This window comes from Symsagittifera roscoffensis, chromosome 1, assembly GCF_963678635.1.
Source record: "Symsagittifera roscoffensis chromosome 1, txSymRosc1.1, whole genome shotgun sequence".
Lineage (NCBI taxonomy): Eukaryota > Metazoa > Xenacoelomorpha > Acoela > Convolutidae > Symsagittifera > Symsagittifera roscoffensis.
The window spans coordinates 67,297,441-67,441,619 of record NC_087062.1 but is presented as its reverse complement, the minus strand read 5'-3'; the positions used below and the strand labels follow the sequence as shown (position 1 = coordinate 67,441,619).

Below are 144,179 nucleotides of genomic sequence, written 5' to 3'. Positions count from 1 at the left end.
GTTCCCGCAGGGTTTCCCGTATCTAGGGTCGTCCGCCAATCTAGTACCTTCATAAGCGGCATCTGGCAGTTCATTTCTCTTGGGTTCAATAGTTTGTCCACCACCCTCAACTGCGCTGGAGTTGCCAACCTGCTTCTGGCAATGCTCGTTCGATGCTTACGGGGCTCCACTATGAGTCCCCAACTCCCCAGCAACTTGAGAGGTCTGTAATTGATAGGTCCCATGGAAGTGGGAATTCCAGTAAGATCCGCCGTCTCTATTATTATCGCTCTTGAGAAATGCGTCTCGTGAGCCTTCAACCAGTCCACGCACTGGTGTCTACTTAAGTCTTCATGTGACACGCGCTCGAGTCCCAGAGCTTCCGCCAACTCTTGTCTGCATTCCAGGTCTTCCAAGTCCAGCCCCTTTACCTTCTCCAGATATCTCGACCGGCTTGTTTCCGCCGGTCTCTCCACTCTCTTGATCTCCACCACTACCACCGAGGACACTACCGAACTGTGGGGTGTTGATGACGTTGCCTCCTCGGCCTCCATCGGTGCGACACCTGGTAATCTGGTCCGGCTACTTCTCGAGCTGTCTCTAGAATCGGCCGTCGCCCCCAGGCGACTGGATAGAGTTCTTGAGGTGAGGAAAGGTGGATTAGGAGGTGGTCCGAATGTGAATTGGGCCGTCTCCAGCAATTCTGCCTCCAACGCGCTCATGTGCCTTTAGAAAACATCATTCAACCATTCTACTCCCCTAGGCCTGTCAAAGTGGATTCCTGTCAAAAAGGCTCTAGATGTCGTCTGTGGGCTTATCGCACTCAAGTAACCTGCGTATACGTCAATGTGCATTACTGTCTGGTCGCTGGGTTCACTTAAGTTCCTTGTCACCTCATGGCCACCTACAGTGATTATCGACATTATCCTGGCTCCGATTTTCGTTATGCCAAATGGCTTTCCTGTCACCTTTTTCAGAGTGTTGCAATTTCCACTCTTTGTCGACCCTGCTACAGCTTCTGGCACTGGCACCGAGCAACTTAGCGTCTCATTCAATCTATGTCTGTCGATCTCTTGCTTCAACCGTTGCTCTATCTCCTTCATTGATAGGTCCTGTTTCACCTTGTTAATCGCCTCTGACGCCGCTTTCTCATAATTTATCTCTAGGGCGTTCTTGGCCGTGGCCTCTATCGCATTGTTAACTTGCGTTACAGCCTTCACTGTCTTCGTTGGCAGCTCCGTACTCGGTGATTCTAAGTTTTTTGTTTCAAACTCGATTTGTCTATTTCGCTGATGCTGCACCGCCGCTAGTGCCAATTTATGTTTGGGGTGACTCTAGTTCTTGACCGCCTCCCAAAACAAAGGACAATCCATCCTGAAGTGCCCCTCCTGATTGCAGAAGAAGCTTCTTGCACCTATTTTGATGATTAAGCCACTATAGTACTCGTGTTCTTCCATCTGGCTCATGTCCTCCTCATCTGGTGCGTACCCCAGACTCTTCATGCCCTGTTTGTAGGTTGTGCAATCTGCCACGTGATGATCAGCTGACCCGCAATTCGCGCATGATCTACGTTTGTCCATGTCATCTCTAGACTTGTACCGTTCCCCCCTTGAATATTCTTGTTATCTGAAAATGAGTATTTCTTGGGTTTCATTAGCATGTACTCTCTTGACTTCTGTCTCATCTCTTCTGGAGTCGGTGCACTATCTTTCGACAATGTATAGTATGTTGCTAACATTGTTCTCAAGTCAGATCGCCCTCAGCTTCGCCATCAGATCGCCCAGATCCAGAGAAGTTGTTGCATCTCAAGTGTTGCCAATATCTGTGGCATCGCCGCTCCAGCGAAACTCAAGATCCCAGTCTGCCAATGCGATTGAATCCGGGCCAGCACCCGCAGCAGGCTGTCCCCTATGATTACGTGGACCGCCGCACCCTCTGGTACACGTGGCTGCGTGTGGTATTCCACCCAAGCCGCGTCATGGAAGCAATCCCTCCTGACTCTTTGTGCTTGGCTCCAATCCATGCGATTGTGCCTGTGGTTTCTGCCCTCCGTGTTCTTCTTGTAGCTTGAGATTACCACACTCCTGAACGGTTGCTCCCTCCAAGTCGGAGGTAGCTCCACTCTTGCTGGACTCTCACGATTTCTTAGTTGTAGTCTCTCGTTCAATTCTTTCAGACGTGACGAGCTGCCGCTCACCTGACTGCTGCTCGGGGTTGAACTCGGAGTATACCCCGGCAGTGCGACGTCCATCAATGGGCGTATCGGTTGTGTCTCGAGGCCACGCAGGGAGGACGTTGACTCAGTTGGTATCCATACCTCCAACTCCTCGTTCATATGTTCCTGAGCCGCGCGCTCAAGTTTAAACCGTCCCTTCGATCTGGGAGCTTCATCCACCTCCATACGTGACTCTGGTCTTGAGCCGGCGGCCATTCGCTCCTTGGGCCTGGCTCCTTTTTGCATGTCGACCTCACGCTGTCGCTGCTGGATTCTCTCAAGTTCCGACTTCAGCTGTTCACAATTCGCGGCATTCTCTCGCACCCTTTATCTTACTGGTGCTCGGCCTTCAGTATATCAAGTTCCCTCCGCGCTTGGTCCTTTTCGATGACCGCCTGATCTCTCTCCAGATTCGCCTGATCTCTCTCGAGCTTCGCTTGATCCCGATCGAGGTTCGCCTTGTTCCTCTCCCTCTGTGTCCTCTCAAGTTCTCTTTTCAGACTACTGAGATCCGGATACGCCTCTTCCGTTTGTTGCGCTCGCGTCAAAGATGTTGTCTTACTCGTGCTCTGGCCCGCTGATCTTGCTGATGGTCTGATTGGTAGTGGGAACTCCCCTGCGCCATACTCGGTGTTATTGCTCAAGCCAGGATTCCTCGCCAATTCGAATCCCCTCACTCATCCATCCACATTCCAGAACAGCCATCTGGTTTGCTCTTGGTTGGATATTCCATCAGTGGTGTAGCCGACCATTAGAACCGCTTCTGTTGCAGCTGGTCTTCCAATTGGAGGATGGCGTTCAGCATCACCGCCACTCTCTCATCCACTTGGGTGTGATCCAGATCCCTCAGGCGTCTGTATAGCTCATCAAGCGTGGGCCTCTTCAGAGCCGCGGGCATGGACTTCCAAAATCGATCTGCCATTTTTTCTGGATGATCTTGCGCACGTACAAACTTGAGATTTACCCAACCACTTGAGATTTACCGTACCACTTGAGATTTACCGTACCACTTGAGAATTAACGTACCAACTTGAGTGCTTGAGAATTAACTTCTTCAAGTGTTCTTTGAATGTGGGTTCGGTCAAGACCTTCTTTTTCTTTCAGTTGAGTATAGTTGGGTAGTCAATTTGACTTTACCAAATGAAAAGAAAGCCTGATCTTTAGACTGACATGCTATGTTCCTAACCTAAGCCCCCCTGCCATTATAGTTAAAACCCTATCCTTTTCGTTCTACTAAAATAATTCAATTGGAAGTTTTCTAAGAGCATGCAGATTCATTTTAGATTTTAGCACCATCAATCATTTAAAATTTAATTGTCATGCCAATCACTTTTAAGATCCTTTTACCTGTTCTGTACCCCAAAACCTAACTTGAGATCCCTTTAAGCCCAACTCAAGACCCCCATGTACCTGACTTAGGCAATACTCAGGTAGTATTTCTTGTGCAGATGTACCATTATCTCCGTTTCTGCGAAGAGCACGTGTAGGATAGCATATAGTTCCCTTGGGCTCAGCTTGCCCCTGTTCGGGTCATAGACCGGCATTGAGACCTCCGTTATTCTTCTTTCGATCATGAAGTCCCGCAGTCTCCTTAGTGCCAACATCACGTGTTCAGGATCGATCGTGTTCCTCTCACCGACCCTTGTCACTAAGAAGCACAGGTATTTGCCTGGGACTAGTGCTACTGATGGTGGAAGCGCAGCCATTCCTCCCAGCCCTGGTCTCTGTCTAAACAGAAACTCCACATTCTGGTACTCTCTCTTGAAGTCAGCCTCCAGTCTTGATTTGAAACTCATGTCCGCCGTGATACAGATTGCGCTAGTCCTGTCTGAAAGAATGAAGTCACTATCCGTTATCAGGATATTTTCCGAATATTCGTTTGGTATTTCAAACTTCGTTTTGAAATTCCGTCCTATAGTGGGCTCAGCCTCCTCCCCATCAAGTTCCAGTCCGCTCGTTTCTCTCACTTCCCTGAGTTTCTTTATCATCAAATTTTCGGTGTGGGTAAGTCCTACCCCCACTTTCCGGACAAAAATATTTATCGACGTCCCCGTCGATGGTACTGGGTCTAAACTATCTGGTGGAATCTCGAGCGGCCTGTCTGTGGCTGTCCAGCCGAAGAGGGGATCCTCCGTTTTCATGTGTTTTCCCGCTGATACGTCAATTTGTTGTATGCTTTGTCCTTCGCCGCTTCCGTTCTTGACATCGCGCATCCATTCCAATATCCTCAAGTTCGTATTCTCCCTCCTCTCTATCTCGCTCTGTTCCAAATCTGTCTCCCGTTCTGGTGTCGAGTAGTCTTCCTGCGGGTAGTGTTCATTACCATTGATAATTCGCCATTCATCATCGGCTGCCAGTTCGCCCATACTTAGTAGCTCTTTGCTTAGGTCATTGGGCTGTGTCTTATCAACCAGGAAATCGTCTCCGTACCTTTTGTACCTCATGCCTGTCCGTTTGAGATTGCCACTCCTTGTCCCCGCTGGTATTGATAAGTCTGGTTCTGTCCACTTCGGCACCTCACCCTGCTCCGGATCGTTCCAGTCTTCTTCCACAAAGGATTCCGCCTCAGAGTCCGCTTCTATCTTTTCATTGTCATCCAAACTCAAGTTCTCGTTGCCATCATTTTTCTCTCTCGTGCCTCTTTCGTTCAATTCACACTCTGGATCCACCAGTAGGTACTCAAGTCCCTCCATGTCCTGTGGTATACACCAGTCCTCTGGGGATGGGACGTGAGGCTTCAGATTTTCATAATGTGCTGCTCGCCCCGTACTCAAGAGGTAGAACCGTCCTTGTTGATGTACTTACGTTATCATGAATGGTCCTCTCCATTTCTTAAGTAGTTTCTTTGGGCGGCGGTATGACATTCTGGAAGACCCACACGTTTTTGCCCACTTCATATGGCTTCGCCTGTGATATCTTTTCATCATATTTCTTGCGCTGTCTCATTTGTGCTTGCGCATTGTTCCTCCTGCATAGCTCGTTTAGTTCCTGCTGTCTCCTGATCGCTTCTTTCACGTAAGCTTGAGGCGACGTCCTCTTCCCTTCGTATTCAGGGTAAAAGAAAGTCAGGGGCTTTGCTCTCTCCCTGCCCGTCAACATCATGAAGGGACTGATGCCCGTTGTTGAGTGTTGCGTAATGTTGTAGGGCCCTACGACTTGCGGCAGATATTTATCCCAGTCAGATGTACCATTATTGTGCAGATGTACCATTATCTCCGTTTGTGCGAAGAGCACGTGTAGGATAGCATATAGTTCCCTTGGGCTCAGCTTGCCCCTGTTCGGGTCATAGACCGGCATTGAGACCTCCGTTATTCTTCTTTCGATCATGAAGTCCCGCAGTCTCCTTAGTGCCAACATCACGTGTTCAGGATCGATCGTGTTCCTCTCACTGACCCTTGTCACTAAGAAGCACAAGTATTTGCCTGGGACTAGTGCTACTGATGGTGGAAGCGCAGCCATTCCTCCCAGCCCTGGTCTCTGTCTAAACAGAAACTCCACATTCTGGTACTCTCTCTTGAAGTCAGCCTCCAGTCTTGATTTGAAACTCATGTCCGCCGTGATACAGATTGCGCTAGTCCTGTCTGACAGAATGAAGTCACTATCCGTTATCAGGATATTTTCCGAGTATTCGTTTGGTATTTCAAACTTCGTTTTGAAATTCCGTCCTATAGTAGGCTCAGCCTCCTCCCCATCAGGTTCCAGTCCGCTCGTTTCTCTCACTTCCCTGAGTTTCTTTATCATCAAATTTTCGGTGTGGGTAAGTCCTACCCCCACTTTCCGGACAAAAATATTTATCGACGTCCCCGTCGATGGTACTGGGTCTAAACTATCTGGTGGAATCTCGAGCGGCCTGTCTGTTGCTGTCCAGCCGAAGAGGGGATCCTCCGTTTTCATGTGTTTTCCCGCTGATACGTCAATTTGTTGTATGCTTTGTCCTTCGCCAGTTCCGTTCTTGACATCGCGCATCCATTCTAATATCCTCAAGTTCGTATTCTCCCTCCTCTCTATCTCGCTCTGTTCCAAATCTGTCTCCCGTTCTGGTGTCGAGTAGTCTTCCTGCGGGTAGTGTTCATTACCATTGATAATTCGCCATTCATCATCGGCTGCCAGTTCGCCCATACTTAGTAGCTCTTTGCTTAGGTCATTGGGCTGTATCTTATCAATCAGGAAATCGTCTCCGTACCTTTTGTACCTCATGCCTGTCCGTTTGAGATTGCCACTCCTTGTCCCCGCTGGTATTGATAAGTCTGGTTCTGTCCACTTCGGCACCTCACCCTGCTCCGGATCGTTCCAGTCTTCTTCCACAAAGGATTCCGCCTCAGAGTCCGCTTCTATCTTTTCATTGTCATCCAAACTTAAGTTCTCGTTGCCATCATTTTTCTCTCTCGTGCCTCTTTCGTTCAATTCACACTCTGGATCCACCAGTAGGTACTCAAGTCCCTCCATGTCCTGTGGTATACACCAGTCCTCTGGGGATGGGACGTGAGGCTTCAGATTTTCATAATGTGCTGCTCGCCCCGTACTCAAGCGGTAGAACCGTCCTTGTTGATGAACTTCCGTTATCATGAATGGTCCTCTCCATTTCTTAAGTAGTTTCTTTGGGCGGTATGACATTCTGGAAGACCCACACGTTTTTGCCCACTTCATATGGCTTCGCCTGTAATATCTTTTCATCATATTTCTTGCGCTGTCTCATTTGTGCTTGCGCATTGTTCCTCCTGCATAGCTCGTTTAGTTCCTGCTGTCTCCTGATCGCTTCTTTCACGTAAGCTTGAGGCGACGTCCTCTTCCCTTCGGTAAAAGAAAGTCAGGGGCATTGCTCTCTCCCTGCCCGTCAACATCATGAAGGGACTGATGCCCGTTGTTGAGTGTTGCGTACTGTTGTAGGGCCCTACGACTTGCGGCAGATATTTATCCCAGTCAGTCATGTATCTTGAGCAGTATACCCTCAACATATTCACCAACGTTCTATTCTGTCTCTCTGCCAGCCCGTTGGTCTGAGGATGGTAGGTTGTCGAGTGTGCTTGAGCAATGTGTGACCTCTTCATCAATTCTTTTGTCAAGTCCCCCACAAAGGTTTTGCCGTTGTCTGACTGAAAAGTCATTGACAACCATATCTTGATAACCAATGCGTTATCAGGTGGTCACAAGTCTACTCTGCTGAGGCTGTCTGACATGGAACTGCTTCTGACAACTTTGTGAAGTGATCTATTATAACCAGTATCTGGTTATATCCCGACTCCGTCATGCAGATCTTTTGATGGTCTATCTGCACCACCTCGTTAAACTCCGAGCTCTCAACGGACTTAAGTGGGAACTTCATCTTCCTTGGGTATTTTACCTGCAGGCATGCCAGGCATGCATTCACCCATCTCTCGCAAGCTTTCCTCAATCCTGGCCAATCAAACATGTGAAGTATTCTCTGTTGCACTTTGTCTATCCCCTGGTACCCCATCTGATCGTGCGATCTGAATTACACCTCCATCTGATACAATTGTGGTAATACGATGAGGTTTTGCTAGTGTAATTTCTTCTCCTCATCTTTTCTCTCGCACGCTACCACCCCGTCAGCTGTGTGATAGAGTAAATCTTTCTTTTCTTTGTAGAACTGACTCAAGATCTTGTAGCTGTCTTTTTCGAGTTCCCGTTTCTCCTTGGACACCGTCCGGATCCATTTGGAGAGGTAACTTGTTATCTTGTCATTCTTTTGGGTTCTTATCAGGTCCGACAGCCTATATCTCGCTTTGACATGTTCCTTTAGTGCCATGATCTGTCCATTCATTTCCCCAGGGTTGTGGATGTCATCATTCAGCTTCACGCATATTATCCGCTTCACGATCTTCATATCATCTTCTGGCACCAGATTTGTTCTGACATTTGAGTCTCATGATAGTTCCCTGAATGGTTTCCTCAATACCGCAATTTTCTCAAGTTCTTCACCTCCTTCTACTTCTTGTTCATCCGAGTTGTACGTTCCTGAGGAGGGGTCTGTTTGTAGCTGCCTGTCGCGGTGTCTCATCTTCTCCTCTGCCAGTATCATGCATAGACTATCCTGATCATCGCTGCTCTTTTCCGAATCTTCATCCCATTCTTCACACTCCCCGGACAATTTCTCTTCTCCGGTTTCTTCTTCTTCCGTGGACGTGGACCACTCCCCGGACTCTTTACCTAGTCCCAGGTGTTCAGCTTCTTCCTCAAACGCCACTTTCTTCTTCCTAACCCGAGTCCGCTCAAGTATGTTATCAGGGATTTTGTCAACCAATGACCGCACGACTTCTTTGCTATCAGTACCGCTTCCTCTTGGAGAGTCTGCATTGCCAACTGTCTCACTCCTTCGCAGTATCGTGACTTCTGGTTCTTCCCTACTCTTACCTACGTTCACGGGTTTATCATCTGCCAGTTTCTCAAGTAATCTCCACAAGTCTTCATCTACATGAGTATCTCCCGTTTCCACCTGGTTGAGATCATAACCTTTTGCCTTGAGCATCTCTCTCACGATTTTTGACTTGAGCATTATCTTTATCGGTATCCCTCGTTTCTTCTTCAAGATTGCTTTCTTTTGGGGCTCTTCTGGTAATTCGGGATGATTTTCTATCGGTTTGCCTGACTTGTCTAGCCATCTCGTGAGTGGAAGACTGTCATACGTTTCTTTGTCCATGAAGGAGAAGCCATCGTTAATCTCGGGCCTGTCCGCCTCCCTCTGTTCCTGCCTCTCGTAGAACTCCGTCTTCTTACTCAAGCTATCGGCATTCTGATGTTTGTCCCCTGTTCTATGCTCAATTATCATGTTGTACCCATCCAAGTGAGCTATCCATCCCCCAATGTAGCTCTGGTTCATCGAGTACGTCTTCAGCCAGCTGAGTGCCCTGTTGTCGACCCGCAGCTTAAACGGTTCACTGCCTAAGTATGCTCTGTATTTCTCGAGAAAAGTAACCACCGCGAACATCTCTGCTTTAGGCGCCCCGTACTTCATTTCTGTATCACTCAGGACTTTGCTCCCGTACGCTATTGGTCTTAAGACTGTCTTCCCGTTCCATTCTTGTTCTTGATGGAGAATTCCAGAAATCGGGACTACCGACGCATCCGTATCCAACACGTACATCCCTTTCTCCGTTGGCATCCCTAACACCGGTGCCTCGCACAACTCTTTCTTTATTCTCTGGAATGATTCTTCTGCTGCGTTGTTCCATGTGAACTTTTTGCCTTTGTGTCTCATTAATTGTTGCATCGGGTATACCTTGTCCGCATAGCCCTTGATGAATTCCCTGTAGTATTTCGCAAAATCCAGTAAGCTCATCAACTGGTGTTCCGTTTTTGGCGATTTCCAAGTTAAAACTGCTTCCACTGCATCTGGATCCGGTCTGATGCCCTGCCTGTCCACCATTCTGCCCAAGTATTTTATCGAATCCTTGAGTATCTCGCACTTTGACGGTTTACACTTTAGCCCCGACCTCTTCATACATGCAAACACCTCGTCCAGTCGCTCGATGTGGTCTTCTAGTATGGGTGTCGCTATTACCACGTCATCCACATAGCACATTATCAGATTGCCGTACTTCTTTGTCACACCTATCAGCGCATGTGCCATCAACCGTTGAAACGTGGCTGTGGCATTGCAAAGACCAAACGGCATCCGTTTCTATTGAAACCGCCCCAACTCGCTAGCGAACCCTGTTTTGTCCCTGTCTTGCTTCCTCAGCGGGACTTGCCAGAATGCCGAACCTAAATCAAGAGGTGTAAAAAAATTCGCGTCACTTAACTTCGAGAGGCTCTCGTCAATCCTAGGTATGGGATAGGCATCCTTCACCGTGACGGAGTTCAGATACCGAAAGTCACAGCAAAACCTCAATTGGTCGCCTTTCTTTTTGGCCATCACTACTCCACACGCCCACGGTGACTTGGATGGTTCTATCATGTCATACTCTAGTAATGTCTCTATTTCTTTCCTACATGCCCCTGATTTGTGGGGGGTCATGCGCCTCGCCCCCTCCCTGTGTTGTACCGCATTCTCTTCAAGTTCTATTTCATGCTCAACAAAATTACAACACCCGATGTCTGCCTTATGCCTCGAAAAAACTTCCTCGTCCCGTTTTAGTACGTCCTTGATGGATTCGAGCTGTTGGTCCGTCAACTTGCCCCTTAAATGGTCGATCTCCGGCAGGACCGGTTTATCACTTTTCATTTCATCTATCGTGGGCCGTTCCGGAAAGTTCGAACAGCTCGATAGCCCATCGTCCGTCTCTGACTTAAGTGATTTCACAAGACCTGATGAACCTTTTCTTTTCTTCAATCGTCTCAAGATACAAATTTTGTCCCTATGATTGGGACAATCAACAACTTCATTTTGTTTTGAATTTTCAGTCATTTCATATCGAGTTTTAACGGGTAAAGCATATCCGATCTTCCTCCCCTTCTGTATCGTGATGGGTATCTCAAGAGTATTCAACAAGACACTGACGCAGAGACCGCTCTTGGTTATCGAGAAGGATCTTCCTAAAACAGCAGCTTTTTGACTATTAGGATTCGGGACTATGCATACTTGCTTGTTGTCACTTAGTTCATTGTAATTTTTCATTCGCAAGCTTACGATTGCCGCTTCGTTCGCCTTTAGCCTCACCCTCCTACTCAAGAATACCGGTGCTTTATTTTCATTAGCTATTATTAAATTTACCGGTTTTATTGCGTACGTCCTATCCGTGTTTCTTATCCTGAACATCGCATTGTTTAAATCAATTGTTACATCGAAGTTCCTGATGAAGTCCCTGCCTAAAATGAACTGGTCAGACTCATCTAGGTTTTCTACCACAAGAAAGCTCATCCACAGATTGCGTTCCCCCAGATTTAGAGCTATTATTGGTGTTCTGCCTAACACCCGCAGCGCCCATTTGTTAGCAGCTGACAAGCGTATTCTCGAGTCTATCAAGTCATCTTTGTTGAAGCCCATTCGCTCCCAAGTTTCGATTGGTATTACACTCAAGACCGCTCCAGTATCGAGTAACCCACGCAAGTGAGTCTTCTTGCCACTTATGTCAAGCACGTGTGCTGATACGTCTGCCTCTGTCCCGATGTGCATTGCATCTTCCTCCAGCATGGTACAGTGTCCAATCGATCTCACCTTTAATTCTTCTCTGCCCACGTGGATCTGTCCCACTAGATCTTCATCACATGTTATCATTGTTTTCGTGTAGATGTTTATCCCATCTATAATCAACATCACCTCATGTGGACCATAAGCTTCAGTGTATCTGTTGTCCACACGTACTGACTTGCTGCCACCTCTTGTGAGTAGCGCCCTCAAGGCTCTAGATGTCGTCTGTGGGCTTATCGCACTCAAATAACCTGCGTATACGTCAATGTGCATTACTGTCTGGTCGCTGGGTTCACTTAAGTTCCTTGTCACCTCATGGCCACCTACAGTGATTATCGACATTATCCTGGCTCCGATTTTCGTTATGCCAAATGGCTTTCCTGTCACCTTTTTCAGAGTGTTGCAATTTTCACTCTTTGTCGACCCTGCTACAGCTTCTGGCACTGGCACCGAGCAACTTAGCGTCTCATTCAATCTATGTCTGTCGATCTCTTGCTTCAACCGTTGCTCTATCTCCTTCGTTGCTAGGTCCTGTTTCACCTTGTCAATCGCCTCTGACGCCGCTTTCTCATAATTTATCTCTAGGGCGTTCTTGGCCGTGGCCTCTATCGCATTGTTAACTTGTGTTACAGCCTTCACTGTCTTCGTTGGCAGCTCCGTACTCGGTGATTCTAAGTTTTTTGTTTCAAACTCGATTTGTCTATTTCGCTGATGCTGCACCGCCGCTAGTGCCAATTTATGTTTGGGGTGACTCTAGTTCTTGACCGCCTCCCAAAACAAAGGACAATCCATCCTGAAATGCCCCTCCTGATTGCAGAAGAAGCTTCTTGCACCTATTTTGATGATTAAGCCACTATAGTACTCGTGTTCTTCCATCTGGCTCATGTCCTCCTCATCTGGTGCGTACCCCAGACTCTTCATGCCCTGTTTGTAGGTTGTGCAATCTGCCACGTGATGATCAGCTGACCCGCAATTCGCGCATGATCTACGTTTGTCCATGTCATCTCTAGACTTGTACCGTTCCCCCCGTAAATATTCCTGTTATCTGAATATGAGTATTTCTTGGGTTTCATTAGCATGTACTCTCTTGACTTCTGTCTCATCTCTTCTGGAGTCGGTGCACTATCTTTCGACAATGTATAGTATGTTGCTAACATTGTTCTCAAGTCAGATCGCCCTCAGCTTCGCCATCAGATCGCCCAGATCCAGAGATGTTGTTGCATCTCAAGTGTTGCCAATATCTGTGGCATCGCCGCTCCAGCGAAACTCAAGATCCCAGTCTGCCAATGCGATTGAATCCGGGTCAGCACCCGCAGCAGGCTGTCCCCTATGATTACGTGGACCGCCGCACCCTCTGGTACACGTGGCTGCGTGTGGTATTCCACCCAAGCCGCGTCATGGAAGCAATCCCTCCTGACTCTTTGTGCTTGGCTCCAATCCATGCGATTGTGCCTGTGGTTTCTGCCCTCCGTGTTCTTCTTGTAGCTTGAGATTACCACACTCCTGAACGGTTGCTCCCTCCAAGTCGGAGGTAGCTCCACTCTTGCTGGACTCTCACGATTTCTTAGTTGTAGTCTCTCGTTCAATTCTTTCAGACGTGACGAGCTGCCGCTCACCTGACTGCTGCTCGGGGTTGAACTCGGAGTATACCCCGGCAGTGCGACGTCCATCAATGGGCGTATCGGTTGTGTCTCGAGGCCACGCAGGGAGGACGTTGACTCAGTCGGTATCCATACCTCCAACCCCTCGTTCATATGTTCCTGAGCCGCGCGATCAAGTTTAAACCGTCCCTTTGATCTGGGAACTTCATCCACCTCCATACGTGACTCTGGTCTTGAGCCGGCGGCCATTCGCTCCTTGGGCCTGGCTCCTTTTTGCATGTCGACCTCACGCTGTCGCTGCTGGATTCTCTCAAGTTCCGACTTCAGCTGTTCACAATTCGCGGCATTCTCTCGCACCCTTTATCTTACTGGTGCTCGGCCTTCAGCATATCAAGTTCCCTCCGCGCTTGGTCCTTTTCGATGACCGCCTGATCTCTCTCCAGATTCGCCTGATCTCTCTCGAGCTTCGCTTGATCCCGATCGAGGTTCGCCTTGTTCCTCCCCCTCTGTGTCCTCTCAAGTTCTCTTTTCAGACTACTGAGATCCGGATACGCCTCTTCCGTTTGTTGCGCTCGCGTACCACTTGAGAATTAACGTACCAACTTGAGTGCTTGAGAATTAACTTCTTCAAGTGTTCTTTGAATGTGGGTTCGGTCAAGACCTTCTTTTTCTTTCAGTTGAGTATAGTTGGGTAGTCAATTAGACTTTACCAAATCAATCTGAAAAGAAAGCCTGATCTTTAGACTGACATGCTATGTTCCTAACCTAAGCCCCCCTGCCATTATAGTTAAAACCTTATCCTTTTCGTTCTACTAAAATAATTCAATTGGAACTTTTCTAAGAGCATGCAGATTCATTTTATATTTTAGCACCATCAATCATCTAAAATTTAATTGTCATGCCAATCACTTTTAAGTTCCTTTTACCTGTTCTGTACCCCAACACCTAACTTGAGATCCCTTTAAGCCCAACTCAAGACCCCCATGTACCTGACTTAGGCAATACTCAGGTAGTATTTCTTGTGCAGATGTACCATTATCTCCGTTTCTGCGAAGAGCACGTGTAGGATAGCTCCCTTGGGCTCAGCTTGCCCCTGTTCGGGTCATAGACCGGCATTGAGACCTCCGTTATTCTTCTTTCGATCATGAAGTCCCGCAGTCTCCTTAGTGCCAACATCACGTGTTCAGGAGCGATCGTGTTCCTCTCACTGACCCTTGTCACTAAGAAGCACAGGTATTTGCCTGGGACTAGTGCTACTGATGGTGGAAGCGCAGCCATTCCTCCCAGCCCTGGTCTCTGTCTAAACAGAAACTCCACATTCTGGTACTCTCTCTTGAAGTCAGCCTCCAGTCTTGATTTGAAACTCATGTCCGCCGTGATACAGATCCTGTCTGACAGAATGAAGTCACTATCCGTTATCAGGATATTTTCCGAGTATTCGTTTGGTATTTCAAACTTCGTTTTGAAATTCCGTCCTATGGTAGGCTCAGCCTCCTCCCCATCAAGTTCCAGTCCGCTCGTTTCTCGCACTTCCCTGAGTTTCTTTATCATCAAATTTTCGGTGTGTGTAAGTCCTACCCCCACTTTCCGGACAAAAATATTTATCGTCGTCCCCGTCGATGGTGCTGGGTCTAAACTATCTGGTGGAATCTCGAGCGGCCTGTCTGTTGCTGTCCAGCCGAAGAGGGGATCCTCCGTTTTCATGTGTTTTCCCGCTGATACGTCAATTTGTTGTATGCTTTGTCCTTCGCCGCTTCCGTTCTTGACATCGCGCATCCATTCTAATATCCTCAAGTTCGTATTCTCCCTCCTCTCTATCTCGCTCTGTTCCAAATCTGTCTCCCGTTCTGGTGTCGAGTAGTCTTCCTGCGGGTAGTGTTCATTACCATTGATAATTCGCCATTCATCATCGGCTGCCAGTTCGCCCATACTTAGTAGCTCTTTGCTTAGGTCATTGGGCTGTATCTTATCAATCAGGAAATCGTCTCCGTACCTTTTGTACCTCATGCCTGTCCGTTTGAGATTGCCACTCCTTGTCCCCGCTGGTATTGATAAGTCTGGTTCTGTCCACTTCGGCACCTCACCCTGCTCCGGATCGTTCCAGTCTTCTTCCACAAAGGATTCCGCCTCAGAGTCCGCTTCTATCTTTTCATTGTCATCCAAACTCAAGTTCTCGTTGCCATCATTTTTTCTCTCTTTCGTTCAATTCACACTCTGGATCCACCAGTAGGTACTCAAGTCCCTCCATGTCCTGTGGTATACACCAGTCCTCTAGGGATGGGACGTGAGGCTTCAGATTTTCATAATGTGCTGCTCGCCCCGTACTCAAGCGGTAGAACCGTCCTTGTTGATGTACTTCCGTTATCATGAATGGTCCTCTCCATTTCTTAAGTATTTTCTTTGGGCGGTATGACATTCTGGAAGACCCACACGTTTTTGCCCACTTCATATGGCTTCGCCTGTAATATCTTTTCATCATATTTCTTGCGCTGTCTCATTTGTGCTTGCGCATTGTTCCTCCTGCATAGCTCGTTTAGTTCCTGCTGTCTCCTGATCGCTTCTTTCACGTAAGCTTGAGGCGACGTCCTCTTCCCTTCGGTAAAAGAAAGTCAGGGGCATTGCTCTCTCCCTGCCCGTCAACATCATGAAGGGACTGATGCCCGTTGTTGAGTGTTGCGTACTGTTGTAGGGCCCTACGACTTGCGGCAGATATTTATCCCAGTCAGTCATGTATCTTGAGCAGTATACCCTCAACATATTCACCAACGTTCTATTCTGTCTCTCTGCCAGCCCGTTGGTCTGAGGATGGTAGGTTGTCGAGTGTGCTTGAGCAATGTGTGACCTCTTCATCAATTCTTTTGTCAAGTCCCCCACAAAGGTTTTGCCGTTGTCTGACTGAAAAGTCATTGACAACCATATCTTGATAACCAATGCGTTATCAGGTGGTCACAAGTCTACTCTGCTGAGGCTGTCTGACATGGAACTGCTTCTGACAACTTTGTGAAGTGATCTATTATAACCAGTATCTGGTTATATCCCGACTCCGTCATGCAGATCTTTTGATGGTCTATCTGCACCACCTCGTTAAACTCCGAGCTCTCAACGGACTTAAGTGGGAACTTCATCTTCCTTGGGTCTTTTACCTGCAGGCATGACAGGCATGCATTCACCCATCTCTCGCAAGCTTTCCTCAATCCTGGCCAATCAAACATGTGAAGTATTCTCTGTTGCACTTTGTCTATCCCCTGGTGCCCCATCTGATCGTGCGATCTGAATAACACCTCCGTCTGATACAATTGTGGTAATACGATGAGGTTGTGCTTGTGTAATATCTTCTCCTCAACTTTTCTCTCGCACACTACCACCCCGTCAGCTGTGTGATAGAGTAAATCTTTCTTTTCTTTGTAGAACTGGCTCAAGATCTTGTAGCTGTCTTCTTCGAGTTCCCGTTTCTCCTTGGACCCCGTCCGGATCCATTTGGAGAGGTAAATTGTCATCTTGTCATTCTTTTGGGTTCTTATCAGGTCCGACAGCCTATATCTCGCTTAGACATGTTCCTTTAGTGCCATGATCTGTCCATTCATTTCCCCAGGGTTGTGGATGTCATCATTCAGCTTCACGCATTTTATTCTCTTCACGATCTTCATATCATCTTCTGGCACCAGATTTGTTCTGACATTTGAGTCTCATGATAGTTCCCTGAATGGTTTCCTCAATACCGCAATTTTCTCAAGTTCTTCACCTCCTTCTACTTCTTGTTCATCCGAGTTGTACGTTCCTGAGGAGGAGTCTGTTTGTAGCTCCCTGTCCAGTGTCTCATCTTCTCCTCTGCCAGTATCATGCATCGACTATCCTGATCATCGCTGCTCTTTTCCGAATCTTCATCCCATTCTTCACACTCCCCGGACAATTTATCTTCCCCGGTTTCTTCTTCTTCCGTGGACGTGGACCACTCCCCGGACTCTTTACCTAGTCCCAGGTGTTCAGCTTCTTCCTCAAACACCACTTTCTTCTTCCTAACCCGAGTCCGCTCAAGTATGTTATCAGATATTTTGTCAACCAATGACCGCACGACTTCTTTGCTATCAGTACCGCTTCCTCTTGGAGAGTCTGCATTGCCAACTGTCTCACTCCTTCGCAGTATCGTGACTTCGGGTTCTTCCCTACTCTTACCTACGTTCACGGGTTTATCATCTGCCAGTTTGTCAAGTAATCTCCACAAGTCTTCATCTACTTGAGTATCTCCCGTTTCCACCTGGTTGAGATCATCATAACCTTTTGCCTTGAGCATCTCTCTCACGATTTTTGACTTGAGCATTATCTTTATCGGTATCCCTCGTTTCTTCTTCAAGATTGTTTTCTTTTGGGGCTCTTCTGGTAATTCGGGATGATCTTCTATCGGTTTGCCTGACTTGTCTAGCCATCTCGTGAGTGGAAGACTGTCATACGTTTCTTTGTCCATGAAGGAGAAGCCATCGTTAATCTCGGGTCTGTCCGCCTCCCTCTGTTCCTGCCTCTCGTAGAACTCCGTCTTCTTACTCAAGCTATCGGCATTCTGATGTTTGTCCCCTGTTCTATGCTCAATTATCATGTTGTACCCATCCAAGCGAGCTATCCATCTCCCAATGTAGCTCTGGTCCATCGAGTACGTCTTCAGCCAGCTGAGTGCCCTGTTGTCGACCCGCAGCCTAAACGGTTCACTGCCTAAGTATGCTCTGTATTTCTCGACAAAAGTAACCACCGCGAACATCTCTGCTTTCGGCGCCCCGTACTTCATTTCTGTATCACTCAGGACTTTGCTCCCGTACGCTATTAGTCTTAAGACTGTCTTCCCGTTCCATTCTTGTTCTTGATGGAGAATTCCAGAAATCGCGACTACCGACGCGTCCGTATCCAACACGTACATCCCTTTCTCCGTTGGCATCCCTAACACCGGTGCCTCGCACAACTCTTTCTTTATTCTCTGGAATGATTATTCTGCTGCGTTGTTCCATGTGAACTTTTTGCCTTTGTGTCTCATTAATTGTTGCATCGGGTATACCTTGTCCGCATAGCCCTTGATGAATTCCCTGTAGTATTTCGCAAAATCCAGTAAGCTCATCAACTGGTGTTCCGTTTTTGGCGCTTTCCAAGTTAAAACTGCTTCCACTGCATCTGGATCCGGTCTGATGCCCTGCCTGTCCACCATTCTGCCCAAGTATTTTATCGAATCCTTGAGTATCTCGCACTTTGACGGTTTACACTTTAGCCCCGACCCCTTCATACATGCAAACACCTCGTCCAGTCGCTCGATGTGGTCTTCTAGTGTGGGTGTTGCTATTACCACGTCATCCACATAGCACATTATCAGATTGCCGTACTTCTTTGTCACACCTATCAGCACATGTGCCATCAACCGTTGAAACGTGGCTGTGGCATTTCAAAGACCAAACGGCATCCGTTTCTATTGAAACCGCCCCAACTCGCTAGCGAACCCTGTTTTGTCCCTGTCTTGCTTCCTCAGCGGGACTTGCCAGAATGCCGAACCTAAATCAAGAGGTGCTCTCGTCAATCCTAGGTATGGGATAGGCATCCTTCACCGTGACGGAGTTCAGATACCGAAAGTCACAGCAAAACCTCAATTGGTCGCCTTTCTTTTTGGCTATTACTACTCCACACGCCCACGGTGACTTGGATGGTTCTATCATGTCATACTCTAGTAATGTCTCTATTTCTTTCCTACATGCCCCTGATTTGTGGGGGGTCATGCGCCTCGCCACCTCCCTGTGTTGTACCGCATTCTCTTCAAGTTCTATTTCATGCTCAACAAAATTACAACACCCGATGTCTGCCTTATGCCTCGAAAAAACTTCCTCGTTCCGTTTTAGTACGTCCTTGATGGATTCGAGCTGTTGGTCCGTCAACTTGCCCCTTAAATGGTCGATCTCCGGCAGGACCGGTTTATCACTTTTCATTTCATCTATCGTGGGCCGTTCCGGAAAGTTCGAACAGCTCGATAGCCCATCGTCCGTCTCTGACTTAAGTGATTTCACAAGACCTGATGAACCTTTTCTTTTCTTCAATCGTCTCAAGATACAAATTTTGTCCCTATGATTGGGACAATCAACAACTTCATTTTGTTTTGAATTTTCAGTCATTTCATATCGAGTTTTAACGGGTAAAGCATATCCGATCTTCCTCCCCTTCTGTATCGTGATGGGTATCTCAAGAGTATTCAACAAGACACTGACGCAGAGACCGCTCTTGGTTATCGAGAAGGATCTTCCTAAAACAGCAGCTTTTTGACTATTAGGATTCGGGACTATGCATACTTGCTTGTTGTCACTTAGTTCATTGTAATTTTTCATTCGCAAGCTTACGATTGCCGCTTCGTTCGCCTTTAGCCTCACCCTCCTACTCAAGAATACCGGTGCTTTATTTTCATTAGCTATTATTAAATTTACCGGTTTTATTGCGTACGTCCTATCCGTGTTTCTTATCCTGAACATCGCATTGTTTAAATCAATTGTTACATCGAAGTTCCTGATGAAGTCCCTGCCTAAAATGAACTGGTCAGACTCATCTAGGTTTTCTACCACAAGAAAGCTCATCCACAGATTGCGTTCCCCCAGATTTAGAGCTATTATTGGTGTTCTGCCTAACACCCGCAGCGCCCATTTGTTAGCAGCTGACAAGCGTATTCTCGAGTCTATCAAGTCATCTTTGTTGAAGCCCATTCGCTCCCAAGTTTCGATTGGTATTACACTCAAGACCGCTCCAGTATCGAGTAACCCACGCAAGTGAGTCTTCTTGCCACTTATGTCAAGCACGTGTGCTGATACGTCTGCCTCTGTCCCGATGTGCATTGCATCTTCCTCCAGCATGGTACAGTGTCCAATCGATCTCACCTTTAATTCTTCTCTGCCCACGTGGATCTGTCCCACTAGATCTTCATCACATGTTATCATTGTTTTCGTGTAGATGTTTATCCCATCTATAATCAACATCACCTCATGTGGACCATAAGCTTCAGTGTATCTGTTGTCCACACGTACTGACTTGCTGCCACCTCTTCTTCTGGCAATGTCCTGATTCTGGCAATGCTCGTTCGATGCTTACGGGGCTCCACTATGAGTCCCCAACTCCCCAGCAACTTGAGAGGTCTGTAATTGATAGGTCCCATGACTGATCTTGTGGGAATTCCAGTAAGATCCGCCGTCTCTATTATTATCGCTCTTGAGAAATGCGTCTCGTGAGCCTTCAACCAGTCCACGCACTGGTGTCTACTTAAGTCTTCATGTGACACGCGCTCGAGTCCCAAAGCTTCCGCCAACTCTTGTCTGCATTCCAGGTCTTCCAAGTCCAGCTCCTTTACCTTCTCCAGATATCTCGACCAGCTTGTTTCCGCCGGTCTCTCCACTCTCTTGATCTCCACCACTACCACCGAGGACACTACCGAACTCTGGGGGTGTTGATGACGTTGCCTCCTCGGCCTCCATCGGTGCGGCACCTGGTAATCTGGTCCGGCTACTTCTCGAGCTGTCTCTAGAATCGGCCGTCGCCCCCAGGCGACTGGATAGAGTTCTTGAGGTGAGGAAAGGTGGATTAGGAGGTGGTCCGAATGTGAATTGGGCCGTCTCCAGCAATTCTGCCTCCAATGCGCTTATGTGCCTTTAGAAAACATCATTCAACCATTCTACTCCCCTAGGCCTGTCAAAGTGGATTCCTGTCAAAAAGGCTCTAGATGTCGTCTGTGGGCTTATCGCACTCAAGTAACCTGCGTATACGTCAAGGTGCATTACTGTCTGGTCGCTGGGTTCACTTAAGTTCCTTGTCACCTCATGGCCACCTACAGTGATTATCGACATTATCCTGGCTCCGATTTTCGTTATGCCAAATGGCTTTCCTGTCACCTTTTTCAGAGTGTTGCAATTTCCACTCTTTGTCGACCCTGCTACAGCTTCTGGCACTGGCACCGAGCAACTTAGCGTCTCATTCAATCTATGTCTGTCGATCTCTTGCTTCAACCGTTGCTCTATCTCCTTCGTTGCTAGGTCCTGTTTCACCTTGTCAATCGCCTCTGACGCCGCTTTCTCATAATTTATCTCTAGGGCGTTCTTGGCCGTGGCCTCTATCGCATTGTTAATTTGCGTTACAGCCTTCACTGTCTTCGTTGGCAGCTCCGTACTCGGTGATTCTAAGTTTTTTGTTTCAAACTCGATTTGTCTATTTCGCTGATGCTGCACCGCCGCTAGTGCCAATTTATGTTTGGGGTGACTCTAGTTCTTGACCGCCTCCCAAAACAAAGGACAATCCATCCTGAAGTGCCCCTTCTGATTGCAGAAGAAGCTTCTTGCACCTATTTTGATGATTCCACCACTAGCGCGTGTCTCCACCACTACCACCGAGGACACTACCGAACTCTGGGGTGTTGATGACGTTGCCTCCTCGGCCTCCATCGGTGCGGCACCTGGTAATCTGGTCCGGCTACTTCTCGAGCTGTCTCTAGAATCGGCCGTCGCCCCCAGGCGACTGGATAGAGTTCTTGAGGTGAGGAAAGGTGGATTAGGAGGTGGTCCGAATGTGAATTGGGCCGTCTCCAGCAATTCTGCCTCCAACGCGCTTATGTGCCTTTAGACAACATCATTCAACCATTCTACTCCCCTAGGCCTGTCAAAGTGGATTCCTGTCAAAAAGGCTCTAGATGTCGTCTGTGGGCTTATCGCACTCAAGTAACCTGCGTATACGTCAATGTGCATTACTGTCTGGTCGCTGGGTTCACTTAAGTTCCTTGTCACCTCATGGCCACCTACAGTGATTATCGACATTATCCTGGCTCCGATTTTCGTTATGCCAAATGGCTTTCCTGTCACTTTTTTCAGAGTGTTGCAATTTCCACTCTTTGTCGTCCCTGCTACAGCTTCTGGCACTAGCACCGAGCAACTTAGCGTCTCATTCAATCTATGTCTGTCGATCTCTTGCTTCAACCGTTGCTCTATCTCCTTCGTTGCTAGGTCCTGTTTCACCTTGTCAATCGCCTCTGACGCCGCTGTCTCATAATTTATCTATAGGGTGTTCTTGGCCGTGGCCTCTATCGCAATGTTAACTTGCGTTACAGCCTTCACTGTCTTCGTTGGCAGCTCCGTACTCGGTGATTCTAAGTTTTTTGTTTCAAACTCGATTTGTCTATTTCGCTGATGCTGCACCGCCGCTAGTGCCAATTTATGTTTGGGGTGACCTAGTTCTTGACCGCCTCCCAAAACAAAGGACAATCCATCCTGAAGTGTCCCTCCTGATTGCAGAAGAAGCTTCTTGCACCTATTTTGATGATTAAGCCACTATAGTACTCGTGTTCTTCCATCTGGCTCATGTCCTCCTCATCTGGTGCGTACCCCAGACTCTTCATGCCCTGTTTTGTAGGCTGTGCAATCTGCCACGTGATGATCAGCTGACCCGCAATTCGCGCATGATCTACGTTTGTCCATGTCATCTCTAGACTTGTACCGTTCCCCCCTTAAATATTCCTGTTATCTGAATATGAGTATTTCTTGGGTTTCATTAGCATGAGACTTCTGTCTCATCTCTTCTGGAGTCGGTGCACTATCTTTCGACAATGTATAGTATGTTGCTAACATTGTTCTCAAGTCAGATCGCCCTCAGCTTCGCCATCAGATCGCCCAGATCCAGAGAAGTTGTTGTTTCATGGTCAACTGTTGCCCTATTGTTGGCTGTTGCTCCCGGCCTGACCTGGTCTTCATTTTGGTCGGTGTCTGTCGTTTTCGTGGAAACTGTCCCGAATGTTTTGCCTTTCTCAGCTTTCGGTTCCTCCGCCACTATGTCTCTTGATTTCATCCCGACCATTATTGCCAACCTTTCAAAAAATGACGTTCTTTTTGCTTGGGACTCGTCCTGTACCATTTCTGGCGTGTTGCCCGTTGTGTCTTCCACAGTGTCTATCGGCGAGAACTCCATGGACTTTGGATTTGGTTTTTCTGCATTCGGCATCGGTGTTGACTCCGTCGTCTTCTTTTCCACTTCATCCACACTCTGGTCTGGTGTTTCTAGGTCAATCTCGATGGCGGGTTCCGCTTGTTTGCCTTCCTCGCCCTCTTTTGTTTTGTTCTCTCTGTTACTCCTCGTGTTGACCATGCTAACTGAAAAGTTCTTATTTGTTACTCTTGGGCCAACCGATGTCATTTTACGTAGCGACGAGTTATATTTTGTCTTTGATTCTGTAGATCTTTTTTCAGCCACCGGTACCCTGCTCCGTCTGATGATTTTTATTTACAATTGATTCTATTCACAATATTGGTATTTACAAAATCCTATTCTAAGAATAAAAACTAAATTAAAAACAAACTAAAAAAAAGAATTTTTGATAATGAAAAGAAAAACTACTTTTCTGTTCCTTATAAGATTTTATTAAAATTTTACAAATTCGTGACCCTAACAGTATCGCATTCCGACTAGTCCTATTGCTTTTGATTCAGTTTTTCTGCCCTGTCTTAAGACCCTTTAGTGCCGTCACCCCACTTCTTCGTGCTGTCCAAATTTTTCTCTCTACTGTCCCAAGACTATTCAGTGTCGTCCCAGTACTTCTTGTTAGTGTCCCAAGACTACTGTCCGAAGACCCCTGCCCTAAGACTACTGTCCCAAGACTAGTGTCCCAAGACAACTGTCCCAAGACTACTGTCCCAAGACTAGTGTCCCAAGACTACTGCCCCAAGACTAGTGTCCCAAGACTACTGTCCCAAGACTACTAACCCAAGACTACTTTCCCAAGACTAGTGTCCCAAGACTACTGTCCCAAGACTACTCTCCCAAGACTAGTGTCCCAAGACCACTGTCCCAAGACCCTTACCCTAAGACTACTGTCCCAAGAATAGTGTCCCAAGACTACTGTCCCAAGACTACTGTCCCAAAACTACTGTACCAAGACTAGTGTCCCAAGACTATTGTCCCAAGACTACTGTCCCAAGACTAGTGTCCCAGGACCACTGTCCCATGACCACTGTCCCAAGACCACTGTCCCAAGACCACTGTCCCAAGACCACTGTCCCAAGACCACTGTCCCAAGACCACTGTCCCAAGACCACTGTCCCAAGACCACTGTCCCATGACCACTGTCCCAAGACCACTGTCCCAAGACCACTTTCCCAAGACTACTGTCCCGCGATCACTGTCCCAAGACTACTGTCCCAAGACCACTGTCCCAAGACTGTATTGTCCCAAGACCGTACCAAGACTGCTCTGGCCCAAGACTGTCCCAAGACTGCACCGTCCCAAGACTGTCCCAAGACTGCACTGTCCCAAGAGTGTCTCAAGACTGCAATGCTCCAAGATCGTCCCCAGACTGCAATGTCCCAAGACTTCTTCAGTACTAACCCAAGACTTGTCACCAAGTGTCTGGATAGTAGGATTTTCTCCTCTTCGTTGTGGGGAGCCTTTCTTAATGGCTAAACGCTTCAAATACTGACCCCCCTGTATTTATCTCCCTTTCGTTATTTCAGGAAATTTGGAACCCCAACTTCTTTGCAGGTATCTTGTGATCACCTGTTCGTTCAAATACCAACAACAAATTTTCACCAAAACGTAAAAATTTAAACAGGAAAAATTTCAAAAATAGAGAGATGAACCCACCTAAAATTCAAAGCTGACAGATGTCAACCTTTGTCCGAAAAAATGTCTGGTACCCGATTGCCACGCGTTTTCCTCCCATCTGCTAGCGATCTTATGGGGTATCACAATAACTGTCTATGTCCGTTCCCCCCTACCGATCCGACCAGGGCACCTACCTTAATTCGATGTTAAATTTGGATATCCGCTCCTTATAACCGACGCGTGTAATAATCTAATGTAACTAAATCGACGATGCCGATCAATTAGTTACTCTTATGTGTCCCCCCTTTTTACACTTTACAACCACCAACCTTTAACCTAACCAGCCCCCCTTCTAACCTCCCCCTCTTTAGCCCCCCTCTTAGGCCAAAAATTCCCTTAAGCGCCGGGTGCTAAACCTCTCGAGAGAAAACCGCAGACCTGTTTCCAGGCCTGCTTGAGTAAAAACTTCTCAAAACAATGGGGCTCCGCTTATCCAATTTTACACTTATTTCCTATAATACCGATACCCGTTTTCCAACTTGAGAACACCCCTGTGCGTCCTCCTCTTGTTGTGGCGGTCCCGTGCTGGTTGTCCCCTTAACTTGCACTGCACTTGACACCAGCACCACCTTCCCACTTGGCTGGTCAGCTCTTCCAGTCAAGTCTCCTAGCGGTTCAGCTAAGTAGCAAGCTATCTGAAAACCCTTAACAACGCCCCCTTTGGGCACCTTATTGAGGTTGCTGGATTAGATTGCTAGGTTGATCGAAACGATCGGTCTTATAAAACAGTATGGGTATACTATTTAATTAATATAAAGGTTTGATTCAACTAATTTGGGGTCAAAGTCACTGTCATTTTTGTTTTAAGGTTTTTGTTCCTTTTTCTATAATTTTTTCTTGTTTTTGTTTCGCTTTTTTGTCTTTTTGCTCGTGTTTTTGTCCCCCATAGTTACCCCCCTTACTCGGTTAGCTAAGCCTCGTTCGTAGAGCGTACGAGAAAGTTTTCTCAAGTTTTCTTAAAAAGCTATCACGGTACAACCGGAAGATTTACACATTCCCGCTGAACCCTACCACCGGTACTCTAGAATGGGCATGTAGCCCGGAGCTGTGTCAAGTGGGTTCGACTCCGTAGTAATGATGTCGTAAAAACACCCAGGAGCGCCATAAAAACACTATGTAACAGTCGCCTACTTCGGTCACACATGAGGCTTAAGAAAAATAGGCCCTATAACCATTAGCTCAAGAGTCAGGGACACTATCTCTTGTGTTTTTCTACCTCAAAAACAGTCGGAGCCAATTGGGTTCACTTGCGACATGAGACTAGAACCCGTTACAGCTTAAAGGCCACTACCGGAATACCCCCCACTCTAGAAAATAAGAACGTCCCCATACTTAGGTCTCGAAATACCCAAAATACGCGAATGCCGTTAAAAACAAGGTCGGAACAACCTGTTAAGTTACTTTTTATTGGACAGTGGAACTTTGATCCATTTCAGATGGATCAACCTAAAACTCGCCTTACCTCAACATACTTATCACAAAATACACTCGGGAAAAATAAATTAGGTACTCACATAGCAGCACACTTGAGAAACAGAGTAATTAAGCTAATTAATAACTCTAGCATGAATATAACTGAATATAACTCGAGAATAAATTCCAACAAAGAAAATGAGTTTTCACTTGAGAACTAAAGTTTTGGGTTGGACCATTGGGAGACTTCGGTTGTCCACCTTTCCAACAAAGGTTCACTCTGGTCCACTTCGAATCAATATACTCTTCTTTCGTAATCGTTCTGTCTCCTATTTCAGGATGGGACAGCTCTACTCTCGTGTGATTTTTATATCTGGAAATTGCGAATAGCTATTTCCCGCTGCTTTTTTTGACTACTTTCCCGCGATGGTAATTCGGTTATTCTGATCTTGCATTTCTGAGATTTTCAGTTGTCGCGAGAAAGTTGAGCATGACAGGCTCGATTCGAATTTTCGAAAAATTACTTTCACCCCAAAATTACGTTGTTCGTATTGCTCAAGTTCAAACTTCCAAATATGACCGACTGGCACATACTCCCCGGACTCAAGATCCATGTCCTCATCGCTTGTTGCCGTCTGCCAGTGAATCCCCAGAACGTTGAGTGTTGCTCAAGATACAGTGCCAGGGGTCATTTACAGTTAGTTTGCAGCAGATTTAACTTTATCTACACCCCAAAAATCAAAACCATGTAAAATTGTCACACTAAAGCTGAACAGCAATCAAAACTTGCATACTTCTGCATCTTAAATCTCCGCTTTTGAAGCTAATGATTAAAACTTCTTTTGTTTTTTCCAATGAGAAAATTGTCATGCAGCAATTTGATTTATATAATAGATATAGCATAATAATAACAATATTTCGATTCGTTAAAATTTATTTTTCGTGACCTCAGATTTCATCCGAGTTCACACTCGAGCCCCTTTCCTTCCCTCTCAAGACTCAAGAAACCCTCATTGAGCCCCCTGCTCATTTCGTACTCCTAGCCTTCGAAGTGCTAGGCCCTGATGAGTTTGACTCCGTGATCTGCCGTAGCAGCGTTTCCTCATCATCGGAGCTGATTACGATCTCTTCCCACGCTTTTAGTTGTTCGAAGGATCGCATCCACTCCCTCTGATCTCGCAAACTTTTTGCCTGATTTGGTAAACCCTTCACTTTCGATTGCCTGTTCAAGGAAAAGAAAATGTGCTAGCTCAGGCTCATGTTCTTCGCCAAGTCCTCCTCCAGCATCGAGTCTCTCGCTTTGGTATTGTCTCTAGACACCCCACCGACTGTATTTTCCAACCTGTCCTGATCGCATTTCGATAGGTCAGCAAGGGTTTCTTGGAGGCTTCCGGTCCTATCTCGGCCAGGAACTGTCGATATTCTTTACAACGTTTTTCATTCGGTCTTTCGTCACCATATACAACCAAGATGTCAATGTCGCTCGAAACCACGGGAAGAACTTAATGCGGCTCCATACAAGCCTGACCTCCATAGGTATGGCGAATACCTTGCACGCCGTCTCAAACAACTCAAGTCTCCTGCTAAAATCAATAGAGAGTATCAATTCCGCCGTTAATGTCTTCGATTCCCGATATTTCCTGACATTCTCCTAGATCCATCGCAACGCCAACAACGTGCTCACGACCAAGATGGTCACCTTCTGCCGATGATCGGGTAATCCCATCGACCGAATTTCTTCCACGTCCCACACTAAACAAAGGTTTTAGTGTTCCGGGTACAACACTGCCTGTGCCAAACAATGGCATGGGCATTCCCCATGTGTAATATCGATGCTCCGGAGATTGTGTTTTCCCGAAGTTTCCAGCAGAGTTTCCAATTCCATCATCTTCTCATGTGTTGTATCATTTTCCTCCTGTGCTGGGACGCTATTCATCGGCTTCCCGATGGTAATCTCTCTCTCGAAGTCAATTGTGTTTTCGCCTTCCAAACTCAAAAGTTCTTCTCCCCAGATTTCACTCAAGTCATATCTTTGTTCCCTTGGCACAGTTCCCAGGATCTTTTTCAACAGCCTATGTGAATGATGCGACATTCGAGCCAGTCATACGCACTTGGGTACCGAGAAGGCTTTGTCCACTGATATCCTTTGGCTGGATACCCCTACCATCGCCATGTGTAATGGATAGTGGCTCCCACACAGGTTGGCCATTACTGATCCTAACAAGGATTTTGCATTTACTGGCAGACCATAAGCTTCCATCACGGGAAATCCCATTTCCGCCTCAAGACCAATCTTCCAACCTCTGATGTGTTTCTGGGTTGTTTGCAACGCCCCCGGCCACGACTCCACGCTCAACGCTGTCACCAAATGGTGCTCAGACTCCAGCACCTCCAGTGATTGCAAACTGCACGTCCGTGACAAGAAAACCAGCGCCGTTGCTATATTCACCGTAGTGTTTGTGTAACCACTATCTGCACTTCGCTCTTTTCTCTTTCTGGCACGTCGCCAAACCAAGCGACTAGGTCTTCTTTCTGGAAAGGCTGTATTCTGACACATGATCGTCCATCACAAGTGTGCTCTCCGCCTCCGCACGTCAAGTCAAGACAGCTACCGCGTTCCAACTTCTTTACTGATCCTAGCTTACTCATTGACTCGCCCGACTCTTTACTCTGCGGTAGGATCAGTTTGTGTATCACATTCAGAGTTCCCAAGTCTTCATCTTTCGTCGGTGTTAACCTCAGTCGTTCCGCGACTTCTTCAATCAAGCTTGCGTGGGGATGTGGGCACCAGAAGGGTCTCAGCAACCTCCAAACCGTTCCCAAATTCGTGGTCATCATGCCATTTCCATTCCCCATTTTCAATTCCACTCTCTTGTTCGAGCGCGCCACGCTTATTACCTCGGGCGTCGTCTCAAGTAGCAGACCCAGGCTCGGTTTCTTCCTTTCCATTGAATCAATTTCAATTAATTTCTCTGTCAAAATTTCGACAGCTCCGTGACTTCGTGATTCCTGTGAGCGCTCCCGGCCTCTGAATCCAAGAAAGGGTTTTATGCCCTCCCCATTACTCCAGATACATATTGGTTTTCTCCCCGATTGCTGGGTCTCGAGTAATCCTCAGCCGAGTCCAAATTACGATGCACATCATTCCCTTCTCCGAATTTCTTGTTGTTCTTAGTTTCCCATGATTCTCTAGAGATTGCCTCGAGTCATCTTCCTTTTCGGTCCCCGTACACTGGTACACGTTCAGTATGATAGTGGATACTCTCCTCGCCATAGTTTTGCGCCTCAAGGCCTTCTGATGACACGCTTGGACGGTACTATTGGTCTCTACGGACATTATCAACCTCAAGAAACAAGTGTAGGTAATTTACAATTTATTAAAAAAACATCGAGTCCGTGTTCCTTATGCAAACGCTTTTCTTTCTGCACAGTGAAGAGTATTTGCATGACGAAATGGGTAGTTGCTACACCTCCAACCATATTCTTCATCTTTGAAAATCAGATTCTGAACTTTTGGACATGCGTAGTCATCCAAGTTTGTAACCTTTGTTTCCAAAATTTCTGACAGAATTGTACATTTTTATAACCTTTTGCAAAAAGTTTTTTCAATATTTTTTCAAGCTCAGTATATTTTTCATGGCCACTGTTCCAATTGATTCCATGAAGATGCTTCGTACACCAAGCAGACTGAGATGTAGCTTTGGATTTTTTGGGAGGAAGAAAGGAATATCCCACAGTTTGTCCATTTTGATAAACTTCTAACTCTTTAACTATTTTGTTTTCAATACACTCAATATCCAAAACAACTAGACTGATGATGGTAACTGTTTTCGCTGAAAGTTTTAGTTAGAATAACTAACAATCGAACAATGCATATTCTGATGAAGCAAAAATTTTAACATATAAACAGAAGAACAATCCAGTCACGTGACCAAGAAAACAAGAACTTGGAAAATTAGGTAAAACATAACAATAACCAGGTCCCTTACAAGTAGTAGACTTCACAGATCCAGCTGCATCATGTAAAATAGCATGAAGTCTGAAAAATTTTGAATTTGTAAAAAAAAGTATTCCATACAAGAATTTCCGTATCCAATTAGACCCCCAAAAGGAAATTTTTGGTCCATTTCTTTCAAATTTATGTTTGGATCCAAAACAAAACATTACAAAGAAAGTAATTTTTTCTTTTTGTATTTGATGAAAAGTCATGCTTTATCAAATCAAAATTTCTGACAATTTCATTCAATTTCTGAACGTTCATTTTCTACAGTGCAATCGTCAATAATGATACGAGCTTTTTTGAATGTTTCTACATAAGACAAAACTGAGGGGATAAAATCAACCAGTTTATCATACTCTTTTTTTTTCAACTGAAATTTCTGATTGGTTTTCCAAGTGTTTCCTTTTCTACGATACTCTATAAGATCTATTTTTTAATATCTGAACGATAACTTAGAAAAACTTTTCGTCTTCCATTAAGCAAAGTCCACTCAAATTGAGAAATTTGTGATTCTGTATCCAAATTTTCCAATTTGGGTAAATTTTGAGATTCCAAAACTGCTAGTGAAAATTTCTGGGTCTTTTCCTCAAGACGATATGAAAAAGTCCCAATTTATTTTGAAGCTTTAAAACAAGATTTCTGGGAAAACCAATGTTCCAACTCATACTGTTCAGCTCAAAGAAATTTTAAAAAATGATTCAAGAAGATGAATATTTGAATTACATTACTATAATAACATCACTCAACAAAATTATTGAACATTACAGTTCTCAACAAACATAAAATCTCCCAAGACTTGGGCGAGTTCTTTGAATTCGTTCAAACTATAGTTGACATAGGCAACTTGCTTCAAGACTTCGTTCTCCTTTGCAGTGAAGAATCGAATCTGAATGTAGGGTGGCTTGTTAACACTGTACTTCTTGATTTTGACACACACCCTTATCTTCTTGTATGTTGCTACGTCATACACCGCATGACAGTTCGCAAGTTCCTGCTCCATGGTTGAGTCTTTGTCAGAATAGGGTTCCAATACAGGAACGAGTCCAAGGTTTTCAGCATCGTGAATAACAGTATTCCGTATTGCTGATATCATTTCCCCTTCGTTTTCACCAAGATAGACTTGCTGGGTTTTTTCGATTTGTCCCGATTCATTTTTCTTAAGCAATTGGAAGCAAGGTTCAACGTAAATTTTTCCGTTGTAGGGTTTTTGGGACCAAGAAAATCTCCCAAATCTTTTTTGGTTCTTAGCAAATTCAACATAGTTGGGAAGTATATCTTTTCGTGAATACTTTTTTTGACTTGAGACTCAGAGCCAACTGATTAGTAGTAGATATTTCAAAACAATGATATGATATTTGTAAATTTATAGAAATTAGGAAATGTAAATGACTCACTGTACAATCCAAACAAGGTATTATTACCTTATATGGAATAATGAGTAGGCGATGATCCAAATATGGACATTGCGTAGGTGATGGAACTACTATATAAGCAATTCAATGTAGATAAAATCTTTTTCAACAAGTAATCGGTGATGGCATCTGCTATGTGTCAAGCATATACCACTTTTTATTCGGACTACAATGCAAAATCTCTTTTTATCTCTGTCTCAGAAAACTTTTATGAAAAATTTATTGTCACCCAAGACTACTGTGTATCTAACCATTCATCATTCTTCCCAGTGGAAAATTGCAATTTTTACTTAGTATTAATCGGATCATCGCTCGATCAGATTTTGCAAAGATTAGATAAATATCATTTCACTTATCAAAATGTTAACTGTATATATACTTTATACAAATACAGATTTTATTTCAATATTATTTCATCAAGAGGTGAAATTTTCAATCATTTGAATCGTGCAGTCGAACACAACTTGAAATGTAGAATACCGGAAAAATTCCCCATTGTTGCAAAGAAACGACTGCTGCAAAAAAAATTCAAAAGACATTATCTCAGTTCTGCTCAGAAGCTTGCGTCCACTCAGATTCTTGGATCAGCGTTTTTGGAAAGGATTCGAAAAGATCAAAACTCAAAGTATGAGACTGACTTTTCGAAAATTGTTGATTGTTTTATTGATAGTTATGGTACCGTAAATAGTGAGCGTATCAATTTTTCTATTAATAATTGAATATTTGTTTACGAAAATCTTGTCAAAATTGTTTTTATTTAGTATCAAAAATTTTTTCAATGAATAAATATGTAATTTTCTTTTCGAGTTTTTTCGCAAAATGCTAATTTTGGTTTGATTTTTTCATCACGTTTGCAAAAATTTAATTAAATTTTTTTACAAGATGCAAAAACTGTTTTGGTTTTTTCAATAAGTGTGCAAAAACTTTCAACAAATGTTTGTGTTAGATGCAAGTTTTTTCGTGGTTTTTTGAAAACAAATGCAAAAATCTAACTTAATTTTTCTTATGCATATGCGAAAGTTGCAAAATTTTATTGTAAGAAACTTGTTGAATTAATGCTAAAAGTTTTTCATAATTGCTGACTTTGCAATAAAGAGATTTTTTTATGATCAAATTTAAATCAAAGATTTTCATTTCCTTTAATTTTTAACAGTGCAAGAAAATCCTTTTTCAGTTTTCTTTAAAATGCGAAAATATTTAATGAAATTTTTCTTAATTTGCGAGATTTTCTTTGACTTTTTTAACAAGTGTGCAGAAAAAATTATGAAAATTTTTGCATGATGCAAAAATTAATGTAAAGTTTTTAACATGCTTGCAAAAATTGGTTTAATTTTTTTGTCATCTTTCTAACAAAATTCTATAAAAGTATTTACCAGATGCATAATTAGTTTAATTTTGAACAAAGTTTTACCATTGAAATTTCTTAATAAAAATTTCTATGATCTCTTTGTTCCTATCTATTGAAAATAATATTACTAGATGTAAAAAAATTAAATTACAAAGCACAAGGCAGTAACCAATTTATTTACAAATCAAAGAGCTGTCGAGCAGCTGAGTTCTCAAAGCTTTGCAAGTTCCCAATGGAGCGCAAAGCTGGTCTTGCCTCCATCACTGGTGGTTCGCTGACTGGAGTTCTTGGCTCAGAGAACCCCTCATCCTCTTCGATGGTAATTGGGTTGTCCACAGATCCCTCTTCCCAAGGAAAGAGGAAATCGTCGAATGGTTGAGCCACATGTCTAGAGTCAAGAATTTCGCGGTAGTTCATTCCCACATGCTCGGCTTCTTCCTCCATCATTTGCATTTCTCCAAGTTGATTCTCTGTAGGGGGTACTTGCGTTACATGATGTTCGTTGAAATCCCTGCGCATCTCCTCCACCATATGCCAGACTTGGATTGGGATGTCCATTCGTGCCAGAAAAAATCCACGAACTGTTTCTCGCACTTGGATTTGTACTAAATCAGCCGAAAATTCCACCGAGAACATAAGGTTGTTGTTTTGTACTGAGAAGATCATTTTGAGCAATAAGTTGAGTTAATGAGTAAAAACAAGATTTACAGTTGAGAGGGAGAAAGTTAAGTTAAAGTTATTGTATTTAGAGCTGAGAGAGGAGGTAGTTGACGGTAGTTAAGTTGAAAATAAAATGATTTTTAGTTAAGAGAGAGGGGTACCTTCAACTGGGTTTAACCAATCAGAATGGATTTTCCTTATTTGGATTGTAGTCGTGTCCAATCAGATTTTAGTTTCCTTTTATGGAATTCTTATACAAAATTCGTGTCCAATTGGAAACAAAGCTCCATTTTCCACATTGTCGTTTCCAATCACAAAAATGTTCATTTTTGTTCAAGTTGTCGTATCCAATCAGAGGAACCTTTTAAGGACTTAAGTCTTCCAAATAAGTAAAAATATACACAAAAGCAATCGCAAAAATAAATTACCAAAAGTTGTTTGCTGTAGAAAAAGGAAATATTGCCGATATAAGTAACAAAAGAAGAAAAATTCATAAAAGTAGCATCTCTGCAAGTCTTCTCATCAAGTTAATTGAATTTTTTGTATATAACCGATGAGAAACTGCTGATTTTTCAGCAGATATTCAAGTTCTTTGATTTTGATGTAGATTTGAGATGATAACTCAAATTTGATGAACTGGAAGTCCCTGGAAATCTGATACCAAACCTGATCATGCAAGAGTATTTGCATGACGAAATGGGTAGTTGCTACACCTCCAACCATATTCTTCATCTTTGAAAATCAGATTCTGAACTTTTGGACATGCGTAGTCATCCAAGTTTGTAACCTTTGTTTCCAAAATTTCTGACAGAATTGTACATTTTTATAACCTTTTGCAAAAAGTTTTTTCAATATTTTTTCAAGCTCAGTATATTTTTCATGGCCACTGTTCCAATTGATTCCATGAAGATGCTTCGTACACCAAGCAGACTGAGATGTAGCTTTGAATTTTTTGGGAGGAAGAAAGGAATATCCCACAGTTTGTCCATTTTGATAAACTTCTAACTCTTTAACTATTTTGTTTTCAATACACTCAATATCCAAAACAACTAGACTCATGATGGTAACTGTTTTCGCTGAAAGTTTTAGTTAGAATAACTAACAATCGAACAATGCATATTCTGATGAAGCAAAAATTTTAACATATAAACAGAAGAACAATCCAGTCACGTGACCAAGAAAACAAGAACTTGGAAAATTAGGTAAAACATAACAATAACCAGGTCCCTTACAAGTAGTAGACTTCACAGATCTAGCTGCATCATGTAAAATAGCATGAAGTCTGAAAAATTTTGAATTTGTAAAAAAAAGTATTCCATACAAGAATTTCCGTATCCAATTAGACCCCCAAAAGGAAATTTTTGGTCCATTTCTTTCAAAGTTATGTTTGGATCCAAAACAAAACATTACAAAGAAAGTAACTTTTTCTTTTTGTATTTGATGAAAAGTCATGCTTTATCAAATCAAAATTTCTGACAATTTCATTCAATTTCTGAACGTCCATTTTCTACAGTGCATTCGTCAATAATGATACGAGCTTTTTTGAATGTTTCTACATAAGACAAAACTTAGGGGATAAAATCAACCAGTTTATCATACTCTTTTTTTTCAACTGAAATTTCTGATTGGTTTTCCAAGTGTTTCCTTTTCTACGATACTCTATAAGATCTATTTTTTAATATCTGAACGATAACTTAGAAAAACTTTTCGTCTTCCATTATGCAAAGTCCACTCAAATTGAGAAATTTGTGATTCTGTATCCAAATTTTCCAATTTGGGTAAATTTTGAGATTCCAAAACTGCTAGTGAAAATTTCTGGGTCTTTTCCTCAAGACGATATGAAAAAGTCCCAATTTATTTTGAAGCTTTAAAACAAGATTTCTGGGAAAACCAATGTTCCAACTCATACTGTTCAGCTCAAAGAAATTTTAAAAAATGATTCAAGAAGATGAATATTTGAATTACATTACTATAATAACATCATTCAACAAAATTATTGAACATTACAGTTCTCAACAAACATAAAATCTCCCAAGACTTGGGCGAGTTCTTTGAATTCGTTCAAACTATAGTTGACATAGGCAACTTGCTTCAAGACTTCGTTCTCCTTTGCAGTGAAGAATCGAATCTGAATGTAGGGTGGCTTGTTAACACTGTACTTCTTGATTTTGACACACACCCTTATCTTCTTGTATGTTGCTACGTCATACACCGCATGACAGTTCGCAAGTTCCTGCTCCATGGTTGAGTCTTTGTCAGAATAGGGTTCCAATACAGGAACGAGTCCAAGGTTTTCAGCATCGTGAATAACAGTATTCCGTATTGCTGATATCATTTCCCCTTCGTTTTCACCAAGATAGACTTGCTGGGTTTTTTCGATTTGTCCCGATTCATTTTTCTTAAGCAATTGGAAGCAAGGTTCAACGTAAATTTTTCCGTTGTAGGGTTTTTGGGACCAAGAAAATCTCCCAAATCTTTTTTGGTTCTTAGCAAATTCAACATAGTTGGGAAGTATATCTTTTCGTGAATACTTTTTTTGACTTGAGACTCAGAGCCAACTGATTAGTAGTAGATATTTCAAAACAATGATATGATATTTGTAAATTTATAGAAATTAGGAAATGTAAATGACTCACTGTACAATCCAAACAAGGTATTATTACCTTATATGGAATAATGAGTAGGCGATGATCCAAATATGGACATTGCGTAGGTGATGGAACTACTATATAAGCAATTCAATGTAGATAAAATCTTTTTCAACAAGTAATCGGTGATGGCATCTGCTATGTGTCAAGCATATACCACTTTTTATTCGGACTACAATGCAAAATCTCTTTTTATCTCTGTCTCAGAAAACTTTTATGAAAAATTTATTGTCACCCAAGACTACTGTGTATCTAACCATTCATCTTTCTTCCCAGTGGAAAATTGCAATTTTTACTTAGTATTAATCGGATCATCGCTCGATCAGATTTTGCAAAGATTAGATAAATATCATTTCACTTATCAAAATGTTAACTGTATATATACTTTATACAAATACAGATTTTATTTCAATATTATTTCAACAAGAGGTGAAATTTTCAATCATTTGAATCGTGCATTCGAACACAACTTGAAATGTAGAATACCGGAAAAATTCCCCATTGTTGCAAAGAAACGACTGCTGCAAAAAAAATTCAAAAGACATTATCTCAGTTCTGCTCAGAAGCTTGCGTCCACTCAGATTCTTGGATCAGCGTTTTTGGAAAGGATTCAAAAAGATCAAAACTCAAAGTATGAGACTGACTTTTCGAAAATTGTTGATTGTTTTATTGATGGTTATGGTACCGTAAATAGTGAGCGTATCAATTTTTCTATTAATAATTGAATATTTGTTTACAAAAATCTTGTCAAAATTGTTTTTATTTAGTATCAAAAATTTTTTCAATGAATAAATATGTAATTTTTTTTTCGAGTTTTTTCGCAAAATGCTAATTTTGGTTTGATTTTTTCATCACGTTTGCAAAAATTTAATTAAATTTTTTTACAAGATGCAAAAACTGTTTTGGTTTTTTCAATAAGTGTGCAAAAACTTTCAACAAATGTTTGTGTTAGATGCAAGTTTTTTCGTGGTTTTTTGAAAACAAATGCAAAAATCTAACTTAATTTTTCTTATGCATATGCGAAAGTTGCAAAATTTTATTGTAAGAAACTTGTTGAATTAATGCTAAAAGTTTTTCATAATTGCTGACTTTGCAATAAAGAGATTTTTTTATGATCAAATTTAAATCAAAGATTTTCATTTTCTTTAATTTTTAACAATGCAAGAAAATCCTTTTTCAGTTTTCTTTAAAATGCGAAAATATTTAATGAAATTTTTCTTAATTTGCGAGATTTTCTTTGACTTTTTTAACAAGTGTGCAGAAAAAATTATGAAAATTTTTGCATGATGCAAAAATTAATGTAAAGTTTTTAACATGCTTGCAAAAATTGGTTTAATTTTTTTGTCATCTTTCTAACAAAATTCTATAAAAGTATTTACCAGATGCATAATTAGTTTAATTTTGAACAAAGTTTTACCATTGAAATTTCTTAATAAAAATTTCTATGATCTCTTTGTTCCTATCTCTTGAAAATAATATTACTAGATGTAAAAAAATTAAATTACAAAGCACAAGGCAGTAACCAATTTATTTACAAATCAAAGAGCTGTCGAGCAGCTGAGTTCTCAAAGCTTTGCAAGTTCCCAATGGAGCGCAAAGCTGGTCTTGCCTCCATCACTGGTGGTTCGCTGACTGGAGTTCTTGGCTCAGAGAACCCCTCATCCTCTTCGATGGTAATTGGGTTGTCCACAGATCCCTCTTCCCAAGGAAAGAGGAAATCGTCGAATGGTTGAGCCACATGTCTAGAGTCAAGAATTTCGCGGTAGTTCATTCCCACATGCTCGGCTTCTTCCTCCATCATTTGCATTTCTCCAAGTTGATTCTCTGTAGGGGGTACTTGCGTTACATGATGTTCGTTGAAATCCCTGCGCATCTCCTCCACCATATGCCAGACTTGGATTGGGATGTCCATTCGTGCCAGAAAAAATCCACGAACTGTTTCTCGCACTTGGATTTGTACTAAATCAGCCGAAAATTCCACCGAGAACATAAGGTTGTTGTTTTGTACTGAGAAGATCATTTTGAGCAATAAGTTGAGTTAATGAGTAAAAACAAGATTTACAGTTGAGAGGGAGAAAGTTAAGTTAAAGTTATTGTATTTAGAGCTGAGAGAGGAGGTAGTTGACGGTAGTTAAGTTGAAAATAAAATGATTTTTAGTTAAGAGAGAGGGGTACCTTCAACTGGGTTTAACCAATCAGAATTGATTTTCCTTATTTGGATTGTAGTCGTGTCCAATCAGATTTTAGTTTCCTTTTATGGAATTCTTATACAAAATTCGTGTCCAATTGGAAACAAAGCTCCATTTTCCACATTGTCGTTTCCAATCACAAAAATGTTCATTTTTGTTCAAGTTGTCGTATCCAATCAGAGGAACCTTTTAAGGACTTAAGTCTTCCAAATAAGTAAAAATATACACAAAAGCAATCGCATAAATAAATTACCAAAAGTTGTTTGCTGTAAAAAAAAGGAAATATTGCCGATATAAGTAACAAAAGAAGAAAAATTCATAAAAGTAGCATCTCTGCAAGTCTTCTCATCAAGTTAATTGAATTTTTTGTATATAACCGATGAGAAACTGCTGATTTTTCAGCAGATATTCAAGTTCTTTGATTTTGATGTAGATTTGAGATGATAACTCAATTTTGATGAACTGGAAGTCCCTGGAAATCTGATACCAAACCTGATCATGCAAGATTTCGAACTTTGAAAATCTTTAAAAAATGGAGGATTAAAGAACTTTGCTGGGGAGTTTTGACAAATTTGGGAGTTGTGTAGAGAATAAAAAGAGTCTTTGAAATATTATCGTACGACTTTTTTTATTAATGTTAAACTTTCTAAAATAAATAAAATTTCTTTTCTAGTCAGTTGTAACTCAGCAGTAAGTTTATAAATTTGATACGCAATATTTGGATCAAAAATAAATTCTTTGATTGAGTAAGTTTCTCTAAAGAGACTTTTACTTAGTCAAAGAACTCTATTTTGGACAACATAAACGTCCAGAAAATTGTGAAAAAAATAAGAATCTACATCTATTTCATCAATAAGGAAATCACACGGAATATTTTCTTTTTTCTTGTAGAGTAATTCGAAGAAATTCAAATGCTTTTTAACTGACATTCTTCAAAAAAGAATATTTTGGATCCAAAGTTATGTCTAGAAACTGCCTAGTTCTGATTGGTTGAAAATATTACTGGAAAATTCTAGATTTTTCGAAGGAATGACCATAAAAGTAAAATTGCGTGGGTGGTGACGTCACTTCTATTTATAGAATGACGTCACTATCATAAAAGGAACATTGCGTAGGCGGTGACGTCACTTCTATTCAAAGAATGACGTCATCATTACCATAACAGGATAATTGCGTAGGCGTCGTTGATAGAATAAATACACTTATTTTATTGGGGTAAATCATTCATTTTGTTTGCCAATCAGAAATATTCAATTAAATTTTACTTCAAATTTTACATTTCGTTACTTCACGAAAAAAAAAGTAAGTTTTTTCATTCAATTGGTACTTTAAGTTTTAAATTTTGGAACATTTCTAACGTTCCAATTATTTTTAGATAATGCCTGCCATTAACCGAAATGAGAAAATGAAGTGTGAGGACTGTGCACAGGAATACAGGAGAATTGATGCAGCGAGACATTGAAAAAGATGTGAAAAACAAAAGGAACATTGGTGTCCAAACTGTCAATTTTAAACAAATAGCAAAGAGGAGATGGGTTATCATGTTGCGAAGAAGCATGCTCAATCAAGTTCAAAGCAGTCGACAGTTTGTCCTTCTTGTGAACAAGAGTTCCCAAGTTACTACTCTCTCCAAGAACATCGGAGAAAAGAACATGGAGTAAAACAACGGAAACCCAGTGATACTGTAGCGGACTTGATTAAGATTGTGGAGGAAGAAGGGGAAGATGGTGAAAAGCTCAAGGAGGAACTTAGTGCTTGTCAACATTTTTTGATGGATACGGAGATGGAAATGGGAGACATAAGGTATTTAACTTTCAAATGTCCAAGTTATATACTAAATTAATCAACGAGAAACTAGAGGAAGTCTTCAATAAGCGTGATTCTGCAGCTAAAATCAACACTGCTCTGGGTTTTGTACTTCGAAACCTTGAGACTGGTGAATATCAATAATTCTACGCCCATGAAAACAAAAAACTAATTGAAAAATCCCACTTGTTTTGTACGAAAGCGGATTTGATAACAATCCAAGGAAAGAGAGAAAAATTTGATAATGTGGAGCAATGTACCCAAGAACGCCAGAACACAAAGTGGCGATTCAAGTTGATTACTAACGTTAAAATTTTTGCTGCTTTGCTGAAAAACATCCCCATGGAATGTCCGGACTCTGTCTTACCCGAACCTTTATTACGACATACGCAAGTGAATTGTCTTTTATCTAACAAAGACAAGGAACCTTACAAAGATCATTTGTGTCTTTTCAGCGCAATGGCTATGTACATGAACGGACATAATGATCTCGACTCTCACACTTTTAGATACTTTACAGATTTTATATCAAAATCTGGTTATGATCCTAAAAGTTTTCATGGAGTTTCTGTAGAAGACTTACCTGTTGTCGAGGAAATTGTGCAAAGAAACATTTTTATAAACGATTTCGATATCCAAGAAGGAGAATATGTAGGAGAAATAGCTCGACGACAAAACAGTCAAATTACTGAGATTTAACAATCATATCATTCATACAAATGATATTGATTCTATCTTCAAGTGTTTCCGGTGTGCTAGTTGTGACACTTTTTTTAATAAATCCGACAATTTTAACAAACATCTTCTGAGATACAAGGACCGAGCGAAACAGATTTAACCAAAGAACGTCTATGAGCTTCGCGAAACCTTGTTTGAAAAGCTAGAAGGATTCAGTCTTCCAGTTTCTGAAGACAACAAAATTTTCAATACTTTAGCAATTTTCGACTTTGAGTTGATTTGTGTTCCTACAGAGGAACTAAAAGAGACGCAAACTACTACCTGGATTGGAAAACATGTCCCCATTTTAGTCTCTATATCATCAAATCTGATTGATGAACCCATATTTTTGTACAACAAGGATCCACAATTATTGATTTTGTAAGCAAACTCGAGCTGTTGGCTGAGAAAAGTAAGCTGGAGATGAGAACAAAATTTCAATAAATTGAAGTAGCTGTCAATGAAAGAATGAAAAAGATATTTGATCAGCTAAACGAACGTGGTAAAAATTATTCAAGTGACAAATTCGAGTACGAAGACGAATGCATTGAAGATTCGGAAGAAGCAGATATGTCAACACAATTCTTGCGAATTCAGAAAAATCAACTCATTGATTTGAAACAACATCTGGAGAGATATGTAAATATTTTACCTGTTTTTTGATATAACAGCGGTAGATATGATTTAAATTTGATCAAGTCCTACCTAATCCCCTATTTGATTCGCGATAAAGAACAAGAAACATCCGTCATCAAAAAAGCAAATGACTTTATATCTTTCAAGTTTGGAGATGAACAATTTCTCGACATAATGAAGTTTTTGGGAGGGGCAACTACTCTGGACTCCTTTCTCAAAGCATATATAGCTAGCGAAACGAAAGGATTCTTTCCCTATGAGTGGTTTGATAACCCAGACAAACTTGACTTTCCTGAATTGCCACCATATGAAGCCTTTTTCAGTAAATTTAGAAACAACCATCATCTAGACAAAGACTTCCTTGATTATGAGAAGCTTAGAAAAAGCGGGTTTGACGAACAACAGGCACTGAAAAAACTTCAACTCAAGACTGTTCCTCCATCTGGCTTGGACAATTACAATTACTTACAAGAGACTTGGAAGAAAAATGGAATGACATTGTTCAAAGACTTTTTGAAGTGGTACAACAACAAAGATGTAGTTCCAACCCTGGAGGCAATGCAAAAAATGATTCAGTTTTGTCATAACAAGGGGATAGATATGTTAAAACTTGGTTGCACACTTCCAAATCTAGCAAACATTTGTCTACACAAATCTACAAATTACAAGTTTTATTCATTTTGCGAAAGTGATAAAGACTTGTTCGAAAAAATTAGAGAAGGCATGACTGGAGGACCTTCCATTGTTTTCACTCGAAAAGCTGTAGTTGATTAAACATACATCAGAAATTCATCAAAAATTTGTAAATAAATCGTTGGAATTGATGCAAGCCAGCTTTACCCTTTCTCAATGTGTCAAGATATGCCAACAGGACCGTACACGAGATGGGAGTTTGACACTGAAATGCAGAAATTCTGGGCTAGACATAATCGAACTCGCAATTTTAAGAGTATGGTCACGTCTTTTTATCAAGAATCAAGACCAGAATGTATAATTGAGAGCTTTTTTACATCTGGAAAACAGAAAAAAATTGACTCATTTAATGTGGACGGTTATTGTGATCACTGTAGGACAGAGTTTGAAGCAATGGGATGCTACTACCACTTCTGTTCCTGTCAAGAAGCTCGTCCCTCCTTAACAGAGCAGGATATTGAGCGAGGAAAAAAAGAAGAGAAAGATGGATGATATGCGACGAGAATACATTAAAGAGAAAGGATACAAAGTGGAAGAAATGTGGGAGTGTGACTAGTGGGAAAGTTTCAAAACCAATGATAAGATCAAAAATCACGTCAGAACCGACTTTCCCTATAAAAGACCTCTTTCTACAGACTCCCTTCTAGTAAAAATAAAAGATGGATCTCTTTTTGGCTACGTTCAGTGCGACTTAGTTGTCCCAGATGAGCTAAAATTTTCCTCCAATTTTCAAAAATACTGAGGTTGGAAGAGATGATATTGGAGATTACATGAAAAACTATGCGATCGAGAACGAACTGTTAAAGCATCCTCAGGGAATGCTGATATCTAGTTTCAAGCTGGAAAATGGAACTCCTCTCTTCAACTTTTATATGGAACTTGGATTGCAGTGCACCAAAATTTACCGATTTGTTCAATATTCTCCTCGGAAATGCTTTAATAGTTTCGTTCAGTCAGTGGTTGATGCTAGAAGAGAAGGAGATGAAAACCCTTTTGTCAGGAGTTGTAGCAAAAACAAAGAAACTTTTGGGTAATTCTTCGTATGGATATCAGATTATGGATAGATCGAGACATACAATCACGAACATCTGAATGATGAAAAAACTCACAAGGCAATCAATGAACCATTGTTCAAAAGATTGAATACAGTTGAAAAAGACTTGTATGAGGTGGAGTTGTTGAAATCAACCATTGAACATAGAGAAACCATCATCGTTGGATTTTTCATACTTCAGTATGCAAAACTGAGAATGTTGGAACTCAACTATAACTTCTTTGACAAGTTCTGTGATGTGAATAAATTTGAAGAGTTGGAGATGGACACAGACTCACTTAACTTGGCAGTTGCTGAAGAAAATTTATACGACTGTATCAAACCAGATAAGAGAGCTGCTTGGGAAAAAATGAGGGAAAATGACTGTAGAGACTCTTTCAGGGCGGATTCAAAATCTAACTTCTTCCCTCGAACGTGTTGCAGTACGCATAAAAAGTATGATAAACGGGAGCCGGGAATTTTTAAAGAAGAATTTAGATGTACAGAAATGCTCTGTTTGTGTAGCAAGACATATTGCTGATATGACAACAAGTCAGATAAGTTCCATTTTAGCAGTAAAGGATTAAACAAGCGAGTTCTCGAAGATTCTGGAGACGGACCTATGTCAAAGTACAGGAGAGTGCTCGATGAAGCAATCAACTTAACATCTACAAATAGAGGATTCAGAACTATAAACCATATGGTGGCAACATATGAACAAACAAAAAAAGGACTAAGCTATTTTTATCCAAAAAGACAAGTACAAGTTGATGGAATTCATACAAAACCATTGAACTTATAAGAACTGATCTGGTCTAGTAAATTTATTCAAAATGTCGTATTATATTGGTTTTATGATGTTAAAATGTAAAATTTTGCGTTAATTTGTTATACAATGCAGTGATTTATATACTGTTTTGTATTTTAATTTTTTTCTCTCAAAAAATTCGATTTTTTTCGATGTCTCTGTGGGTTCAGAAAAGATTCAGACAGATAGAAAGTAAAAGTATCTATTAAACTTTTATTAGATCAAATTAAACAAAGACTTATCGTGTTTTGAATTTTTTCGAAAAAAATTTTAAACAAAAGTTTAAACAAAAGTTTAAAAAGTTCGAAAAGTTTTTGCACGAAAACTCTTACCATTGACTTACCATGCACCAAAAAAATTAAATACATAATCTTAATTCTACAAATCTACTCGTAATTAACAATTAATTGTTCCCAATTAGGTAACGCGCGCCGAGATTTTTGCGAAAAAATTATACATTTATGCACAAAAACCAAAAAATTTTCGTTTTTCTTACCATTATCTTACCATCACACAAACCATAAAACCCTACCATCGGTATTCCTATCTTAGTACATTGTACACTCTATACCCAATCTTAATACATAGCATGGCGGACCGGAAATCTATAACGTATCTTAATACATGGGGTCCGCCATGCACAACCCCCCCCCCCCACTTCAACTCCAACATCTACTACTATCATAGACGGTGGCGTACTTGTGGACTGGCCCGCAGATCTTGCCAGTGGCCTGGTTGGTAGTTGGAACTCTCCCGCGCCGTAATCCATGTTGTTGCTCAAGCCAGGATTTCTCGCCAAGTCGAATCCCCTCACGCCTCCATCCACATTCCAGGACAACCATCTGGTCTGCTCTTGACTGGATATCCCTCTGTCTTTTAGCCAACCATCAAAACAGTTTATGTCGCTGAATCCCTGCATTCACCCTGCGCCTCTAACTGCATGATGGCGTTCAACATCACTGCCATCCTCTCATCGACTTGGGTGTAGTCCAGATCCCTCAAGCGTTTGTATAGCTCATCGAGCGTAGTTCTCTTGAGCGCTGCAGGCATAGATTACCAAAAGCGATCTGCCATTGTCACAATCTCTAGATGATCTTATCTTGTCAACCAACTTGAGAATTTTCTTGTCAACCAGCTTGAAAATTACCTTGTCAACCAACTTGAGATCTTACCTTATCAACTAACTTGGGAACTTGAAAAATGTCTCCCTTCGAATGTTGCTGGCCGTGAACTTGTTCAAGACCTTCTTTTTCTTTTCAAATGAAAGCGGCTAGGTCATCAACTCAATTTTACAAATCAATCTGAAAATAAAATCCATTTTTAGACTAAGATGTTCTGCTCCTAACCTAAACACCCGCTCACTTTTATGTTTAAAACATTATCCCTCCATTTATTTTCCTAAAATAGTTCAATCGGAAGTTTTGAGAGCATGCAGATCCATTTCATGTTTTAGCACCGTCAACTTTTTAAATTTTAATTGTCATTCCAATTGCGTTAAAATCCATCTACCTGCTTCGCGCCCCTATGTACCTAACTCGAGATCCCCATGTACCTAACTCGAGACCTCCATTGTCCGCCCGTAAGTCAGGCGATACTCAGGTAGTATTTCTTGTGTAGGTGTACCAGTATCTCCGTTTCTGCGAAGACCACGTGTAGGATGGCGTATAACTCCCTTGGGCTCAACTTGTCCCTGTTAAGATCATAAACCGGCATCGAGACCTCCGTGATCCCTCTTTCAATTATCAAGTCTCTCAGCCTCGTTAGTGCCAACATCACCTAATCAGGATATATCGTATTCCTTTTTTTTAAACCTCGTTACCAGAAAGCACAGGTATTTACCCGGGACTTGTGAAACTGATGGGGGAAGCGCAGCCATTCCTCCCAGCCCCGATCTCTGTCTAAATAGAAACTCCACGTTCTGATATTCTCTCTTGAAGTCGGCCTCTAGTCTTGATTTGAAGCTCATGTCCGCCGTTATACAGATCGCGCTGGTCCTGTTAGACAAAATGAAGTAGCGGTACGTTATCAGGATGTTCTCCGAGTATTCATTGGGTATCTCAAATTTTGTCTTGAAGTTTCGTCCTATGGCAGTCTCAGCCTCTTCCTCTTCCAGTTCCAGCGCGCTGGTCTCTCTCACTTCTCTGAGTTTCTTTATCATCAAGTTTTCGGTGTGGGTAAGTCCTACCCCCCCCCCCTCCCCAGACAAAAATATTTATCGACGTCCCCGTCGATGATGCTGGTTCTAAATTATCTTGCGGTATCTCGAGCGGCCTGTCGGTTGCTGTCCAAGCGAAGAGTGGATCTTTCGTTTTTACGTGTTTTTCTGCTGACACGTCGACCTGCTGGATGCTTTGCTCTGCATCTCTTTTGCTCTTGACATCGCGCTTCCTCTCTAGTGTTCTCAAGTTTGTGTTTTCCCTCCTTTCTATCTCGCTCTGCTCCAGATCTGTTTCTTGTTCTGGTGTGGAGTTATAATCATGCGGGTAATGTTCTTGCGAGTAGTCTTCTTGCGGGTAATGTTCGCTGTCGTTGATGATTTGCCATTCATCGTTGGCCACCAACACGCCCACACTCAGTAACTCTTCGCTTAATTCGTCAGGCTGTATCTTGTCGATCAAGAAGTCATCCCTGTACCTATTGCACCTCATGACTGTCCGTTTGCGATTGCCACTCCTGGTTCCTGCTGTTATCTGCAAGTCTGGTTCCGTCAACTTTGGCACTTCGTCCTGCTCCGGGTCATTCCAGTCTTCTTCCGCAAAGGATTCCGCATCTGAGCCTGCTTCTATCTTTTCGATATCGTCCATGCTCACGTCCTCGTTTAAATCATTCTTTTCTCTGGTGCCTTTTTCGTTCACTTCGCATGCTGGCTCTACGAACAGGTACTCTAGTCCCTCCATATTCTGCGGTACGCACCAGTCCTCCGGAGATGGTACATGAGGCTTCAGATTTTTATAATGCGCTGCTCGCCCGGTACTCAAGCGGTAGAACCGTCTCTGCTGGTGTACTTCCGTGATCATGAACGTTGCTCGACACTTCTTGAGTAGTTTTTTCGTCCCCTTGGGAGGTATAAAGTTCTGGAACACCCAGACGTATTGGCCCACTGCATACGGTTTAGCTTGAAGTATCTTCTCATCATATTTCTTCCGTTGCCTCATTTGTGCTTGCGCCGTGTTCCTTCTGCAGAGCTCGTTTAGTTCCTGTTGTCTCTTGACCGCTTCCTTCACATAAGCTTGAGGCGACGTCTTTCCCCTTCGTATTCTGGGTAAGAGAACGTTAGAGGCATTGCACTCTCCCTGCCTGTTATTATGATGAAGGGACTGATTCCTGTTGTCGATTGTTGTGTGCTGTTGTGTGACCTCTCCATCAATTCTTTTGTCAGGTCACCCACGAAGGCTTTCCCGTTGTCCGACTGAAATGTCATCGGACAACCATATCGTGATATTCAATGTGTTATCAAGTGGTCACAAGTCTCCTCCGCTGAGGCTGTTTGACAGGGCACCGCTTCCGCCAACTTTGTAAAGTGGTATATTATGACCAATATCTGGTTATACCCCGACTCTGTCATGCAGATCTTCTGATGGTCTATCTGCACAACCTCGTTGAAATCCGAGCACTCAACGGGGTTGAGTGGGAACTTCATCTTCCGTGGGTCTTTCACCTGTAGACATGCCATACATGCGTTCACCCATCTCTCGCAGACCTTTTTAATCCCGGCCAATCAAACCTGTGTAGTATTCACTGTTGCACTTTGTCTATCCCCTGATGCCCCATTTGATCTTGCGATCTGAATTGCACCTCCGGATGGTACAACTGTGGTAGTATGATGAGGTTATGCTTGTGTAGTATCTTCTCCTCATCCTTTCTCCTGCATGCTACCACCCCATCAGCTGTGTGATAGAGCAAATCTTTCCTCTCCTTGTAGAACTGGCTCATGATCTCGTAGCTGTCTTCTTCCAGGTCTCCTTTCTCCTTGGCTCCCGTCCGGATCCATTTGGAGAGGTTGCTTGTCATCTTGTCATTCTTTCGTGTTCTTATCAGATCTGACAGCCTATATCTCGCCTTGACATGCTCCTTCAGTGCCATTATTTGACCATTCATTTCTCCGGGACTGTGGATGTCATCTTTCAGTTTGACGCAATTTATCCTCCTCAAGATCTTCCTGTCATCTTCTGGCACCAGGTTTGTTCTGACATTCGAGTTGCATGATAGATCCCTGAACGGTTTCCTTGATACTGCAATTCTTTCCAGTTCTTCACCTCCGCGCACCTCCTGCTGATCCAATTGTACGTTCCTGAGGAGGGATCCCTTTGTAGTTCCCTATCTCGGTGCCTCATCTTCTCTTCTTCCAGTATCATGCATAGACTATCTTGGTCATCGCTGCTTTTCTCTGAGTCTTCATCCCATTCTTCAGACTCCCCGGACCAATTTTCTTCTTTAGCATCTTCTTCTGCATTGTCCCGCTACCCGGACTCTTGACTCAGTCCGAGGTCTTCAGCCTCCTCCTTGAATGCTACCTTGTTCTTCCTAACCATAGTCCGCTCAAGTATGTGTTCAGGGATCCTCTCAACCAATAACTGCACGACTTCTTTTCCATCAGGTTTCCTTTCTTTCGAGAAGTCCTCGCTACCATCCGTCTCACTTCTTCTCTCTGGTTCCTCTTCACCCCTCTCTTTTACCACAAGTTAATCGTCTGCCAATTTCTCGAGTAATCTCATCAAAAGTTCATCTATCTCTGCTCTCCCCGTTTCTAATTGGTTGAGATCATAGCCTTTTGCCTTGAATGTCTCCCTCGCAATTTTTGACTTGAGCATTATCCCCACTGGCATCCCTTGGGTCCTTTTCAAGATTGTTTTCTCTGGTCGTTATTTTCGTAGTTCGGGGTGATCTTCTATGGGTTTGCCAGACTTGTCGAGCCATCTCGTGAAGGGAAGAACATCATACGTTTCCTTATTTATGAAGGAGAAGACAACTTTGATTTCTGGCCATCCGCCTCCCTCTCTTCCTGTCTCTCGTAGATTTCCGTCTTCTTACTCAAGCTATCGGTATTTTGATGTTTGTCTCTCGTCCTATGCTCAATTATCATGTTGTATCCATCCAGGCGAACTATCCATCTCCCTATGTAGCTCTGATCCATTGAGTACGTTTTCAACCAGCTAAGTGCCCTGTTGTCGACTCGTAACTTGAACGGCTCGCTGCCTAGGTATGCCCTGTATTTTTTGATAAAGGTAACCACTGCAAACATCTCCGCTTTGGGTGCCCTGTAATTCATCTCCGTATCACTCAAGACTTTACTCCCGTATGCTATCGGTCGCAAGATGCCATATGCCAGAAGTCGCTTCTACCGATGCATCCGTTTCTAGCACGTACATTCCCTTTTCCGTTGGCATCTCTGGCACCGGTGCTTCACACAACTCCTTCTTTATTCTCTGGAATGACTCTTTTGCCGCATTTTTCCACGTGAATTTTTTGCCCTTGTGCCTCATTAGTTGTTGCATCGGGTACACTTTGTCCGCATAGCCCTTAATGAACTCCCTGTAATAGTTCGCAAAACCCAAGAAGCTCATCAGATGATGTTCAGTTTTTGGCGATTTCCAGGTGAGAACTGCTTCTACTGCATCTGGGTCTGGTCTGATGCCGTGTATGTCCACCATCCTCCCCAGGTATTTAATTGAGTCTTTGAGTATTTCTCGCTTTGATGGCTTGCATTTTAGTCCCGATCTCTTCATGCAGGCAAACACCTCGTCTAGTCGCTCGATGTGGTCTTCTAGCGCCGGTGTCGCAATTACCACGTCATCTACGTAGCACATTACCAGGTTGCCGCCGTATTTCTTCGTTACATATATCAATGCATGTCCCATCAATCGTTGAAACGTAGCCGTGGCGTTGCAAAGTCCAAAGGGCATTCTGTTCCGTTGAAACAGCCCAAGCTCGCAGGCAACCCCGGTTTTAACCCTGTCTTGCTTCCTCAGTGGAACCTGTCAAAAGGCTGATCCAAAATCAAGAGTCGTAACAATTTTTGCGTCCCCTAACTTTGAGAGGCTATCATCACTCCTAGGCATAGAATAGGCATCCTTCACCGTGACGGAGTTCAGGTATCGAAAGTCATAACAAAACCTCAATTCGTCGGCTTTCTTTTTGACCATCACCACTACACACGCCCGCGGTGATTTGGATGGTTCTATCATATCGTACTCTAGTAAGGTCTCTATCTCTTTTCCACATGCATCCAATCTGCGTGGGGTCATGCGCGTCGCCCCCTCCCTATGCGGTACTGCAGACTCTTTAAGCTCTCTTTCAGGTTCAACAAAATTACAACATCCAATATCTGCCTTATGTTTCGAAAAAACGTCCTCATTCCTTTCTAGTACGTCCTTGATGGTTTCGAGCTGTTCATCCGTTACCTTGCCCCTCAAGTGCTCTATTTCAGGCAAAACCTGTTTATCCATTTTCATTTCCTCTAGTGTGGGTCTTTCTGGGAAATTCGATCAGCTCGAGAGTCCATCGTCTGTCTCTGACTTAAGTGATTTCACAAGACCTGATGAATCTTTTATTTTCTTTAATCGTCTCAAGATACAAATCTTGTCCCTATGATTGGGACAATCAAGAACTTCATTCTCTTTTACATTTTCAGTCATTGCAAATCGAGTTTTTACAGGTAAAGGGTATCCCAGTTTCCTTCCCCTCTGGATTGTGATGGGTATATCAAGAGTATTCAACAAGACACTGATGCAGAGACCACTCTCGGTTATCGAGAAGGATCTTCCTAAAACAGCAGCGCTTTGACTATTTGGATTTGGGTCGATGAATACTTGCTTGTCGTCACTTATTTCATTATAAGTTTTCATTCGCAAGCTTACAGTTTCGGCTTCGTTTGATTTCAGCCTCACCCTCCTACTCAAGAATACCGGTGCTTTCTTTTCATTCGCCATTATCAAATTTACCGGTTTAATCACGTACTTCCTTTCCGGATTCCGAATCGTGAACATGGCATTGTTTAGATCAATTGTTACGTCGAAATTTCTGATGAAGTCCCTGCTTAAAAAGAAATGGTCAGACTCATCTAGATTTTCCACCACAAGAAAGCTCATCCACAGGTTGCGTTCCCCCAAGTTTAGGGATATTATTGGTGTCCTGCCTAGTACCCGCAATGCCCCTTTGTCTGCAGCTGACAGCCGAATTCTCGAGTCTATCAAATCGTCTTTGTTGAAGCCCATTCGCTCCCAAGTTTCGATTGGTATAACGCTCAAGACCGCTCCCGTGCCCAGTAACCCGCGTAACTGAGTCCTCTTACCATTTATGTCAGGCACGTGTGCCGATACGTCCGCTTCTGTACCGATATACATTGCATCCTCTTCCGACATGGCACAGTGTCCAATCGATCTCACTTTCAGTTCTTCCCTGCCTACGTAGATCTGTCCGGCTAGGTCTTCGTCGCATGTTATCATAGTCTTCGTGTAGATGTTTATTCCGTCTATATTTATTATCACCTCATGTGGACCATAGGCTTCCGTGTACCTATTCTTGACGCGTACTGACTTGCTACCACCCCTGAGGCTCTAGAAGTTGTCTGTGGACTTATTGCACTTAAGTAACCTGCGAAACATCAATGTGCTTTTTCGTCTGATCGCTTGGTTCACTCAGGTTTCTCGTTACTTCGTGGCCGCCCACAGTGATTATCGACATTATCCTGGCTCCGATCTTCGTTATGCCGAATGGTTTTCTAGTCACCATTTTTATAGTGTTGCAATTTCCATTCTTTGTCGCTCCCACTCCTGCTTCTGGCATTGGCACTGACCTACTTAATGTATCGTTCATCTTCTGCCTTTCGATCTCCTGTTTTAGTCGTTGCTCGATCTCTTTTGTTGCTAGGTCTTGTTTTACTTTGTTTATAGCCTCCGCAGCTGCTTTCTCATAGTTTATTTCTAGAGAATTCATGGTCTCAGCTTCTATGGCATTCTTGACTTGCGCTACAGCCTTCACCGTTTTTGTCGGTAGTTCTGCGCTCGGTGCCTCCGAGTTTTTTGTGTTCTGTACCACCGGCAGCGCTAGCTTGTGTTTGGGGTGACTTTGGTTCTTCACTGCTTCCCAAAACAACGGACAGTCCATCCTGAAGTGGCCCTCTTGATTGCAGAAGAAGCATCTCGCACCTATCTTGATGATCAGGCCGCTGTAGAACTCATGTTCTTCCGTCTGGCTCATATCTCCCTCATCCGGCGCATATCCCAGACTCTTCATGCCTTGCTTGTACGTCGTGCAATCCAACACGTGATGATCCGCTGATCCGCACATGTACTCAATTGATTTTTGCCTCATCTCTTCCGGAGTCGGTGCATTATCTTTCGACAAAGTATAATACGTTGCCAACATTCTATCAAGTCGTCACTTTTAACCCATCAATAAATTTCGAGGCGATGGTGAAGTTCCTTTTGTTTGTTGACTCTTCTGGATCTTTTCTCCTTTTCAAGCTCTCAAGATCATCCGGGAATAGATTGATTGATTCATCATCCCTCTGTCTTCTCTTTTCGAATCTCATCATAGCTTGGTGACCCTTCATTCCTGATCCAAATTGGTTCAACAATATCTCGAAGATTTTGCCTGGAGTATCACGTTCCTCTTCCTTCTTTGCAACTACACATTTTAACGCCGTGCCTTCTAAGTTGCTGAGTATCGCTGTGCATGCCTTTCTCTCGTCATTCAAGTTGTCTTGTTCCAAATGTAGTCTCAATTCTTCTACCCATGTGTCGATGCCTCAATCTGAGTCGTCCTTAAATTCTTTTGACTGCTTGAAAGTTTTCCTGGATTTGCCACGACCTCTTTCACTCGAGTCAGTGTTCCTTGTAGCGAACGCTTCCAATGTCCTATTCATGATCTCCCAGGTGCTGACCCACGTCATGGCATCAGGGCCCACATTGTTGCTCGTTGTGGAATCCCCTGGACCATTTGTCGTACTTGAGGTTCCACTTTTCATAATTGTCTGCCCCCCTCGTCCTATGCTCGCTGCGCCCCGGGTAACGGTAACGGTGTTGACTCCCGCTTGTTCCGTTGTGGTTCCACGAAATCGACTCTATTGCCTTGCGTTCGATCTGTTACCGGCTTGTCTTGTGATGTAGAGTTTCTCAAGATGGCATCCAGTTTGGACTGTATGGCACATGAACTCTCAGTCTGGTCTCTGCTCATTGTGTCTATTCTCTTCTCCAGACTCCCTAACTTACTGTTCAGAGTGTCATACCGTTGCTTCATTTCCTGCATGTCTTTTTTGATTTTTTTTCTCTCTCTCCTTTTCGGTAGCCTCTACCTTGTCTGACATTTGTTGTAGCCTCTCTCCAGTTGCCTTCGCCAGATTGAAGCAATGGTCCAGGCTCTCGCTCTTGTTGCATCTGATCTTCTTTTTTAGCAAATGGCGATCCTCTTCACTGCACTTCAGTTTTTTATCGATTTGTTCCAGCTTCGCCATCAAGTAGCCCAGTTCAAGAAAAGGTGTTTTCTCTTGGTTAGCTGTTGTCCCATTTTCAACTGTTGCCTCGTGGCTAGCTGTTTCTACAAGTTTGACCTGATCATCGTCTGGATTGTCCTCTGTTGCTATTGTAGAAACCTTTTCAAATGTCTTGCCTTTCTCGGTCGTAGGTGCTATTTCCTCCTTCTGACCATCTTTGCAATCCTCTCTGTGGACGACGTTCTTTTCGCTTGTGAGTCATCCTTTATCGTTTCTGGCGTGTTGCTCGTTGTATCGTCTACAATGTCAATCGGCGAGAACTATATTGTCTTCGTTTCTTGCTCTTCCACATTCGGCATCGGTGTTGACTCCGTTGTTTCCTTTCCACCTTTTGAACGCTCTGGTCTGGTGTCTCAAGATCAATTACTGTAACAGGTACCGTTCGTCCCTCCTCAGCGCTTATTTTCGTTTTGTTCTCTTTTGCGCTTCTTGTATTGAACCTGCTCACTGAAAAGTTCTTTCTCATTACTTTTTGGACCGACGGCATTGCTTTCCGTTGCGAAGAGTTATGATTAGTCTTTTACTCTAGTACTCTTCTTTCTGCTATCGGTACCCTACTTCACCTCATCATTCTCATCTACTTTTTTTTCTATCTACAATATTTATATTTACAAAATTCTATTCTAAGGATAAAAAATTCTAAACAGTGCTCCTAATTTTCTTAAGTTAAAATCTTTCAATTCGTGATCTTGTTAGAGCTGATTTTTCTTGATCTAATCTTTTTGGCCGGTCCCTTGTGCTCTTTACTTAAGTATTTGGATTTTTGACACTGTCCCAAGATCTCTTGGTACCGTCCCAAGGCTTTTCCGTCACGTCCCAAGACACTTCCGTACTGTCCCAAGACTTTTCGGTAGTGCCCCAAGACTTCTTGGTACTGTCCCAAGACTTTTCTGTACTGTCCGAAGACTTCTTGGTACTGTCCCAAGACTTTTCGGCACTGTCCCAAGACTTTTCGGCACTGTCCCAAGACTTTTCCGCACCGTCCCAAGACTTCCTGGTACTCTCCCAAGACTTTTCCGCATTGTCCCAAGACTTCTCGGTACTGTCCCAAGACATCTTTGTACTGTCCCACGACTTCTTGGTACTGTCCCACGACTTTTCGGCACTGTCCCAAGATTTTTCGGCACTGTCTTAAGACTTATTGGTACTGTCCCAAAACTTTTCGGCACTGTCTCAAGACTTCACTGTCTCAAGACTGTCTAAAGTTAAAATCTTTCAATTCGTCATCTTGTTAGAGCTGATTTTTCTTGATCTAATCTTTTTGGCCGGTCCTTTGTGCTCTTTACTTAAGTCTTGGGATATTTCACACTGTCCCAAGAACTCTTGGTACCGTCCCAAGGCTTTTCCGTCCCGTCTCAAGACACTTCCGTACTGTCCCAAGACTTTTCGGTAGTGTCCCAAGACTTCTTGGTACTGTCCCAAGAGTTTTCGGCACTACCCAAGACTTTTCTGTACTTTCCGAAGACTTCTTGGTACTGTCCCAAGACTTTTCGGCACTGTCCTAAGACTTTTCGGGACTGTTTCAAGAGTTTTCTGTACTGTCCTAAGACTTCTTGGTGCTGTCCCAAGACTTTTCCGCACTGTCCCAAGACTTCCTGGTACTCTCCCAAGACTTTTCCGCATTGTCCCAAGACTTCTCGGTACTGTCCCAAGACTTCTTTGTACTGTCCCAAGACTTTTTGGCACTGTCCCAAGACTTCTTGGTACTGTCCCAAGACTTTTCTGTACTGTCCCACGACATCTTGGTACAGTCCCAAGGCTTTTCTGTACACCTCCACGACTTTTCGGCAATGTCCCAAGACTTTTTTGTACTGTCCCAAGGCTTTTTGATGATGTCCCAAGGCTTTTCGGTACTGCCCCAAGTGTTTTCGGCACTGTCCCAAGACTTCTTGGTACTGTCCCAAGACTTTTCCGCACTCTCCCAAGACTTCTTGATACTGTCCCAAGACTTTTCGGCACTGTCCCAAGACTTCCTGGTACTGTCCCAAGATTTTTCGGCACTGTCCCAAGACTTATTGGTACTGTCCCAAGACTTTTCGGCACTGTCTCAAGACTTCTTGGTACTGTTCCAAGACTTTGCGGCACTGTCTCAAGACTTTCCCTTACTGTCCAAGACTTCTTGCTACCGTCCCAAGACTTCTTCGTACTGTCCCAGGACTTCGTCACTTAAGTGTTGGGACACTTATCACTGTCCCAATATCCCTTCTTTCTTAGTGTTGGGACAAACTGGTTTCTTCTTCTTCGTTGTTGGGACTCTTGAACCAATATCACTGGTACCACCACTTGAGCTCTAGTATAAAATTTCTCCAAAACCCAACCTCATTGGCCAAAAGATTCAAATGCTAACCCCCCTGTTTATCTCCCTTTATTAATCTGATGCACGTTGAAATCCAACTTGTTCGCAGGTGTGTTGTGATCACCTGTTCATTCAAAACCTCATGAAATTAGTACCGAAAACGTGAAAAATCAAACGAGAAAAAATTATAAAAACAGAAAGTTGAACCCACCTAAAATCAAAGGTGACCAATGTCGTCCTTTCGTAGAAAAAACTGTCTGGTTACTGATTGTCACGCATTCTCCTCCCCCTACTAACAATCTTATGGAAGGTTTTCCTTCCGGGTTTCAAAAACTGTCTATCTCGGTTCCCCCCACCTAATCCGACCAATGTACCTACCTTAAATCGATCTTAAATTTGGATATCCTCTCTCTTTAATTCAAGCGTGTAAGATTATAATGCAACTAAATCGACGATATCGAATGTTAGTTACTTTAACGTGTCCCCCTTTTTACAATTTGCAACCACAAACCTCTAACCTAAGCAGCCCCCCCCCTTCTAACCTCCCTACTATTTAGCACCCCTCTTAAGCCGAAAATTACCTTAAGCGCTGGGTGCTAAACCTCTCGAGAGAAAACCGTAGAATCGTTTCCAAGCTCTGCTCAAGTAAAAACGTTCCTCAAAACAGTGGGGTTCCGCCTATCCAATTTTACACTTATCTCCTATAATGTATTGTGGATTCTAACGATACCCGATTGACCAACCAGAACACTTCTGTGTGTCCCCCTCTGGTTGTTCTGATTCCGTGCTGGTTGTCTGCTTGGCTTGTCCAGCACCTCTCTCCAGCACCACTTTCTGGCTGGTCAACTCATCTAGTCCAACATCCCAGTGGTTTGTCGATTGACTTAACAGAACACCCTGTGTGCCTTCTCTGTTCGGTCCCGTCGGTGCTTGATGTGCCCTTGTCGTGTCCAGCCTTTGTCGGGTTCCCTTCTTGTAAACCATTTTCCTACTTGGCTGGTCACCTTTTCCAGTCAAATCTCCAAGTGGTCCAGTTAAGTTGCAAGCTATCTGAAAACCCTTGACAATGCCCACACTCGGGCACTTTTTTAATTTGCTGAAATGATCGAAACGATTGGTCTGATGAAAACAGTATGGGTACACTTTTTATTTAATATAAAGACTTGATCCAACTAATCTGGTGTCAAAGTTACTGTCATTTTTTATTTTATGGTTTTTGTTCCTTCTTCTATTCGTTTTCGGTTTTTGTTTCGCTTTGTGTTTTTTTTGCTCGTTTCTAGTCGCACTAGTTACCTGTCCTTACTCGGTTAGCTAGGCCTCGTTCGGAGAGCGTACCAGGAAGTTTTCTCAAATTTTTTTAAAAAGCTATCACGGTACGACCGGAAGGCTTACACCTTCCCGCTGAACCGTACGACCGGTACTCTAGAATGGGCATGTAGCCCGGAGCTGTGTCAAGTGGGTTCGACTCCGTAGTCATGATGTCGTAAAAACTTCCGGGAGCGCCATTAAAACACTATGTAACAGTCACCTACTTGAGTCACGTATGAGGTTAAATAAAAATAGGCCCTCTAACTATTGGGTCAAGAGTCAGGGACACTATCTCTTGTGTTTTTCCACCTCGGATGGTCGGAGCCAATTCGGTTCACTTGCGACATGAGACTAAAACCCGCGTTACAGCTCAAAGGCCACTACCAAAATACCCCCCACTCTAGAAAATAAGAACGTCCGCATACTTAGGTCTAAAAATACGCGAACGCCGTTGAAAACAGGGTCGAACAGTCCGTACAGTTACTTTTTATTAGACAGTGGAATTTTGATCCATTGCAGATTGATCAACCTAAAACTCATCTTACCTCAACATAACGATTATAAAACACACTCAAGAAAACTAAATTGGGTACTCACATACCAGCACACTCGAGAATTGGAGTAAGTAAATTAACTAACGACTCTAGCATAAATGTAATAACTTATTTTGCTATTAATAAATTCTAACAAAGGAAATGAGTTTTCACTTGAGAACTAAAGTTTTTGGATGGACCATTGGGAGACTTCGATTGTCCACCTTTCCACCAAAGGTTCACTCTGGTCCACTTCGAATCAATATACTCTTCTTTCGTAATCGTTCTGTCTCCTATTTCAGGATAGGACAGCTCTACTCTCGTGTGATTTTTATATCTGGAAATTGCGAATAGCAATTTCCCGCTGCTTTTTTTGACTAATTTCCCGCGTTTGTAATTCGGTTATTCTGATCTTGCATTTCTGATTTTCTCCGGTACTGTGGATGTTATCTTTCAGTTTGACGCAAACTATCCTCCTGTCATGTTCTGGCATTTGATTTGTTCTGACATTCGAGTTGCATGATAGCTCCCTGAACGGTTTCCTTGATACTGCAATTCTTTCATGTTCTTCACCTCCGCGCACCTCCTGCTGATCCAATTGTACGTTCCTGAGGAGGGATCCCTTTGTAGTTCCCTATATCGGTGCCTCATCTTCTCTTCTGCCAGTATCATGCATAGACTATCTTGGTCATCGCTGCTTTTCTCTGAGTCTTCATCCCATTCTTCACACTCCCCGGACAAATTTTCTTCTTTAGCATCTTCCTCTGCATTGTCCCACTACCCGGACTCTTGACTCAGTCCGAGGTGTTCAGCCTCCTCCTTGAATGCTACCTTGTTCTTCCTAACCATAGTCCGCTCAAGTATGTGTTCAGGGATCCTCTCAACCAATAACTGCACGACTTCTTTTCCATCCGGTTTCTTTTCTTTCGAGGAGTCCTCGCTACCATCCGCCTCACTTCTTCTCAATATCGTGACCTCTGGTTCCTCTTCACCCTTCTCTTTTACCACAAGTTTATCGTCTGCCAAACTCCTCAAGTGTTCATATATCTCTGCTCTCCCCGTTTCTACTTGGTTGAGATCATAGCCTTTTGCCTTGAGTGTCTCCCTCGCAATTTTTGACTTGAGTATTATCCCCATTGGCATCCCTTGGGTCCTTTTCAAGATTGTTTTCTCTGGTCGTTATTTTCGTAGTTCGGGGTGATCTTCTATGGGTTTGCCAGACTTGTCGAGCCATCTCGTGAGTGGAAGACTATCATACGTTTCCTTATCTATGAAGGAGAAGACAACTTTAATTTCTGGCCCATCCACCTCCCTCTGTTCCTGTCTCTCGTAGAATTCCGTCTTCTTACTCAAGCTATCGGTATTTTAAAGTTTGTCTCTCGTCCTATGCTCAATTATCATGTTCTATCCATCCAGGCGAACTATCCATCTCCCTATGTAGCTCTGATCCATTGAGTACGTTTTCAACCAGCTAAGTGCCCTGTTGTCGACTCGTAACTTGAACGGCTCGCTGCCTAGGTATGCCCTGTATTTTTTGACGAAGGTAGCCACTGCAAACATCTTCGCTTCGGGTGCCCTGTGATTCATCTCCGTATCACTCAAGACTTTACTCCCGTATGCTATCGGTCGCAAGATGCCGTATGCCAGAAATCGCTTCTACCGATGCATCCGTTTCCAGCACGTACATTCTCTTTTCCGTTGGCATCTCTGGCACCGGTGCTTCACACAACTCCTTCTTTTTTCTCTGGAATGACTCTTCTGCTGCGTTGTTCCACGTGAACTTCTTGCCCTTGTGTCTCATTAATTGTTGCATCGGGTAAACCTTGTCTGCATAGCCTTTGATGAATTCTCTGTAGTAATTTGCAAAACCCAGGAAGCTCATCAATTGGTGTTCTATCTGCCTCCCTCTGCTCTTGTCTCTCGTAGAACTCCGTCTTCTTGCGCAAGCTGTCAGCGTTTTGATGTTTGTCTCGTGTTCTATGCTCAATTATCATGTTGTATCCATCCAGGCGAACTATCCACCTCCCAATGTAACTTTGGTCCATTGAGTACGTTTTCAGCCAGCTTAGTGCCCTGTTGTCGACTCGCAGCTTGAATGGCTCGCTGACTAGGTATGCTCTATATTTCTCGACAAAGGTAACCACCGCGAACATCTCCGCTTTCGGTGCCCCGTACTTCATTTCCGTGTCACTTAGGAATTTGCTCCCGTACGCTTTTGGTATCAAGACTGTCTTCCCGTTCCACTCTTGTTCCTGATGGAGAATTCCAGAAATCGCTACTACCGACGCATCCGTATCCAGCACGTACATCCCTTTCTCTGTTGGCATCCCTAGTACTGGTGCCTCTCACAACTCTTTCTTTATTCTCTGGAATGACACTTCTGTTGCGTTGTTCCACGTGAACTTCTTGCCCTTGTGTCTCATTAATTGTTGCATCGGGTAAACTTTGTCTGCATAGCTTTTGATGAATTCTCTGTAGTAATTTGCAAAACCCAGGAAGCTCATCAATTGGTGTTCCGTTTTTGGCGATTTCCAGGTCAGAACTGCTTCTACTGCATCTGGGTCTGGTCTGATGCCGTGTCTGTCCACCATCCTCCCCAGGTATTTAATTGAGTCCTTGAGTATTTCGCACTTTGATGGCTTGCATTTTAGTCTCGATCTCTTCTTGCAGGCAAACACCTCGTCTAGTCGCTCGATGTGGTCTTCTAGTGCCGGTGTCGCAATTACCACGTCATCTACGTAGCACATTACCAGGTTGCTGTATTTCTTCGTTACACCTATCAATGCATGTGCCATCAATCGTTGAAACGTAGCCGTGGCGTTGCAAAGTCCAAAGAGCATCCTGTTCCATTGAAACAGCCCCAGCTCGCAGGCAACCCCTGTTTTATCCCTGTCTTGCTTCCTCAGTGGAACCTGTCAAAAGGCTGATCCTAAATCAAGAGTCGTAACAATTTTTGCGTCCCCTAACTTTGAGAGGCTCTCATCACTCCTAGGCATAGAATAGGCATCCTTCACCGTGACGGAGTTCAGGTATCGAAATTCATAACAAAACCTCAATTAGTCGCCTTTCTTTTTGGCCATCACCACAGTAGTAGATGTTGGAGGTTAAGTGGGGGGGGGGGGGGGGTGCATGGCGGACCCCATGTATTAAGATACGTTATAGATTTCCGGTCCGCCATGCTATGTATTAAGATTGGGTATAGAGTCTACAATGTATTAAGATAGGGAATACCGATGGTAAGGTTTCAGTTTGATGGTAAGATAATGGTAAGAAAAACGAAAATTTTTGGTTTTTGTCTAATTTCTCCGCAAAAATCTCGGCGCGCGTTATCTAATTGGGAACAGTTAATTGTTAATTACGTGTAGATTGTAGAATAAAGGTTATATATTTAGTTTTTTGGTGCATGGTAAGTCAATGGTAAGAGTTTTTGTGCAAAAACTTGGAATTTTTATCAAAAAAACTTTTTCGAAAAAATTCAAAACACGATAAGGTTAGCTATTATTTGACCTAACTTATTAAATAATCTTACTTTCTATCTAACTGAAACAATGGTGAAACCTACTAAAACTTCGAAAAAATTCAAATTTTTTGAGAAAAAATTGCAAAAATTTCAAGTGTTTGGAAAAAATTGCAAAAGTTTCAAGTATTTGGAAAAAATTACAAAAATTTCAAGTATTTGGAAAAAATTGCAGAAATCTCATAATTTTGGCTAATGTATTGTTGCTTTTGATCTAATTTGAAACATACTTTTACGTATAGATTTTAAAAATAAGCTAAGACTGTTTGTTTATCGGCATTATGTTGACACAATGATACAAAATTTTGAATAAAAAAATGACTTTTTCAACAATTTTTTCTCAAAATATTGAAATACGATGAAGTTTACCTTAATTTGAGCTAAATATTTGGTTATACAATGCTCTAAACACTGAAAAGAAGGTTCATAGTAGCAGAATCAATATTGAAACTTCCGGAAAACAGTGAAATTAGTCGTAATTTTCGAGAAAGTAAAATAAAAATTAATCAAATTTACATGAAATTTTCCATTTCGAACCTTTACTTTGGTTTTTAACTGTTTTTTTTGTCCAGTTCAGGGATTAATTTTAGGAATCTCAATTCAAATGAACATTAAGGGTAATATCCTATGAAATTTCTAAATCAAACTCCATGATTCAACTCCTCCTCATTTTTTTCTCATTGAATGACCCAAATTTGTACAAAAATAACAACTTGTGAGAAATTTTTCATGTTAAAAATTAGAAATTTCTGATTATTGATAAAACATGAACAGTTTATTGCTAAAGCTGTTTTTAAAATGGGATAAATGTTTCTTAAAAATTTATTCGATATTGGCTCAAATTCAACAAAAACTTCTTCATAACTGATGATTATCTCTCTGTTGCTTCTGCAACATAACTTTCAAGATTTTCCGTAGAGTTTTTCCATGTTTAAAACATGTTTTTGCTATTGAACACACTTTACTAGAAAATTTAGTCAAAACTGGAGAATTTAGGAGGAAAATAGTATCAATTGAACGAACAATTTGCTAGCAGAGATGAAATTAGAACTGATACCGTACGATTATTACAATAAAAAAGGTTAATATCTTCCTCGAGGTTCCCCTGTTCAGTTGCTATTGTAAACTATTTAAGCAAAAATACACATTTTGGAATCATTAACTATCACTTGTCTTGCAAAATAGTTATTAACTTGCTTTTTTTCTTAATTTTTGACAGAAATTTTCTCAAAAATATCCAAGTGAGAAAGAATTGGTGCTAGTTAAAGCATTCAAAAGTAAATGTAAACAATGAGAATATAAGGGTGTATTTTTACGATCTAAGAACAAATTAGGAGCAGCTCTTATAGTTATAATCTGAAAATCTCCGGAAATAAGCAAGAGAACCTAGTTCCTAACATCTACAATATAAAAACTTCTGAAAGAGCGAGTCTCAAAAAATTGATTTAGCAAAGCAAAGCAAGGTGCAAACTGGAACAATTGCGTAGTTTTCCGATTTTTATTAAGAAAAAAACTCTATGTAGTAAAAATGTAGTAATGTATTGTATATAGTGTTGTATATTCTATGTAGTATTGTGTAGCAAGGAAAAGTAGATCTTGAAAGCAAATTTTCGATTTATGCTTTATGTATCTTCTTCCAAAAGATGTCGAATTGGGTTTGCTTTTCAAAATTATCTTCAAAACATTTGATCTTTCCTATAAAGTACCAAATATATCAAATGATAACAATTTTTTCTAATGAATTACGGATAAATATAAGACTTTGAGAATTTTTATGTCGGATTTTTTCTCAAGATGTACTTTATAAGCTAAATTTTAGTAAAAGTATCTCAAATCTCTTAAGGATTAAATTGGGTTTCTATCTCATTTTAGCATTTTATCAGTTTCTGCTTCATCTACTATCTACCAATTGAATCCAATTTGAGCAAATTTTTACTTGAAAATTGAATTTAAGATGGAAAAATGTATCGTTTCAACGAACGATCAATAATCAGAAGCTGAATTAATACCATAAATCCTTTACTAAAAAGCTTTAAAGGATTTTCTCAAGCTCATAACTGTATAATGCTGTTTTACATCTGAATTTCTATATCATTATCTTGAAACTTTCAAAGTTTAGCAAAATATACATTTTTTCTAGGTCATTTATCAATTTCTTTTCTGAAATCATCAAAAAATCCATAGAAAAACGTAATTCCTAATATCTCAAACCACATTATCTACTTGAAAAGCTCTGCTCTATGAACACTTTTACAAGCACTAAACAAGGAAAACTTTAAAATAGTAACCAGAAAAAACCTTTCAATTAGTTGATGTTTTCCAAATATCCAAGTTCTACAATTCTTAGGCGAATACTTAAATACTCATTAGCATATGTTATGCACATTACTACAAATTTATCACAACAAAGTCTCCGCAAGCTTGCAACCAAGGGAGTTTTTACTGTTGATTAAAAGTTTTCGGATCGAGTTCCATGGTAAGCTTCATGACGATTTGAATTCGATTTTTGCTGTCTTTAACATCAATCAAAACCTTTGAATAAAAAAATAAATGACAGTTCAGGTAATGTAATGAAAACACTGTATAATTACCGAATAGATTTGTTACAATTGATGAGACTTTTCAGATTCAGTAAAAACTAATAATCATAGTAATTTCTAAGTTTTCCAAAAAAAAACATAAAAATTTTACCTTTTCCTGAAGTGTGTTTGGAGTCTGCAAAAATTACAGTTAGAACACGTCAAAACACCACATGTTCTACGATGTCTTGATGCATCTTTGTGAGTGTAATCCCTGCCACATTCAAGACATGCAACTCTTTCGTTTCTATTGAGTGAAGGCATCTCAATAGTAATGAAAACTTAAATGGGAGGTTTAAAATGTACCAAATTTTTAGATAAGGTGAGTTGAATAGCCTCAAAAAATGAATAAAAGTAAATAAAAACAGCACACTTAATAACCAATTGTTTTTAACGAGAAATAAAATCAGAATGGATATGCTATTTAGCCTAGCTGAAATAAAAATCGTCCAATCTAACCATAGAATTTTTAAAAGTATCAACCAATCAGAATCGAGCAATAATTACCAGGAAACTTTTATCTTTTCTGATATCAACCAATCAGAATTGAGCTTCAATAGTCATGTGATTTTCGACAAATTCAATGTCCACCAATCAGAATTGAGCTTCAAAAGTCATGAAATTTTCAAGAAATTTAAAGTCAACCAATCAGAGATGAGCTCTTCTTCTCATGAATTTTTCAACAATTTCTTTAAAATTTGTAGATTTTGAGGATACTTTCACAGATATTATTTGTGTTAATAACCAATCAGTATGACGTAATCACAGATTTTAAACACTTTGTAGATCAGAACCAGACCATGTTTATGAAATTTCTCAATCAATAAATTTTATTGAATTTTTCCAACATAACTAAGATTTGAAGTTTGATACCCTAGTGGGATAAATGAGATTTCTTGTCTAGTTTATATTGTTTTTTCGATATTCAATTCAAATTTTGAAATTCCGATCAAAACTTTTCCGATTTGTTCTATTTCTAACCAGTGAAAAAATAAATTACCAAAATATACGTTTTTATCGTTTTCTTTTTGGTATATTGTAGTATAATCAACCGGAAGTCTATTAAATTTGGATAAACTATCAAAAGATATTCTGACAAGTCTGGATTTTGTATTTGTATCAAATTCAAAACAGTAATCAAATTGTTGTTTCTTATCTCCAATTTCTGTTTCATAGCCTCTTCCATTGTTTTGTTTTTTACTGATCGACCACCCAATCTGAGTTAATTCTTCTAAATAAAAACAATGATGATAAATCTGACAGTACTCTTCTTTTTTGTAATCTCCTCTCCATCTTTTTATCAAAAAACTATTGAACTTTCTGTGTTTCTATACAAATTAAAACTAATACAATCTCCATCAACTTCATCTGTCCACCACTCTTGTAGTTTTTTGTAGTAGTTGAATTTTTAAATCTGATAAGTATTCAATTCAGACATTGAAAACGCTTTTGATGGAAACATTTTTCTTTCTGAAATATATGAAGAAACTTAAAAAACCCGAATTGTTTTATCATTTTTAAAGTATTTAGAGTCTAACTAGTTTCAAGGAAATTCATGTAGCCAATAAAATCCTCAAATTAAGGCAGAAAAAAATTGAAAACAACCAATGAAATTCAAAAAATCTAAAAAAATAATGATAATGTTTTCAACTAAATATACATTCTTGTTTGTAATTTTTTTAAATTGAGGCAAAATTTAGCTAAAGTTTGATGAAAACAGTTATTAAATAAATTTATCTGTAATTTCATAAATAAATACTGGAAAATCATTTCATAATTGGTTAGTGTTTTAAGTCAATTTCGATAAAATTGTATGTTTTGTCTGACTTTTCCTCAGATATTATAGCTCTAAATATACACTTTAGGGAAGAAAAACAGTTTTGAACCAATAATATCTCAATTACCAAACATGCAAAACATCACAAAGCTTTACTGAGGTTTACAATTATCAACAAACATAAAGTCTCCCAATATTTGGGACAGTTCTTTGAATTCATTCAAAGTATAGTTGACATATGCAACTTGCTTCAAGTCTTCATTTTCCTTTTCAGTGAAGAGTCGAATCTGAGTTGCTCACGTTGTACTTCTTGATTGTGACACACACCCTCCTCATGTTGTACATTGCTATTTCATATACTCTATTACAGATGTCGAGCTCCTGATCCATAGTTGATTCTCTGCCAGATTTGGCTTCATATATAGGTACGAGTCCAAGATTTTCAGCATCGTGAATAATAGTATTCCGTATTGCGGATATTGCTTCGCCTTCTTTTTCACTAAGATAGACTTTTCAAATTGTCCCAAATCATTTATTTTTAATAGTTGAAAGCACGGTTCCAAGCATATTTTTCCCTTGTAGGATTTTTGGAACCAAACAAATCTCCCAATTCTTTTTTGATTTTTTGAAAATTCAATATAGTTGGACCTATCAACTTTTCTCGAGTACATTTTGAAGAACAAACTGATCAGATGAGGAGAAATGAGAGCAATGACTTTGAGTTTAAATGAAAATGGAAGTAAGCAGTATGAGTCATCGCCATTTCCATTTATGGAAGTAGTACCAAATATGGAAGGATTTCCCTATATGGAAGCTGCGTAGGCGTTACTACTACTATATATAACTCCACCATTTTCTGCAAAAATCATTTTTCCCAATGGGAGCTGCTATGTGTCAAGCTCTTCCCAGCTTTTATTCAGATTATAATAGTAAATCATTGTTTAATTCTGTTTCCAACGATTTTTACGAAAAATACATAGTAACCCAAGATTATTGCGTCTCTACTCGCGATTCTTTCTGTTCCTTGGGAAATTGCAAATTTCATATAATTTTAATTGGAACTTCCCTTAGCCAAATTCTTCCGAGATTAGACAAATATCAATACATATATCAAGAAATTGATTGTCTTTACACTTTGTACAAGCACAGATTCTTTTCGAGTGTTGTCACATCAAGTGGGGAAGTCTTCAATCAGCTTAGTTGTGGAGTGCAGCATAATTTACGATGGAAAGGAGCAGAAAAAACACCAAGCGTATCAAGGAAACGACTTGTTCGCAAAAAGTTCAAAAAACATTATCTAAGTTCTAATCAAAAACTTGCATCTACGCAAACTCTTGGCTCAGCATTTTTAGACAGAATTCGTTAAGTACAAAACTCAAAATATGAACGTGATTTGTTAAACATAATTGACTGTTTTATTGATGGTTATGGATTTGTAAATAGTGATCATGTCAATTTTTCAATAAAAAACTTCTGATATTAGATCTATTTTCTCTCATATGTTTACAAAGTTACCATTAATTACCGAAACAAAAATCAAACAAAAAAAATTTTCAAACATGTAAGAAAGATGTAATATTTCTTTTGATTTTCAAAAAGTTGCAAAAAAAATTTCAATTTTTTGAACAAGTTGTAAAAAGTGTTTCAATTTTTTTTTAACATAATGCAAAAAATGTTTCAACTTTTTTGAGAAGAAGCGAAAAGTGTTTTACTTTTTATAACAAAATGTGAAAAGTGTTTCACTTTTTCACTACAAATGCGAAAAATGTTTCACTTTTTCACTACAAATGCGAGAAATGTTTCACTTTTTTCGACAAAATGCGAAAAGTGTTTTACTTTTTTCGATAAAATGTGAAAAGTGTTTCAATTTTTTCGACAAAATGCGAAAAGTGTTTCAATTTTTTCGACAAAATGCGAAACGTGCTTTACTTTTTTCGATAAAATGCGAAAACTGTTTCAACTGTTTTCTACACAAGGCTAAAAGTGTGTTCATCGATGAGGTAATTTTTTTTACTTGTGTACAGTTTTTCTAGTGTTTTTCCGAATTTTTGTACAAAAATTAATCAAATTGTTTAACATAAGTGCGAGTTCGGAGCACTTAACTAAGTACTAATTGTTTTTCAATAGTTTACCTTGAACCTCTCATCTATACTCATAATTAAAATGAAATTGAAGAAATTAATTACAGAAAACGAAGTCGAAACCAAACAACCTTTATTTACAAAAACATTCAATCAAAGTACTGTCGAGCAGCAGAAGAGTTCTGGAGGTTCTCTATAGAACGCAGAGCTGGACGAGGTTCCATTGCTGGTGAATGTTGTGGAACTGGAGGTGTCATTGTTTCTGAGAAACCCTCATCTTCATCTATTGTGATGGGGTTTTCGACTGATCCTTCCTCCTCCCAAGGAAAGAGGAAGTCGTCGACTGGTTGAGCCACAAATCTTTTGCATGGTTCCAAGTTGGTTTTCTGTGATGGGAACTTGCATCATATGATGTTCGTTGAAATTTCTTCGCATCACTTCCACCATGTGCCAGACTTGGATTGGGATGTCCATTCGTGCCAGAAAAACTCCAGAGACTGTTTCTCGCACTTGAATTTGTACTATATCAGGCGAAAATTCTACAGAGTACTTGTGGTTGCTCTTTTGCACTGAGAAGATCATTTTGAGCAATAAGATGACTAAAAGGACAAAAACAAGAAAGAACTGAGAGGAGGGGAAACCTTAAAAAAAATAAGTTGAAATTAGGATGTTTAGAGCTGAGAGAGGAGGTAGTGGACGGTGGTTTAGTTGAAAATGAAATGATTTTTAGTTAGGAGTGAGGGGTATCTTCAACTGGAATGTGTGGGTTTAACCAATCAGAATGAATTTTCCTTATTTGGATTGTAGTCGTGTCATATCACATTTCAGTTTCCTTTTATGGGTTTCTTATAGAAAACTCGGGTCCAATCGGAAACAAAGCTCCATTTTGATTATTATCGTTTCCAATCACAAAAATGTTCATTTTTGTTCAAGTTGTCGTATCCAATCAGAGGAACCTTTCAAGGACTTAAGTCTTCCAAATAAGTAAAACTATACACAAAAGCAATCGCAAAAATAAATGACCAAGAGTTGTTTGCTGTAAAAATGAGAAATATTGCCGATACAAGTAACAAAAGAAGGAAAATTAATTAAAGTAGCATCTCTGCAATTTTTTCATTTCTGATCAGGAACTTGCGTCCACTCAGACTCTTGAATCAGCTTTTTTGGAAACGATTCGAAAAGTTCAAAACTCAAAGCATGAGACTGCTTTGTTGAAAATTGTTGATTGTTTCATTGATGGTTATGGTACTGTAAATAGTAGCGTATCAATTTTTCTATAAATAGTTGAATATTTGTTTATAAAAATCTTGTCAAAATTGTTTTTATTTAAATCAAAAGTTTTTTCAACGAAAAAATTTGCAATTTTCAACACGTGTGCAAAAATTATCTTAGAGTTTTTTCGCAAGATGCAAACTTTGGTTTGATTTTTTCAACACGTTTGCAAAAATTTAATTAAACTTTTGTACAAGATGCAAAAACTGTTTTGGTTTTCTCAACAAGTGTGCAAAAGTTTTCAACAAATTTTGGTGTTAGATGCAGGTTATTTTGTGGTTTTTTTGAAAACAAATGCAAAAATTTAACTTATTTTTTCTTATGCATATGCAAAAATTGCAAAAATTTTACTGTAAAAAACTTGTTAAATTAATGCTAAAAATTTGTCATAATTGCTGACTTTGAGTGCTATTCCCTATCTTAATACATTGTTTTTCCAGTATTTTTGATCAATATACATGCAAAGAGGAGATTTTTTTATGATCAAAATTAAAACAAAGATTTTCATTTTCTGTAATTATTAAATGTGCAAGAAAATCCTCTTTCAGTTTTCTTTAAAATGCGAAAATATTTAATGAACTTTTTCTTAATTTGCGAGATTTTCTTTGATTTTTTTAACAAGTGTGCAAAAAAAGTTATGAAAAGTTTAGCATGGTGCAAAAAGTAATGTAAAGTTTTAACATGCTTGCAAAAATTGGTTTAATTTTTTGCCATCTTTCTAACAAAATTCTATAAAAGTATTTACCAGATGCATAATTAGTTTCATTTTTAACAAATTTTTACCATTGAAATTTCTTAATAAACTTTTCTATGATCTCTTTGTTCCTATCTCTTGAAAATTATATTACTAGATGTAAAACAATTAAATTACAAATCAAAGAGCTGTCGTCGAGCAGCTGAGTTCTCAAAATTTTGCAAGTTCTCAATGGAGCGCAAAGCTGGTCTTGCCTCCATCACTGGTGGTTCGCTGACTGGAGTTCTTGGCTCAGAGAACCCCTCATCCTCTTCGATGGTAATTGGGTTGTCCACAGATCCCTCTTCCCAAGGAAAGAGGAAATCGTCGAATGGTTGGGCTACATATCTAGAACCAGGAATTTCGGGGTAGTTCATTCCCACATGTTCGGCTACTTCCTCCATCATTTGCATTTCTCCAAGTTGATTCTCTGTAGGAGGTACTTGCGTTATATGATGTTCGTTGAAATCCCGGCGCATCACCTCCACCATATGCCAGACTTGGATTGGGATGTCCATTCGTGCCAGAAAAACTCCACAAATTGTTTCTCGCACTTGGATTTGTACTAAATCAGCCGAAAATTCCACCGAGAACATAAAATTGTTGTTTTGTACTGAAGATCATTTTGAGCAATAAGTTGAGTAAATGATTAAAAACAAGATTTACAGTTGAGAGGGAGAAAGTTGCCGGTAGTTATGTTGAAATTAATGTATTTAGAGCTGAGAGAGGAGGTAGTTGACGGTGGTTTAGTTAAAAATGAAATGATTTTTAGTTAGGAGTGAGGGGTATCTTCAAGTGGAATGTGTGGGTTTAACCAATCAGAATGAATTTTCCTTATTTGGATTGTAGTCGTGTCTAATCAGATTTTAGTTTCTTTTTATGGAATTCTTATAGAAAACTCGTATCCAATTGGAAACGAAGTTACACATTGTCGTTTCCAATCACAAAAATGTCCATTTATGTTCAAGTTATTGTATCCAATCAGAGGAACCTTTCAAGGAATTAAGTCTTCCAAATAAGTAAAAATAGACACAAAAGCAATCGCAAAAATAAATGACCAAAAGTTGTTTGCTGTAAAAATAAGAAATATTGCCGAAATAAGTAACAAAAGAAGAAAAATTATTAAAAGTAGCATCTCTGCTAGTCTTCTCATCAAGTTAACTAAATTTTTTGTATATAATCGATGAGAAATTGCTGATTTTTCAGCAGATATTCAAGTTCTTTAATTTTGATGTAGATTTGAGATGATAACTCAAAGTTGATGAATTTTTCAAAGCAAATCTCTGGAAATCTGATACCAAACCTGATCATGCAAGATTTTGAACTTTGAAAGTCCTTAAAAAAAATGGAGGAATAAAGCACTTTGCTGGGGAGTTTTAACAAATTTAAGAGTTGGATATGGAATAAAAAGAGTCTATGAAATATTATCGTACGATTTTTTTATCAACTTCAAATTTTCTAAAATGAATAAAATTTCTTTTCTAGTCAAGTGTAACTCAGCTGTAAGTTTATAGCTTTGATAAGCAATATGTGAATCAAAAGTAAACTCTTTGAGTGAGTAAGTTTCTCTAAAGAGACCTTTACTTAGTCGGAGAACTCTATTTTGGACAACATAAACGTCCAAAAAATTGTGAAAAAAGTAAGAATCTACATCTATTTCATCAATAAGGAAATCATACGGAATATTTTCTTTTTTCTTGTAGAGTAATTCGAGGAAGTTCAAATGCTTTTTGATTGACATTCTTCAAAAATGAATATTTTGGATCCAAAGTTATGACTAGAAACTGCTTAGTTCTGATTGGTTGAAATTTTTTCTGGAAAATTCTAGAACTTTCAAAGGAATGACGTCATTACCATAATAGGAAAATTGCGTGGGTGTTGACGTCATTTCTATTTCTAGAATAACGTCATTATCATAAAAGGAAAATTGCGTGGGTGGTGACGTCACTTCTAAATATAGAATGACGTCATTACCATAAAAGGAAAATTGCGTAGGCGGTGACGTCACTTCTATTCAAAGAATGACGTCATTACCGTAAAAGGATTATTGCGCAGGCGTCATTGATAGTATAAATACACTTATTTTATTGGGTTAAATCATTCATTTTGCTTACCAATCAGAAACAGTCAATTGAATTTTAGTTCAAATTTTACATTTCGTTACTTCACGAAAAGTAAGTATTTTCATTCAATTGGTACTTTAAGTTTTTAAATTTGGAACATTTCAAAAGTCCCAATTTTTTTTAGATAATGCCTGCCCTTAACCGAAACGAGAAACCCAAATGCGAGGAATGTGGTCAGGAATACAGGAGAGCTGATAATGCGAGACATCGAAAAAGATGTGAAAAGCAGGAGGAACATAAGTGTTCCAAATGTCATTTTTATACAAAGAACAAGGACGAGATGAACTATCATGTTGCTAAGAAACATGCTCCAGCAAGTTCCAAGCAATCAACGGTGTGTTCTTCTTGTGAGCAAGAGTTCGCGAGTTACTACTCTCTCCAGCAACATTGGAGAGAGGAACATGGAGCGAAACAACAGAAGCCAAGTGATACGGTGGCCGACTTGAACAAGATTGTGGAGGAAGAAGGGGAAGATGGTGAAAAACTGAAGGAGGAACTTAGTGCTTGTCAACATTTTCTGGTGGATACGGAGATGGAAAATGGGAGACATAAGGTATTTAACTTCCAAATGTCCAAGTTAGATACTAAAGTATCAACGAGAAACTTGAAGAAGTCTTCAACAAGCTCGACTCTGCCGCAAAAATCAACATTGCTTTGGGTTTTGTTCTTCAAAATATTGAGACTGGTGAATATCGATATTTCTACACCCATGAAAACAATACTCTGTTTGAAAAATCCCACGTACTTTGTACGAAAGCGGATTTGATGACAATCCAAGGAAAAGTAGAAAAATTTGATATTGTGGAGCAATGTACCCAAGAACGCCAGAAGACAAAGTGGCGATTCAAGTTGATTACTAACGTTACAATTTTTGCTGCGTTGCTGAAAAACATCCCAATGGGATGTCCAGACTCTGTCTTACCCGAACCTTTATTACGACATACGCAAGTGAAATGTCTTTTATCTAACAAAGACAAGGAACCTTACAAAGATCATTTGTGTCTTTTCCGCGCATTGGCCATGTACATGAACGGACACAATGATCTCGACATTCACACCTCCAGATATTTTACAGAATTCATAACAAAATCTGGTTATGATCCTAAGAATTTTCGTGGAGTTTCCGTTGAAGACTTACCTGTTGTCGAGGAAATAATTGAACGCAACATCTTTATTTACGATTTTGATATTCAAGAGGGAGAATATGTGGGAGAACTAGCACGAAGAAGTATTGGTAGATTTGATAAAACAGTCAAATTACTGCGATTCAACAATCATATCATTCATACAAATGATATAGATAGCTTCTTTAAGTGTTTCCGGTGCCCTAGTTGTGATAGTTTCTTCAAAAGATCCGAGTTTCTCAACAAGCATCTTCTGAGATGTAAGGATCGTGTGAAACATATTTACCCAAAGAACGTATATGAGCTTCGCGAAACCTTGTTTGAAAAGCTAGAAGGATTCAATCTTCCAGTTTCCGATGATAAAAAACTCTTCAAAAACCTAGCAATTTTCGATTTTGAGTCGATATGTGTTCCTACAGAAGAACTAAAAGAAACACAAACTACTACCTGGATAGGAAAACATGTTCCTTTTTCAGTATCTATATCATCGAATCTGATTGATGAACCCATCTTTTTGTACAACAAGGATCCACAAAACTTGATTATTGATTTTGTAAGCAAGCTCGAACTGTTGGCTGAGAAAAGTAAGCTGGAGATGATAACAAATTTCCAAGATATTGAAGTTGCTGTCAATGAAAGAATGAAAAAAAATCTTTGATCAATTGAATGAGCGAGGCCACAATTTTCAAGTAACAAGTTTGAGTACGAAGACGAATGTATTGAAGATTCGGAAGGAGCAGATATGTCAACACAATTCTTGCGAATTCAGAAAAATCAACTCCTCGATTTGAAACAACATCTGGAGAGATATATAAATACTTTACCTGTTTTTGGATTTAACAGTGGTAGATACGACTTAAATTTGATCAAGTCCTACTTAATCCCTTATTTGATTCGCGATAAAGAGCAAGAAACATCCGTTATCAAAAAAGCAAATGATTTTATATCTTTCAAGTTTGGAGATGTACAATTTCTTGACATTATGAAATTTCTGGGTGGAGCAACAACTCTGGACTCATTTCTCAAAGCTTATAAAGCTAGTGAAACAAAAGGATTCTTTCCTTATGAGTGGTTTGACAACCCTGACAAACTTGATTTTCCAGGACTGCCCCCATATGAAGCATTTTTCAGTAAACTTAGAAACAACAATCCTCTAGACAAAGACTTTACTGATTATGAAAAACTGAGGAAGAGTGGACTTGATGAACAGCAAGCACTGAAAAAGCTTCAAATCAAGACTGTACCCCCATCTGGACTAGATAATTACAGTTTCTTACAACAAACTTGGCAGAAAAACGGAATGACTGTGTTCAAAGACTTTTTGCAGTAGTACAATAACAAAGATGTAGTTCCAACCCTGGAAGCAATGCAAAAAATGATCCAATTTTATCATAACAAAGGGATAGATATGTTGAAACTTGGATGTACACTTCCAAATCTAGCAAACATATGTCTACACAAATCCACAAATTACAAGTTTTATCCATTTTGCGAAAGTGATAAAGACTTGTGTGAAAAAATTAGAGAGGACATGACTGGTGGACCTTCCATTGTTTTCACTCGAAAAGCTGTTGTAGACGAAACCTTTATCAGAGATTCATCAAATATTTGTAAGTCAATCGTTGGAATAGATGCGAGCCAGCTTTACCCCTATTCAATGTGTCAAGATATGCCAACAGGACTGTATACGAGATGGGAGTTTGACACTGATATGCAGAAATTCAAGGCTAGACATAATCGAACTCGCAAGTTTGAGAATATGGTTATGTCTTTCTATCAAGAATCAAGACCAGAATGTAAAATTGAGAGTTTTTTTACATCTGGAAAACAGAAGAAAATTGACTGTATTAATGTGGACGATTATTGTGATCACTGTAAAACAGTATTCGAGGCAATGGGATGCTACTATCACTTTTGTTCTTGTCAAGACACTCGCCCCTCCTTAACAGAACAGGATATCGAGCGAGGAAATAGGAAGAGAGAAATGGATGATATGCGACGAGAATACATTAAAGAGAAAGGATACAAAGTGGAAGAAATGTGAGAGTGTGACTGGTGGGAAAGTTTCAAAACCGATGAAAAGATCAAAAATCACGTCAGAACCCACTTTCCCTACAAAAGACCCCTTTCTACAGACTCTCTTCTAGCAAAGATAAAAGATTGATCTCTTTTTGGTTACGTTAAGTGCGACTTGGTTGTTCCAGATGAACTGAAATCGAAATTTGCGAATTTTCCTCCAATTTTTAAAATACTGAAGTCGAAAGAGATGATATTGGAGAATACATGAAAAACTATGCGATCGAGAACGAAATGTTAAAGCATCCTCAGAGATGCTGATATCTAGTTTCAAGCTGGAAAATGGAACAGTTATAACTCCTCTCTTCAACTTTTATATGGAACTTGGATTACAGTGCACAAAAATTTACCGATTTGTTCAATATTCTCCTCGGAAGTGTTTCAATGATTTCGTTCAATTGGTGGTTGATGCAAGAAGAGAAGGAGATGAAAACCCTTTGTCAAGAGTTGTAGCAGAAACAATGAAGCTCTTGGGCAATTCCTCCTATGGATATCAGATCATGGATAGATCCAGGCATACAATCACGAACATCTGAACGATGAAAAAACTCACAAGGAAATCAATGAACCACTGTTTAAGAGACTTAACACAGTTGAGAAGGACTTATATGAGGTGGAGTTATTGAAGTCAACCATTGAGCACAGAGAACCCATCATTGTTGGTATTTTCATACTTCAGTATGCAAAACTGAGAATGTTGGAACTCTACCACAACTTCTTTGACAAGTTCTGTGATGTAAATAAATTTGAAGAGTTGGAGATGGACACAGACTCACTTTACTTAGCACTTGCAGAAGAAATTTTGTACGATTGCATCCAACCAGATAAGAGAGCTGCTTGGGAAAAAATGAGGGAGAGTGATTGCAGAGATTCCTTCAAGGCGGATGCAAAATCTAATTTCTTTCCTCGAACCTGTTGTAGTATCCAAAAAAAACATGATAAGCGGGAGCCGGGACTTTTCAAAGAAGAATTTAGGTGCACAGAAATGCTCTGTTTATGTAGTAAGACATATTGCTGCTATGACAACAAGTCAGACAAATTCAAATTTAGCAGCAAAGGATTGAAAAAGCGGATTCTAGAAGACTCTGGAGACGGACCTTTAGCAAAGTATAGGAGAGTGCTTGATGAAGCAATTAATCTTACATCTACTAACAGAGGATTCAGAACTATAAATCATATGGTGGCTACATATGAACAGACAAAGAAAGGACTAAGCTATTTTTATCCAAAAAGACAAGTACAAGATGAAGGAATTCATACAAAACCACTGAACTTATAAGAACTGATCTGGTCAAGTAAATTTATTCATGATGTTGTATTATATTGGGTTAATGATGTTAAAATGTAAAATGTTGCGGTAAACTTGTTATACAATGCAGTGATTTATATACTTTCTTTGTAATTTAAACTTTTTTCTCAAAAAACTTGACTTTTTTTGAAGTCTCTGTAGGTTCAGAATAGATTCAGATAGGTAGAAAGTAAAAGTATCTAATAATTTTTTATTAGATCAAATTAAACAAAATCTTATCGTGTTTTGAATTTTTTCGAAAAAATTTTAAATTTTTTTGATAAAAATTCCAAGTTTTTGCACAAACACTCTTACCAATGACTTACCATCCACCAAAAAAAACTTAATATTTAATCTTAATTCTACACATAATTAACAATCAATTGTTCCCAATTAGGTAACGCGCGCCGAGATTGTTGCGAAAAAATTAGACAAAAACCAAAAAATTTTCGTTTTTCATACCATTATCTTACCATCGGTATTCCCTATCTTAAAACATTGTAAACTCTATACCCAATCTTAAACCATAGCATGGCGGACTGGAAATCTATAACGTATCTTAGTACATGGGGTCCGCCATGCACCCCCCCCCCCCCCCCCCCCCACTTAACCTCCAACATCTACTACTCACCACTCCACACGCCCGCGGTGATTTGGATGGTTCTATCATATCGTACTCTAGTAAGGTCTCTATCTCTTTTCCACATGCATCCAATCTGCGTGGGGTCATGCGGGCCGCCCCCTCCCTATGCGGTACTGCAGACTCTTTAAGCTCTCTTTCAGGTTCAACAAAATTACAACATCCAATATCTGCCTTATGTTTCGAAAAAACGTCCTCATTCCTTTCTAGTACGTCCTTGATGGTTTCGAGCTGTTCATCCGTTACCTTGCCCCTCAAGTGCTCTATTTCAGGTAAAACCTGTTTATCCATTTCCATTTCCTCTAGTGTGGGTCTTTCTGGGAAATTCGATCAGCTCGAGAGTCCATCGTCTGTCTCTGACTTAAGTGATTTCACAAGACCTGATGAATCTTTTATTTTCTTTAATCGTCTCAAGATACAAATCTTGTCCCTATGATTGGGACAATCAAGAACTTCATTCTCTTTTACATTTTCAGTCATTGCAAATCGAGTTTTTACAGGTAAAGGGTATCCCAGTTTCCTTCCCCTCTGGATTGTGATGGGTATATCAAGAGTATTCAACAAGACACTGATGCAGAGACCACTCTCGGTTATCGAGAAGGATCTTCCTAAAACAGCAGCGCTTTGACTATTTGGATTTGGGTCGATGAATACTTGCTTGTCGTCACTTATTTCATTATAAGTTTTCATTCGCAAGCTTACAGTTTCGGCTTCGTTTGATTTCAGCCTCACCCTCCTACTCAAGAATACCGGTGCTTTCTTTTCATTCGCCATTATCAAATTTACCGGTTTAATCACGTACTTCCTTTCCGGATTCCGAATCGTGAACATGGCATTGTTTAGATCAATTGTTACGTCGAAATTTCTGATGAAGTCCCTGCTTAAAAAGAAATGGTCAGACTCATCTAGATTTTCCACCACAAGAAAGCTCATCCACAGGTTGCGTTCCCCCAAGTTTAGGGATATTATTGGTGTCCTGCCTAGTACCCGCAATGCCCCTTTGTCTGCAGCTGACAGCCGAATTCTCGAGTCTATCAAATCGTCTTTGTTGAAGCCCATTCGCTCCCAAGTTTCGATTGATATAACGCTCAAGACCGCTCCCGTGTCCAGTAACCCGCGTAACTGAGTCCTCTTACCATTTATGTCAAGCACGTGTGCCGATACGTCCGCTTCTGTACCGATATGCATTGCATCCTCTTCCGACATGGCACAGTGTCCAATCGATCTCACTTTCAGTTCTTCCCTGCCTACGTAGATCTGTCCGGCTAGGTCTTCGTCGCATGTTATCATAGTCTTCGTGTAGATGTTTATTCCGTCTATATTTATTATCACCTCATGTGGACCATAGGCTTCCGTGTACCTATTCTTGACGCGTACTGACTTGCTACCACCTCTGAGGCTCTAGAAGTTGTCTGTGGACTTATTGCACTTAAGTAACCTGCGTAAACATCAATGTGCTTTTTCGTCTGATCGCTTGGTTCACTCAGGTTTCTCGTTACTTCGTGGCCGCCCACAGTGATTATCGACATTATCCTGGCTCCGATCTTCGTTATGCCGAATGGCTTTCCAGTCACCATTTTTATAGTGTTGCAATTTCCATTCTTTGTCGCTCCCACTCCTGCTTCTGGCATTGGCACTGACCTACTTAATGCATCGTTCAACTTCTGCCTTTCGATCTCCTGTTTTAGTCGTTGCTCGATCTCTTTTGTTGCTAGGTCTTGTTTTACTTTGTTTATAGCCTCCGCAGCTGCTTTCTCATAGTTTATTTCTAGAGAATTCATGGTCTTAGCTTCTATGGCATTCTTGACTTGCGCTCCAGCCTTCACCTTTTTTGTCGGTAGTTCCGCGCTCGGTGCCTCCGAGTTTTTTGTATCAAACTCGGCTTGCCTGTTTCTCGTGTTCTGTACCGCCGGCAGCGCTAGCTTGTGTTTGGGGTGACTTTGGCTCTTCACTGGTTCCCAAAACAACGGACAGTCCATCCTGAAGTGGCCCTCTTGATTGCAGAAGAAGCATCTCGCACCTATCTTGATGATCAGGCCGCTGTAGAACTCATGTTCTTCCGTCTGGCTCATATCTCCCTCATCCGGCGCATATCCCAGACTCTTCATGCCTTGCTTGTACGTCGTGCAATCCAACACGTGATGATCCGCTGATCCGCACTTTGCGAATGACCTGAGTTTGTCCATATCATCTCTAGGATTGTACCATGACGACCTCTGTGGCTGACTCCCCCCTTGCATGTTCCTATTCTCTTGGTACGAGTACTTCTTTGGTTTCATCAACATGTACTCAATTGATTATTGCCTCATCTCTTCCGGAGTCGGTGCATTATCTTTCGACAGTGTATAATACGTTGCCAACATTCTATCGAGTCGTCACTTTTAACCCATCAATAAATTTCGAGGCGATGGTGAAGTTCCTTTTGTTTGTTGACTCTTCTGGATCACTTCTTCTTTTCAAGCTCTCAAGATCATCCGGGAATAGATTGATTGATTCATCATGCCTCTGTCTTCTCTTTTCGAATCTCATCATAGCTTGGTGACCCTTCATTCCTGATCCAAATTGGCTCAACAATATCTCGAAGATTTTGTCTGGAGTATCACGTTCCTCTTCCTTCTTTGCAACTACACATTTTAACGCCGTGCCTTCCAAGTTGCTGAGTATCGCTGTGCAGGCCTGTCTCTCGTCATTCAAGTTGTCTTGTTCCAAATGTAGTCTCATTACTTCTACCCATGTGTTGATGCCTCCATCTGAGTCGTCCTTAATTTCTTTTGGCTGCTTGAAAGTTTTCCTGGAATTGCCACGTCCTCTTTCACTCGATTCAGTGTTCCTTGTAGCGAGCGCTTCTAATGTCCTATTCATCATCTACCAGGTGCTGACCCACGTCATGGCATCAGGGCCCACATTGTTACTCGTTGTGGAATCCCCTGGACCATTTGTCGTATTTGAGGTTTCACTTTTCATAATTGTCTGCCCCCCCTGGTCCTATGCTCGCTGCGCCCCGGGTAACGTAACGGTGTTGACTCCCGCTTGTTCCGTTGTGGTTCCACGAAATCGACTCTATTGCCTTGCGTTCGATATGTTACCGGCTTGTCTTGTGATGTAGAGTTTCTCAAGATGGCATCCAGTTTGGATTGTATGGCACATGAACTCTCAGCCTGGTAGTGTCCCAAGACTTCTTGGTACTGTCCCAAGAGTTTTCGGCACTGTCCCAAGACTTTTCTGTACTGTTCGAAGACTTCTAGGTACTGTCCCAAGACTTCTTTGTACTGTCCCAAGGCTTTTCGGCACTGTCCCAAGACTTCTTGGTACTGTCCCAAGATTTTTCTGTACTGTCCCACGACTTCTTGGTACAGTCCCAAGGCTTTTCTGTACTGTCCCACGACTTTTCGGCACTGTCTCAAGACTTTTCTGTACTGTCCCATGGCTTCTTGGTGCTGTCCCAAGGCTTTTCGGTACTGCCCAAGACTTTTCGGCACTGTCCCAAGACTTCTTGGTACTGTCCCAAGACTTTTCCGCACTGTCCCAAGACTTCTTGGTACTGTCCCAAGACTTTTCGGCACTGTGCCAAGACTTCCTGGTACTGTACCAAGATTTTTCTGCACTGTCCCAAGACTTATTGGTACTGTCCCAAGACTTTTCGGCATGTCTCAAGACTTCACTGTCTCAAGACTGTCTAAAGTTAAAATCTTTCAATTCGTTATCTTGTTAGAGCTGATTTTTCTTGATCTAATCTTTTTGGCCGGTCTTTTGTGCTCTTTACTTAAGTATTTGGATATTTCACACTGTCCCAAGACCTCTTGGTACCGTCCCAAGGCTTTTCCGTCCCGTCTCAAGACACATCCGTACTGTCCCAAGACTTTTCGGTAGTGTCCCAAGACTTTTCGGCACGGTCCCAAGACTTTTTGGCACTGTCCCAAGACTTTTCTGTACTGTCCGAAGACTTCTTCTTGGTACTGTCCCAAGACTTTTCGGCACTGTCCCAAGACTTTTCGGCACGGTCTCAAGACTTTTTGGCGCTGTCCCAAGACTTTTCTGTACTGTCCCAAGTTTTCTTGGTGCTGTCCCCAGACTTTTCCGCACTGTCCCAAGACTTCCTGGTACTCTCCCAAGACTTTTCCGCATATCCCAAGACTTCTCGGTACTGTCCCAAGACTTCTTTGTACTGTCCCAAGATTTTTCGGCACTGTCCCAAGACTTCTTGGTACTGTCGCAAGACTTTTCTGTTTTGTCCCACGACTTCTTGGTACAATCCCAAGTCTTTTCTGTACTGTCGTACGACTTTTCGGCTGTCCCCAGACTTTTCCGCACTGTCCCAAGACTTCCTGGTACTCTCCCAAGACTTTTCCGCATATCCCAAGACTTCTCGGTACTGTCCCAAGACTTCTTTGTACTGTCCCAAGATTTTTCGGCACTGTCCCAAGACTTCTTGGTACTGTCGCAAGACTTTTCTGTACTGTCCCAAGGCTTCTTGGTGCTGTCCCAAGGCTTTTCAGTACTGCCCCAAGACTTTTCGGCACTGTCGTAAGACTTCTTGGTACTGTCCCAAGACTTCTCCGCACTGTCCCAAGACTTCTTGGTACTGTCTCAAGACTTATCGGCACTGTCCCAAGACTTCCTGGTACTGTCCAAGGATTTTTCGGCACTGTCCCAAGACTTATTGGTACTGTCCCAAGACTTTTTGGCACTGTCTCAAGACTTCTTGGTACTGTTCCAAGACTTTGCGGCACTGTCCCAAGATTTTCCCTTACTGTCCCAAGACTTCTTGGTACCGTCCCAAGACTTCTTCGTACTGTCCCAGGACTTCGTCACTTAAGTGTTGGGTTACTTCACACTGTCCCAATATCCCTTCTTTCTTAGTGTTGGGACAAACTGGTTTCTTCTTCTTCGTTGTTGGGACTCTTGAACCAATATCACTGGTACCACCACTTGAGCTCTAGTATAAAATTTCTCCATAACCCAACCTTACTGGCCAAAAGGAACAAATGCTAACCCCCCCTGTTTATCTCCCTTTATTAATCTGATGCAAGTTGAAATCCAACTTGTTCGCAGGTGTGTTGTGATCACCTGTTCGTTCAAAACCGATAAAATTAGTACCGAAAACGTGAAAACTCAAACGAGAAAAAATTATAAAAACAGAAAGTTGAACCCAGCTAAAATCAAAGGTGACCAATGTCGTCCTTTCGTAGAAAAAACTGTCTGGTAACTGATTGTCACGCGTTTTCCTCCCCCTACTAACAATCTTATGGGGTGTTTTCCTTCCGGATTTTAAAAACTGTCTATCTCGGTTCCCCTTACCCAATTCGACCAAGGTACCTACCTTAAATTTATCTTAAATTTGAATATCCTCTCTCTTTAATTCAAGCGTGTAAGATTATAATGCAACTAAATCGACGATATCGATTGTTAGTTACTTTAACGTGTCCCCCTTTTTTACAATTTGCAACCACAAACCTCTAACCTAAGCAGCCCCCCTTCTAAAATCCCTACTATTTAGCCCCCCTCTGAAGCCGAAAATTACCTTAAGCGCTGGGTGCTAAACCTCTCGAGAGAAAACCGTAGAACCTGTTTCCAAGCTCTGCTCAAGTCAAAACGTTCCTCAAAACAGTGGGGTTCCGCTTATCCAATTTTACACTTATCTCCTATAATGTAATGTGGATTCTAACGATTGACCAACCAGAACACATCTATGTGTCCCCTTCCTGTTGTTCTGATTCCGTGCTGGTTGTCTGCTTGGCTCGTCCAGCGCCTCTCTCCAGCACCACTTTCTGGCTGGTCAACTCTTCTAGTCCAGCGTCCCAGTGGTTCGTCGATTGACTTAACAAAACACCCCTGTGTGCCTTCTCTGTTCGGTCCCGTCGGTGCTTGACGTCCCCTTGTCGTGTCCAGCCTTTGTCGGGTTCCCTTCTTGTAAACCATTTTCCTACTTGGCTGGTCACCTTTTCCAGTCAAATCTCCAAGTGGTCCAGTTAAGTTGCAAGCTATCTGAAAACCCTTGACAATGCCCACACTCGGGCACCTTTTTAATTTGCTGAAATGATCGAAACGATTGGTCTGATAGAAACAGTATGGGTACTCTTTTTATTTAATATAAAGACTTGATCCAACTAATCTGGTGTCAAAGTTACTGTCATTTTTTATTTTATGGTTTTTGTTCCTTCTTCTATTCGTTTTCGGCTTTTGTTTCGCTTTGTGTTTTTTTTTGCTCGTTTTTTAGTCCCACTAGTTACCCCTCCTTACTCGGTTAGCTAGGCCTCGTTCGGAGAGCGTACCAGGAAGTTTTCTCGAATTTTTTTAAAAAGCTATCACGGTACTTTTTGGCACTGTCCCAAGACTTTTCTGTACTGTCCGAAGACTTCTTCTTGGTACTGTCCCAAGACTTTTCGGCACTGTCCCAAGACTTTTCGGCACGGTCTCAAGACTTTTTGGCGCTGTCCCAAGACTTTTCTGTACTGTCCCAAGTTTTCTTGGTGCTGTCCCCAGACTTTTCCGCACTGTCCCAGGACTTCCTGGTACTCTCCCAAGACTTTTCCGCATATCCCAAGACTTCTCGGTACTGTCCCAAGACTTCTTTGTACTGTCCCAAGATTTTTCGGCACTGTCCCAAGACTTCTTGGTACTGTCGCAAGACTTTTCTGTTTTGTCCCACGACTTCTTGGTACAATCCCAAGGCTTTTCTGTACTGTCCCACGACTTTTCGGCTGTCCCCAGACTTTTCCGCACTGTCCCAAGACTTCCTGGTACTCTCCCAAGACTTTTCCGCATATCCCAAGACTTCTCGGTACTGTCCCAAGACTTCTTTGTACTGTCCCAAGATTTTTCGGCACTGTCCCAAGACTTCTTGGTACTGTCCCAAGACTTTTCTGTACTGTCCCAAGGCTTCTTGGTGCTGTCCCAAGGCTTTTCAGTACTGCCCCAAGACTTTTCGGCACTGTCGTAAGACTTCTTGGTACTGTCCCAAGACTTCTCCGCACTGTCCCAAGACTTCTTGGTACTGTCTCAAGACTTATCGGCACTGTCCCAAGACTTCCTGGTACTGTCCAAGGATTTTTCGGCACTGTCCCAAGACTTATTGGTACTGTCCCAAGACTTTTTGGCACTGTCTCAAGACTTCTTGGTACTGTTCCAAGACTTTGCGGCACTGTCCCAAGATTTTCCCTTACTGTCCCAAGACTTCTTGGTACCGTCCCAAGACTTCTTCGGACTGTCCCAGGACTTCGTCACTTAAGTGTTGGGTTACTTCACACTGTCCCAATATCCCTTCTTTCTTAGTGTTGGGACAAACTGGTTTCTTCTTCTTCGTTGTTGGGACTCTTGAACCAATATCACTGGTACCACCACTTGAGCTCTAGTATAAAATTTCTCCATAACCCAACCTTACTGGCCAAAAGGAACAAATGCTAACCCCCCCTGTTTATCTCCCTTTATTAATCTGATGCAAGTTGAAATCCAACTTGTTCGCAGGTGTGTTGTGATCACCTGTTCGTTCAAAACCGATAAAATTAGTACCGAAAACGTGAAAACTCAAACGAGAAAAAATTATAAAAACAGAAAGTTGAACCCAGCTAAAATCAAAGGTGACCAATGTCGTCCTTTCGTAGAAAAAACTGTCTGGTAACTGATTGTCACGCGTTTTCCTCCCCCTACTAACAATCTTATGGGGTGTTTTCCTTCCGGATTTTAAAAACTGTCTATCTCGGTTCCCCTTACCCAATTCGACCAAGGTACCTACCTTAAATTTATCTTAAATTTGAATATCCTCTCTCTTTAATTCAAGCGTGTAAGATTATAATGCAACTAAATCGACGATATCGATTGTTAGTTACTTTAACGTGTCCCCCTTTTTTACAATTTGCAACCACAAACCTCTAACCTAAGCAGCCCCCCTTCTAAAATCCCTACTATTTAGCCCCCCTCTGAAGCCGAAAATTACCTTAAGCGCTGGGTGCTAAACCTCTCGAGAGAAAACCGTAGAACCTGTTTCCAAGCTCTGCTCAAGTCAAAACGTTCCTCAAAACAGTGGGGTTCCGCTTATCCAATTTTACACTTATCTCCTATAATGTAATGTGGATTCTAACGATTGACCAACCAGAACACATCTATGTGTCCCCTTCCTGTTGTTCTGATTCCGTGCTGGTTGTCTGCTTGGCTCGTCCAGCGCCTCTCTCCAGCACCACTTTCTGGCTGGTCAACTCTTCTAGTCCAGCGTCCCAGTGGTTCGTCGATTGACTTAACAAAACACCCCTGTGTGCCTTCTCTGTTCGGTCCCGTCGGTGCTTGACGTCCCCTTGTCGTGTCCAGCCTTTGTCGGGTTCCCTTCTTGTAAACCATTTTCCTACTTGGCTGGTCACCTTTTCCAGTCAAATCTCCAAGTGGTCCAGTTAAGTTGCAAGCTATCTGAAAACCCTTGACAATGCCCACACTCGGGCACCTTTTTAATTTGCTGAAATGATCGAAACGATTGGTCTGATAGAAACAGTATGGGTACTCTTTTTATTTAATATAAAGACTTGATCCAACTAATCTGGTGTCAAAGTTACTGTCATTTTTTATTTTATGGTTTTTGTTCCTTCTTCTATTCGTTTTCGGCTTTTGTTTCGCATTGTGTTTTTTTTTGCTCGTTTTTTAGTCCCACTAGTTACCCCTCCTTACTCGGTTAGCTAGGCCTCAATCGGAGAGCGTACCAGGAAGTTTTCTCGAATTTTTTTAAAAAGCTATCACGGTACGACCGGAAGGCTTACACCTTCCCGCTGAACCGTACCATCGGTGTCGGTACTCTAGAATGGGCATGTAGCCCGGAGCTGTGTCAAGTGGGTTCGACTCCCTAGTCATGATGCCGTAAAAACTTCCGGGAGCCCCATAAAAACACTGTAACAGTCACCTACTTGAGTCACATATGAGGTTAAATAAAAATAGGCCCTATAAATATTGGGTCAAGAGTCAGGGACACTATCTCTTGTGTTTTTCCACCTCGGATGGTCGGAGCCAATTCGGTTCACTTGCGACATGAGACTAAAACCCGCGTTACAGCTCAAAGGCCACTACCAAAATACCCCCCACTAAGAACGTCCCCATATTTAGGTCTAAAAATAACCAAAATACGCGAACGCCGTTGAAAACAGGGTCAAACAATCCGTTCAGTTACTTTTTATTAGACAGTGGAATTTTGATCCATTTCAGATTGATCAACCTAAAACTCTCCTTACCTCAACATAACGATTATAAAACACACTCAAGAAAACTAAATTGGGTACTCACATACCAGCACACTCGAGAATTGGAGTAAGTAAATTAACTAACGACTCTAGCATAAATGTAATAACTTATTTTGCTATTAATAAATTCTAACAAAGGAAATGAGTTTTCACTTGAGAACTAAAGTTTTTGGATGGACCATTGGGAGACTTCGATTGTCCACCTTTCCACCGAAGGTTCACTCTGGTCCACTTCGAATCAATATACTCTTCTTTCGTAATCGTTCTGTCTCCTGTTTCAGGATAGGACAGCTCTGCTCTCGTGTGATTTTTATATCTGGAAATTGCGAATAGCAATTTCCCGCTGCTTTTTTTGATATATTTCCCGCGATTGTAATTCGGTTGTTCTGATCTTGCATTTCTGAGATTTTGAGTTGTCGCGAGAAAGTTGAGCATGACAGGCTCGATGCGAATTTTTGAAAAATTCTATTCACCCCAAAATTACGTTCGTATTGCTCAAGGTCAAACTTCCAAATATGACCGACTGGCACATTCCCTTTGAATTACTTTACTGTTTTTGTTGGTGCGGGATTATTAGGCTCAAGTGCGGCTTGGTTTTGCTTTGTTTCAGTTTAAATTTTATTCATCGCTTGTAGTTCTTTTTAGGCCGTTTTCGATTTATTGCGTTTTTTGCCTATTTTCATTTGGTTGCTTGTTATTAAGAATATCACGTTTTTGACTTGTTCCGGAATGGCCGATATTTTTTGCAGAAATTGTTCTTTTTTCGGGTTGCATAAATTGTTCCAGGCTGTAGATCTGAGAGCTGGCCGCTATGATGAAGATATTTCAATTCTAACATGGTAAAATCAGAGAAAAGATTAAAAATTAATCGTAGAAATTTCACCACTAAAAATACTAAAATTACAACCATTTGTAGTGGAAATTGATTATGTACTGGCTCAACGCCTTGGGGGTTTTAAAGTTATACATCTTAAAAAATATGAGAATGCAGTAATTCCGGTACCTTATATGTTTGCAAGTTTGTCTGAAGGAAATAACGTTTCGGGTGTTTCATGTTTAGTCTGGTTCCCTAAAAAAACGTCAAATGAGGCCTCACGTCATATATATCAAATGGAAGCACTTTTATGTGTGATCCGATAGATATCGTAAAATAGCAAAAAGAGCTTCTTATTTGCCGAAAGAGCCGTTTGAGTTTCTTGGCCAGTGCATGTTTTTATTGATCGTTTTATCATTTTTTTTGAAATTTTGGATAGCAACCAACCAGCTATTCTTATTTCAGTTTGATCTGCAATGATTTTGACGGGCAGAATTTTCAACATTTATTCAACTTTGCATAATTAAAATTTTTCAGAAAATGGCTGCCTTTGCTAAAAATTGGGGTACCAGAATAGCTTCGCTGACTGTTAAGACAGGAAAATGGGGACAATATTACGGGCAAAAGCTGGCGATTGTTGCTCCAGGTAATGAAAAATTTTGTTTGCCATTCAATCATAACCATTCTTTTTTTTTCTGGTTGCTTAATGTGCAAAAGTTTAAACCACTCTGTTTAGAGAGAGCGAATACCTTCTGGTCTTATGCCAAAATTGAGTTGGCGCCTCCCTCGATTGCAGATTTCGCTGTTGCAAGGAAACAGATTAATGAAGGAGTCAACAGTTTTCTCTCTGGACAGGCGTTTCAAACCTCAACTAAAGTAATAAGCGACTACTTTGCTCATTGTTCCGACCATTGAAAATGGAGAGGAACTTTGTATTCGGGTGTGGTGTAGTTTTTTTTACCACAAACAATCATCGGGCTGGGTTTGAGTGATATATAATTTTAAAGCCTTTTCAGTCATGATTCGAAAAAGTTTATAATTTTGAATTTTTTGATTTTTCGTCTTGATTCGAGCGAATATATTAGCTTGCAGCAACAGCTTATTTTAAGGACTTAAAAGCTTACAATAGCTGAATTTGAGCCGTAACAACTTGGTTTTACTCGAGGAAAGTTATTTTTTTAGGCATTTTTAAGTTTTTTTTTGGAATCAAAAATTTCAAAAAAAAACAGAAATGTTCAATATTTTTTGATGATTTATTTTGTTTTTCTGTCATTTTTCTACAATTTTTTTCCAAGTTGCGTGTTTAACTAAAATTGTGTTTTATTATTTCACTGAATGGTGCTGCTTTTTGTCGCGTTCTCGCAAATATTTGCGAAGCAAAGCTTCGCTTTTGTGTAATGTTTGCGAAGCAAAGCTTCGCTTTCGTGTAATTGATGAAAATCTATTCAGTGATTTGTATTTGAAGATCAGATTCAATGTGTGGTAGTGTATGTTCTGGCTCATTCTATACTACAAAATCATAGAAAAAATTTTGAATATTTTTTTAGATGATTTTTTTTTGTTTCTCTGTTCGTTTTTTTTTTCCAATTTTCGTATTATACAAAAATTGTCGAAAATGCCAAAGGTCAATTTTTTTCGTTAAGATCGTTTTGTCACACCACGCAGAAAAACTACCCTAATTTAAAAAAAAATTTTGTTCATTTTTTTTCCAAGACGATCGTCGGAACATTCTGTGCTAATTGCACTGTAACCGGCTATCCTTGTTCTTTTATGACTGTTTTTTTTTAAAACTTGCTATCAGCTAAATGTATTATTACGAAACTTTTCTTTAGTCTAATCTAACTCGCAAATAAAAGCGTGTATTGAATGTTATCTTTTATTCGGATATTGTCACTGTAGCATTGGAAATTGCATAGCAGCTGTTCTGATTTACTTGTGGCTAGTTTTGCTGGCTAATAAGCTTCCGTGGCTGAGTGGTTAGTGTATGAGACTCTTATTCTCTATGTTGCAATTTAGAAACTCAGAGGTACGCGAACTTTTGCTAATTCGTGGCTTATTTCTATTTTTATTATTTTACTTTATAGTGCTGCTTATTGTCGTCTTCTCGCAAATGTTTGCGAAGCCAAGCTTCGCTTTTGTGTAATTAATGAAAGTCTATTCAATGGTTTGTATTAGTAGATCAGGTTCAATGTGTGGTTTTGTATGTTCTGGATCATTTTATACCAAAAATCGTTTTTTGATGCCTTTTTTGTTTTTCTGTTCATTTTTTCTCCATTTTTCGTGTTTTAATAAAATTGTCGAAAATGCCAAAAGTCAAATTTTTCGTTTAGATTATTTTGTCACACCACTCAGAAAAAAGTACCCTAATTTGAAAAAAAAATTGTAACTTCTTTTTCAAGACGGTCGTCGGAACATTCTGTGCTAATTGCACTGTAACCGGCTATCCTTGTTGTTTATGACTGTTTTTTATTAAACTTACTATCAGCTAAATGTATTATTACGAACTTTTTCTTTTGTCTAATCTAACGCGCAAATAAAAGCGTGTATTGAATGTAATCTTTTATTAGGAAATTGTCACTGTAGCATTGGAAATTGCATGGCAGCTGTTCTCTGATTTACTTGTGGCTAGTTTTGCTGGCTATTAAGCTTCCGTGGCTGAGTGGTTAGTGTATGAGACTCTTATTCTCTTTGTTGCAATTTAGAAACTCAGAGGTACGCGAATTTTTGCTAATTTGTGGCTTATTTCTACTTTTTTTTAAATTTACTTTATAGTGCTGCTTATTGTCGTGGTCTGGCAAATGTTTGCGAAGCAAAGCTTCGCTTTGTATAATTGATGAAATCATCGGGCTGGGTTTGAGTGATATATAATTTTAAAGCCTTTTCAGTCATGATTCGAAAATGTTTATAATTTTGAATTTTTTGATTTTTCGTCTTGATTCGAGCGAATATATTAGCTTGCAGCAACAGCTTATTTTAAGGACTTAAAAGCTTACAATAGCTGAATTTGAGCCGTAACAACTTGGTTTTACTCGAGGAAAGTTATTTTTTTAGGCATTTTTAAATTTTTTTTTGGAATCAAAAATTTCAAAAAAAAACGGAAAAATGTTCAATATTTTTTTGATGATTTATTTTGTTTTTCTGTCATTTTTCTAAAAAATTTTTTCCAAGTTGCGTGTTTAACTAAAATTGTGTTTTATTATTTCACTGAATGGTGCTGCTTTTTGTCGCGTTCTCGCAAATATTTGCGAAGCAAAGCTTCGATTTCGTGTAATTGATGAAAGTCTATTTAGTGGTTTGTATTTGAAGATCAGGTTCAATGTGTGGTTTTGTATGTTCTGGATCATTTTATACTAAAAATCGTTTTTTGATGCCTTTTTTGTTTTTCTGTTCATTTTTTTCTCCAATTTTCGTGTTTCACTAAAATTGTCAAAATGCCAAAAGTCAAATTTTTCGTTTAGATTATTTTGTCACACCACTCAGAAAAAAGTACCCTAATTTGAAAAAAAAATTGTAACTTCTTTTTCAAGACGGTCGTCGGAACATTCTGTGCTAATTGCACTGTAACCGGCTATCCTCGTTGTTGTTTATGACTGTTTTTATTAAACTTACTATCAGCTAAAGGTATTATTACGAACTTTTTCTTTTGTCTAATCTAACTCGCAAATAAAAGCGTGTATTGAATGTAATCTTTTATTAGGAAATTGTCACTGTAGCATTGGAAATTGCATAGCAGCTGTTCTCTGTTTTACTTGTGGCTAGTTTTGCTGGCTATTAAGCTTCCGTGGCTGAGTGGTTAGTGTATGAGACTCTTATTCTCTTTGTTGCAATTTAGAAACTCAGAGGTACGCGAATTTATGCTAATTTGTGGCTTATTTCTACTTTTTATTATTTTACTTTATAGTGCTGCTTATTGTCGTGTTCTCGCAAATGTTTGCAAGCAAGCTTCGCTTTATTTTAATTGATGAAAGTATATTCAATGGTTTGTGTTAGAAGATCAGATTCAGTGTGTGGTAGTGTATGTACTGGCCCTTTTCTACTACAAAAACAAATTTTTTTTTTGAATTTTTGATTATTTTTGTTTTTCTGGTCATTGTTCGACAATTTTTTATTCCAATTTGCGTATTTAACTCAAACTGTCGAAAATGCCGAAGGCCAATTTTTTCGCTAAGATCATTTCATCACACCGCGCAGAAAAATTTACCCTAATTTGTAAAGAAAGTTTTGTTTTAGTTTTTTCAAGACGATCGTCGGAACCTTCTGAGCTAATTGCACAGTAGACGGCTATCCTTGCTTTTGTTTATGACTGTTTTGTTACGCTTACGATCAGATTAGTGTATTATCTCGATAATGCTTTTTTGTCGAACCTAACTCGCAAATGAAAGCGTGCAGTGAAACTAATCACTTTTTTGGAAATTTTCACTGTAGCAATGGAAATTGCATTGCATCTGTTGTTTTAATTGTGGCTAGTTTTGCTGGCTAATAAGCTTCCGTGGCTGAGTAGTGGGTGTATGAGACTCTAAATCTCTGGCTTGCAGTTTGGAAACTCAGAGGTATCCAATTTTTCTTAGCTAATTCGAGGCTTGTTTTTATTTTTTGTTATTTTTTTTAATGGTGCTGCTTTTTGTCGGGTTCTCACAAATGTTTGGGAAGCAAAGCTTCGCTTTTGTGTAATTGATGAAATTCTATTCAATGGTTTGTATTTGAAGATCAGGTTCAATGTGTGGTACTGTATGTTCTGGCTCATTCTATAATACAAAATCATAGAAAAAGTTTTGAATATTTTTTTGCTGATTTTTTTTTGTTTTTCTGTTCATTTTTTTCTCCAATTTTCGTGCTTTACTAAAATTGTCGAAAATGCCAAAAGTCAAATTTTTTTTCGCTTAGATCATTTTGTCACACCACTCAGAAAAAAGTACCTTAATTTAAAAAAAAAAATTTGTCACTTTTTCAAGACGATCGTCGGAACATTGTGCTAATTACACTGTAACCGGCTATCCTTTTCTTGTTTATGACTGTTTTTTCTAAACTTGCGATCAGCTTAGTGTATTACTACGAACCTTTTTTTTGTCTTACCTGACTCGCAATTAAAAGCGTGCATTGCAAGTTATCACTTATTTCGAAATTGTTTTTGTAGCATTGGATTATTGGAAGTTGCATAGCATTTGTTCTCTGATTTACTTGTGGCTAGTTTTGCTGACTTATAAGCTTCCGTGCCTGAGGTTAGTGTGTGAGACTCTAAATCTCAAGAGTGCAGTTTGGAAACTCCGGTTCCCGAATTTTTGCTAATTCAAGGCTTATTTAGAATTTTTATTATTTTACTTTATAGTGAGGCTTTTTGTAGTGTTCTCGCAAATGTTTGCGAAGCAAAGCTTCGCTTTTGTGTAATTGATGAAAGTCTATTCAATGGTTTGTGTTAGTAGATCAGGTTCAATGTGTGGTAATGTGGCAAATTGTCGAAAATGCCAAAGGTCAAATTTTTCGTTAGGATAATTTTATCACACCACGCAAAAAAATTTACCGTAATTTGAAAAGTAAATTTTGTTGTATTTTTTTTCAAGCCAATGGACGGAACATTCTGTGCTAATTGCACACTAAACGGCTATCCTTGCTTTTGTTTATGACTGTTTTATTACACTTACGATCAGCTTAGTGTATTATCACGAAACTTCTTTTTTGTCTAACCGAACTCGCAAATATATAAAAGCGTGCATTGAAATTAATCACTCATTTGGAAATTGTCACAGTAGCATTGGAAATTGCATTGCATCTGATTTTTTACTTGTGGCTAGTTTGGCTGGCTAATAAGCTTCCGTGGCTGAGTAGTTAGTGTATGAGACTATAAATCTCTAGCTGGCAGTTTGGAAACAGAGGTATCTGAATTTTTGCTAATTCGAGGCTTATTTTTATTTTTTGTTGTTTTATTTAATGGTGCTGCTTTGTCGCGTTCTCGCTAATGTTTATTCAATGGTTTGTTTTTGACGATCAGTTCAAGTTCATTGTGTACTAGTGTATGTTCTGGCTAATTTCATACTTCAAAAATTATAGAAAAATGTTGAATATTTTTTGATTTCTTTTTGTTTTTCTGGTCATTTTTTTCTCGGCAAAGGTCGAAATTGTCGAAAACGGCAAAGGTCAAGTTTTTCGTTAAAATAATTTTAGCACACCGCGCAGAAAAAACTACCCTAGTTTGAAAAGTGAATTTTGTTGTAGTTCTTTTTCAAGTAGATGGTCGGAACATTCTGTGATAATGGCACTGTTACCGGCTATCCTGGCTTTAGTTGATGACTGTTTTTTTTACACTTGTGATCAGCTAAGTGTAATTTTACGAACCTTCATTTTTGTCTAACCTAACTCGCAAATAAAAGTGTGCATTGAAAGTAATCACTTATTTGGAAATTGTTACCAGCATTGGAAATTGCATAGCATCTGTTCTGATTTACTTGTGGCTAGTTTAAGTGGCTATTAAGTTTCCGTGGCTGAGTGGGTGATGATACTCCAAAATTTCTAGGTTGCAGTATTGATACTCTAAATCTCTAGGTTGCAGTTTGAAAACTCAGAGATACCCGATTTTATTATTTCACTGAATGGTGCTGCTTTTTGTCGCGTTCTCGCAAATATTTGCGAAACAAAGCTTCGCTTTTGTGTAATGTTTGCAAGCAAGCTTCGCTTTATTTTAATTGATGAAAGTATATTCAATGGTTTGTGTTAGAAGATCAAATTCAGTGTGTGGTAGTGTATGTACTGGCTCTTTTCTACTACAAAAACAAATTTGTTTTTGAATATTTGATTATTTTTGTTTTTCTGGTCATTGTTCGACAATTTTTTATTCCAATTTGCGTATTTAACTCAAACTGTCGAAAATGCCGAAGGCCAATTTTTTCGCTAAGATCATTTCATCACACCGCGCAGAAAAATTTACCCTAATTTGTAAAGAAAGTTTTGTTTTAGTTTTTTCAAGACGATCGTCGGAACATTCTGTGCTAATTGCACTGTAACCGGCTATCCTTGTTCTTGTTTATGACTGTTTTTATTTAACTTGCGATCAGCTTAGTGTATTACTACGAACCTTTTTTTGTCTAACCTAACTCGCAATTAAAAGCGTGCATTGCAAGTTATCACTTATTTCGAAATTGTTTTTGTAGCATTGGATTATTGGAAGTTGCATAGCATTTGTTCTCTGATTTACTTGTGGCTAGTTTTGCTGGCTAATAAGCTTCCGTGGCTGAGGTTAGTGTATGAGACTCTAAATCTCTAGAGTGCAGTTTGGAAACTCCGGTCCCCAAACTTTAGCTAATTCGAGGCTTATTTCGAATTTTTATTATTTTACTTTATAGTGCTGCTTTTTGTAGTGTTCTCGCAAATGTTTGCGATGCAAAGCTTCGCTTTTGTGTAATTGATGAAAGTGTTTTCAATGGTTCGTAATTGAAGATCAGATTCAATGTGTGGTGGTAGTTTGTGTTCTGGCTCATTTTATACTAAAAAGTCTGGATAGATGACTTCATAAATTATTGTTTGAATCAAGTGTTGTTGTTCTGAGTTATCAAGATCCGATTTTACTTTTTTTGTTTGACTTTTTTGTGTAATGTCACGTAACAACGTGATCGAATTCTAAATAACGAAAATGGATTTAATTATGAGATTTACCGGTGAAATATATAAAAAATCACTTTATGATCCAGTTTTCTCAAATTGGGTTAATTTTATCAAAAAAAAAGTAAGAGGGCTCTTTTCCAGTTCCCCCTTTTCAAAATACCGAGTTTTTTTGTTTGTTTTATGGCTATATGCGTGATGTTACGCTGTACAGTATGAAGAACAAATTTTTTCACAATTGTCGATTTGTTCACCACGCCAAGTTTCATTTCAATATGACAATGTTATATAAGCTTTTCAAAATTGATTTTGAAAGGGGGAAACTGGAAAAGAGCCAGTAAGAGTTTGAGGCCACCTTTTTTTGTATGAAATTCGAAAGTATTTTTTTTTAATTCACTTGCGTTTTTTTTACTTTTTTTCCAACTATCTGTTGGCTATGTTTAAAATTTTTTATGAGCAGAGAAATAAGTTCTAGGTTTTCTAAAAAAAATTCCGTTGACTCGTAGTATTCAACCCCACCTATGCCTTGAAACGTCAAGTTTAAATAAGTCCTTCTTAATTGGTTAAAAATCCTTCTTAAGTGCACCAAAATCAAAAACTATCAAGCAGGTGCCTTCAGCTTTAGCTGGGCCACTAGTCTGTTTTGACTCGGAGTGAATATAAACTTAATTGCAAATGCAATTAGTTGTTACAAATCAATCAATTAATAGTATTGCTCGTGCTCAAAAATCAATTAATTTAATTGCTATGTAATTTTGAGTGCTGGAAAACTCGAATAATTTTGATTAGGGACCACAAGTTTGAGGGATCAAAAAGTTTATTTAAAACCCGGAGCGTTTGCTCTAAATACACCCCCTGAGATTGTTTTTGTGGCGGGTTTTTTGAAAAAAAAAATTGAAAACTTTTACGCACAAACTTTGGTCCATATTTGATTTTCCGAGCTCTCCGAAAAACAGGCTAAAATGGCGTTTTGATCACTTCTTAAAAAATTTTGACCAAAAGTTTGATGCTGGCCATCCAAAAATGAATCTCGCTAAATTATACCAAAGGGGGGCTTTGGAAAGTTATTAGGTTTATCTTTCAGAACTCCCTACAAAATTGCGGTACATGTTACAGGAGCTAAACCGCTCTTATGTCGGTCCTTTTCCTCATTGATAAATTGTATGAACGGTTTGTAGTGTAACGTTTTATCTTCAATCTGTCGGTTGTTTCAGAGGGCTGTGCAGAACTTGTTGATTGCTGGCGAGATTGCGGTTATCTTTTTCACAGCAGAAGTGGTTGGCAGAAGAAGTTTGATTGGCTACAACCCCATGGGAGACAAACTGAGAGACATCAAGCCCCCTCCAGGCATGAGTGTGCCTCTTCCAGAAGTAGTACAGTACTTGGAATTGAGCACTATGTACGATCACGGACTGTACCATTTTGGACCAGGAAAGAATTACTAAACTGCACCACAAATTGTATTACTAGAAGACAATACTTGAAAGTGAACATGAAGAAGACTGTTGTTGATCTGTATGATGGAATAATGGCCACTAATTGACTGCATAGATAAATTTAAACTAATGAAAGACGCTTTTTCTGAACGTATATAAATCGAAAGAGAAAATATGAGTACTTAAGTCCTCAGTGGGGTTCGAACCCACGATCTCTTGCTCCGGAGGCAAGCGCCGTATCCACTTGGCCATGAGGACAGATTCGAGACCCCATTGCGTTGTTATATTGAGAGACATGCGTCTTTTCAGATACGTAAAAATGTGCGTATAGTGAATTTGACGCCAATGATACCATCATCAGTCTGCTCGAATTACTTGACGGTCTGTCTAGCATCTTGCATATCACCTTGATATTTATCAAGCAGCATATAAATGAAATTGATATACATGCTGAGAATAAAAATCAATTGTAAGTTAATATTTCTCTAGAAAGGAATCACTGTAACCCGAATGCATTTTACCTTCGCCTTCGTGTTACAATTCAATCGATTAACTCATCTTTTTTAACACCGTCGTTTTATTTATAACTTATACAACTCGAAATTTTAACTTTTGACTGGTACAACTATGATAGACCGGCGTCCCAAATTTATTCCAGTCCCATTTAACTATCAGACAGTTGGATCTACTGGATCTTGTTAACTATTCCCCCTATTTCGATTTTCAGAAATCCAACTTTGGCGGCCACATAGTTAACAGGTGGGTATTCAGGAGTACCAAAACGCGAAAACAGTCGCGTTTGTACCAAAATAAAAAATCAGTCTCATTTGTACCAAAATAAAAAATCAGTCTCATTTGTACCAAAATGAAAAATCGCATTTCCTGTTTATCGCATTTTCCTGTTAAGTGCAGTTGCTACGTATTTAAATTTAGCGCTAGGGTGGAGGATCTTAACTTGGTTTATTTGGGGGATGGGGGGAGGGAGAATTAACTCTTTGCAATTTACCCCACCCCCATCTTAGTTTTAATTTTCGTAGTCGGGGGGGGGGGGGGGGTTGAAAGATTCTTTATTTCGCGTTATCATATTTTGGTACAAACGCGACTGATTTCTTATTTTGGTACAAATGACCGTTGGTACAAATGGGACGTCACCAGTTAACAAGATCCGATCTACTTTAACAAACAATCTCATCCAGGAGTGCGTATTTAAACAGGGGAGGGTTCTCATGCTTGAAGGACCGAATGCTTGAAAAGTTTCAACCAATCAAAATCGCTAAGCGTCCCTATAGGCTAAATGCCTTTCTCACAAAATCGAAGTCAATATTAACAGAAAATGTTTTAAATCAGTGGAAAAAAATCAAAATATTACAAATTGCGGGCTACAACCGCAATACTATTCAGATAAACATCAAGATTTATGAGTTCAAGTTCATAAGAATTTTTCAGTCTTAAAAACTCATCTGCTTATTATCTAATTGGTCAGTATTAACACTAATTGCCTGGATTTACTTCCTTACTTGGAGACTTTCACGATTTACTTTGAGATTTTGAATACTCAATTCTGATTGGCTGAAAGAAAGCTAAAATAAATTTCAAGCATTCGTTCCTTCAAGCATGAGGGACGCCACCATTTAGACAACCGCATTTTCAGACACTGCATTAACCTATCAGAATCGAGACAAGGAAGAAATGAATTTCATATCTTACTTTGTCTCGATTCTGATTGGTTAATACAGTGTCTGAATACGCGGTTGTCTAAATACTGCTACGTAACCCTCCTCCTCTATGGTACCTACTAAAGAATCTCCACCCCTATAAATAAATACAGTAAAATAGCACTGAGCTTTTTATTGAGAAGTGTTTCCTGCATTCTGATTTGTCGAAAAATCGAACAATTTCATCTACTTAACAATCTCCCCCGTCGCCTTTTTTGGAAGGAGTTGAGATTGTTAAGTAGATCCAGTTCATAAATATTCAAGACTTTCGAGGGTCTTTTCTGTGGTGCGGCCCAAATTATCAAACTGTTATTCCCTTTGCAATAAGCAAGGGTATTGCAATCGGGTACTAGACTTTTTGGGTCTTATGCAGTTGGCAATGCTCGGGTCTTGTCGATTATACACCCCCCTAAATGAATAAATTTGGTTATTCAAATTTTGAGTTGTTATTGAAAGCGCGAAAGCGAGTGAAACTAAATACCACTCGCGTGCAATTAGCAGCAGCTCGATTAGGAAACCTAGTGAAAAATAAGACAACCTCATTGACAAAACCGTTGGATTGCTAGAAAAATGCGGAAAGTGTCAATTATCGGTCAGTCAATTTCATGACTTTTCCATGCTGATCACAAGTTCAGTGATTAAATTAGCATTTTCGAGGTCAAGTTTTTGCGTGCACATATCAGCGGATTTATCATGTAAAAATGTGCGTAATGTGAAAATACCCTGTTAGTAAAATTAAACTGACCCGCACTGACAAAAATGGGTTCGTATCGATTTATATTGAATTTAAATCGATCCAAATCTATTAACAATCTACATTTCAGGAACTGAAATGGATTTTATATCAATTCAAATCGATCTTTCTTGAAAATTTTGGAGCTCAATGAAATCATATAAAATCAACAATGTAAATCAGATATGGGCACAAACCTAAATAAAAAATCAAGAAAATGGTCAATTTCAGGTGCGGATTTGAAGGGGGGGGGGGGACGTTCCCTTCCTCAGGAATTCGATACCCTGTCGACACCAAGGGTCCACCTTTGTACTATTTTGAGAGAAGACCAAATATGTTTGCCATAGCCTAGTCAGTCCACATGCCAGTTTTTTTTTAACATTCCGATAATGTGAATAAATTTTTACTAGTATCTCATTTATACTATTTCAGCTTAGTCAAATTATGTTGCGTCGTTTTGAGGATAAAATATGTTTTTAAGCTTGTATGTTTCGTAACAATTTTAAAAACTTAAAGCTCAAAATTTTATATGAATTTTTTTGTTCATCGCATTTTCTTCTCTTACTCTTTTCTTACATCTTTCCTTCAATATTGAACTTTTATATCTTTCAGGTTTTTTCCCAATTGGACTAGGGGTAACGCCGTCGCGTCTTAAATTCTAGGTTTCGCATATCGGCCGGACCGTGATTTTTTCAGTTTGTATGCAATTGAAAAAAAAAATCGGCTAAAATTGAGTTGCCGGAGTTCCATTTGTCTACTCAATTTTGTCAGCTAAGTTTCCAGATCACGGATTTTCCTTGTACTGTAAGCAATTTTCATTGCTAGTTCAAGTAATGTTCATTCTAGTACCAGGAGTGACCTGAATTTTTTTATAAACCTTTTTTTTGGCTCAGCTGATGTCTGCTCAAAGATTTCATTTCTCGTTTTTCTTGTGCTCTAAGGAACTTTCTTTTTAGTTGCAAGTGCAATTGTTGCTCATTTTAGTTTCAGCTGGGACTTACAACAGTTTTTTATGCAATCATTTTTTTGCGGATCAATTTGTCTGCTGAAATATTGTCGACTTTGTTGCCTTGCCTCTGTGTAAGTTTTGCATCATGGTGGAGGGACCGAATTACGCAGGACTTTTAACCAATCGGAATTGCTTTCTTCGAGGTATTCGCAATTTCTTGGAAATTTAAATAATCAATTCTGATTGGCAGAAAGTAACTGAAAATAAATTTCCAACATTCGGTCGTCCCTCCAATGATTGGAGGGTAAAACTGTCTTCATGGAAAACTGGGCTCCTGCATCTGGATGCAAAGTTGAAAACTTCATCAAGTTGAGCAGAGACGAGCAAGAAATTAGCCAAGGACTCGCTGAACTGATGATCACAATGCTTAAATTGATCCCAAGCACGGCTGGTTTGGAACGGATTTTCTCAACAATGGGTTTTGTACACTCGGACTTACGTAATCGTCTTGGTTCTGAGAAGGTCACAAAACTTGCATTCTGTTTGCGTTCGCTGAAATCTCAAGACAATTGAATTTTTCGCGAATGAATTCTGTTTTTTGAGTAAATCACAGTTATTAACTGTTAAAAACGTTAATAACGTAAATAACGTTAGAAACTCGGGCGAGGGTGTAATAAACCCAACACTGCTCCAATCATGAGGAACGGCACCAAAAATTGGACTATAGATTATAAGGCTCGAGTTGGAGTTGGAAATTAATTTAAGCGAACGTTAATGTGGATTCTCTTTAAAACAGAAGCTCATTTAGCAATTTGGTAATTTGGGCCTTAAAACAGAAAAAAACCCTTCCTCTAAGCAATCTTGAAAAAGTCTTCCTTCTTAAAGGCGCAAGATTCCACCAACAATTTTAATTGGATGAAACGTTTGAATTTGTTTCCAAAAGTGAGAAAAACTTGTAAAAAGAATGTACTGTGCTGATTTAATTTAACTGGACAAAACGAACAAAATTTGAAAGTTCAAACCCCTTTTTCTCAAATCGAGTAAAAATAAAACCAAAAGTGAAGTGAACAAAAATGCTCAGAATTTTCTTCAGAATGAATATGGTGAGTTTTTTGAGGAAGTTCTAAACCCAAATTTTGTCTTTTTTAAAGTAATCAAGGATTGCGCTGGAAATTTTCGTTAATTGATGAGAAAAGTATATGAAACGAAGCCTCGTACGCTAAATTGTTAAATTGATATCTTCATTTAATTAAGTAAAAGTTAGAGAACTGTCATATTTTTCCTAAGGGACCTGGTTACTTATTACAAACCCGTATAGCGTAGTTGTACCATTAAGCGAGCTTAGCGCAGGTAAAAGTTATTCTTTTGTCTGCTTTCCAGCTCTTTTGCTATTCTTTTAATGAGCATTTTCAAATCAAACCTACTTGATTCTCAATCTATCCGGTTATCTATCTATCGGTGAAATTATTTCTATTTTGGTCTGAGAAAACTGACCTTTTGAATCCGACTCTCCGGTTAATATTAGAAGATCGAAAGTCACTGAATATATACGTGAGTTGCGTGCGGGGGTCTGCCAAATGCGGTTCAGTTCCTTTTCCAATTATTTGGGCTCTCGACTTTTGGTGGGAAAGCAGCATCATCTCATAAGTTAGTTTGAATCATTAATTTAATTTGCTATCTTTCATCTTATTCGCCCAAAATTTCACAACTCAAAAAGGGGGTGTTCAAGAGTGCTGGTGTTCAAGAATGCCGAAAGCGGATCAGTCGTACAACTTTGATAACAGACTAGATTTATACAAAACTATAAGCTTTATTAGAGATAATTGTAGGAAAATACATCAAATTAAGTAATAAACAGCATTAAAATGCAATTCCACAGAAGTTTTGAGAACCATTTTTTTGTGCATTTGTTGGAAATGCATACCTAATACAGTGTGATCAGTCAATGAGCAGAATTTTCTAAGAGCAGAAAGGGTCTAAGAGCAGAAAACTGTCAAGTTTTGAATTATACGGGCTGAGCGAAAAAGTATCGGAATTGTCAAAATTGCCCCGCCTCCATTATACAGAATTACTTTTTACACTTGCAAATTGTAGTATATTATTACGAAGATTTTTTTCCCAAGCTAAGTTGCAAATAAAAGTGCTCATTTGATGGCACTTATGGTATATTTCAATTTAATCATATTCAAGCTTATTTGAGCATTTTACCCCATGTTCTACGGCCTTCAAAACTTTCAGTTGGGGTGTTTTTGACTTAATTGTTTTTAAGAGTAGTGAACGTAGTCAAGACTTATATAGGTCTCGCTGATTTTTTTTCAGGAAAAGTCTCTAATAACAACAGATGTGCATTCATACGCATTGATGCATTTATGAATACACTTTTAAAGTTCAATTAAAATTCATCTGCTGAAGGTGACGTAAATAGCACTCTCCAAATACGAACGTGGAAATGGCGCGAAAAAACGTGATTGATTTCTAGTTTCGAAAGTGGAATTTAATTTTTAGATTTTCTGTGGAATAAAAAAGCGTTAAAAAAAATAAAAAAGCGCCAATCATAAGTTGTTCTAGAAATTCAAAGGGCATATATTTTCTTTGAAATTCGCAAGTTGAGTTTTTTTATGTTTAACTGCGTTCATTACTCTTTTCCAATCTTCGATTGGCTATGTTTAATTTTTTTGATTTTCAAATTTTGAAAGCACAAATCTGACATGAAAGTTTCAATCAAAAGAAAAAAGTTATGGGGATCTTCACTGTTTAAATGGCTATTCCCTAAATTCGGTAGAAGAAAAATTATGGCCTCAATCATACCCATTTTTTGACATTTTGATTAGTTCTCAATTTTTACTTGACTGCATGGATAAATTTAAACTAATGAAAGACGCTTTTTATGAACGTGTATAAATCGAAAGAGAAAATAGGAATGATTAAGTCTTCAGTGGGGTTCGAACCCACGATCTCTTGCTCCGGAGGCAAGCGCCGTATCCACTTGGCCATGAGGACAGTTTCGAGACCCCATTGCGTTGTTATATTGAGAGACATGCGTCTTTTCAGATACGTAAAAATGTGCGTATAGTGAATTTGACGCCAATATTACCATCATCAGTCTGCTCGAATTACTTGACGGTCTGTCTAGCATATTGCATATCATCTTGATATTTATCAAGCAGCATATAAATGAAATTGATATTCATGCTGAGAATAAAAATCAATTGTAAGTTAATATTTCTCTAGAAAGGAATCACTGTTTTTAAAGTAATCAAGAATTGCGCTGGAAATTTTCGTTAATTGATGAGAAAAGTATATGAAACGAAGCCTCGTACGCTAAATTGTTAAATTGATATCTTCATTTAATTAAGTAAAAGTTAGAGAACTGGCATATTTTTCCTAAGGGACCTGATTACTTATTACAAACCCGTATAGCGTAGTTGTACCATTAAGCGAGCTTAGCGCAGGTAAAAGTTATTCTTTTGTCTGCTTTCCAGCTCTTTTGCTATTCTTTTAATGAGCATTTTCAAATCAAACCTACTTGATTCTCAATCTATCCGGTTATCTATCTATCGGTGAAATTATTTCTATTTTGGTCTGAGAAAACTGACCTTTTGAATCCGACTCTCCGGTTAATATTAGAAGATCGAAAGTCACTGAATATATACGTGAGTTGCGTGCGGGGGTCTGCCAAATGCGGTTCAGTTACTTTTCCATTTATTTGGGCTCTCGACTTTTGGTGGGAAAGCAGAATCATCTCATAAGTTAGTTTGAATCATTAATTTAATTTGCTGTCTTTCATCTTATTCGCCCAAAATTTCACAACTCAAAAAGGGGGTGTTCAAGAGTGCTGGTGTTCAAGAATGCCGAAAGCGGATCAGTCGTACAACTTTGATAACAGACTAGATTTATACAAAATTATAAGCTTTATTAGAGATAATTGTAGGAAAATACATCAAATTAAGTAATAAACAGCATTAAAATGCAATTCCACAGAAGTTTTGAGAACCATTTTTTTGTGCATTTGTTGGAAATGCATACTTAATACAGTGTGATCAGTCAATGAGCAGAATTTTCTAAGAGCAGAAAGGGTCTAAGAGCAGAAAACTGTCAAGTTTTGAATTATACGGGCTGAGCGAAAAAGTATCGGAATTGTCAAAATTACCAATGAAATGAATCATTTATACACTAATTGAGTATTTTCATCCAATATTTTTTAATGATTCTTTTAAATATTATTGATTACATTAATCAGTTCTAGCAAAATTTAATTGTCTCTTTGATAACATCAACAAAGTTTGATAATAGTGGCAAAATGTAGAAGTCAAAATTTTTCTGTTTTTCTGCTTTTGGTCATTCTGCTTATTGCCCCGCCTCCATTATACAGAATTACTTTTTACACTTGCAAATTGTAGTATATTTTTACGAAGATTTTTTCCCCAAGCTAAGTTGCAAATAAAAGTGCTCATTTGATGGCACTTATGGTATATTTCAATTTAATCATATTCAAGCTTATTTGAGCATAGGCGCTTTTTAAAGTAATCAAGAATTGCGCTGGAAATTTTCGTTAATTGATGAGAAAAGTATACGAAACGAAGCCTCGTACGCTAAAATGTTAAAATAATATCTTCTTTTAATTAAGTAAAAGTTAGAGAATTGGCATATTTTTCCTAAGGGACCTGGTTACTTATTACAAACCCGTATAGCGTAGTTGTACCTTTAAGCGAGCTTCGCGCAGGTGAAAGTTATTCTTTTGTCTGCTTTCCAGCTCTTTTGCTATTCTTTGAATGAGCGTTTTCAAATCAAACCTACTTGATTCTCAATCTGACCGGTTATCTCTCTATCGGTGAAATTTTTTCTATTTTGGTCTGAGAAAACTGACCTTTTGAACCGACTCTCCGGTTAATATTAGAAGATCGAAAGTCACTGAATATATACGTGAGTTGCGTGCGGGGGTCTGCCAAATGCGGTTTAGTTCCTTTTTCAAATACTTGGGCTCTCGACTTTTAGTGGGAAAGCAGCATCATCTCATAAGTTAGTTTGAATCATTAATTTAATTTGCTATCTTTCATCTTATTCGCCCAAAATTTCACAACTCAAAAAGGGGGTGTTCAAGAGTGCTGGTGTTCAAGAATGCCGAAAGCGGATCAGTCGTACAACTTTGATAACAGACTAGATTTATACAAAATTATAAGCTTTATTAGAGATAATTGTAGGAAAATACATCAAATTAAGTAATAAACAGCATTAAAATGCAATTCCACAGAAGTTTTTGAGAACCATTTTTTTTTGTGCATTCGATGGAAATGCATACTTAATACAGTGTGATCAGTCAATGAGCAGAATTTTCTAAGAGCAGAAAGGATCTAAGAGCAGAAAACTGTCAATTTTTGGAATTATACGGGCTGAGCGAAAAATAATTTGCTTCCAAAAGTGAGAAAAGTTTGTAAAAAGAATGTACAGTGCTGATTCAAATTAACCGGACAACACGAACAAACTTTGAAAGTTCAAACCGCTTTTTCTCAAATCGAGTTAAAATAAAACCAAAAGTGAAGTGAACATGCTCAGAATTTTCACCAGAACCAATATGGTGAGTTTTTTAGGGAAATTCTAAACCAAAATTTTGTCTTTTTTACAGTAATGAAGAATTGCGCTTTTTAAAGTAATGAAGAATTGCGCTGGAAATTCTAATTAATTGATGAGAAAAGTATATGAGACGAAGCCTCGTACGCTAAATTGTTAAAATGATATCTTCTTTTAATTAAGAAAAAATTAGATAACTAGCATATTTTTCCTAAATGACCTGGTTACTTATTACAAACCCGTATAGCGTAGTTGTACCATTAAGTGAGCTTCGCGCAGGTAAAAGTTATTCTTTTGTCTGCTTTACAGCTTTTTTGCTATTCTTTTAATGAGCATTTTCAAACCAAACCTACTTGATTCTCAATCTGTCCGGTTATCTATCTATCGGTGAAATTATTTCTATTCTGGTCTGAGAAAACTGACCTTTTGAATCCGACTCTCCGGTTAATATTAGAAGATCGAAAGTCACTGAATATATATTTGAGTTGCATGCGTGTTTCTGCCAAATGCGGTTTAGTTCCTTTTCCAAATATTTGGGCTTTCGACTTTTGGTGGGAAAGCAGCGTCATCTCATAAGTTAGTTTGAATCATTAATTTAGTTTGCTATCTTTCATCTTATTCGCCCAAAATTTCACAACTCAAAAAAGGGGGTGTACAAGAGTGCTGATGTTCAAGAATGCTGAAAGCGGATCAGTCGTACAATTTTGATAACAGACTAGATTTAAACAAAATTATAAGCTTTATTAGAGATAATTGAAGGAAAATACCCTAAATTAAGTAATAAACAGCATTAAAATGCAATTCCACAGAAGTTTTGAACCATTTTTTTTGTGCATTTGTTGGAAGTGCATACTTAATGCAGTGTGATCAGTCAATGAGCAGAATGTTCTAAGAGCAGAAAGGGTCTAAGAGCAGAAAACTTTCAAATTTTGAATTATACGGGCTGAGCGAAAAAGTATCGGAATTGTCAAAATTACCAATGAAATGAAGATTTTATACACTAATTGAGTATTTTCATCCAATTTTTTTTAATGATTCTCTTAAATCTTATTGATTAAATTAATCAATTCTAGCAAAATTTTATTGTTTCTTTGATAACATCAACAAAATTTGATAATAGTGGCAAAATGTAGAAGTCAAAATTTTTCTGTTTTTCTGCCTTTGGTCATTTTGCTTATTGCGCCGCCTCCATTATAAAGACTTACTTTTTACACTTGCGAATCGTAGTATACTATTACGAAGATTTTTTTCCCGAGCTAAGTTGCAAATAAAAGTGCTCATTTGGTGGCACTTATGGTATATTTCAATTTAATCATATTCAAGCTTATTTGAGCATAAGCAATTTCATTGCATATGTTTCTCCTTTTTCTGAACAACATATGCTATGATTCTGAGGTTGATAGATTATCAAGCTAGCATGGTAAGCTAGCATGTTAATTGCCTGCGTAATCTGTTTCACCCTACTTGTTCGTAGAAAAGCCGATTTGGACTTCGGGAAAATCCATTTTTTGAAATGTTTACAGTTTTTTAGGTTTCATCATTTTTCTCAAAAAATACTTGCTAAATCTGATATTAAGAGTTAGTCTAAAAATTAGGGTGTTGAAATCTTCCCTGCATAAGGGGCTATACTCATGCTTTAATAGAGAAAAGTTTGTGGATTTAGGAAAAATGAAATTTTAATTTTTGATCATTACTTGGTTTCTTTTTCACTTGTTTCGAAAACTACCCAGCCAAATCTAAAAGAGAATTTACTTAAAAGAAATAGTAGTAGTTTTTTGCTTTAAATAAGCTGCTACTCTCCTACTTAAGCGCAGAAATCACTAGGGGTTTGCGTAAAGTCCATTTTTTTGCAGTTTTTAAGATAACGCATTTCCGTATTCCGGTGTTTTATCTTCTTTAAATCGATGGGGGTGATATTTTACGGTTGATCAGTTTGTTTCCTCATCTTTTTTTAAAACTCAAATCTTCTTGGCTCGTTGGCTGCTGTTTTCTGGCTTGTATCGTATGGCTCGACATATCATATGATTCGATCAAGAAGATCAGATAAATAATTTTTCTCCAAAGATTGTTTCTGAAATTGCATTTTGAATATCGGATCACTTGAGTTTAGCTCTGTACCATAAGTTAGTACCATAAAGACATGTCACAGCGGTTTGTACGTTTTTGTTTCAGCACAAATCTTGGCCAAAAAGTTAATAATAAATGCGCTTTTCAAAATAAGTCGATAACGCAGTTGTAATGTATGCTATTTTAGAGTCGAAATTGTTTCAGATCAACCTTACAATCCCCCTATTGAGTAATCCGTCGTAGAATGTCCCCCTATTCATGTATTAGTTTCTGAAATTGATTACGTGGAAAATATGCATTTCAAACAAGCGCTCAGAAAGTTTTAAATGAGAATGGCTTTCATATACAGTCACGTGACATAGAAGTCGCAACTTTTTGATTTAATCGAAAAAATGAACGAACAATTTCTTCACGATTTGTTCGTTTTCTCTGAAACTATTGAAGTTACAGATTTCAAAAAAAGGTAGATGCAATTATTTAAAGGGCTGAACTGGGCCAAAATTTGAGAAATCTTGTTTTGAAGGCGTAACTAATTTTAGAATTCTTCTTACTGTGGAATCAACCTCACAAACAATATAATGAGTTTGAATTTATGCGCTCAAATTAATTTTTTGGGAAGCTGATGAGCTGACTAACTCATTGTGCTGCCTAAAAAAGACAAATAACAAAATTCTTCTTTGCTCAAATTTTATTGGTTCATTAGCCGTTTTTTCTATTTCTGGTTTTTTCATGGTCACATCGAGCAGCAAGAATGATTTGATACTGACTTTGATACTCATTCTGGCGGTCTAGTAGAAGTTGTGTAAGTGCAGAAAAATTCAAATATGATCGGCTGATACGAAATTTGCATCTGTAAGTTAATAACAGGTGACAATTCGTAACAGGCGACAATTCGTAACAGGCGACAATTCGTAACAAGCAACAATTCGTAACAGTAGATTAAGCGGGTAGCACTGATTCACGCGCAATATTCCTCTCGTGCCGGATGTAAGCGCAGCGAAGCAAGCGTATTCTACTTGCTAATACCTTGTTGCGAGTTATCGCTTGTTACGAATTGTCGCCTGTTACGAATTTTCGCCTGTTACGAATTATCGCCCTACCGTAAGTTAAACTCAAATGTATGTAAAAACAGTGGGTTGTGAATGTAAAACATCAATTTTATCATTTTCTCAAAAAATGGCGGTTTTATACGATGTTTTTGAGCGACCTACTCGGACGAAATTTGTATAATAGTATTTTGAGACAATTTTAAATTTAGTCGTCGAAAGAATAGATGTTTTGAAATAGACGCAAAGGGGCTCCCTTTTGGAAATAAGGGGGTCGGATCCGTGAGGTAAGAGCGTCTGGCTAAATCCGTTACTGCTATAATTTATTTCTTATCAAACTAAGAAGCTAACTTTAACGCCTTTTTCTATCATCCTTTTTTTCTGTGAATTGAAATTAAGAAAACCAGCAAGAATAACCTTAATCAGAACAATCGGTAGTACGTGCGCATCAAGTGGGTATTCCTGTTAGTTTTAAAACTATATTAAGAGTTTATGTGAATGTTAAATTGTACCCAAAATTTATTTAGTTTCCAGATTTTATCTAGTACCATGAAACGAGTTGCCAAGAAACGTGAAAATGGCTGGCATTTTTCAGAGTTGAGGAGAGATTTGGCGATAAGCTGCTCCAGGCCAATGAGTGCTAACAAAATTAGTCACAATCTTGATGGTCCTGACCGAGGATCGAATTCAAAATATGAGTCACAGACAAGCGAGCAAACAGCGGGAACCGGAAAACGGCTTCTATCCATCGCTAAACCCGAGAGATTGCGCATGGGAGGTAACATCATTTAGTTTCAAGGCCTATTTGTCAATTAGTTCTGCATTTTTTAATTGCTTGCAAAATATGAGATAAAATTTATTGTTTTCAAATTTCCGATTACATTTTTCTCTATGCGAAGTGTGTCATGTAATTCTTTTGCAAACATCGTATTCTGTATAAAAAACGGTGACTAGATCGCTGGTTGTTATAGTGGCCCAGTTGCTTTAATGAACTCTGGGATTTTATTGGGCTCCGACGTATTAATTAAGCTCTCCATTTAGCGTGCTAACAAAAATTTTGAAACCTTACTTGATTTTTCAAGTTTTTAAGTTATTTAACTTCACTCTCGAATAGTCAGAAGGATCTATGGCCTATTTTGAGTTTTTTTTCTACGCAAGCCCTCAATTCCATGAATTTGTTGTTATTTTTAAGCCCTTTTAGTCAGTATTTGGATGAAATAAAAGAAGTGGCCCGCCGATCTCGTTTTGCTATTTTTTATTCGATTATTTGATCAATTTTATCTTAGTCTCGAATATTAATTTGAGTTTGCGCTCCTCACCCTAAAAAATGGTGGAAAACTTAAACCGTGTTATATATATTTTTGAAATGATTATTGATCGGAACATCCTGTGGAACTTGCATAGCTACTCGTGATTGTTGTCCTGTTTGGTTTTAGTGGCTATTGGCTTCCTGTCAGTATCAAGTGGAGTGACCCTTTCGGTGCCATATTTCATAGGCACTATTATAGACACTATCTACACCTTAGAGGACAAGACTGCCCTGCTGCACAATCTGCAGTCTGTGGCATCTATGCTGGTCGGTCTGTTTATCATAGGCGCTGCTGCTAATGGAGCCAGAATATATCTCATTCAATCAGCAGGCAAGTTTTTTAAGCGATATTACGAGTAAATTTGTTCACGAGTTTATGGGCTTCAGATTTTTTAAAGAGATTTGGAATTCGCAGTGCCTGACTGAGAATTGACATCAAGTTAAAGTTCTTACATGATATTAGACGATTGGGAATTTTTTCTTTTGTCTCGACCCATAATGGTGTGTGTCAGGTATTGCGATATTTTTTTAAGCTGAGCTTGACAAAAGTGAAGTGTTGTCAAAAAAAAGAGTGTTTGGATCATTGAAATTGATTTTCGAACTAAAGAAAGACAACGCTACGATGAGTTATTCCGCAAATTGAAATGCTGTCTTTTTTGGTTTTTCGCTCTAAATTTACGGCAAATTTAGGTTTTAATTTGCCTTGAACATGATTTGGTTGTATATTAAAACTAGGAGCACATGCTCTAAATTAGAGTAATTGATCTTGCAGGCCAGCGCATCATCCAAAGATTACGTAACGACGTCTTCTCAAGCCTCATCCGTGCAGACGTTTCGTTCTTTGACCATAGTAAAAGTGGTGAGCTGATGAACAGACTTTCCAGCGATACTCAAGTAGTCGGATCCTCACTCACATACAACATATCGGATGGACTCAGATCCACCCTACAGGTCCTCGGAGGAGTAACGCTGATGGTGAGTATGTAGCTGGCAATCGATGATCGAATTAAGTTCAAGTAAATCTATCGCAACGAAATTTTTTTTGACTACCGGGACTCAGAAATCTTGAAACGGCCGTGGCTGTCAATTGCGAAAAAAAATATTGAATATGAAATCTTGATGATTTCCGAATAAAATGCTCAACGATTGCGATTTCTCTCTTCCACGCCTATGCGGATACGTTTTTGTGCCTAGTTCGATTTAAAAGTTATGGATAATTTTTTTTTCATGAAGTAAAAACCTGTTAAAAGTAAGTAACATTGGTTGTCATATGGTTGTGGGAAATAGCCGTTGTGGAATTGGAGGTGGAATATATGTTTTTTTTTGTAATTCTGTCTTTTAATTAGACCGTCGGTGTCAGTAACAAACTGCGAAGTCCCGGAAAACTAGGACCACATAAAGAACAAATCAATTTTTTTCTGATTCCTTTTGGGAATCCTTTTATTTGGACTTTTTTTTCAGTTATGGCTCACCGTCATTGTGAAGTTTAATCATAAAACGTTTGATTCCGATGCTGTTATGATACGAGAACACGATTAATTTGTGATAAACTGATTAAATAGATTCAGAGATGGTAAATTGAACTAGTTCTTAAGTAGCAAAATGTGTACAATCAAAGTGGAAGATGTACAGAAGTCAACCGAAATTTTAATAAATATTGAAGACCCAGTTATTACGCTAGCGAGCAGCTAGTGTTTTAGTGTGTACCTTCTTTTTTTTCTAACCTAACTCGCAAATAAAAAAGTTCATTAAAAGTGTTCAATGATGTGCCTTTTTGCTATAATTACGATCTGTAGCATTGGAAATTTCGTAGCATCTGTTCTCGGCTTTGTTTGTGGCTAGTGTTTGGGACAGAGACTCATAACTTCTAGGTCTTAGGTTAGAGTCCCTGACGTCGCGGAATTTTTACTAATTTTAGGCTTATTTTAACTTTTCCTTCTTGTACTTTTTGAGTTCTAGAGCTGTTTTTGTCGTGTTTTGGCTAGTGTTCGCGAAGCGCAGCTTCACCTCTGTGTATATATTGCGATGATTTTCTCGAGGAAAAGTCTTGAAAGGCTCTAACTTTTTATAGACGTGCTTTCATTCAGTTTCATGACAAATTATCCCTCACCTTTTTATCCCACGCGAATGTATCCAACTCAAAAATAACCCGGCAGTTAGAATAGCCCAGGACAAATTAGCCATATGTTGGTATGGGGTATTTCGTATGGGGATACTTTTGTACGGGATACTTTTCCTGTCACCCTTTCATTCATATTGCTTTTGTGAATGCTTTCAAGTATATATGCACTATTTGAGTTCAGTTCAGTTTCATCGGCTTAAAAATAGTTAAGTTGCGCTCTTCAATTTTGAAACCCTAAAGGTTACGAAAAACGTGATCGACTTTGCTCCTCATTGGAATTTAAGTTTCAGATTTCCCAGCGAAATAAAAACTACTTTTGGATCCTGTTTTATCCAAACGTGTGATTTCACCAAAAAAGACATAAATTGTTAAATTTGAATTTTTAAAAGTGAAGTTAAAAACCATTGTAGAAATTTTTGTCTTAGCATTAACTTTACATGTTACTGCACCGTTTAAGGGTGATTGAATTTTTTCTATGAAAGTCGAAAATTGGAAAGTTGAAAAAAACTAGTCGATTTTTTGTTTTCCACTGTCGTGGCTAATGTGAAGTGTTTTATATTTTTCTTGATAGAGAAATGAACAGATTCTTATATTTTTTTATTTTTTTTTTCAAATTTTTGTCATTTCGAAGCAATGTTGAGGCAGTTAAGCAAAAGTATTAGCAGACTTCAATTTGGAATTTCTTGTAAACCGCAGCATGGCGTCGTCGTGCTCCTTTGTGCTGTTGAACTTTTTGAAATGATAAATTGACTAATGTCTTTTGTTTTTGCGGGCCACTGATAGTCCAACCCAGCGGATTTTCTTACCACTTAGGGAGTGCCTGTAGGAACCTTCCTACAATCGCGTTCAGCAGTGTTATAAAACCTATCCACATCGAGCAATTTCTTCACTCATCCAAGCCGAGCAAATTATTCTCGCCGAGCGAGTTGTCAAGCAGATCAGGGTAATTGATATACTGGAGACGTTTGTAGAGGGAACAAATTCTTTTGAAGTTGGATGCGCCAGTTTTGTCAAAAATCAGAGATTCAATTAAGTACCGTTGTTGTACTAGGGATTAGGACACCTTGCCTTTACCAAGAGCGCCTTGTCTTTGTTAAGTTGTTTTAATTGATTTATTTCGCGTTCACCGTAGTCGTGGAATACGGTGTTGCAGTGTACCTTTGAGCCATTGCTTAATGAATTGTTGTTGATCACCATCATCATCATACTTTTTTTATTTAGACACTTCTTCTTATTCTCAGAGGTATTAGTTGATATATCTTCAAACTTCTTTTGTGAGTAGTTTCGCCGGCTGTTTTGGTATTTTGTGGGGTTGCGTTTTTTCGATTGTTCTTATTTAAGTTTTCTTATATTGCACTTTATCGTATATTCATCACCATAAAAGGCTCGAGCCAGTTAAAAACATCAGAGCTCTGTTGCTCATCAGCAAGTCGACCCTCGAATGGTTATATGAAGCTACATTAGCAGAGGAGAGGAAAACAGATCTTTGCTCAATTCATGTAGCTTTTCAGGTTTTGGGTAAAAACCATCTGAAGACAAAAAACTCTCTCCAACTTAGTTTCATGTCAAGCAATTTCAAGCCCTTCTACAATTTTTGGTACAGTTTTTTTCAGAGCTTTCACTTCTTATTTTTTTCCAAACCCTCCAATTGTTTTCATGATTTTTGCCTAGAAATTTTCATTCTTTTATAATGTTACCAGTCTCTTCATTTTTTCTATTTCATTAAAATTCCCATCAGAGCCGTCCCGTTCGACCAAATCATTTGTTCCTCCCATGATTGCAATTTTTTCAATGTTTTTGTTTTTCAAATCATTCAGTACATTCTGACTGGCTAATGCATTACGGCCAGCTCCGGGACCCGACACCACAATTGTATCTTACAAATAACAGCCGCTTAGAATTGAATTATTTGACAGCTTGCATAAAAGACGATTTTAACTCAGTGATTATTGATGTTCTATATGGATTGAAATTTTCTCTTCTAATACAATTTTTTGTTCGCAGCTTCTTATTGATTGCATCTTTCCTTGAAGGCATGGTATTAATATCTGAAATTATTATTTCCATCGTTTCCTTGTCATATTTTCAAATATCTTCAATCTTTAAACTTTTGCAAAGTTCTTTCTGCAAGGAGTAGTAGAATTTAACCCTTTTATGGGTACAATACTACAACTCAATGCAGAAACACATAAAATGTCGTTCAGTTTGATCCTCATGTTAAATTCCAATGGGGTAGATAGCAACTGTTATTTTATTTGAGATCGAAAACGTTTCCTAAACAGGTAAGTTTTCAAATTCATTTAAAAAAATTGTGTAATAACTTTCCAGTCGCAAGTAAAAGCGGTAAACGATTCCAACAGCTTGGTCCGTAGAGTTCAAAAGATTGACGCCCAGTTTTTTTATTTCATGAGTCTTGTTTCTAAGCGCATTTCAAGCTGTCTTCGCGCCTGATGGACTGGTTGGTTTATCAGGGATTGCATGAAATTTGGCTCCAGATGTGGAGTGTATATTAATTTATGAGCTACCATTAGGATTTGTAATCTATTCTAGATGTGACTGGTAGCCAGTGAAGATCGTTTTATTGTTGTTCACGTGCTCGATTTGAACTACATTGCCGCGAGTTGATTTGTTTCCTTTTTAATTGGGCTGGATGTTGGTAAATTTTTGATTGCAGTTGAAACAGCTTTCTGTCATTATATAGAGTCTGTAAATTTAGTATTCGGTTCTTTGAAATTTTTCAGTAGTTGGAAAGTAGTTTGAACTTTTTGAGACTGTAGGTTTTGCTAGTGTTTCGATTTTGTTGATCGCCGAGCAAGTTATTGCGTTGTGGTTTTTGTGATGTCGGCGAGCAGTTTTTGTGTTAGTCGTTGTTTTAGCTAGTTTGGTCTTCCTGCGTAGTGTTAAGTTCCAAATAGTAGCAGCGGTAGATCTTTGTGAAGGCGAATAGTTGTACCATATTGAAGTGCGTAGTTTGAATATATTCCGATCGGTAGTAGCTGCCGTTGTTGTGATAACGCGGTAATTGAAAATTGTGAAGTTCGGGCGGCTCATAGTGGGAGTGGAAATCTGAAGCGTTGAGAAGTATATAATTCGAATGTGTTGAAGCCGACAGTGGAAGCGGAGGTTGCGAAGTCGGCAGCCGTAGTTGTGACGCTGTTCGACATGTGGTCAGCAGTTATCGCGCTCCTATCTGGAACATTAGTTGCCGCAAAATTGCGGAGGGGATTAAAGTTCTTTCATTTCGTGTGGGTTTTTGGTTGATGATCGGCTCCTTCCTGGGGCCCTCGATTCACTATGGGTTCTGGTTGATTATCGGCTCCTTGTGGGACCTTCCGGTCACTGTGGTTTCTGATTGTTGGTGGTCTCCTAGTTGGGACACTTGATTGACTGTAAGTTCTGGGTGTTGGACTTGTTGATTCTGGTTGTTGATGATCTCCTAGTTGGGACACTTGATTGACTGTAAGTTCTGGTTGTTTGACCTTAACTCATTGTTGGATCTGTGTGTTGGGCTCCTAGTTGGGAACCTTGATGAACGGGTTAAGGGGCTCCTAGTTGCGACCGTTGATCATCGGTTGATAGGCTCGTATTTTAGACCTTCCACAATCTAGTTGATGAGCTACTATGTTTGTTCATGGGAACCTTGATTTGATTCACCGTATATTGATCATCAACAGCAGTTTTTGCTTTTTATTCTTTCAATGTCGAATCGATTATTCAATATGGTAATCTTGTGTATGGTTTTAGAAGATATACTTGTGTTATGTATTTCTATTTTATTGAAAAAAAAATATTAATTTTTGTTTTAAAAAAATATATTAAAACCGGTCACTTCAACTTCCATAACATTAGTTTGGTCCTCTTATGCCAAATTTGATCTCAATAAGCTTTTTTCGTATTTCTTAGTGCTACACTTCTCCTCGACTGACTCTGGCAGTGATGTCCATTCTTCCTCCTGTGGTGCTGACATCGATGTTGTTTGGACGCTATCTGAAGAAAATCAGTCGAAACGTACAGGACTCCCTTGCCAACTCATCACAGGTTAGTTCCCATGTTCACTCGCTAGAATGTCATGAAATTTTGTTCAGGAATACATCTCGCAATATATGCACTTCTTCACAAATGTCTTGCGAAATTTTTTCCAAGTACGCTAGGTAACCCTCCAAAGTTACTTTCAGTTCGCAGAGGAGAGACTGTCGAACATGCGTTTGGTGAAGGCGTTTGCGCGAGAGGAGAGTGAGATGAGAATGTATGCTGAGAAAGTGGAGACTGTCTACACTATTGCCAAGAAAGAAGTCCTCGGCCACTCCTTCTTTTACATGATGGTACCATTCAAAGCAAAATCATTTCATTTCCATTTGCACTGCTCTCAATCAGAGAAATTACCAATATACATAAGAAAAATTCAAATTACAAGCAGAGCTAGTATGTTCAAACATGAGCGTTTAAAACAGCTAGGAATGAACTTCTGTTGAGTTCTATAAGACTAACTTGAGAACACATTGGTCACAAAACTGACATTACTTCTGAGGTTTTCTCTTTTATTGGTAGTGATGATATTTTTGTTTTTTCAGGAAAAAGTTTTGAATTTTTTCGATTTCTTATTTTGAAGGGGGTTTTTTAATTTTCAGATTTTCCAGCGGAATAAAATTTCCTTGTTGATCCAGTTTTCTCAAATTCGGCAAATTTCTAAATAAGTGTCAATCATAAAATGATTGACTCTATTCCAACTTTCTGTTGGCTAAATTAAGATGTTTTAGTTTTTTTTTAAATTCAATGATTTGTTTTAATCAGTTTTTGAAGAGTTCCTGATTTACAAAGTAGTAATTAAAACTACCCAAGCTCATGAGAAAATTTTCTGTTTCAGTCGAAAGAAAACTGAATTTCCTTGATCACAAAGCTACGAGGGACAAGAACTTAGACGTAAAGCAAATAAGACGCGCTTAGTAAGATGGAATTCAAACGTTAATTTGTTTTGCAAAACCAGCATTTTGGACGAAAAGCAAAGGTCTAACAAAACTTATTGCTTAAAGCAAAATTTCAAAATTGACTATATTTCAGCAAGTATATTTTGTAATTGGGTACTAGCCGTTTTTCCCGGTAAGAAATTTTTCTCAGGCTTGGCGCTGGACTCCCAATAGACCCGACATCTTTTGAGCATATTTGCATTTTAAATCGTTATTGGTTGTGTAATAACCAACTCCAATTTTTTCTTTTTATTTTGTTTTCGTTCTAAGGTGTATTCGGCTTAGTAGCCTCATGTTACGTGCTGTTGAGCGAAAAAAAATTCATGCTGAGGAGGACTTTCAAATGTTTTTTTTGCTCAGGTTTTTCGAACAATTTTTTTTCCGGCTCATTGGTTGTCTACCCAAGTATTATTGACTTAGTAACCGCTTTTCAAATGTTGTTCAAATGCTAGCTTGAGGTTAGCGGTTGTCGATCTCGACTTATTTTTTTCTTAAATGAATATTGAGAAATTTTTGCTAGATGTTTTTTTTTTCATTTTTTTGTCCTCTTTTTGACCCATTTTTTTTAACTACCTCGATATGCTATCTTTAAGATGTATCGGAAGTGGAATTATTTTTTTGAAGTTTGATTTCCATGTTTTCACTTTTATAAGAGATTATGTTACTACAGAAGTTTCTTAATGCTTTCGTTTGACCATGTTTTGTTTGCGCTCTACTCAGAATGGGTTCGCGGGCAACTTGATGATCCTGAGTGTGTTCTACTACGGGGGCATGATGGTGCATGACTCATCTCTCTCTGTTGGGGGACTCTCATCGTTCATCCTCTACTCCACTTACGTTGGAATGTCCATTGGAGGTTATTAACTGACGACTAAGTTTTTCCAAATGTATTTATTTTATGATAAGCTTCATTTCTTCTTTGTAGATCAGTGATTTCGTTTGCGGTCCCCGTCGAGCCTTTTTCGTGATTCATTTGCAATACAAGTTCGTGGAAAAAATGTATGACATGGGAAATTCATTGGTTCCATTATTTTTTCATCCGATATAAGTTTATATCTTAGATTTTAGTGAGGGACGTCTGAAATTGATCTATTCGGTAAAAGTTGGAAGTTTCTGTTTTCCAGCAAGCAATTCTGTCTGAAATTTTTAATTTTCGCAGATGACCTTGAAAAGTTTTAATGCTGATGCTTTCAGCCTAATTTATAGTATGAAAGCATTGTTAGTGGCAGAGGAATCGAGTTGCCGAAGCTGTCACGAAAGGAGCTGACGGATGGGTTTGATCTATCTGTTTGCATTGATTTTAGGTCTGAGTAACTTCTACGCAGAACTAATGAAAGCTATTGGGGCTTCCACAAGAATATGGGAGATTATAGACAACGAGCCCCTCATTCCTACAGGTACTTAACACAGATATGTTCCGAAGGAGTACTGATAACTTTTCATTTTCACTGTAGGCTCAATTTATCATTACTTATTTGTGTCCATAGAAGATGACCCTGCCCTAGCGAGGGCGGAGGATATCCAGGGTCAAATATCATTCCACAACGTCTCCTTCCAGTATCCATCCAGGCCTGAAGTTTCTGTGCTAGAGAAGTTTAATCTAGAAGTTGCTCCTGGAAAAGTGACAGCCTTAGTGGGAAAGTCTGGCTGTGGTAAATCGACTGTTGCAAGTCTTCTCATGAGACTGTACGACCCAAATGAAGGTTACAGTTAAATTAGTTTTATTTCAGACTAATGGATGGTTTGCAGTTGATTACTCTCAGTAGATGAACAAAGTCATTAATACGGTTTCTTGCTCATTCTTTGCGCATTCAAATACAATATTGTCATGTTTAAAGGATATGAACGTAGTGAAGACTCTTATATAGGTCTGGCTTGTTTTTTTTGGCTTTTTTTAAAAGAAAAAAGTCGTAAATTTGTACACGCAAAAAGTAAAGGTCACAAAAACGTGATCGTTTTATAGTTTTGAAGATGGGGTTTAATGTTCTGATTTCACAACGGAATTTAAAATTTACCTATCGATCCAGTTTTCTCAAATTAGGTTAGTTTTATCAATAAAGCACCATCCATAAACTGTTCTTGAAATTCAAAGAGCTCGAAGGGCGTATATTTTTCCTAAGTTGACGTTTTTACAATACTAGTCGAAGAATTTTTGTTTTCAAACCTCATAAACTATATCCGCCTTAGTAAAATATTTTCCCTTCTGTTATGCTAGAAATGTGATTATTCAGGTCTCAGAGTTCAAGTAGTTATTGCGCAGCACTTGCAAATCTGTATGTAGGCGTGTTGCCACGAGTTTTTTTTTGTTACTTTGAAAAGCATTTTTAAATCAGACACGGTAGAAGGTTTTTAAGCGTAAATGAACAAAGTCATGACAATTTTTTCACAACGGTTCGTGGTGTGATACTACAAAGGTACTTTTTTCAACTTAAGTTGCAACCTAGAGTGCTATTTCTGCAATACGAGGCTGAATGGGCTATTTAATAGTATGCTTTTTGACATTTGATTATGAATAAGTTAACACGGTTGATGCATTTTAATTGCATCAAAGAACCAAAGAAAGCTATTTTTGCATAAAACAGTAGCCTCAAAATTTCTTTTTTATGATTAATAAACATAATGAGTATTCTTATGTAGGTCTTGGTGATTTTTCGTTTGTTTTCAGCAAAAAGGCTGAAAGTTTGTTCACGCTTAATTTAGATTGTTCGCGGTTTGATTTTTGATATATTTTCAAGTTCACTTCGTTCGTTAAAAGGAAGACAAATTCCACTATGGAATAGAAAAAACGTTCAGGTAACGAAAAAAGTGGTTTACGGAAATGGAATTTAATTATCAGATTTTCCAGAGAAAAAAAAGTTTTACCTACTGATCCAGTTTTTTCAAAATGGGTTTTTTAATCAAAAAAGCACCAATCATAAATTGCTCTTTAATTTCAAAGAGCTTTAAGGCATACATATATACTTTTAGGTATGAAATTTGAAGTTTTTTTTTCAAAAAAAACAGCCAGTTTTGTTCGTTTCCTTGCGTTCATTGCTCTTTTCCAACTGTCAGTTGGCTATGTTCAAAAATCCAGTATATTTATCGAAGTTTTTCAAATGCAAAATTTTAACCAAAATTCGGCATTATTTTTCTTCAATTCAATTCAAGCAAAGTTAATGTAGCATTCCTTTTCTTACAATAATTTCGAAGTTATTCGATGGTACTTCAAATGATGCTCGTTATTTCTGGCGATGATTAATAACGCATCAGTGGTTAATAACGCAGTTTTTTGAATCTGTGCTTCCGTTGGTTTTTGTTTGCTCGAGTAGGGTTAGTTTCATCAAACAAATTTAATTCAAGATGAAGTAATTCGTTCTAAAAACTGAATTTTAAAACTTCTAAAAAGTTATAATTCTTTAAGATTATTCCATTTGTCTGTTAAAGCTTTTCTTTGGTTAGTTTGTTTTGAGCTCCGCCCCAGCCCTTGTTGTTGTTAATTTCGTAAACGAAGCGCATCAAATGAGCTATTAGCGATTCTCAGAAACTTGGCAACTTCACAGGTGTATTGGGGGAGGGGGTAATTTCGGTGCGTTATTTTGTGGCACTTTAAAAGACGAAGGGTAGTATGAGGATCAGGGCAGTGGTGACAATTCGGGGCATTGGGGTCAATTCTTTTGAGGTTTCTATTTAAAAACGGGCTGTAGCCAGAGCTTAGCTGCCCCAATGTTCTCCTAGTTGATCGGGGGAGCAGTTCCTCGGTCGAGGAAATCTCAGGCGGGCGCAGTGGAAGCCTTTTGAGTCCGGGGCAACTTGTATTGCCTTATTTAAGTCTTTCGTGTGAATGGTTTTTAAAAATAATTTAAAGTTGTTGAAACTGAGTAAATTGTATCGTAGTGATCAATAAAAGTGTTACTCTTTTCTCTCGGAATAATATCGTCGGGTTTGTCTGTAAAAGCTGTTTAAGAACTTGTTCGATTAGTCTGAGAAAAAGGGCGCGTATAGAGAAACTGCAAGGGGTGAGAATCGAAGTATGATTTCAAGTAAATTTGGGAGGATGATAGATTATGATGTTGTGGCTTTATTTGTAGTTTGCATTCAATATGAAGGTGGTCGATGAAGATCATCTTCGTGCACACTGTAACGAAACTGAGAGATGCTTTTTAGATGACTGTAAGTTTGTTCTGGTAGAACTTGCTTGTGGCGTGGGATCGAAGGAGCACGAGTAGTCAAGAACTGCTCTAATTAAAGCCTTGTACGTCTGAAGCAGTGTTTCCGTTGGTTGATTTTAGTTAATACTGGATTGAGGAGGCCGGCTTGCTTAGAGTGTTCCGCAATGTTGAGAAAAGAAGCAACAATACGCTATCAAATAAGTATTTCTTTTTGCGACCGGTAAAACCAAGGAATCCATTGACACCGTTGGTTTTGATTTAATTTCGTAATTGTGGGACCTGAATAGGATCATTAGACCTCTTAGGCTCAGTGTCTATTCGTGAAAAGCTTGTGCAGCTACTAAATAGTTCGTTAAAACGGTAGTCGCCTCTACAACATTATTAGTTTGAACAAAACAGTGAAAATCATCAGCATAAGGTTTAAGTTTTTCTTCCGGAGGCCTGAAAGAAAAATCTTAACTAGTAGGAAATAAAATGGAATTACCAGCAACCCCCGTTTTGACAATTCTAATTATCGATAATTGGTTTCCAAAAAGGGTTTTTGCTTGGCGCCGACTAAGGCAAATTGAAAGCTATCTGACCATGCCTCCGGCTACTGTGGAGGCCTGGAGAAGCTTCAAAAGCGTACGATGGCTTACCATGTGGAAGGCCTTGGACAAGTCAGAGTGGCTAGTTTTGTCCGCTCCGCTATTGCTGTTGAGTTCTAAGGCCTGGAATCATGTTGGTGACTAGCTTTTGGTAACTAGTTGGCAAATATGTGTTAGATCAAGGCCCTTATGAGTTTAATGGCTGGTCTAAGAATTGACACCAAACGATTGGACCTCCTGCACTTTTCTGTGTCCTTGTTATTTTGATGAGAAAAATGGAAGTTAAATATACATCCAACTAATCATAGTTGCTCTTTCTAAGATGTTTGCACACCGCTCTTAAATAGAAAAACTTGATTTCGATTTTGCACTAATGCTATTTTGTAATAAAAAAGAGTAATTTGAGAGGTAATGGCTGTTTCTAATGTAATCCTTACTGTGAAAAACGGAGCTTACAATCTTGCATTTTTAGGATCAGTAATCGTGGACGGTTTGCCGTTGCAACAGTACTCTTTGAAAGATTTCCGATCGCGAATTTCTTTCGTCAGCCAGGTAAGCTGATTGAGTTATTAAATTGATATCTGTCATTTATCGCAGAAAAAGTTCATAGCATAAAGTTGAAAGTTGCGAATAAAGAGGTTTACGTTTAATAAATGTTTACCGATAGAACGGTCCATTGCTTTGGATCTAAGAAGTTAACTATTTTTGTTTCCGCTTAATGAGACACCTGGAAGCGGGCCGTGCTGGCTTAATGGTTTTCTCCCAAATGATTCCAATTTGTATTTGTAAATGTTTATAAATAACTCTGTAACTAGATATCGTTCGGAAACAATTCATTATTACATTATTATAGCATATGTGCTAACAAATGATATGTTTGGTTTGCCACTGAACATTAAAAGTCAACGCGCGTAGTGAAAACACTTTTACAGGTCGTGAGAATTATATATTTTCTTTTCAGGAAATTTTTTTTTCTCGGTTTGAGTTTTGATTTCTTTTCAGTTCTTTTCAAATTTAAAAAAGGAAGCTAATTGAAAGAAGGCTTGCTCAAAGGAAAGCGAATTAACCGAAAGTTCAAAGGGCGCGATTTCTAGATGTTTGATGCCACCAAAATTTCTAACATTTTCAAATTCAAACTTTTTGTCGAGTAGTATGTGTGTGAAAATAAAAAAACATTCAGGTTAATTAGCTTCGCTTTTCGTGCTTTGGTGAAAATCTTTGTAATATTCAATGAGCAACCGTGTATTTGAGTTTAAGGGAAGTATTGTAAGCTAATTGGTGTATTGTCTGTGTTAAGGACCCAGTCATGTTTTCTTGCTCTATCCGTGAGAATATTGAGTACGGCAGTGTGGACCCCGACTCAGTGTCGTTTGAGAGGGTTCGAGAGGCGGCGGAGGTTGCCAACTGTACCGAGTTTATCCTCTCCTTCCCCCACCAGTTCGACACTCTAGTGGGACAGAGAGGCGTCATGTTATCAGGTAATACGTAGTCTCGTTAGTAGGATTGATAATGGAGGAAGTAAAAGACAAAACAAGAACAGGGGCAACCGGGAGCTGCCAACTATGGCACTGCAAAAAAAGATTCATTCTTCAAAGCTTGTTTTTGTCCCAGATTCATTCTTGTTATTTCTTTTAAAGGTCCCTTTGATCGTTTTTACTTATGTTTACGAAGTAATAATATATAATAATTGCGGACCGATTTTAAATATCCGAGTTGCTTGAAAGTGAGATATCGCATTGGTACAAGCCTCTAGGATGTCAAATTTTTACTGTTCTAATGCAAGCATCTGATCTATCTCTTTCCAAATAATTATCTTGTTTTCCCAGCTTTATTTTGGTGGATCTACGATTTTCGCGAAGCGGTGCAGGCATTTTTTGTTAAAACAACCAACTGGGGGATCTCTGAAGGGGACGTCCGCTATCCCGTTACCGCTTCGTTAGTTTAAGGTAATCGTTGTTTGTTTCAGGTGGTCAGAGGCAGAGGCTTGCAATAGCGAGGGCAATACTTAGGGTAAATTTTGACTATTGTTATTAAGAGTCGATGAACGTAGTTCAGACTTTTATATAGGTCGCGATGATTTTTTTTCAGTCTTAAGATTTATTCAGGCTCAAATTTACTTTTTCGCGGTTTGAATTTCTTCTTAGGTTCAGTTCATTTTCTTTGTTAAAAGGAAGGCAAACGCGACTATCGAACAGCGAAAGTTAAAATGTCACGAAAAAGTGATCTACTTCTAATTACGAAAATGGGTTTTAATTATGGAGTTTTCCAGCGAAATGCAAATTTTACCTATTGATCCATTTTTCTCAAATTGGGTTATTTTTATCGAGAAAAAGCCCACCATGAAATGTTCTAGAAATTCAAAGAGCTTTAAGGGCATCTTTTTTTTCGTTGAATTTCGAAATTTGAGATTTTTTCAAAAAACACGTCAGTTTTTTTCTGTTTAATTGCGTTCATTGACTCTTTTCCAACTGTCTGTTGGCTATGTATTTATTGTTACCTAAATCGGGAAATAATACCTTCTCGTGTTATTTCAGAATCCCGCTATTCTCATTTTGGACGAAGCTACTAGGTGAGATTCCAAGGCGACTGCAGTTCATTAGTACCTATAAAAGTTTTAATGAGTTTCTGCCAAAGAAAAAACTGTACCTAATTAGGTACAAATCAGTGAAACGTCGGGTATAGAATACCGTGTATTTTTAACAAAAGAATTTTTCTAAACTCTGTGATTCTTGTGATTAGTCGAAGACATGATTTTATTCTTGTATTCTCCTGTATGCACACTAGCGATCAGCGTAGTGTATTATTACGTACTTTCTGTTTCTTCTAATTTAACTCGCAAATAAATGTTTTCATTAAAGTGTTCACTTAATCGCAAATTTCACTGCAGCATTGGAAATTGCATATCGTCTGTTTGCGTTATTTGTGGCTAGTGTTTGGAACCTTTTACGCATCCTAGGCTGAGTGGTTATAGTGTGAGACTCATGCTCTCTAGGTCGCAGGTTCGAATCTTAGACGTAACGGAATTTTTTTCTATTTAAAGGCTTATTTTTTTCTTATTGCACTTTATAGAGCTGTTTTTGTGTTATCTTCTCGCTAGTGTTTGCAAAGTGAAGCGTCGCCTCTGTCTTTAATTTTTGGTCGTGTGTTTGTATAATCTTATAATTTTACCTTCAATCCTCGGTTACCGGTAAACGAACGAGTTTTCACGACTGCAGTGGTTCGAATACTGCTAATTTGATTGAAGGAAGTCAATTTGTACTTATTTAGATCATGTTTTTTAATCTTAAACAATGTTCATTTTTTATACACGGTTTTTGGTTGTTTTTGCTCAATTTTCTAATAAGTTTTTCAAATGGACAAAGCAATAGCGCCGAGTTCAAGTTGAATATTAGAAAAAAAAATACAGCGCTTGCTTCTCTGATCTTACTATTTTTTACTCAACTTAAAGTGATTATCATGTCATGTTATCAAAAGTATACGGTGGCTGTGCAAGTATATCAGAATGTTCCTATCACAAAAGTCGATGAAAGTTTATTTGTTTTGTTTTCCAGGGTAACGAGAAAGTTTCCTCGATATCTATTAAAAACAACAAAGGTAATTTTTTTCTAAAATATTTGTTTGACAACAACTGCCGTGGTCGGAACATTCTGGCCGGTTAACGTTTTTCCTGCTATATGTTTATGGTTTATTGTTAATCATATGGTGCATCATTGTTTATATATCCATTGCTTCGGTTTTTTTAGTGCCCTGGACAGCGAGAGCGAGCAACTTGTTCAGGACGCTCTGAAAAAAATCCTCCCAGGGCGAACAGTGATACAGATAGCGCACAGATTAGCCACCATACGCAATGCCCACTCTATTGCTGTCATCGCCAATGGTCAAGTAATAGAACAGGGTTCTTATGACCACTTGATGGCCATACCTCATGGCCACTTGAGTGAACTAGTCAATTTACAACTGTTGCCTGACATGAGTTCAAATGTTACCTAGAAACATAAATACGTGAGCACATTATTGTACAGATTCTCTTGACTGTTGTTGATGTTTATGCTTGCTCTTTGAAATTTCATATATGAAAGCTGTTATCGTTTACGTAATTCTAAGTTGTATTATAAGGTTGTATTATAATGTGAGAAATTACTGTTGGTCATAAATAATTTAGACTACCTTCGTTTTGAATTACTGAACAAAATGATTTTCAGTTATTTGATTCGTGCAGGTTTTTTTGTGAGTTGTTTTATGCTCCTTGATCCATTTTTGTCGGTTTGACTTCTGGTTTCTCTTAGTTTCACTATGGGTCCGTTTAACCAATTGGAGGTAAATCACTTTTTCTAAGAGCGAACATTGAAATGAAGTGATTTTTTAGACCCGAAACATCGGATATGAGTCTCTTATCTTGGTGCCCTAAAATTTAATACCAGCCGATCTACCACCGTACATTTTACTGCCTCGTCTTTTCACTACTCCAAAAATATAAGTTAAAACTCTCTTATCTTAGCTCCTATCACACCAAAGTTACTGCTTCAATTAACGCACGCATCCTTTTGAAAAACTTGGCTCATCTCATTCATACATGCTAAAATGATTCTTAATTTACTTAAGACTCTTATCGAAAAGTTCGTAGTTTAATAGGAGTCGATGACTATAGCAATGAATATCAACCATTTGAAAGTTTTCAGCGAGAGGTTCAAACCGACTTTCGCAGTTGCCAGTGCCGATTTGCTAGTAACAAATGATTTGGCCACTCAATTTGCCCTCCCAAATAAATACAAATTGGTTCGAACAGCTGCGCGCATACGCAAGCAGCTAGATGTAAGTATGTCACCAATCCAAGATGTTAATAATAAATTGTTCTGGAATTTCAAAGAGCTTTAAGGGCATTTTTTTTTTGAATTTCAAAAGATGAGATTTTTTCAACAAATTAAGTCAGTATTTTGTTTGTTTACTTGCGTTTTGTAATTCTTTTCCAACTGTTTTTTGGCTGTTTTTCGCAACTAAATTTTTCACTAACCCAATAAGATTACTTAAAAACTTGCTTGTGCTAATTCGTATCAATTTCTGGTAGTATCTCCGAAAAATAAAAAACTTCTGAATAGCATTTTATGCAGCACTCAAGTCAAAAACAAACGCAATCACCAAAATCAAACTTTGATCAAATCTTCTCTCGAATTCGCAGTTTCCCCTAAAAACAAACCAATTCGTAAAGCATCGGGCTACGAGTTTAATTTAAAGGGAAAAAATACAACTGCCTTTCCAGAAAACAACGAAATATTCGAGATGCATGGAGAGCATAGTCATAAAATTGAAACGGGAAAATTGGATGTCCGAAGCGTCAGAAAGCATTAAAAACAACCCAATGCGGTTTTGTCAGTAACAGAAGATCTTTTAGTTTGCCCCTGCAACCAAAGACAAACTGATTCGAACGGCTGCGTGAATACTTAAGCATCTGGATCATTATATACCATCCATTCCGGCTGCGCAAAATTGCGAGGCTCTTCAAGTTCATAGCTTTTTAATCCGGCATGACAATGCATCAAATGATCACGAGCGAATCATTTTGTGTGGTGAGCCAGTTTTACTTAGTTTTGGAAAAATCATCTTCAGAGTCAGCCGAAGGAACCCTTAAATTTAGTACCAAAATATTCTAGCTATGAATTAAGTTTATTAGTTTATCTGGTATTGCCACAGCTTGCATATACGCCTTCCCTCTCAGCCCCAAAAAAACCTACTATCGTATTTTGCAGGCTTTAATTGATTTAGCTCCAAACTGCCGGGCTCAAAAAATTGCTAGATTTCGAACAATCTGCTCCTCATTCTTTCCAAAAACAATTGCCCGAAGGGCATTTATCGGGTTGTTTTTTCAATTTTTTCACAATTGTTTTTTCAATCTTTTTCCCTATATGTAAAAAAAAAATTAGTCCTGGCTCGAAAAAAATTAGTCCTGGAAAAAATTAGTCCTGGCTCGAAAAAAATTAGTCCTGGAAGTTCAGAATGTATGCAACAGAAAATGTTCAGAACCTAGAAAATGTAAAAATTAATTGACGAAATGTGTCTGTACTTCGGCTTTACTTATATAAGAAGCTTGGCGCCAAATCGTGAATTCTTAATCCTACCCACCCCGTCGAACCAGCAGGGTGCAGCTTGAGTTTTCAGCGGAGCCCAATCTAATAAGTGGAAAGTAATGGCAGCCTTCAAAAAGACGTATCCGTACAACAAAATTTGATAGTTCGAAAGGCCGTAAGTTCTCAAAGAAGAAAATGTACTGATTTTTAAATGAAAAAATCCAAAACATTATATCCGATTGCGAAGACGAAAAAGGTCGTTGTTTCAGAGCATTATCTAGTTCGTGTTAAACCAGTGTAACTTTTCTTTTGTTTTTGTTTGATTCATTCGTATTTGAAAACTTTAGTCCTGCTTAAATGTTTGTCAGCTTTCTGAGAAAAGACGTTTCCTTGCAGACTACCGGAGAACGTACTAAACGCAAGACCTTAATTCGTGTACTAGCCACTTAGTTCTAGGACAATTGCCTACCTTTTCGGGATGCTAGGTTGGGAATAGGGCTGGCGAGCTCTTTAGATTTGCGTTTATTTGTCAACAATTCAAAAAAACTGAAGTGATTTGGATATAGTTTTGAATTCGATAATGATTCTAAAACTGAGTCACTTTTAGCCTTTTGGCATTAGTTTAAACTTGTTTAAAATTTTTCTACATGCTAAAAACATCTCGAAAAGTACGCCATTTCCAGTCAAAGGACCTTTAATTAATTGCCCCCTTTGAATTTCCTTTAAAAATTCTTGTTTTAGGTTCAATTTTTTATTTATACGAATTATTAGCAAGATCAATACTGCTCAAAGTTTACGCGATTAATTAGCGCGAAATTGTCTGGCTGTAAATGGCAGAAATTTTTCTCGCTTTATTCATTGATGTTTAGCGAAGTCGTTTGTGAAGTAAGTTTTTTTTTGTTTTGGATTAAAACGGTGTCAAGTTATAGATGTAGTTTTAAAATGCTGTGATTTTAAATTGCTCAGGCTGCAAATCGTAGGTAGTGAAATTTAATGGTGTTAAGTTGTTTAAAGTTAAATAGGTGGGAAACCTTTTATACGGTCCAAATATGATATCTTCAATTTCTTAGAAATTGCATAAGACTCGAATCTGATTGGTTGTAATTAGTTTTAAGCGAAAGAAGCTCATGACAATTTTGAAGCTCAATTATCAATTCGATAATTTGGGCCATAATTTAACAATTTTTAAGTGTAAAAACGAATTTTTTTGTCTCTTATAATGTTCGTGATCATTTTTTTAAAACTTTAATATCCTAAGTTCGTTCGAGTTTAATTTTAATGTTCAGCGGTTTGACTTCGTTTTCATTTTAAGTTTAGTTTCTTCTTTAAAACCAACGCAAACGGCTATCGAAAAGCAACAGTGGAAAAACGTGAACAATCTCGAAAAACGTGAATCACTTCTAGTTCCCCTGATTTGCCAGCTCCCTGATTTTCCAGCGGGTTGCCCACTATTGATCCATATTCTCAAAAAAAAGTTTCAACGGTTAACAAATCTTAAGTTTAAGAAAGCTTAAACATGAGATTTTTTTCGGTCGAAAATGATCAATTTTTTTTGCAATTCAGTTTTAGGTTTGTTTACTTTCTCCAACTTGACTATGTTTTTTGTGCATTTATAGATAGATAGATAGTTAGATAGATAGATAGATAGATAGATAGGTAGATAGATATGTAGATATAGAAATAGTTGATATAGGTATAGATAAAGTTTAAGATATGTTTTTTTGGCTTAATGACCAATTTTACGTGAAGCTCAATTTTTACGATCTCACTCCGGAAACAAACAGATGAAAAAAATCTTAGATTCTCAGAATTTTGTGGCTTGAAACTTTTGCATGACAATGATTTATTTTTGTTTCAATTGCAGTTTACCTAAGTGTTGTCGTCTTAGTAGCCGTGCGATAAATGTACTGAATGTTGATTTGAGGACAAAATATATTACAGGTTGTGTTTTCCTCAAATTGACATCGTTCGAGACAAAATTGTGCATTTTTTGCTTTTTTTTTGTTTTTGCGAGCTATTATTGGCTTAGGTTTCATTTTTTTCTGCTAGCTTGCAAAACTATGTTTGAGACGTGTCGGAAATGGTGCGAAGTTCGGCTTCAACTCTGTGATAGAATGTGTGTTTTTATGAAAATGGGTAGCTGTTCGCTCTCGGTTTTCCTAACTGTTTTCAGCTTTTCCTTTGTTTGAAATTATCAAAAATCGGAGAACAGGGTTCAGAAACTTATAGAGTTTTTGCTATTTTTTGGTAGGAAAATTTCTGAAAATATGTTCATAAATTTTTTGGATTAGTGTATTTTTTTAATGCATTAAATTTAGTTTTGCATTTTATTTGAGCTGCATTCAAGTTCATTTGCTAAAAGGAAAGCAATTTGCGCTATGTACTCAAGGAAGGGAAATATTGTAAAAATTGTGAACGACTTCTATATTTCAGTAATGAATTTGATCCCTATTTTTTACAGAGAAATAAAATTGTTGTCATCTAATTGGACTAAGTTTAACGACAAAATGTCAATCACAAGATTCTTGAAAGTTAACGAGTCTCAACGTGATTTAATTTTTGGTTTCGGAAATTGATAAAATGTTTCCAAAAAATGGTCAGTAATTTTTCTGTGCCCATTTCACGACATTTTCCAATTGTCTGTTTGCTGTTTCAAACTGGTCTCTAAAATTTTAAAATTTAGTCCTTTGTAGCCTTGGTCAGAAATTGTGCAAGACAACTAGAGAAGAGGAAAAGCGCCAGTCCTACTTTCAATTTGTAAGTCATAGAATCTAATTAGTTTGAGCCGAAAGTTCCTAAAATCTAAAGATTTCCCTAAAATCAATTCAAAGACAACCAAGCGGCCAAGGAATCGAACTTGGTTGTCTTTTAGTTGAAATTTGATTTTAGAAAAAGCCTTGACTGTGCACAGCAACTAGGTATTGATTTTTTTTTTTCGTTATCTGATTAGTTAGCACAAAGTTTGAATTCATTGTCCGAAAAATAGAAATCTTGTTTTTTCAGTTTTTGGGATTCGATTTAATTAAAAACGGAAAACAGTTTCATCACTTTTGTCATCGGAAGAAAAAAAATTCGTTTTTTGAACATGTTTCAAAATTTTTTTAGGATTTTGAACTATATTTTGTTCTTTTTAACAATCACTTTTTTGTTGACGAGCGATTTGTGAATTTTCTGTTCTGATAGTTTTTCGGCTAACCGGCTTCGGTCGACAATACGTAGGTTAAGTTTCAGAGTTGTGATTTTTTTAATGTGAGCTAAAATGGTGAAGTACTGTGTCTTCTGTATTGCTTTTTATTGAAAGTAGTTACCTAATGGTTTTCTGGTTTTAAACATTCGTTTTGCAGATGAAACTTTATCTTGTGCCGTCAAAGTTTTCTAATTTTGCCATATTCCCATTTTTTGTCATAAATTCGTTTTCATGATCCGGCACCTTTTAAGTATGGCAAAATGGAAACCAATGTACATCGTTTTGAGAAAGCCTTAGCGGGAACTGTATGACTACGATATTTTCAAATTTGCTGGCTTTTAATTTTTCCAAACTTTTCTGACATTTTTTTAGAATGTAGCTTTCATCAGGTCAAAATGACCGCTTTATGTGAATTTGCGTCTCTTTTTTACTGCAAACTCAACTCAGTCTCAGCAAGTTCGTCTTCGATTTCAAACAGTCAACTTATGTATCTTTTTTTCCAAAGTTAATTATTTGAAAGCGAAATATTACTTCCTGATAGTTAGAACCGAAAAAGTGAACTGTTTTGATGGTGTTCTTTTGGTTTGAAGTGTAGTAGAAGTAACTGTATCATGGAAAAGCTGGCAAAATCTAAACAATTTTCACTCATCATTTTTTGTCCAAAATTGACCGAATTTGAGAGAAATTAGAGTTTGATCATTTTGTTTGAGCTGCTTTTGTCAGGTTATTTTAAGTCAGTACTATAGATTCTTGAGCATCACAAAATGCAGAAAAATTCTAATATACCGCGAAAACTTGTGTGACAAAAAACATTCGTAATTAATAAATTAAAGCATCGGTAATCGGCGACTTTTGGCTGCCTACTGTAGAAAAATCACTTCAATAACCCAAGTGTTTGTGAAATGAGAGAAAATTTAGGAAAACGTGTTATGAAAAAACTCTGTAGGTTAGTTCAACTAAGGACTTTTTTTTCTGTTCATTTTTTTCCTCTATCATACAGGCTGCTGGTTATCTTCCAACTATTCGCAAAAGTTTTTTTTTCAACTTTTGGTTCATCCTGTGTTCGCTGTTAATTTCTGGTCTTTGCTGTTTGGTAAACTTTTCTAAACACAAGCAATTTGGTAAAAAGCAACCATTCAGAGGCGATGGTGTTTGCTAATTTTTGTCCTTGTGTTGTCCAACTTGATGACTAATCTACTGTTTGACCTGCTTCGAACAAAAATGACAAAAAACTTTCAAATTGACAGTAACTGAAATTTTTTTAATGACTGATGGCAAGAGCACGCAGCATGATTCGCTTATCAACTTCTATAAAGTTTGTGAACGAACGGATAGTAAACTATTTACCAGAAGATACGTGATACCACGAACTCTATAAATAAACGTCTAGCGCCTATACAAAAATCTTTAAACAATAATTCTACCCTCAGATTCTATTAGAATAATTTTCCTTGCAAAGGTCTTTCGCTAACGTGATAAGCTGTTATTTGTGAGCCCTTTCGAGTCGGGTATGCCATAATTTAATCGAGAAACTGCAGAAAATGTGTTAAAATGAATTTTTGTAGAAGCCCGTGAGTGCCTGTTAAGTAGCTATGATTATTTCGGTGAAACGCGAAAGGAATTTGGGTCAATTCAAGCACTTTAGGAAATCGTTGAACACAGAATTTTGTCGATGAAACTGAAACAAATTAAATGATCTGTCCAAAACATAAATAGAAAATATGAATAGCCTGTAAAATTTTTTGGAAACCAAGTGGAAACCCTTAGTTTTTATTTAGATTAATATCAATGAAGTTGCAAATTGTTATTGGGATTTAGAGTGTTTTCGCAGACCTATTCTGATTTTACCTTCAAAAAGTTACAAGGTTCAATTTAATTTTAAAAAATGTTTTAAATTTAGCCTTAATCGTTTTTATCAGAATCTAAGCTCAAAATTTCCCATTTTATTTTTTTTGAAAGACTTAAAGGCCCTATTTTAAAGCCTTATTTTAATAATTTTTCTTCTAAAATTCACATTTGTTTGAATAAACTAATAATTGTCTCAAATAACATTCAAAACAAGCAATTATGGTACCAGAGCAGTCCTCACTCATGTATTTGGATTTATCAGTTCCAAATAAAATTTTTATACAAGAAGCTATCAATAGAAGAAAACACAACGTTTAATTAAACAAATGAACAACATTTCCAAAAAAAATCTTAAATTAGTTGCAACCGCACTTTGTTTTTTAGCTTTCAGAAAATCAAATTTTAAAATGAATTCACAATTTAGATTGCTTTGAGTAATTCGTAATTTAGAGAATGACCTCATTTGAAAAGTTTTTGTCTGAACGGAAGTTTCTCTATAAAACCCCTTGAATGTTTCTCGAACATCAACGGGAAAAATTTGAAGTATGACGAGAAAACTTAGTCAAAGGCTCATTGGTTAGCAATATTTCCCATCCTAAAAACAATTAGGCTCTCTCAAATTTCACAAAAAAAGAGTAAACAATCAGGTTCTCTTAAATAAGTGTGGTCTGAGTCGATTCAAGGAGACAGAAAATCCTACAAAACAACAGCATTGCATTAAATTTGGTCCTTGCTCAGCTTAATAAGTTTTTAAAAGGTTGTTTACAAGTATAAAAGCTATCGTCAATTCCTTTTTGCAATTTCTCATCAAGTACTTTTCCAAAAAAAAAGATGAGAAACTAGCAAACATAAGAAACGAGAACACAGTAACTCGGTACAAAAAACCTACGCCTGAATAAATGTAAAAATGATATCAAATCGGTCTGAAGATCTAACATGAAAAAAATTTCGAGAAGTTCTTTATCAGTAAATGGATTTTTAAGTTTGAAGATTTTAAGAAATAGACATGGAACAATTGTACATTATCAAACTGCAAAAACTGAAAAATTTTAGGTTTTTCAAGAAACCCATTGTTCTCACTGCAGTGAGTTGATTTGAACGCAATTAAGTGAAAAAATCCGAGGTCAGTTCACGCTCTACGGCAGGTCAGTAACCTCATAGAGTACTGTCAATGAAAGTGAAACTAAATAGATGGGCAAACAATTTCCAATGATTTTTAGCAGTGAATCCTCTCAAATACCTTTAAAGACCTATGAAATGGAGAACCAAGAAAATACATAAATTGCATCATGAAAAAGACGGTTTTCAGCTGAATACATTTTTTCTATGAAGATAATTGATTAAAAAAAGCAAATTTCTTTACAAGGTTTAAGAAAAAAATGATATGCAGCAGCTATGAAAATTGGCAAACAATCTGTTGAAACAAAAATAACCGCAATTTTTCTTTCAAATAATTTATAGTTTTTTTTCAGTTTTCAGCTTTGCTATCTTTTGTAAATTTGTAATCTTAATTTTAACAATCTCCACTTAGAACGGACGTTTTTCTTCATAAACTAAAACTGCTCCAGCTTTTTTCAATTATCTAAGAAAATATACAAATGGGAAAAAGAAGAAAAATGTCTACACAAAAAAAAACTAAATCTGATAGAACATGAAGTCTTGGCTCTTTTTCCTTTTCCCCCCACCAATCTCAAAGATGAACTTTATGGTCTAACGAGTGGTTTTACGAGGTTAATTATGAATTAGTCTGCATGTCAATTTTCTTGAAAATCGGATCAAGTGAACAAAAACTTCATATGTACCAATTTGCAGGTAGGGAAAAGGAAAACGAACCAAAATCTTCTTTCTAGTTTAGTTGAAATCAAAACAAGGAGTGATAAAAGACAAAATGAAACTTTGTTGAGTTTTTTATTTAAAAAATCAACATGTCCACACAAATCTGACAGTAAAGTTATTCAACCGATGCAAGGCGAGAATTATGAGTAATGCAGGATTCGGTTAGTAGAAAATAGAAAGTTTGAAGCCAGTAGCAAGAGGAAGTGAAAACCTCAATCTGATTTCAACACAAAAATTTCAGCTCGATTATATCAATTTTTAGGAAAGTGGATTTCAGACACCGAAAAAACCAACGCATCTATATTGATAGTCCTCTAGAGCAAGTCACTTTTAAAAACTGAACAAGCAAGTTCATCAAGGTACATAATAACCGTTTTTTTTCTAAAGATGCATATCTCTAACAACCTAATCAGAAATAATTATTATTCAGTTGGTTATCCCTGAAAAAGCAACTGTATTGTGTGCACAAAAAACTCAGTTTCATAGAAAGTTTTTGTCTAGACTCCTAAATTTGCCAATTTTCCCTTCGGAATAACCCATAATGTCTTGTTAACTTTGTAATCAAAGACCAACATCAGAAACAAAAGATATGGAACAATTGACTATTTGTTTTACAACAAAAAGGTAGTCTAAAATTGATTCTATTTTTTTCTATGAAGTTCAACTTGTTTTGGTATTTTAACGGTGTAACGGAGAAACTTGCTCAATAATTTATTCATGTTGGCTCAATTAGAAAAAAATAAGATATTTTTCTTGGATATCTTTAAAGATCTTGAAGAATCTTCAAAAAATTGTTCAGAATCTTGAAGATCTCTTCAAGGTTGCACAAAAAATCAAATTCCTTTGTTGAGCTGCCGGAGCAGTCGTAAATTTTTCTCAGGTTGTGTTCATGTAGTTTGGACGCTTAGGTATTTGGACAAAGCAGGAATTATTTTAAAGCTTCTTTGCTATCTTTAATAGTTCTTCAAGTTCAAGCTCTTGGCAAATTTTTAACGATGATTGGACCTGGGGGGGGGGGTTATTTGCAACTCTTACCACTTTACCACTGGAGTCCGTAGAATTTCCGCAGTAGGTCTGAAAAATCTGTTTGATGCGATTTTATTGGGGAAGCTGACCATATTCAAAGAAAAACTGTGCACTGTTTGGTCTTGCATCCTTAATAGGGAAAACGAATGATGACCGTGACAAGCTGGGAGAAAACTACGCTAATTTCTTCAATGTAGCAGTTCCGTAATGAGAAAATTTTTTATTTCTGACCTGAAATACTTTATATATAACCTAACTTCTGGTTAGAAGTTCTTTTTGAAATGTTTAAATAAAGCAGGGATTTCCTTAAAGTTCTTCATGACTCATATTAATTCTGATCAGAAATTAGCTAAATCTAGTCTATTTCCAGTGTGCGCTCAATCTCCGTAAATCAACAAATATGAAGGTTCAAGAAGTTTAAATTAATGAGAGCATTTTTCGGCAAAAACTCATCATAATCTCTATCGTGCATAAACATCGTATAACTTCAATCTTCCGCTTGTCAATACAAATCGGCGCAAACTAGCCACAAAAACCGGTCGGTAATGTCCTTGAGACAAATTGCTGTTTTTCGCGGTCAGCCTTAATCAAGGCTGAACCGAATTAGAACCAAAAAACAGTAAAATACGGTCAAATGGTGCTATAGCCCCTCGGTTCTACATGTTTTAAGGTCTGCGTATGAGGGGGCTCGAACCCGGTTGACCGGCGTGAGAGACTTGTCTCTTGGCTGCACGGCCATCTGTCCTTATTTTATATGCATTTATACTCTTGTTTTATGCGCATCTATACTCTACTGCCTACTGCCTACTCTACTGATATCGTACAGCACGCGCTTCACGCTTCGGACGAGGCGCTTCCAGGAGCCGCCATGATGGGGTGCGCCTGGCGGGTTAAATTTCCAAGCAACACCTTTGTGTGCAAAAATGGTCAGAGCCATATCTTTCCAGCTCTTGATGCAGGCAAGTAGTTCCTTCTCCGCACCAACGAAGTTCGTGCCGTTATCTGACCAGATCGTGCTTGGTGTACCACGACGCGCAATGAACCGTTCAATGCCCATGACACAAGAACTGGTGTCCAGAGATGGTACAATCTCAAGGTGTACAGCCCTGGTGGTGAGGCAAGTAGAAAGAATTCCCCGTCTTTTTTCAGTGCTTCTGCGAACCGGAACGTAAAGCGGTCCAAAGTAATCCACCCCCGTATGATTAAAGGGTGGTTGCTTATATCCGAGACGTTCGACAGGTAAATTGGACAGAATCGGCTGAATGGTACTTGCTTTGCGTTTACGGCATGTTACACATTGATTTTCGATAGACCGAAGTAGTCGACGCAACCCAATTATTGCATATTTCATATTTAAAACGGAGCGCGTGTAATCTAAACCTTGATGAAAATGCTTATGGTGGAGGCTGCGGGCCAACAAACCAACTAGGGTAAGTCGGGCGTCGAGTAATATTGGGTGCTTAGTATCAAACTCGGTATTCACTAATTGCACGATCCGTCCGGTAGAACGGATGATACCAGCGGGACCAATAAATGGCGAGTATGTGGCAGTTTTACTACTATTATTAATAGGTTTGGCAGCGGTGAGTGTTTTTAATTCAACGGGGAAGTATTGCATCTGAGCAAGATGAATCAGTTTGCTTTCTGCAATATCAAATTCAGTGGGGTCTTTGATGTCTTATGTGAAGGCAGCATCCTCAACATAAAAGCGACTACTCGTTTATATCTCGTAAAGGCACTGAATCTTTCCCAATTGAACCCGTGTTTGGGATGTTTGATGGATGTGACATCGGTGACGAAGGAAGATGATGTCTCCAAGCAATTATCAACATCACAAGAAGGACCCTTCAAAAGAATTTTTTTGATTATACGTTCGTCGGGTATAAACGGCCAATCAGTAGTCCTGAGAATGCTCGGACCAATAACCCAGCTGCTATACTTGAGGGCTTCCAAATAAATCCCCCGTGTACCGGTATCAGCTGGAATATCGCCGCTCAGAACATGGTGCCACTCATCAATAGTGGTCGATTCGAGGATTTCGCCGACACGATAAGAAGAATACAGGTAACTTTTCAGTGGAGTTTAGCCACTACAAAACTGTTGTCCTATCTGTCCACATGTAGACATGATTAATGCAGACAGTAAGGGCGGTCAGTATATCATCTTTCAGTCGTGTGGCGAGCAGAGCAGCTTGAAGCTCTAGCTTCGGTATAGTTAGCGCTTTCATGGGCGCAACGCGAGCTTTACCAATGATGAAGGATTTTTGAGTTTTGTGCGCACGCAAAAATCCAAACGCAGAGAAAACGTCCTGCGAGCTATCACCGAACATGTGGAGCTCAATTTGAACAACAGGCTCTGTGAAGTAACAACGGAGAATAGTCAATTGCCCTAAGAGAGGGAGACCGGAGTGCCACTCGAGAAATTTATCTCTTATCTCTTCCGGCAATTCATCGTCCCAACTTTGGCCACTGTTTTTCCAAATATCTTTAAGCAAAAGATGGACCCTAATTGTGAATGGAGCTACCAACCCAACAGGATCAAACACAGAAGAGACGAAACTCAACACTGTTCGTTGAGTTATTGCTTTATCGAGAGGACGATCCACGCCTCTGCTAGAAACCAATGTGTCTTTAACATGGTCCCACTTAAGACCTAAGACGTGTAATGATTGTTCGGCACCGTTACATATTTCCTTGATTGGTGAAGACGAGGTTTCGCAATCCTCGGGGTTCATTGCTGAAGTGATTTCATCAGCATTACTGACAAATTTAGTCAAATTAAATCCTCCCAACTTTAGTAAGGAAACCAAATCGCGTCTAATTTTAATTGCATGGGTAACGTTCTCGAGCGAATCCAAGTAATCGTCCATGTAAAATTTTTCATTTACGACTGAAGCGGCCTCAGAGTATGTGGACATATTATCAGTTGCTGTTTTCAGGACTTATTTAAGGATGTGCCGTGAAACTTAGAAGCCCCATTAAGGACTCGGCGCAGCTTGCCCGGCTTATTCGGATTTACGACGGGATGGTGTGGAGGATACCACTCGCGATCGGTACGCTTACGTGGATCATGCGGTTCGACGGTAACGACATAGCCATTCCTAATGTCCTCTCTAATTGTCTCTGCGTATCTTTCGCGCAGTTCAGGGTCTTTTTTAACCTTCTCTCTAATGTTTTAAATTGGGCGAGTGACGAGTAATAGTTATTTGGTAGACTGACATTACTATCAATCCAAAGCATAGGCACAATGTATCTTTCGCCATTGTGAACTGTTTCAGAATTTAGGACGGATAAAGCATGTTTATCCGAGGCGGAACGGGCATCGACTTGTTTGAAAGCATCATAAGATTCCAACTCGTACCAAGATTTTATCTGGTCGGTCGGAGAATAATCTTCAACAACACGCTTGAAAGACGAAGAAGTAGAGTTAACGGACGGCGGCAACGGACCACTCATGACCCAACCAACGGCAGGCAAACGGAACACGGTGAGTTTTCATTATTTCCAAAGATGAACTCAATGGGTCTAACGGCGTGGTAGTAGTCTTGTCTTATAATAACTTCAACGTCCTCATAAGTACATTGAGTGGGCTTAATAGGTGCTAATTGTGGATATTTATTCTGCAAATCAGCAATATTGATTAATTCGGAACCAATCAGAATTTTGTCTTTAACTTATACACACAGAGAAAATACAAAATCACTATTATTCGGCTCGGAGGAAACTGTAAACTTGCCCCCCTGAGCCTCAACGACGATGGTTGAATTGAAACCACTAATTGACAAGTTAACGGGCTCACCTACTAAGCCGAGACGGTTTACGAGTGACGACGACACCCAAGAGTGAGTCGATGTACTATCACAAAGAAGCAACGTCAGGAGACTGGTTACATCCGTGGATACACCAAGTGTTGCAATTGGCAACAACCTTTTAGATGATTCAATGTCAGGTACATCACTAACAGCGGCATGGGTGGAAGTTTTTGTATTCTCCTTGCATTTGTTTGTTCCAGCCTTAGTTGACACATTTGAGTTTTCCCTCCGAGGAAAAATATTTTTTGGCTCCATGGAGCAAGACATTATGTGTGCTATCACACTCTGTCTTCGGGCATTTTTTAGCTCTAGAACATTGCCGGAAACTATGATTGCCATTAAGGCAAGGGAAGCAAAGTTTGTATTCAGCTACGTATTTTGCTCGCTGAGTAGCATTCTTTTCCTTGAAAACGGCACAGTTCCACAATGCGTGACTACCCTTACACAAAACGCACGGCGGAAACTTAGACTTATCCTGAGCGTTACCTGGCTATTGGCTGCAAAAGCTTTGGTTGTTTTTAGTTTAACTGGTTCCCCGTGTTGGGCGCTGCCAATTATGCCTAACAATATGCATTGACCAAGCTTCCTTTAGGTCATGCGGAAGTTTACTAACAGCTTGGTTTAACAGGTTAACACTATTTAGATCATCGCTGAATGACAATGATTTGAACTGCTACGAGGCCAGATATGGCAGAGGAGAAATTAATGACATTTTCTGAATTGTGCATCCTAAGTTGAGGAAAAGTATTCACCTTATCAAGATGCGTACCAACAATGGCATGTGGTTGCCCAAACTTCCGTTGCAAGGTGGCCAGTGCATCCTTGTACATAACGCCACTATAACTAAACTCCGCAATTGCGGTTTTTGCTTTGCCTGTGACGAGCGTTTTTAAGTATGTCAGTTTCGTATCATCGGTGAGAACAGCGGTGGACTTAAACTGACCAAAGCATTCGTGCCAGTTTAACGGGTTGCCGTCAACCTGGGCTAATTTCCTTTCAAGAAGATGATCTTTGCGGCTATTCATCAAAAATTCCGCCAGTTTACAAGCTGAGAGAAGTTGATCCGATGAACAACCTTGGTTCGGATAAGCAGGAGGCGGTGCGTAGTCTTCATTGACTGGCTGATAACCAGTATTAGTATGATTGACGAAATGCGTAACATGTTGTGGATGAACTGGGGGAGTATTAAAATACACAGTCCCACCACTAGTATACGAAGCGGCGGTGTTACACAATGGGACAACAGTTGTCACATTAGAAAAAATGTTTCCAGCATTACAACACTGAGCAGGCGTGACGACTGGAGTTGTAGCTGCCAATCGCCATAAGTTTGCATCACTTGTGTAGTAATCGTTGATATTAGGTGACACAGTATTCGGAACAAAAGGAAGATTATGTTGCGTCTGGACTGGCGCTGCATGGCAATTAGGTGCCGAAAAGAAAACCGGCGTTGGGTTTACTCCAGAAGATGAGAAGCCACCACCAGCAAATGCAGGTGACAAAGAAACAAAACCAGAACCGGGTTGTGCCTGTAACAATCGGACAGGTAATGATTCCGGTTGCGCGATGGCAAAACTACCATTAGTTATGTTTGAACTCATGGTCTGTAAAGTAACAGCAGACGGTCGTGTAACCTGTGTGCACTAGAATGCTTATTGTTAAGTGGGACTGAAACAGATAGAACAGAAACTTGCAATGGCAAAAGGTTTGCACTGTCAAATTGAGGCATAGCCCGATGTCCATGACTATGGATTCCAGGGTCACTCAAGGCAGTGTGCTCATGGTTATGACTATAACTGTTGTGGTTGCGAGGTATGCAGAAGTGTGCGGGTGTGCGGAAATTGTCGGTTCTGGCGAAATTGATACAGGAGTGAAGGCCAGCAAACCTGGCCCACTAGCAACGTCAGGAGGTGCTTGTGAACTAACAGAGTCAACCCAATCATTAGTCCGATCGGTTGCTACTTTTGAATCAGGTTGACTTACTCCTGTCGAGTTACTTTCCGCTACCTTCTCTCTAACCTCAGATGAACTGTGCTCAACTTCAAACGCTTTCAGTTCTGTTTCAATTAGTTGCTTTTTATGACTTTCAGCCAATTGCTCTAGTTTCAGCTGACTTTGTTCGAACTTAAGACAGTTCTCTTGCTCTTTAAGTCTTAAGGATACTTGATACTGCCTTTCCAGCTCCTCATGGCGTCGTTTTACTAAAGCTAATTCATGCCGTTTCTCACTTGATGACATAGTGCGAACAGTCGACGTATGATGAGTGGAAGCAGATTTATCAGACTTTTGTGAGTCAAGCTTTCTACTATCCTTAGACTTATTAGAGACCTTAGACCTGTTTTTAGATACTCGTGCTTCTGAATCTCTTGTTTTGTGCGAGCGTGAGGATCTCTCAGACGTAGTTTGTTGTGAAAATCCATTGCTCCCTGTAATGCCAGCTGCTGAAAATGACGAAGGTTCAAGGCTCATCTTGTAAGTTTGAGCTTCATGCATTACTTTATCGTTCATTTCGGTTACTTTCTTAAGCCAAAAGTCTTGCTGAGTAATAACTTTTTCAGGGTTTTCCATTTTTCCCGCTAACCTAATTAATTGCTCATTGCCGTCGACACCTTTTTCAACGCAATTTTACAATTGTAAACAGCATTACTAATTTTTGTGGTGCGACTATCGTTCTCAATGTACTCAAGTAATAATGAGTGACCTTTCAGCAGCTCATTTTCTAGATTTAGACAGGTTTCAAATAGCTTGCGTATCCTACTTTGGAATTTTTCGTCCATGTTTTTTTTACAAATTGACAATGTTTTACGGATGCTCACCAAACAGAAAACAATTTATTAAAATGAGATGATGTTTTGATACGTAATTACATTTACAATAATATATCAACCTTAGTTTACAAGATGGGGGAACTTGACGTCTGAAAGCTTCTGCCTGAAGCCTATTTGTTATAGTTTTTCGAGCTTTGAGTAGTAAGCGCTTCCGCTTCTTACGAGTCTTAAGGATGTTAGGATTAGCGCTATAACGCCTTAGAAGGAGCAGAGTCTTTAACTTAAGGGATGGAGGCTGGTGAAGCTCTTTGTACTTCTCAATTAGTACCTGGTCCTTAGCCTTACGCTTAGAGATAAAGTCTTTGACGACGTTCAGAACGAGAATACCTACCTAAACTTTCCTCTATATCCTCGGTTCCGTTCCGTCTACAGTAAACGATCTCACAAATAATTGTCTTATACCTTAATAACAAATTGACAAGATGCTCACTACTCAGCTTGCGGTTATTGTTGCTGCGATGCCTACTTATCGAGTTATTAATGGCGTCGTGCCAAATTACAAGGTCGTTACTGTGAGACATGTAGTGATGAAGGTAGTACTATATTGTTTTCTGAGCGTCCCTAGCGTTAAAGTTCAAACTCAATTCTGGCTTTGTAAAGCAAGTATCTTTGACGCGCTTCTGATACGGAGAGGCGGGAAGTTTTCGGAGCGCGTGATCCAAGGAACTAGCTCCTAGAATGATTACCATATACTTAAGAAACCTATGCGACGGCTTCGTTACGCTTAAGTACCAATGGGGTTGGAAAATTAATTAGGTCGGTTGAACTCCAACAACACACACGGAGTAAACCTGGGGATGAAAGAATTCAACTTAACTCACTCAATATCACCGTACCTGACCATTTAACAATACTGTCTCGCAACGAAGTCAATAATCGGACGGTCTGAAACGGCTTTGATTTACTTGAAGCAAACTGGCTTTCAGTTTCACCAAAGGTGGTTGGGGGATCAGGCAAATTGGTTAAGTTCCAACAACACAAGCAAAAGAAACCTGAGGATGAAAAAAAAACTCAACTTAGTTTGCCCGATATTTCGCTACCACACCACTTAAGGTTGGTGTCATCTTACAGCACAGTTTCGCAGAATTCTGGAGACGTTTTGAGGATTTTTAGCCTTTTTTTAAACTTTTTTCACAAAATTTTTCGGAAAATTTTGGTCAGCAAGTTCGAGTCATAAACCAATCCAAAAAACTAGTCCAGTACCTCTTGTATATGTTCCGATTTTACGGATTAGTGTTCCGTTCACATATATTCAAAAAAAAATTTGGTATCGAGAAAAATGTCAATCAGTCGTCTATGTACCGACTGTAAGATATTTCAGTTCAACGGAACTGTCCAAAAAGTTTTGGGTATTGAGAAAAACTACCGGTTGCTAGCTTGCGGGAAAAATTTCAACATATATGACAGCGTAAATCAATTTTTATAGCACAAATGGAAAATTTTAAAAGTTTTGGAACCTTCTTACAGTTTTTTGGGAGATTGGAGTCACTGGTTTGTTGGTAGTTGACGAGAAACCCTCGAACCAACTCGTTTGGTTGCAGCGACAGACCGTCTAGGAATCGTACACAACTTCGTGAAATCACTTATGGGGTCCGTATACAATAGCTCTGCTGAGGGACTAGAGTGGGCCACGGACACTGCTTGAGAAGGGCTGTAGTGGGCCAACTGTCAAAGGTGCAGTAGTGAACCGAGAATACTACTGGAGAGGGGGGCGTCCGATTGTCCAAGGTGCAGTAGTGGACCGAGAACACTGCTGGAGAATCCTGCCAGAAATTGAATTGCCCGAGAATGCTGCTGCAGCTGTATAATACTGCCAGGAATGTAAAAGCCCGAGAATGCAGTCCCTGCTGTAGTATATTGTCAGGAATCTAATTGCTTTGGAAGGATGCTTCAGATAACAGCCAGAAAACTCTATTGCAGACGATAATTAAACCTCTTCTTTGTCCTTTTATTCCCCAGCTGCCAATCTCATAGCAATGAAAAGGGGGGGGGGGAGCAACGGGCACGAAAAAATGGTTCAAGAAGTTTAAATTAATGAAAGCATTTTTCGGCAAAAACTCATCATAATCTCTATCGAGCATAAACATCGTATAACTTCAATCTTCAGTTTGTTTCGGTACAAATCGGCGCAATCTAGCCACAAGAACCGGTTGGTAGTGTCTTTGAGACAAATTGCTCTTTTTGGCGGTCAGCCTTAATCAAGGCTGAACCGAATTAGAACCAAAAAACAGTAAAATACGGTCAAATGGTGCTATAGCCCCTCGGTTCTACATGTTTTAAGGTCTGCGTATGGGGGGACTCGAACCCGGTTGACCGGCGTGAGAGACTTGTCCCTTGGCCGCACGGCCATCTGTCCTTATTTTATATGCATTTAAACTCTGGTTTTTTTGTATGCATCTATACTCTACATTTGTGTTGCAACATCCATCTAGAAAAAGTCTCATGCTTTGGCTCGAACCCCTGACCTTCAGATTTATAGACGGTTGTGCAAACCACTAGGTTAGAGGACTTGAAGACGAGGGACAGTTTTAGCGAAATCAAATTTGTTATAACAAGTGTGGACCAATCGCTTAGCAGACCAATCTTTTAGCA

General features: G+C 39.2%; 2 protein-coding genes and 2 non-coding genes across 10 annotated transcripts; 2 read left to right on the top strand and 2 right to left on the bottom strand.

The window, feature by feature from the left end:
• The first annotated feature begins 61,025 nt into the window (after positions 1-61,025).
• Positions 61,026-95,918, top strand: LOC134856936 (ATP synthase subunit g, mitochondrial-like). The gene is made up of 4 exons (XM_063873225.1): positions 61,026-61,038; positions 87,292-87,401; positions 87,492-87,631; positions 95,560-95,918. The coding sequence occupies exons 2-4, from the start codon at positions 87,296-87,298 to the stop codon at positions 95,788-95,790; spliced, it is 477 nt and encodes a 158-aa protein (XP_063729295.1). The 5' UTR covers positions 61,026-61,038; positions 87,292-87,295; the 3' UTR covers positions 95,791-95,918.
• Positions 95,919-95,966: 48 nt separating this feature from the next.
• Positions 95,967-96,039, bottom strand: Trnar-ccg (transfer RNA arginine (anticodon CCG)). The gene has a single exon. It is a non-coding gene; the product is annotated as a tRNA-Arg (tRNA).
• A 55-nt stretch (positions 96,040-96,094) lies between these two features.
• Positions 96,095-125,071, top strand: LOC134847967 (ATP-binding cassette sub-family B member 10, mitochondrial-like). 7 transcript variants are annotated; one of them, XM_063865297.1, is made up of 15 exons: positions 96,095-96,400; positions 100,529-100,825; positions 108,455-108,637; positions 109,296-109,499; positions 109,941-110,143; positions 115,194-115,328; positions 115,466-115,612; positions 116,975-117,110; positions 117,559-117,651; positions 117,742-117,957; positions 121,462-121,541; positions 122,287-122,467; positions 122,956-122,999; positions 123,524-123,558; positions 124,733-125,071. In XM_063865297.1, the coding sequence occupies exons 2-15, from the start codon at positions 100,756-100,758 to the stop codon at positions 124,977-124,979; spliced, it is 1,974 nt and encodes a 657-aa protein (XP_063721367.1). In that variant the 5' UTR covers positions 96,095-96,400; positions 100,529-100,755; the 3' UTR covers positions 124,980-125,071. The 7 variants fall into 7 exon arrangements, with proteins under 7 accessions (XP_063721367.1, XP_063721359.1, XP_063721350.1 ...); XM_063865289.1 differs by having other exon boundaries at positions 100,524-100,825; XM_063865280.1 differs by having other exon boundaries at positions 100,515-100,825.
• Positions 102,106-102,178, bottom strand: Trnar-ccg (transfer RNA arginine (anticodon CCG)). Its single transcript has one exon. It is a non-coding gene; the product is annotated as a tRNA-Arg (tRNA).
• Positions 125,072-144,179: the final 19,108 nt, after the last annotated feature.

What these genes read in the sequence shown, in the direction of transcription:
- LOC134856936 (XM_063873225.1), top strand. Translation starts at nt 87,296, where the DNA reads ATGGCTGCCTTTGCTAAAAATTGGGGTACCAGAATAGCTTCGCTGACT. An exon ending in GCTGGCGATTGTTGCTCCAG is followed by an intron (nt 87,402 to 87,491) that starts GTAATGAAAAAT and finishes CACTCTGTTTAG; the next exon opens with AGAGAGCGAATACCTTCTGG. An exon ending in CGTTTCAAACCTCAACTAAA is followed by an intron (nt 87,632 to 95,559) that starts GTAATAAGCGAC and finishes CGGTTGTTTCAG; the next exon opens with AGGGCTGTGCAGAACTTGTT.
- LOC134847967 (XM_063865297.1), top strand. Translation starts at nt 100,756, where the DNA reads ATGCGGTTCAGTTCCTTTTCCAATTATTTGGGCTCTCGACTTTTGGTG. An exon ending in AAAGCAGCATCATCTCATAA is followed by an intron (nt 100,826 to 108,454) that starts GTTAGTTTGAAT and finishes GGCATTTTTCAG; the next exon opens with AGTTGAGGAGAGATTTGGCG. An exon ending in GAGAGGCGTCATGTTATCAG is followed by an intron (nt 122,468 to 122,955) that starts GTAATACGTAGT and finishes TGTTTGTTTCAG; the next exon opens with GTGGTCAGAGGCAGAGGCTT.